The 135,426-nt window shown below is 41.2% G+C and overlaps 1 protein-coding gene across 1 annotated transcript; it reads right to left on the bottom strand.

Annotated features, from left to right (window-relative positions):
- Positions 1 to 24,826: 24,826 nt before the first annotated feature.
- Positions 24,827 to 135,131, bottom strand: Lamc1 (laminin subunit gamma 1). The gene is made up of 28 exons (XM_005319715.5): positions 134,217 to 135,131; positions 68,047 to 68,351; positions 63,973 to 64,103; positions 60,875 to 61,041; positions 57,933 to 58,121; positions 57,070 to 57,187; positions 56,458 to 56,556; positions 56,224 to 56,360; positions 55,306 to 55,428; positions 55,025 to 55,214; positions 54,603 to 54,715; positions 52,355 to 52,576; positions 52,048 to 52,236; positions 47,438 to 47,683; positions 46,653 to 46,806; positions 45,962 to 46,104; positions 44,773 to 44,951; positions 43,571 to 43,727; positions 37,679 to 37,884; positions 37,203 to 37,282; positions 36,431 to 36,568; positions 35,416 to 35,560; positions 34,434 to 34,583; positions 34,066 to 34,180; positions 32,915 to 33,114; positions 31,732 to 31,890; positions 29,432 to 29,531; positions 24,827 to 27,734 (listed from the first exon to the last, which is right to left on the bottom strand). Exons 1-28 carry the CDS (start codon positions 134,629 to 134,631, stop codon positions 27,478 to 27,480), a joined length of 4,827 nt encoding a protein of 1,608 aa, XP_005319772.2. The 5' UTR covers positions 134,632 to 135,131; the 3' UTR covers positions 24,827 to 27,477.
- Positions 135,132 to 135,426: the final 295 nt, after the last annotated feature.

Below are 135,426 nucleotides of genomic sequence, written 5' to 3'. Positions count from 1 at the left end.
TACAGAATATGGAGCGAGAACTAGACTTTCAGGCATAAGCAGGATCTGAATAGAGCACCAAAGAACAGCAGGGGCAGGGCAAGTTCCAGCAAACTGGCTGGCACCACTCTAAAATCTCCATCAAAAAAAAAAAAAAAAGAGAAATAGAAAAGAAATTTCAGTTTTTCTCATCCCAGGCTTGATTCTCTTCTACTCTGCCCAGGATCTTGAAACTCACTGTCCAGTTACTGCTAACATTTCAATTCCCAGAAACCAGGTATCTAGAATTTCCCCTTCCAGTAGCTGGTGCATGATGGAGACTGAATCTCTGTGTCGGAGTACCATGCTCCTTGCAGGTCTACACATCCATGGTGCTCAGCCATTCTACAGAAGCAAGAACAGGGCCCTGCAAAACAAAGCCTTGAAGATAAATTTCATTTTAGCATAGATTGTTATAATTTCTCATATCTGGAAAGTTGGAACAGATATTTTCATCTATCATCATTTGTGGACAGTGATAATAATAATGGTGGACACATAGGTAATGCCTACTATTTGTCAGTTACCGCTGTAAACCTTTACACATATTAACCCTTTACTCTTTAGAATAATCCTAACAATAAGTGGACTGTTATTAATTTCCTCATTTCACAGATGAGCAAACACAGGCATGGGAAGGTCTACCAAGCTTAAAGTGGCAAAGCCAAGATCCCAAACCAGGCAATCTGGCTCCACAGTTTATAAATTTTTGTTAGATTAAAAGGCATCATAAAAAAGACAAATTCACAGTACTAAATAAATTGAACATGAAATCAAAGATTATTTATTGACAGTCATTATAAGATAGACAGATTGTGGATGACTGGCATACATCCATAAACCAAGAGACTTTGAGCAAATATTTCTGATTTTCTCAAGCTATTAGCTCTGAAAAGACCCCATAGGTCAACTGAACCAGGCAGAAAATGAGCGGTAGGTCCTTAGGGTCCAGGTCAACCCACAGCTTCTCTTAGATGAACAGTACAGGATTTTAAACCATTTTGTAAAATGCAAAATGCCTTAGGCAGGCACTCTCCAGTTTTTCTCAGCTCCTACCTCTTTGCCTTATTCTGGGCCTCTTCACACATCTAAGCAACCTGTCTGGCTCAGGCTGGAGACTCCTGCTGTGGCTTCATCCACCACCTCTCATGGACAAAACCAGCTCCCTTTACCACTCTGGGGGCTGGGGTTGTAGCTCAGCAGTAGAGCGATTGCCTTGCACATGTGAGGCCCTGGGTTTGATCCTCAGCACCACATAAAAATAAATAAATAAAAACAAAGACTGAAAAAAAAAAAAAGAATTCTTTTCTGATACATTGCTCAGGCAGAGTGCTGCAGAGTTCCAGGATCAAATCCTGACTTCACACTATTAAGGCAGGGTGCTTAGTTTTCCCTGAGCCTCAGTTCTTCATCTGTAAAATGGGGATAGCAATAAAACACTTACCATAGTATTGTTGGGAAAATTAAATAAGTTAATGACCTGTATATTTCTCAGAAAAGCACCAAGCACATATCATACACTACATAAATATAACTATAATTTTTACTTTTGTAATATTAGTGATGTTGTTGTTATAATTATTACCACCAAGCACCAATCAGTTTTTCTTTGCTATAATTACTAACAAATATCATATAAGAAAGATGGGATTTTTAGTTCAAGGCTTCTCTTAATTGATTAATCATAATTTTAAATATCTGTGGAACTGTGGACATAACTCAGATTAATTTCCAGATTATTAACAATTACTTTGGAGTTTTAATAAATTTATATTGTTTGCTATATATATGTAAATTCCCTTTACACACAGATTTTCTTGTCTAATGTATTGAAATTTTGCATTTAAAACTTCACTTAGAACAAAGTCAGTTGGGATCTTAGATTTCAAGTAAATTGTAAATGTCAAATGGATTTAAATATATTCTTTAAAAAAATTTTTTTTAGTTGTAGATGGACATTATTTTATTTCTTATGTGGTGCTGAGGATCAAAACCAGGGCTTCACACATGTGAGGCCAGCACTCTGCCACTCAGCTACAACCCCAGCCCTTAAATATATTCTTTGATCAACTTTAATTAGCATGCTCTTCAAAAAAACAACAAAGATATATTTGTTTTCCTGTATGACCCTAATATATCTTTTTCCTCAAATTCAGACAAAAGTCAACGTGATACTACTCAGCAATAAAAAGGAGTAAACTACTGATGTATTTTTCAAACGATGTCTCAAGGCACTGTGCTAATGTCAAAGTGCTAAGTGAAAGAAGCCAGACAAAGCGACCAGATTCCATGTGTGACAATTTATATGAAATTCTAGAAAAAGAAAAAGAAAAAAAAAAAAAACTACAAGGCCAGGGAGCAGACTGTGGTTGCCAGTGGTGAGAACTGATTGCCCTGGGGCATGAGGAGACTTTTTAGGGATGAAAGAAATAGTCTGATATATATATACAATCCAATTGTACATTAAAAAGAATAAATTTGCTTGTACATAAATCATAGCTTTTCAGTATATTGGTTCAAAAAAAAAAAAGGAAGGAAAAAATCTAATAAAAAGGAAAAACTCATCCTTTTAAGACCAAGCTTCAATCAAATATGCCAAGGACAGGTATCCACTGAAAACACATCAGTATCTGTGAGAGCTGTAACAAAACCCCCACTCAGCAGAGTCCAGCCCTGACAGCTCTGCTAGCTCTGAGACACCATCTCAGGCCTCGAGGCCAAAATCCCACCCAAGCATCGCACAGGACCCTGCTTCTAGAAACCTCTTACAAAGGGTAAGAATGTTTGCTTAGGGGCACAAATTTCAAACCCATCTTGAACTTGTTCTAGGAAGTCAGCCCTTGGATCATCTTCCCCAAAGTTGCCACAGTCACCGGGAGCATGACCCCTGGCGTGGGTGGGGATAATGCTCCCCACAGAAGCTGTCCGGCCACAGAGCTGGGAAGGAACGGGGCATTCCCACAGGGCGTGGCCACCCGGACCGAGGCCTTGGAAGTCCCCTGGGTCCACTGTTGTGTTTGCAGCTCAGTCATCACCAAGGGACTTTTCTCTTTACAGTGCTGTGTAAATCATTTCACAGAACTGTCATCGCTCCTCCCCAAAGCCCCAAATAGAATTACAAGTGACATGTTGATTTTTGCCTTGAGTTCCATCATTACCTCAGTTAACTCTCAGGAGGAATGCCTGGCATGCCACCCACTTCCAAACTCACTTGTGATAAAAACTGAAGCACTGGCTGTTAACAGGCCAGCAAAAAAATTAAAAAAAAAAATGGGCCTTTGGTCCCTGCCCTTTAAAAAACAAATCTCCCCCAGACAGTTTTAATTGTGTCAGCATTGACATGAAAATTTTCAATATAAAATATAGCAGTCAGGAAGAAATTTTTTTAAACTCCCTTTTGTTCTTAATTGTTAAAGGAAAATGTCCATAAATGGAAATGGTTCAGAGTTTCCTGGATCCTTTGCATAAATTCTCTGAAGCTGGCTGGACTCCAAAAAACCATGCTCGCTGAAGCAAAGCCCCGGCTGCAGTGGCCAGTTTCCATTTTATGCAGAAACATATAAGGTGTGCCCACAGCTGAGAGAGCTATAGGAGCCAGGCCAGAACTAAAGTGATGAGCTGACACTTCTTCTGTGGTGGCTAGGGGATACATCCAGCCAGCAATGTGCTGGGAAATCAGTGCACAAAGAACCATCTCATTTGCACCCTTTTGGGTGTAGCTCTTATAGACAGAAATATTCAAATTTATTGTTTGCTTAACAATACACCAGATGAGGAGGAATAGGGAGGAGAGGGACACCTGCTTAGAAAAAGACAAAATAGACAGAAAACACAATAGTGTGAAAAGATTCTTTGGGAAGTTTAGTAGATTCTCAGGGGCATGTGAGTTTCAGCTGTTGTGTCCCCTTAGGCTAAAATTTGGTAGTCAGCTGAATTGTAAAATGTTGATCAGTAAGTGAAATACTCCTTACTGTCCTTGGTTCTCCAACCACCCTTATATGCATACCGTGGATATTCAGATTTTTGACTAAGACAAGCAAAGGAGCCCGTGTAGTGAGAAACCTCTGGATTGCCATGGTAAATTGCAAGAGAGGCAGACACCCGTAGGTCAGAGGTCTGGAAATGAGTCTAGGAAACAACGTTTCTACATGTGCTTCTAAACTCAAATCTGAAACGTTTCCACCTTTCAAATTTAAATTATTAAGTCTGAAAAACTCAAGCTACAGAGAGTCCGATCCTCTGTCTTAAATAGGAAACTTTGGATGCACTTTAAATGTCTAATAATAATTTTGACAATTGCAGAACTGACCGCCAAGCTGTACTGAATATTCTGCCGTGCCAGCGCAGAGCCGGGAGCCACTCACCACGCTGCCAAGCAGGTGCGACTAGCATTCCCATTTGAGGTTATCCAGGCTCCCTCACTAACCCATGCCAACACCTCTCTCTAGAGTTATTCCGATGCAATATAGAAACAAATTCAACCTCACACCAGATAAATACACCTTCTCTAATTTAAAAAAAAAATGGAATTGGATCTCAAATAAAATATGAACTGCCTAGTCCTTATACCTCCTCTGCTCTACAGTGAGCCCTCTCCTGTAGACCAGCCATAAACAAGGTTTGGCTCTTAGGGATACATATTCCTCTCCATGTTACCTTTGAATATTCCTCATCGTATGACTCTGGATTCTTCTCCAATGTCCCTTTACGTCATCCAAACAGATCTCACATGGTTTCCTCTTGGTCTGATACCTTAATCCAGGTATAAGAGCACTTTATTAAGTCACTCAATTTAACTTCTTGGAATAATTGGAGGTTATTTTGGGCATAGTGGAAAGAATCTGAGCAGTCTGGAAGAGCTCAAGAATTCAGTAGCTATATCCCTGGGTTCAGCTTTTCCAGGGCTTGGTTACACAGAAATCCCCGAACATTCCTGGGTGGTTCTTTTGCAGGAAGCCTTCAGATTGGGTCAGTTTGTTTAAAATATATAACCGCTCAACTGTACTGCAATTATGGAGAGAGCTTCCATCATAGAAAAATCTAGAGACCCTCCTTACTGTCTTAAAAGTTTCTCAGGGTCTCAACATGTCTACTTAGATTTATCTTTAGGAGAATTAATGAAGTGATCCAGATAGCCTCAACCAAAATGACACATTTGCTTCAACTATTTGTCTATTTTAGATTAATATATTTTAGGCTTGAATTATCTGAACAATTGTTTCAATGGTCTGCTTTATATTGTAGGAATACACAGAAAAACAAGGTTTGCCATTGCTTTTCTCAAAGCTACTGATGTCTTTTCTCAGAGTTCTCTAGTACTACAACTTTCAGAAGTAACTTAGAAAAAGCAAAATATAGCTACTTGCAATAGTTGTTTATATGGAATTGAAAAACATCTTCTGTACCTTAGGTAAGCTTAAAATAGATTATGCCCAGGCTAAAAATTTTACACACATATGGATATATATATTGCTTGAGCTCTAGGTAGAACACTCTCCTTTTCAATAAGGTTTTTGGATTTGTTTTTAGATCTTAATCTTGAATTCCATATTTTCTAAGGAAAGGGCAATTCTGAATCTTCTAACCTTCAAACCCTGAAGTAAGACCCATCTTAGGAGGAATTGGACTAATATTGGACTAATATTATCTGCATTCTAATCTTTCCTGTCAGAATTTTCTGTAGAATTCATATTAACTTTATAAATAAATTACTGTAATAAAAATTATTATCTGAATGAATTTACTCTCAGAACCAGATCTTGTCTAGCCAGTCAGCCACCAGGTTGCTTTTTCTTCTGGGTTATAAATAGAGCTGAAAGTGACAACACATCAATGCCATGGCTGGTGCAGACCAGTGTCCCCCTACCAGAACTCGGCTGTATCTGACAGAGGCATCAGTGGGTGTTCATGGAGTGGGTTGCTTCATGACACTGTCCTTCAATGTTTCGGAATGCAGCCTAGAATACCATGGCATTGCCTAATTGACATATTATGTAATTATCACCTGTAATCTGGCTCTTACATATTTATATTTGCTAGAAGTTTTTGGTCCACTATGTGAAATCAACTTTTCTCTTATTACATTAAAAGTATCTGTTAATACACACTAATGTTAGTACTTGTTTGTGACTCCCTTTCTTCAATCCCTTATGTCTTTAGAAACTTTATTATAAAGGTCCTTTGTCTCTCTGGCTGAAAGGCATTGTTAGACCTTCTAGGAACCTGTCCTGGTGATGATTTTGGTTGCTCTTCTTAGGTCTCCAAGCTTTCCCAGGTGTCTTGATAAAGAAAGACCAGATTTTAAGCATTTCTTACATTCGGGTGCTTTGTGGCTTGCATGAACACTTTCTGATGGAGGGTGCATGCCAGTCTCCTAGACACCCAGCTGAGAAGAGGCTGGGATGGAGCAGTGGAGCTCAAAGCTTCCCTTGCCAAGCCGTCCACTGTAGTACAGGCCTGTATGTGTCCAGAGGAAGGAAATCTTTTCCGGAGATGGTCTGCCTGGAGAGGCTCCTTTTTGCTCTCCTTCTGCCCACACCAGAAGAGGTATGTTCTCTGATTTGCACAAGAGTTCCTGCTGAGCTGCCCTTGGCCCTGCCTCCAAGCCATCAGCACCAAGGGGAAACCAAAAGATCAGTCTACATGCCTGCTCGATTTTATCCTTGATATGAGCTGATCATTTGGATACTATCATTTAGTAATTCTAATTTGGATCATTTTCCCTCCAATATAAAAATTAACACATTTTCAATAAATTTCACTTTCACCTTTCTGCTTACTTTAGTTCTCAAGAGCTGTCCCCAAAACTTCCTTTTCTCTGCATTGACGTTAATATTTAGCACCAAGTTCACTGAAATACCATCTGGAAGATTAAACTGTGTGTTACCCCATTCAAGGTAACTCACAATCATTTTAGGAAATACTGCTTACTATACCAATCTTTGGAAGCTATCTCTTTCACTACATTTTCCTCCATCCGTAAAAAAAATGCCGATTCTTCTAAGCTGATATGGACAGATTAAACTAAAATTGCCTCTGGTTCTAGGATAACTAAAATTTAAAATAATTTCTGGTATGAAGGTTTAGCAAATTTTTTTTGATCACCCAAACAAACTAGTACTATCTTATCTTTAAACTACTTGATGGTCCCAAAGAGCCATTCTAATGTGACCTGATGTCCTTTTCCAAGAAACTAGGCTTCCTTATCCACAGCGAGTTCCCTGTCTGCTTGATTAGAGATTCTATTAACCTGATTTTTAATTTGTAATTTCTAAGGCAGCCCTATCCAGAAGAAATTTCTGCAAAATAAAAAAAAATTCCATATTTATGCTTAATAGGGTAGCCACTAAGAGCATATGTCATATGACTAAGTAGTTAAATTTTTAATCAATTAAACTGAATTTTAATTTTAATAGTCCCATGGGGCTAGCAGCTACCAGACTGGACATCACAGGGCCAAGGCTGTGTCTGGAATCCTCTTCATGAATGCATATCACTAAGTACCTCCTTCACAGTGATCATTTAAATGTGGTATCTGGTGGTCAGCAGTCTTAATAATTTCAGCCTTGAGTTCTTGTAAAATTAATGAGTTGGTAAAACCACTTTAGATGAAAAAACATCATTTTTGAAAGCAAATACCAAATAATTAATTGTTTGGCCATTATAATTTTACCCAGCATAAACTTTGCCTGATGTGTTATGTAAATTCTTTGGATCATGAATTTCTATTGGCAAATATCATTTTTATAATGACTAACCAGAAACTCAGGGGCTAGTTCCTTGCTCTAAAATTCTTAGTTTCACCTTTTTAAGGTCTAATGTTTGGAAAGCTGAACATAATTTTGTTTCCACAATTGTGAAGTAAAGCACCTACACTGCTGTGTTTGAAGGGTATTCTGTGAGAAATGCATTTGCAAGTGTTTGCAAAATCCTGGAAAAATAAGTTTTAATTTACTTTCTAGAACAATAACAGGTTCTGAATATATAATTTAATCTTAAAATAAATGTATCATGTGTTATATATATATATTTTAAATATTTTTTTAGTTGTAGTTGGACACAATACCTTTATTTCACTTATTTATTTTTATGTGGTGTTGAGGATCAAACCCAGGGTCTCACACGTGCAAGGTGAGCACTCTACCGCTGAGCCCCAATCCCAGCCCACTCACATAACTTCCTGTAAAGAATTATGTATCTCAATAAAATTTTCAGTTGTGCTCACTTACTTGTTTCTTTCATTTACTTGTTCAGTGAGTATTTTTTATTTTTTCTACCGAGCCAGGCTTTGGGGCAGACATTTGGTAAACAGTACTGTGTGTCTCTAGGTAACCTATGGAAAAGGATGAGACCCACCGAGTGCTACAGAAACACACTTCCTTAGCATGAAGGGAACCAAAGGAAAATCTACGTGGTACAGATTCAAGGTTTGTCCTGGAAGAATAAATTGCACTGAATTATTCCCTTAGTCCCAAGCAATCAACTGTAAATCAGCTCAATGACCAATAAGACATCTGTAAAGTTACTGTCTCTGGAATCGCTGGGGACATATGGGTTTGTCAGAGAATTTGTAGGCTAGTGACCCCCTTGGTGGCTCCCATCTTTCTCAGAATAAAACCCAAAGTCGTTGTGTGGTCTCCAAGGTTGTGGGTGACATGTTCTACCTGTCTTTCCTCTGCAGCTCTCTTTCTTTCACTCGTTCCACTCCAGCCACTCTGGTCCTTCTATGTGCCACCTCAAAACTTGTCCCCAACTAAGGTGACTATGACAAATGCCACCTCCAGTTCCTGCCCAATTGTTCTTCAGTCCTTTCCTTTTCTTTACTTTTCCTCTTATTACTTATCACCACCCAACGTAAGATTTCTGTGTTTAGGGCCTGTCTCTCACTGTAGAATAGAAGTTTTGCGGCAGAGAGACTTTGTATGTATCCAGGCTTGGAATCCTGCCCACCTCTTGGCAAATCCTCAGTGATATCCTTTGGAATGAGTGAATGATACATTTAGCCTTTAGTTTGCAAAGTTGAAACCATTCATCTTTCTCTATCCCAGTTTAAATGCTGATGTGACCAGGGAAATTGTATTTCACATAAATTACACCCTTAAAAGAATAGGGAGATTATTAAGTTAATACCATGCAGATTTGACCTGACTGGGGGACTATTCTAAAGCTTAAGTTCTCTTACTCGGTCAAAATAAAATGAACTCGGGGCTGGGGTTGTAGCTCAGCGGTAGAGCACACCTAGCATGTGCGAGGGCTGGGTTCAATCCTCAGCACCACATAAAAATAAATAAATAAAATAAAGGCATTGTGTCCAACTCAACTAAAGAAATTATTTTAAAAATAAATAAATAAATAAAATGAACTCATGTCATTGTAGAATGAGGAGAGACTAAAATCAATATAAAGAAATGGCATATAGCTATAAGAATGGTATAAAAAATAATATAGCTCAAAATGAGAAGATGCTTATGAGAAGTTCTTTCTGGTCGTTAGAGCTTAAAGATTACGAAGGGAAGACCTCGACAGAAGACTAGGAGTATTTATGGAAGGCAGAGGAGGAGGTCCAAATCGTCAGTGCCTCTTTGCCTCTCTCTTCTTGGTCTTATCACAGAGAACCTGTTCCCTAGTCTAGATATTCTACAGTTCCACAAACTGAAGGTCATCTAATAAAGCCTTCTCTGTCCCCTGGAAAACCACACTTACCGATGTAGGCAATTAAAAAGAGCCTTTTTTGTTTTGTTTTGTGTTGTGTTTTGCAGTACTGGGGATTGAACCCAGGGCCTTGGGCATGCTAGGCAAGCACTCTATTGCTGATCTACATCCCCTGTCCCTTTTTATTATTTTATTTTGAGTCAGGGTCTGCTTAGTTGCTGAGGCTGACCTCAAACTGACCTCCTGCCTCAGCCTCCCAAGTAACTGGGATTACAGGCATGTGCCACCACTCCCAGCAAGTAGTTTTTATTTCCTAGGAAATTTTATGGCAGCAGGGTTAACTCATTTCAGTGTTTGCAAACTTTGAGAGTCATAAACTTATTTTTAAATATTCCATCAAATAGTATATACTTGGCTGCAAGTAAGAGAAAATTCATTGAAAGTGATTTTTATAATAAACACATTTATAGGCATATATAACTGAAATTTCAGTCCAGGGTATGATTAGATTATCGTATAATACAATGATGCAATCAAAAATCCAAGTTCAGGTCTGGGGTTAGAGCTCAGTTGGTAGAGTGCTTGCCTTGCATGAACAAGGTCCTGGGTTCATTCCCCAGCACCACAAAAAAAAAAAAAAAAAAAATCCAAGTTTTCTCCTTCTCTTCTAGCACCTAGAGTCCACTTCATATGAAGCCTGGTTTCCCCTGTTTTTGTGGACTTCTTGTCAATCATAATTGGGATTATGTGCTTGCTTTCTTTTATATGTAAGTGGGAAAGATCCAGCCTCTCTTCAAACATTAAACAAAATCTTTCCCCTTCTTCAATGAACTCATTATCCATCAAATGACTATCTCCAAACCAGTACCTATCACCAGGAAGATGTCCTGTGCTGACTGGTTTAAGCCCAGGTGTTAATCACTAGCAGCAGGGATGGATTGCTGCAATCAGCCCAGGCCAGGGATTGGAAAACTCTGACTGTGGGTCACATCCTGCCTGCCAGATGTATTTGGAAAGTTTCTTTAGAACCCATTCATATTCTTCCTCTACATGCTGTTTATGGCCACTTTTGCACGATAGTGATAGTGACAGTTCACTAGTTGCAGGAAAGACCATAAAGCCCATAAAGCCCCAAGTATTTACCATCCTCCTCTTTACAGAAAAGTTGACCCAACCTTACTTTAGGCTACCCGGGCCCACTCTGGAGCTGTTTAATCTTCTGAACTTTGAAGCTGTTGCACAAGGCAGAAAAGTTGGACTTCATGGTATCAACATCAGTCCCTAAGGTTGTTTTTCTCTTGTTCTTTCCTAAGAAGAAATGAAACAGAAACAAACACACCAGCTTCAGAACAAAGGCCCTCATTTCTGAAGTTCATAGGCACATCCCCATTTCCCTGTGGCAGACTGACGGGCATCAATTCTTTGCATTGATCTCTGTCCCGGCCTTGGCTGGAGTCTTTTGCAGAGGGTGTCTTCAAGTTATTTTGTGGTTCCATGGACCCAGACTATCCAAACCGTCTGCCAGATCTTCAACCCGCCAAGTGTTAGATGGAATGTCCCAGAATCCTGCTGTAGTCATTGAAGAAACAACCCTAAAACCAGGCATTGCTCTGCCATGGCTGGTGGGTCTCAGGCAGGATGACTCCTGTGCACGTTGGCAGTTCTGTTTCCAGGTGAGCAATAGCCTGTCCAAACAGCAATCAGCCCTTTCTTTTCATAATATCATTTCTTGTTTATTTTCATTATGACAGGAGTAAAGCTTGTCGTTTGTGGAAACTTTAGAAACACAGATAACCAAAGGGGGGGAAAAAGAGAGAGAGAAACTTATCACCATCCCACACCCCAGGGAACTGTGAAAGCAAACAGGGTGTTCCCTCGGAGGCAGTCTTCCCTCTGAGGGGTCTGAACTGGCCTTGACTTTCCCAGCAGGATGTTGAGATGGAATATTTTATCTTTTAGCTCTGGGTTTGTGAAGTTACTGAATGAGTCTCTTCTTTGACTAGCCTTTCTAAGGATCTTTACTAAACTGTGAACTTTCTGATTGTTTAAGGAAATTGTTGGAAAGGGTCAAGTTTGAAAAGTTGCTTTTGCAAATAATTTGTCTCATGCACATCATTTAAATTATTTTTTTAAAAAATTCTAATGTGTTATATATGACAACAGAATGCATTATACATATAGAGCACAATTTTTCACGTCTCTGGTTGTATACAAAATATATTCACACCATTCGGGTTTTCACACATGTCCATTTCATTCCACCATCTTTCCCATCCCCATGCCCCCTCCCTTCCCCTTCACCCCTCTGCCCTATCTAGAGTTTGTTTATTCCTTCCATGCTCCCCTCCCAACCCTACTAGGAATCAGCCTCCTTATATCAGAGAAAAAATTCAGCATTTGGTTTTTTGGGATTGGCTAACTTCACATAGCATTATCTTTTCTAACTCCATCCATTTACCTGCAAATGCCATGATATTACTCTCTTTTATTTCTGAGTAGTATTCCATTGTGTATATATGCCACATTTTCTTTATCCATTCATCAACTGAAGGGCATCTAGGTTGGTTCCACAGTTTAGCTATTATGATTTGTGCTACAATAAACATTGATGTGGCTATATCCCTGTAGCATGCTATTTTTAAGTCCTTTGAGTATAGAATGAGGAGAGGGATAGCTGGGTCAAAAGGTGGTTCCATTCCCAGTTTTCCAAGGAATCTATCTCCATACTGCTTTCCATATTGGCTGCACCATTTTGCAGTGTATGAGTGTAACTTTCCCCCACATCCTCACCAACTTATTGTTGTTTGTCTTCATAATAGCTGCCATTCTGACTGGAGTGAGATGAAATCTTAGAGTAGTTTTGATTTGCATTTCTCTAATTCCTAGAGATATTGAACATTTTTTCATATATTTTTTGATTGATTGTATATCACCTTCTGAAAAGTATCTGTCCAGTTCCTTGGCCCATTTATTGATTGGGTTATTTGTTTTTTTGGTGCTTAGCTTTTTGAGTTCTTTATATACCCTAGTTGGTGCTCTACTGATGTGTGTGTGGTAACATCATTTAAATTCTTATGTACATCTCTTGCCAACATGAAAGAGACCCTACCTCTCTCGATTTGGACTGGTGTATGCAATTTTACCTCACTTCATAAATAAAGGGGAACCAACTTTTCTGAAATACAGGGTTGCGGGAGTGCATCTGGTTTCAGGAATCTCATTTAAGCACACCTGTGGGTTTACTAATGCTCGTTATGGAAAAAACTTGAAAATGCCCCAAGGTAGGTAGTTGCTAAGACATCGGAAGGGTACGACTTGGGTTTAGGCTAGAATTGACTATAGGGTGGGATATGGCATCACTCCAAGTCCCTGTGGGGATGTGAGTATAGGTTGCAGGTGAGGTCATGCTGAGAAGCCAGGCACGACTGCAGTGATGCCCTCACCCCCCCGCCGTGCCCACTCCACCTCCACTGTTGCTCCATGGAGTCTACATGGTACAGCTGACACCATGGGTCACAGTAAACCTGGCCGTTCATTGTTAAAGAAAATTCTTGTTGGGGAGAGTGTGAGCCCATGAATGGCTGAAATGGGAAGAACCAGGGAGAGACATACACAACTGCTGGAGGTTCAAAGCTCTCTAGCTCTGTGGCCCAGACTGAGTGAGTGGAACCCCAGCTCCACCCTTACAGGCCAGGTGACCCAGGTCTCATTTTCTGAATAGATAAATCCCCACCTACTCCATTGTGTTGGCTGCCATGAAGGTGAAGAGCAATGAATGGGTCAAAAACAGTACAATGTGGGATGGGAAGTGTTGGCTCTTATATTTATGAGGGGAAGGGATCCAGAATGAGGCACTGGGAGGTTTAAAACATGCCTCTCCTCACAGCGCTGCGTGTCTGCATAGCCCATACACAGTCTATATTTATGGCTTTCCAACTGCCCGGAACTTCCCAATTCATGACCAGACTTGGTGCATCAGACTTAACGAGAGCAGTGGAAGTCACATTTCATTTTTTTTTTCTTAAATAGATTCTGTATTTTAGAATGGCTATAGATTCACAGAAAATTGGGAATATAATACAGCAAATTCCCATATACCCATACTTAGTTTCCCTATTATTAACATCTTACATTAGGATGGTATACCTATTAGAATTAATGAATCAATATCATTAATTATTAACTAAATTTCATACTCTATTCAGATATTCAGATTTTCTTTAAATTTTAACCCAATATCTGGTTTTTGTTTTTGTTTTGGTTTGGGTGCTGGCAATTGAACCCAGATATTCAAACATGGTAAGTACATGTTCTGTCACTGAGCTATAAGCCCCATCAATGCCCTTTTCCTGTTCCAAGATCCCAGCCAGGCGGCCACAATACACAGAGTCGTCCTTAGACTCCTCTTCACTTAGTCTGAGGATATGGAATGTTCTCATACTTTCCTGTTTTGACAAACTTGACAGTTTGAGGAGCACGGGTCAGGGGCTTGTGAAACACCCTGCACTGGGATTTGTCTGCTTTTCTTCTCATCAGTAGCCTGAGGTTATGGGTTTGGGGTGGAAGCCACAAGTACCCTTTTTATTTCATTGTGGAAGAGTGCAGGCTATCACAAGACTTTAGTTTCAGTTTCTCCACTGTCTGGTTCCTCTCCTACCCCTCCCTCTGTCCTCTGGGGAAGGAAGCTACCATGTGCTGCCTACACCTGAGGAGTTGGGTAATAACCTCCCTATTATTATTATTATTATACTGTTATTAATATAGAGGAGTTGGGCAATAACTATTTGTAATTCTGTACAGCGGATTTGTCTTTTCTCCCCAAGTAAATTCTCTAGACTAATCTTTGCTTTGAATGAATTATTTTGACTCAACACTATTGAAAAATAGTCTAAACTCAACTTCCTTCAAGTTGTGGGATTTTGTGTAATTAAGTTTTAATATGTCAGGAGTTCTTCAGCTGGACATGGGAGGAAACACAACAAAACCAAGATTTCTAAAACCTGACTTAATCTTCTAGTTCAGTGTCACAAATGGCAGTTCCAGAATGAGCAGCTCCTTGCTAACCCTATAAGGAAAGGCCTGAAAATGAACAAGGAATTAAAAAAATAAAAGGAGTGGGATGGTCAAAACCAATGTGAATGAAGAGCTATGAGCCAACTGCAAAAGCATCCTCTGGCAAGTTTTAACTGGTTACCTCAGTACATCTTGAAAATGTGCTTCCCGTGTTCCAAGCCATTGGACGCCATTTTTGGCATGAATCCTGTTCCTCTTCAAAAAAGGAGGCTGTCTCCAACCCTCTCCTAAAACACACATCTTCAGATTGACCTAGAATCATTAGCACGCTCTTAAAAACTCTCTCTCACACACACACATACACACACACACACACACACACACACACACACACACACACCAATAACTTGAGAATAAAATTAGTATCTTAAAATAATTTGCTGAGCAGCTGAAAATCCACTTGCACTTTTCCTTAAAGAGACCCCTCATAAAACCAAGAAGTATACATCTGGGGAGTGGTGTTCCTTCATAAGAAAAGTGGGACGATCATTGTTCATCGGTCGCTACCACTGTCACCATTCCAGCAAAGCTTACCTCAAAATGAAAAGCTCCCTGTAGTGCCCAGAGGGCTGCTCCCACTCCACCTTGGCGGTGGGCACAGCCCCAGTCACAGCATGCCATGCCTCTGACACACCTCTTTGGAAACCCACCCATTGCTTGGGCTATACTACCTGCATTTCCCGGAGGTGGAGGCCTGGCTCCTGCCTTATCCTGGTCCACTCTGCTTTTACACTCACCTGACAACTGGCTCTCATTCCATCTGTTATCTCAGACCACTAAAATGGGAAGCAGGGAAAAAGGCCCTTGAACAGCTCCAGTGTAAATGTGGGGGAGATTCTTAAAAAGCATTACCATGGTGCCTCCAGAGCCTCATTTCCCCCTTCCTGTGAATGCAGCAAATGGAGAACAGCCTCGATTAAATACAAAATTTAGGGAAGACGACGTGGGGGTTAAATGTGGTTTCCTGCCGACTAAACCCCTGCTAACAGTTTTTTTCTAAAGAATGGTACTTCACTTTTCAGTTCACAAAATAAGGCATCTTCTCCGTGTCCCCAGGTTGCCTAGTCTGATTACTGTCATCTTTCGGGAAGATTTCAGATCTGGTTCATTCTTAATCAACACTTTTATTCTTCGGCACTGTTATTAATATAGATAGTGTAGGCCAAATTTTTGCTCACCCTTTGATTCTGCTTGAAAATTTTGGATAGTTTTTTGTCTTTTTTTTTAAATGAGATTATTGATAGGAATTTATTGAGATAGTTGCCTTTTCGATTAGTTCAATTGTTTAAAAAACAATCCAGCCCCAAATGAAGGTTTGGGGGGTACATGGTTTGCCTGGAGGGGTACATTAAGCACATGCCAATTTGCAGAACACACACAGCAACCACAGAAGGGAAGTATAGTGATCTGCTATTTGGTTAGAGTAAAGCAAATATCCTTATTTAAACCACTGACTTTTCAGAAATTCCTCCGGTATGACTTCATCGGCCCCAGGTATGTATGCCAGTGTTCATTTGAGACTCACATCCATCCATTCGTATCTGAGTGCCATCAAAGTGTCTCGTCATGTGTCTGTGTGCAGGATGGAAAGAGCAGGGCATCCATGAGTCACAATGTGTCATTCATGACCTAGGGGCTGCCAGCAATCACAGAATTCATTAGGCTTCATTTGAGAAATAAAATTTCCGGACAGTTTGCTGAAGTGGCTTCAACAGGGGCAAGATTGAAAGAGAAAAAGTGTGACGGCTTAAACAAATAAAGTCTCTAGGAAAACACACCCTACCCCAGCCACTCACTTCTGGATGGCATGTAGATGGCGCCATGCCAAGCAACCACACCACTTTAGGACCTCAATCACAAGCACCCGCTCTAATCATCACCTCCAATTTTTGAAACTAAATCTCTCTGCTGCCCAAACTTAATTGATTCCTCAACCCACTGGGGCCCGCCATCCATGGACCCTGCCATCTTGCACCTCTCTCACCCTCACCACCCACTCATCCAGTTTAGATCCCAAGGTCAGTCAACAGACTCCCTCCCTTGGCATGCCTGTGACTTTCTCCTTCGCCTTGAACTCAGGTTTATCAGCCTCAGTGGGGTTCTCAGTGCCACTGGAAATTCAGGCTCCTCTTCCCTCCCCCAAGGGCTCTCCTGTTCTGGGAGACCATTCCACACTTTCCCTTTTCCTCAAACCTCCCAGGCCTCCTCCATAGGGTACTCTATTTCCTAAGACACTGAGAAAAAAGAAGCAGTTGGAAGAGAGCCTCCACCACACACTTCTACCCTGTACCCCGCAACCTCCCCCCACTGTTTACACCTAGTTAAGGCCAACCGAAGGACAGTCCTCGGCAATTCTCCATTTTCTCTCCTGCATCATTGATTTTCTTCTCTCATCTGGATGTTTCCTCTCTTCTATAAACATGCTATTGTTTGTCCCATCTGAAAAACAAAACCAATTCCCTTGAGTCCAGGTATTTTAACTTCTGCCCTACTGGGCTTTCTTTTGGAGAAATATAAGGTCCTCTAACTTGCTGCCTCTTTGTCTCTCTTGAAACTGCCGCAAAGAGCCTTCAAGAAACCTCTTCAGTCACTGCAATTAGGACTCTGCCTCCCCCACTGAAACTGCCTTGGCCAAGGTCCCCAAGGACCTCCGTGCAAACCCAATGGTCAGTTCCCAACTTCTTGAATCCATCAGCATCATGGATAGCTGATCTTTTCTTTCTCCTTAAAACCCTTTCTCTTCTTGGTTTCCAGGACATCATCTCATGTGGCTTTGCTCCCTCACAGATCATGCTTTCTCTGGCTACTTGGCTGCTTCCCTCTGGCCTCTTCACAAAGGAGCAGCCACCCAGGGCTCAGGCCTTGGCCTCATCTCTTTCCTGTCTACACTCACTCCCTGGGCTCCCCCAACTAGTTCCATGCTTTACAGGTATCTTCTGAAGACTTTCACTCTCTACCTCTGGCCTGCTTGCACACTTCTTCACCAGATTGAACTCTCCACCTGGGAGGCTGATTAGCGTCTCTGTGTAACACACAAAAACTCAGCCCCTGCTCTTCCAGCCCCCTAGACTTCCATCTCAGTCCTCCTTATCCTTTCCATTGCTCAGCCTCAGCATCTTAAACTCATTCTTGATCCTTCTCTTTCCCTCACAGCAAATCTTGCTACCTCACAATTCTGACATCAGAATTGGGCCTTTTCCTGTCAATGGCCTTGATCCAGGCATCCGGTGTCTTGGACAAATTGTTATAATAGCCCTTATCTCCCTGCCTCAGACCTTGCCCCTCTTTGGCTTGCCTTAGCATAACCACTAGACTGTCTCTTACCTATAACTCCGATCCCATCACAACTTGTCACGCACCTCACTTTCAATAAAAGCCCAAGTCCTTGTCTCACAAGGCCCCCAGGTCCCACAGCATGTGTCCCCCTCCACCTCCTAGCCAGCTGCCTGACTGCCTTCCTTCTCACTGGGCTCCACCCCTGTGATTTCATGACCTTTGCACTTGACCTTTGCATCAGTGCCTCTGTCTGGAGTGCCCTTTCTCCAGATATCCTCAAGGTCCAGCATTCATCCAAATGCCATTTCCTCGCTGAGGCTTTTGTTCCTTTCTTGTGCAAAGCTGCTAGGTCCACCTCGCCTCCGGACATTTCCTTTCCCCCTTTCCTGACTTTTCTTCCCCAGTGGACTTTGGTGTGTAGTTAGAGGTAGGCTAATGTGGTCACAGAGGGACATGCAGGCCCTCCAGTCGGTGTGCCCAAGTTCAAGGCTTCATTCACTGTGTCACTTACCAGGTATTCAAGAAGGGTTCTATCTGTTCTTTTTTTTTTTAATATTTATTTTTTAGTTGTAGTCGGACACACTATTTTTATTTTTATGTGGTGCTGAGGATCGAACCCAGGCCTCGCACATGCCAGGTGAGCGCGCTACCGCTGAGCTACAACCCCAGCCCTCCATCTGTTCTTCACTTTGCTCACCTATAGGATGAGAATAACGACAGGATCCAGGTTGTCAGGTTGTTTACTTAGTATTTAGAACCAAGTCTGGGTCACATTCAGCCCATCTACTTTTTGTTCATCAGGCTTCCCCTGGAATCTCAGCTCCACAAGGGCAGGGTTCCCTCTGTTCTGTGCACTGGGATAACCCGTCATGTGGAATAGTGCTTCATGCAGAGCTGGTTCTCATTAAGTAGTTGTAGAATGTCAGGTCATTACACTTTCTTAGATAGGAAAGAATCAGTAAAAAACAAAAACCTTACTAAAATTTTTCTTAATATAATGGTGTGCCTATGAGTAAAAACTATAGAGTTCTCCGATTGCAGGGGTCTAGGCACATTTGTGTCAATCATTCACAGGTGGCAAGCCTCTCCCAGGTCACTTCGGAAAGTCATGGAACAGTCTCTCAGCATGCTAGGTGGACATGCATTGGTTCCATTTTAGTATTAAATCAATGGCTACCAAAGTCAGTATTTTTCTCGGATTGCAGTGACGTACCTGTAATCCCAGTTACTCAAGAGGCTGAGGCAGGAAGACCGCAAGTCTGAGGCCAGCCTGGGCAACTTTGTGAAAGACTATCTCAGAATAAAAAATAAAAAAGGGCTGGGGATATAGCTCAGCCATAGAGTGTCCCAGTGCCACACAAAATAATATAAATTAAAGGGATCCAAGGTATTTTAGTCTTAAATCAATGTTTTTGCTCAGAGTTTTCTGACCAGAATATTCTTCATAGAGCCATGAAGGAGAATAAATATCCACAAGGTACTCTGGGACCCTTAGTGATATGAGCCAAAATATGAAAACTATGACTATTCTGTACCATCTTATGGGCTCTGGAATAAAGATACACAGGAGGGTAAGCTTAAGAGTTCAGATCTCTACCTAGCATGCCCAAGACCCTGGGCTTGATCCCCAGCTGTGCAAAAAATAAAAAGAAAGAAGGAAAGAAAAAGAAAAAAGAGTGAAAGAAAGAGAAGAGAAAAAAGAAGTTCAGATCTCACAATTCATAAAAGTAACATAGTTCTGTTGGTGGTTGCTGTTCTGTTTATTTTAATAAAATATAGCCCTAGCACCAAGAGCCTGCATCCTGGCTGTTCAGTTCCGTTCAGCTCCGTTCATTCTGTATGGTGTATAGGGTGCATTCAGAGCAGGCTCAGGCCTGAGTGGGTTCCAACTACTGTTTCTGGTATGCAGTCAGATGAGGGCCAGGGGATGGGGTTCTATTTTAAGAAGTGTTCTTTGAGAATTGAGTTTGCAGCTTCCATCCAGGAGATGAAACAGTTTAATGCAAAAAACAGTGAAAGCTCTGCTTGCAGAATCCCCGGAGCCAGTAAGCCAGGGCCTGGGGCACCCTTTCTTCCAGTGGGTCTGATTCTGCAGCCTCTGGCCACACGGGGAGGCCGGGCACTCCCTCTTGAGCCGCACCCACTGTCGTCATGCCGTGAGTGCACCAAACAGGTTCTCCTGGCTAGACGGTGGCTGAGGTGTCTGCAGGGGAAGGGAAGTACAGTCATGCACACGCCCAATGACCAAGACTCCGTCTCTCCGACAGAAAAGCCCCTGCACTGCTTTACCCTGGTTTAAAACAAACCAAGCAAGCACCCGGGTGTGGATTTCTTGGTGAGGGGACAGGACACCGGCCCCTTTCCTGCTCCGCACTCACTTTTTCATTTGCACTGCACTTTTTAAGATGACCCCCAGACTGTACAAATTTTAAACTCTGCCAAAACTTCAGTTTGCCCTGATAGTTCTGAAGTGTGTGTACTGCTTCATATACTTACCACTTATGGGGACTCCCTAAAGTTGCGCCATCCCTACTTACCGGAAATGTAGGCAAGGTTGAGAGACTGACCCCAGGCCATACAGCTAAATTGTCCATGCACTGTGTCCACTCTGTGGGGCCCATGCTTTCACTGAACTTTTGAAGTTTTGGAGTACTTAAAGGTGTTTCTAATTTTCAAATGCATGCCCCTCCACATTAATTCATATAAAATTCTGCTTGCAGAACCGTTCACTTCATAAAATGATGCTTTTCTAAATAAGTACACAATAGATCTCTCTGATGGTAAGTTTTGGGCGCCAGCTTGGCCAGGCTATAGTGCATACTGGGTTACTGAATCAAACACTAACCAAGGTGCTGCTTTGGGGGTAATTTCCAGATGTGGTTAACCTCTACAATCAGTTGACTTTTAACTAAAGGCAATTATCCCCAATAATGTGGGTAGCACTTATCTAATCAGCTGAAGATCAGGCTTAAAGCAAAAATAAATAAATAAAATGACCAACACGTATCATAATTTTAATAAACCATCCATCTTAAAAAATAAAATAAAAATGGGGCTTTAAAAGCTTTTTTTTTTTGTAGATGAATCAAGACTGTAGATTATATAGTTAACAGAATGTAGTTAACATTCGTTTCCAAATTTAGGCAAATGTACCTTGTTTATGCACATGCAAACACCAGGGAACCTGGGGTGGGTACAGGAGAACTCTATTTTTCTTTATGTCTCTTCTGAAAGTCTCAAGCTTTTTCAAAATAAAGTGTTAGAGGTTAGAAAAGAGAAAAACAATCTCGAGTGCAAAACAATCTGGTCATTTACAAAGTGTTGCAGCACATGGAACTTATTCAAAAGGACAAAATTCTTGGGGCTGGAGACATAGCTCCATGGTAGAACACGTGTGAGGCCCTGGGTGCCATCCTTAGCACTGAGGGAAGGAAAAATTTCAAAACTGATTAAAGTTATGAAAAAAGCAAAAGGAATAGGGCTACTCCAATGAGAGTTAATTTCATATGAATTCATCATTAGGCAAAATTACCCAGTTGAACTGGCCTTGGGCACTTGTCCCTGAGTCGAGTCAGGGAAGAGAAGGGAAGGGAGATGCAGCAGGACGGGCAGGAACTGCGTGGTGTGGCTCAGGTTTCTGGAGGACAATCAGATTCTACTTAGTAATTCTGCTTTGCTATCTTCAAAAAGGGGATACAACGTAACTTATGATAAATTATGATTATATAACAGGGGTTCTTAAAAAAATGAATCAAAATCATGAGAAGGAAGAAGACAACTACTGACACAGGGGTAGGATGCAGCAGCTTACCATGCTTTGAATTCCCTCATAGGTCAAACTGAGACCCTACTCAAATGAGATGCAAATGAAAAAAAATTATTAGGAGGGTGCTTTTTTTAAAAAAAAAAAAAAATCAAGCTAACTTGGTAGTACCACTCCTCCTTGAGTCCCTCAGCACTTAAAAAGGGCAGCTCATCTTAAATCTACGTGGCAAAACCGGCCAGGTGTGATCCTTTGAGCCAGCCCAACCGAGACAGGAGAGAGCAGACTGTCTGAGCTGAGAAGGGCAGCAAGTCGCAACACAAACTCTGACCACGCGGAACGTGTAATCATAGAAATCATAGCTGTGCCTCTTGAACCTTTATCCTGGATGCTGGCTCAGCAGCCGGGGACTTGTAATCTACTCTCGGACGGCACATCTCCCAGACAGATCTGTTCAGGGCTGGACTTGTGCTTGTTCGGCACTAACCCCCACTTAGAGGCCATGGTCAGGAGGAAAGAACCATGCCAGGAAAAAGTGGCTGGGGTCAACTACCCAGGAAAGTAAGGACAGTGAAGACTACATCCCAGAAGGTGGGCACTGAATAGTCCAAAAAGATTTGCACTAGAAAAATTTTTAACTCTAAAAAAACTAACATGTAACAGATTTGATGGTTGCAGAGGACCTTGGTATGGGGGCAGCTGGATGGTGAATATGCCAAGGGTTCATAGGATGGGCCCCAAAAACATTGGTCTGAGGTTCAAGTAGAGTATTTTTTGTTACTAGCCATGGTGAAAAAGACTTATGGAACAATGATGTAATAGATTACATTCCCGATCAAGGGCCTGATGCTTAATTTTCATGGAAATAAATATAAACTATATTGATACAGGCCATAAAATTAAGTAGTAATTTTATGGCCTGTATTAATTACTTATGGCCTATATTAATGACCAATGGGATAAAATAACTCATTGGCCGAAATTTACTGGCATCATTCCCAAAAGTTAGAAAAAAAGAAAGGGAATTAGTGCTATGACTTGGGATGGGCTACTGAAGGGTTGTGAGTACATCCCGCAGAGCTAGATAGCACAGGCCTCCCAGACCAGACTGCGCTAGCAGGATGCAGACTACATGGAAGTGTGGGCGTGTTCTGTGCCTTTGGATGCAGGTGGTTTTGCTTATCTTCCTGCAAACAAGTAGCCAGTCTGTGCTGAGGTGGGAGTACCGAGGGTGCAGAACGCTGTTGGGTGGAACTCTCTTCTCTCTGCTCACAGTAGGAAAAAAGAAACAGGCTTGGGATGAGGAAAGCCAATCCTCTTCACACTAGCTGAAGGACTGCTGTGTGCCTCTGGGCCCTGAGGATGCAAACAGGAGAAGCACAGACCCTGATCTTGGTGATGCAGCAAAGAGATGGGGGAAATACGGGTGAGGCCACCTGAACAATAATCCTAGGCCCAAGGGCCTTTTAGAAGAAGTGCAAGGCTAGGAGGGTGGTGACCCAGGAAGCTGACCCATTGCAACAGAGAAGGTGACACCCTGACTTGAGGCCATACTTGTCCTGAGAATGCTCTAGGAAGAAGAGTAAAAGCAAAGATACACATGTGACAGACAGCTTTCAAAATGTTAACAGGTTTCTCACATTTGAATTTTAAATCAGGGACTTTTTGGCTTTTCACTGGACCTTGGCAAACACTTCTTCTTTCTTCTTTTTTTGACTTCATCATTTAGAATTTCACTCATTAGTGTAGAAGGGGAATGGCCATTCTAGGAGGCCAATGCAAACACAGGCCACAGGCCTGGAGAGAGCTAATCTTTCCTTTGGGCTGGGCCCCTCTTCCTCTCAGGGAGGTGTCCGCAGCTTTCTCACCTCCTGACCCTACTGGGTACTGGGGCCTCCTTCCATCATCTCATTTTGAGTCTAATGGAAGTGGAGCTGGTTGAGTTCAGATTTATCAAGGGCTGGAATGTTTACTTGAGGAGTAAATTTGCAGGGAAATTTTGAATCAGATTATTAAAATTTAGTAGCAACTTTTGAGAAGCTGCTGTCCCTAAAATGACAAATGGGGAAGGAAAAACTTTTAGAAATTCCACTCCTAACTCTGACACAGTAAAGGATTTACATTTGCATCTCAGACCCTGCAATTGGGGGGGGGGGGAACCACCCAGGTAAAGAAGGGTAAAAAAAAACTAGTAACTAGTGCCCTCTAAAGCTTCCTCCCAGGAAGTCCGATTAGAGTGTTCAGGTTCTTCTTTACAGGTACCATAGCTGTAACAATTTATAAGATTGGGAAAGTGGCAAGGACGCACAGAGACCCAGGGCAATATGCAGAATATTGAAGAGCAAGGGGAAGGGCTCTGCAGGCCCGGAGCATTCCTGCTGTCTCTGGCTCCAAAATGCCTCCTTGAGTCTCGGGTCACTTCAGGCAGGTCCACCCTCCAGGAGGGTCGAGGTACGATGAGCTGCTCTGGGCCTGTTGGGGCAGCCCGCTACTTTTTCCTTTTATTCTGTCATAGGTTTGAGAGTGTTTCCAGTCTTCTAAAGAAACTGTCTTTAGCTGAACACATGTGTGCATGGAAAGGTGGAAAGACACATTTTACATGCATTTACTATTTCAGGACGCCTGTCATTAAACATAGATCTCAGTCATCATGTATTGAGTATTGAGACTAAACCAGGCGTCCAGTGAACTCCAGCCCGCAGGCCCCTGACCTGTTTTTGTGAGCAGTTTTACTGGAGTACAGCCAGGCTCATGTGCTGACATATGGCCTAGGGCTGCTTCTGTGCTACAAGACCGAAACTGAGGGGCTGCAACACAGACTGAATCTACAAGCCTAAAATACTTACAGTCTAGCTCTTTTACAGAGAAGTCTGCCAACTTAAGGACTATATTGAAGTATCCCAATTTAAAGAAGGTATATACAAAAAAAAAGTCTTAGATTGTTCTCAAGAAAAGAGTTCACCCAAAGACACAACGAATAGTTTTTCATTCATCAGATCTTTAAGAACATCTATATCCCCAGTACCACACTCAGGCCACACCAAATTGAGGGTTACAAATATTCAGATTTTATTATAAATAAAATACTGTTCTTTTTTTTTTTAAACATAAAAAATGCCAAGTGTTGCGTTTTTATTAACCACCCTGGAGAGCATGACTGTAGAGATTAAGGCAAACAGCTAAAGTGAAGGCACATACAAAAGGCCACAGTTGGAATCAAAAGGGAAAATTCCAGGGAAAAATAACAGTTTCTATCCCCTGTGACACCCAGCAATCTGCAGCAGCCATCTGTCCGTTTCATAAGACAAAGACAACTGCAGCGATACAATAAAATAATGGCTATATTGCAGGAGTGGAATTAAGGTATTGTCTTGTAAAGAACTTTCATTTTAAAAATAAAATTCTGTTTAAAAATATACCACACAGATGGAGGAGAAAACCTCTCAAACAAACCAAAACAACAACAACAAAACCCCACCATGGCCTAAGACTTGCTGGAGTGAACCTGTCCCAATTGTCCTTTCAGTCCTTTCCCTGCAACTGTGACCAAGATGCACAGGTGAAGTTGTGGCCACTTAATAAGAGGAACCAGCCGGGAACCACTGATGGGAAAACCTGGCAAGAAGGGGCCATCCCTCCGTGGTAACAGAATGGGCAGAGGAGAGCAAGAGTGAAAGCGTGGGCAGGCCCAGTCAGGACCTTATGGGGGAGTGTGGTACACCCCAAGGAGACAGAAACAGGAAATGGGACCAAGAAGTGTGCACACCACCCCTTCCGCCTCCCCATCAGCAGCACGGCCCCAGATGCCCTCCAAAGCCCGTCATAACGCACTCCCTTATCAATGCCTTGCTAGAAAGGGCATTTCTAGCTCATCCCTGGCTAACTAGATCCCCCTTGGCAAACTTTCCTGATCCCATGCATACTGGAACGGGCATTAAGAACAGTGCGGGGTCCTGGGGATGCCGTGGAGGAGGCCTGACTCCCTCTATGGAGGAAAGCGTGCTGATGTCCATGTTAGACAACGGACAAGCTGCAAACACGAGGCGGAGAGCAGCGTCTGGGACACAAATACAACCCAAGGAAGTCTAGATGGAAGGAGAGGCGGCAAGGCAGGAATGACAGGCCGGTGAAGAGGAAAAAACTGAGCCAAGATGTGAACAGACAGTGCTGTTCTAGAAACAGGACCAAGCATATTTACATAAATTCCTTACTCTATAATCATGATAAACGAAAAAAATTCACACAAAAATATAAATTTGAAATAATTAATAGCACCAGTGTGTCAGATAATAGTTTCTTTCCCCCCGCTACACAAAGTACAAAGTTGCATAGTGTTAAAGGCTATATGTGAATCTCAAAGGCAGGTTGGTAGGAGGGAGGGGGGCGTGGTAGGGAACTGTCACACTGTGGTCTTAGAAAACCACAAAGCTGAGGACCGAAGGCTGAGAAGCCCACTAGGAAACTCCACACAAGGTTCTCCCCTCTACATCCAGAGGGGAGGTCTACAGTGGGTGAATCACAAAGTGCAGGAACTAGGGTATTGGCTGCTGCATGAAACAGTGCAAGCATTTGCCACCAGGATTTGGCAGACAACAATGTGTTCTGAGGAATTCCAGAAGGCGGAAAAAGAAGAAGACTGGAGCTAAGGGTCAAATGTTCCATCTCTCTCCAAAAGAAGGAAAAAACATGCACACGTGAGGTCCCGACACTATAGTTTCCACCTACGTTTCATCCCTCTGCTAGAAAAGACTAGGATGAGGAGGTTGTTCTTGTGTTTGTCAAGATCTTAGGGACCAAGTGCTGTCTGACAGGTATTTTAACACTAGTTCCAAGAGTAACATACTAAAATAGCTCTGGGATGTTTGATTTTGAAAGAAACTTTAGTGGTTATCATCTCCCTGTTTCTTCAGAGTAAGGTCCATTTATAAGAATATCAGAAGAGGTCTACTGGTCTAGTGGTGAGTGCAAGCTGCCCATCCAGATTTAAATTATCAGCTGCCCAAAGATCTGAAAAAAAGCTTATCTTCCTAGTCAATTATTAACATAAGAGAAAATCTTCAGCCTTGTCAGCCACGTTCTCCTGGAGACTCTCATAAATAACTATACCCTGACCCATGGATGGCTCAGTTCCTAAACTTAAACAGCGAGCAGGACTGATGGATGGCTACCCACATTCTAAATGACCAGTCCCTTTGGCACAGGATATTTATTGCCTTTTGCTTACAAGGAGGAGGTCAGAAGATGCAGACGCACTTTCTTCATCCGTGGACTGGGTATACTGGCCATCACAATGCTACAACTAGTAGCCAGACTTCTCCTTCATAGAAACAAGAGTACCGAGACTGAGGAGCTCTGCTGGTGTCGATGCAAGAGGGGAGGGATGCTGCCCTGGCATTCGAGCACTCACAGGACATCAGTGCAGGATATCTCGTCCTCCTGCAAACTGGAAGGGAAAATGTGGGTAAGGTAGCAACAGGAGTGGAAGAGAGACTTTATTAGATAGAACCCTTTGTTCCCAGTTCAGGATGTTTTAATTGCTTCTCTTTAAACTCTGTGACTTTTCCTGGTTCAAAAGGACAGTGATGAAGAGCAGCAGAGAAGTGGGGGTCTGAAAAATGTAATCTTTGTGTCAAGGCACTCTGTGGCCTCACAAATGGTCCCCCAGCAGGGGATGCTGTCTTCTAGCCCTCTCGATGCTAGGGCTTCTCGATGGACGGGGTGTTGAAGCAGCCGGACGGTAAGGTCTTCTTGATATCCTCCAGGTTGTGGATGTCCTTCAAGATTTCCTCGATATCACGGGTGTAGTCCATGATGGCAGCCTCCTGCTTCCTGGCTTCATTCTCCAGGTCGGACACTTTCCTGTCAAGGTCACTGGCCTTCATTTCGTCTTTGGCTTTGTTCAGGGTACCTTCAATCTCATTGAGCTTGTTCAGGTCCACTGTGTCCAGCTGACCTAAAGGGCCAGAAAGCATAGAGAAGAGTACAGACACCTTCAGCAAGACCTAGAACCTCACTCGGGTACCTCCGGGAGCCTTTCTCAGCATTAACCCAGCAGCTGCCACCACACCATGGTGGCCCTGACCTGCGGGTCATCATTGTGTACAAGGGCACAGACACTGCAAGCCAAGCACAAACACTGACCTGGCCCAGCAGAGGTGGGTCAGAACTCATATAAGATATTGGGCCAGAAGCTTTTTTCTGAGAAGACAGTTCTTTGCAGAACATTTTCTCAATGCACAGCTACAGTGTTCTGTACCCTACACTCCAAGTGTGGTTCGGAAGGTCACCTGGTAACATTTAATGCCCTTTCCAGGTTTCTACAGGTAGTCTGTGTGTCATTTTAGTGCCATCTGAAGAATGCAAAAATTCCAAGGCAGGGAGAGCCTGAGCCCTCAAACTCCTAGATTCCAGGGAGGATGGGCTGGCTGGCTGGGGCACTGTCTGCTTTTGGGAACTGGACACTGTTGGGAACCTTCCTATGGAAAATGGCCAAGGCTGAAATGCTGACATAATTTCACCAAAGCCTCACTTTGAATGAAGCAAGAAAAAGAAGGCTCTGTAACAAATGAAAGCAGATACAAGTGACAGCACTTCAGGCATATTCCAGCTGATCAAGTTCGCATAAGACCATTTACCTCAGTGATTCTCAGATATTAAATAATTTGCCCAAGTATGTATAACCTATTGGCCACAAAGCAAAGATTCTGACCCAAGTCTGACTAATTTTAAAGTCCAGCTCTTTCTTCCACGAACATCTCTCTCTTCTAGCTAACTTTCATTTTAAACCCACCAGCTGGCACATTATTTATTATTCTTGACATTTGAGACATTAAAAAAAAATTCTCCCTCAAAGGGAAAAAAACAAAAACAAAAAACAAAACAAACAGCACCAAACAAAACACACCAATCTGTAAAGGCTAGCAAATTAAAATACAATGCCTCACTCTGAAGAGTCCAGACTAGAGTACTGCCACCTTGTAATAGAATTTGGTGACAAAAGTACATCTGCTCCCTACCAAGATGGGAACAAGGTTTCCATATGCTTATCTTTCCTTAACAAATCAAGTTTTTCTCTCTCTTTTGGCATAAAATAATTGTGCTTTAGTCGGCAAATGAACAGAATTCCCGGCAATGAAGTCATGCCCAGTTTAAAGTATTCTTTTATTTTATCACTGAAATTCTTTTAAAATTCCTCAAAGACATTCTGCTAATGGAATGAGCTAAGAAAAAAAAAATACTGATTAATTGCCCCATGAACCTGGACCAAAAATGAACCCTACAAGCTGGCAGTGTCTCTTCAAAATTTAAAGACAATCCCCAGACTGTACTGTTTTCTTTGGATTAAGGTCCACAGAATGCACCTAGTAAGCACTAGTGGATTAATACATCTGAGTCATAATTCATTTTGCTCATTAAAGTTGATGAACATGTGAATATTATAATTAATAATTCAGGTTGCTCTTAAAGGTTCCCTTGTGTAAGACACATACTTATTTTATATGGCACTTTTAAATAAGTAAGAACTAGAAGAAATATTCATAATTCAATGGGTGACTTTAAAGGGATTCTGCCTTTGAGTGAACGATATCCAATCCCAGGTACAGTGTGACTTATTCACACAGAAGAAAAGGACCGCGCGTGGTCACTTACCCAGTTGCTCCAAGAGGTCGTTGATCATGTTGAGGAGGCTGTTCACTGAGTTTTTGGCCTTTCTGGCATTGATCTCAGCTTCCTGAGCAGCCTGGGAAGCCTGCAGAGGAAAAGGATAAGCCATACAAACAGCTCTGACGCTGTTTTCATCTTTTTTGGGTATATTCTGTTGGCCCAGTGAGCCAATAAATCAAATTTTCAGATGCTTTCCCCTTCTCTGATCATGAAATCAAATGACCTCTCACTGCAGGTTTTTGCTTTCCTGGGGCCACATCTTCAGGTTGAGGGTACTGCTAGTTCTACCCCATGGAATCATCACCAAGAGGCAGTCAGCATGCCTACACTCGTATTTGTATTAAACAACAACAACAACAAAAACATCACTTATATTATCTTCTCTTCTCAGGTTCTCGCTTGAGAACACAGGAAGGTGTATTCATTATAAAACCCATCACACAGAACAAGTTATTTTTTAAGGGTGAGAATAAAAACTTCATTTTAGAACCAAAACATGTCCTTCAGGGCACTTTTAGGGACTTGATTATTAGAAACTAACATTTTCATTAGCAACTGAAGCTTTTCTGTAAATTCCCCCTCAATCTGCAGCCACCCAGCCACAGCCACACACTCCCACGCTCATTTACTGGGACAATACAATTTACATCTTCAAAACCAACCAAACGTTGATATTTGGGAAAATTCCATGAAACCTGAACAAATACACTGAGCATGAGTCACAGGAAATAACAGTGGAAGAGGAAGTGTCTCAATATCAGAAAACAGATGCTCTCACAAATAAATCTAGTCAAGATAGAAATGAGTAGCTCAGAGCTCCCTGGTTCACTTTTCATAGTCTTCAGGGTTGAAGTATTAAAACACTTTGGGATCCATACAATGTGAAAATTTTAAACAGAAAAAGAAAGCAGGGCAAAAACCCTCCACAAACACATGATTAATCTCTGCTCCGAGGGCAGCTGTTCTCACTGAGCCGCACAGGCTTTTCTGAATGTGCTTGAAAGAGACAGGACCCTGCTGTGGCCACCAAGAGCAATCGCACTGCATCTGTCCCATGGGCTGCAGCCTCCTCTCTCAGGAGCCACCTCAACCTTCAAGCTTCTGCTTTACAAAATATGGTTACAGACCCAAACAATACTGGCTAAGTGCTGGCCTTTCAGACTTGATAGGAACACAGCGGGATAGTGTACGTGAGGGTTGTTTATGTTACTCAGAAGTTATTTACCAAAAGTAACAAAAGATGGATCTTCTTTCTATTCTTTAAACTAAATCCATACCCTTTTCTGAAAATGTAGTGTCTCTACGACCAGATTAAAAATGAAATCACTGACTCTCAGCACATTATGAGAAACCCCTAATTTTACCACATGGGAATTTCCACTTGAGCCACTCTGTCTCACAGAAAATTAAAACAATCCAAACAAAAAAGGAAAAAGTATAATAAAATCAGGTGTTTCCACAGAGATGCTTCCTGTTACCAATTCTTCAGGACTTATGTTCCTCCTTCCTACCCCAAGGTGAAAATGACCCACAGTGAGAGGCCCTGTTTTTCTTTAGCATCAGTGAAAGAAAGAGTTCCTTCCTTATACAGAAAGTATATAAGTCAACAAGTTCCTGAATATCATTACTGTGACTGCTACAGTCAACTGGGCTGGAATATTCCCACTCTGTGTCTTAAAGTCTTCCTGAAGCAAAATACAGCACAGAACAGAAAAATGGACCCTAATTCTTCCTTGTTCCTTGGGCCATGTGTTCATAAATCAGTTTTGTTTCCAATGGTCTTATGTACACACGTCCTTACAAAAAATAAAAAAGTTAAACTGAACATGAAGCTGGTGTGTTTTGCTGGGGTGATGGTAAATGCTACCTTCAAATTTTCTTATACGAAAGAAATTGATCTTTGCCTCCAGGGAGCCAGCCATGGCAAGGACTAGGAAGGGAACTGACTTTTCATTGCATTCCCTTTTATCCCTTTTGATTTTATACCACTTATGCATTACTCAATCAAAAATATAGACATTTTAAATGTCCTAAAACCCCAAGTTGTTAAACAAAGTTTTGTTTTTAATTAAGAGCAGTTTTGGGACAGGACCATTGTGCAACAGAAGTCCTGGCAGAAGATCCAAATTCTTTGTCTTCTATGTAAGCTACTAACCCAATTCTTGACCAGCAGATGCAATGAAAAACAGACTCTGTATCAAAGACTCTTCCCCTCGAGATGGGGATCTTTACTATTGAACACCCTTCAACTCTCTACCCACTCACAAGCATGCCAAGCCTCTTACCATCCCTGCCATCATCATGTCCTGGTCGGCATCATCTTGTTTTCTCTTCAGCTCTCTCTCTGCTTCCTGTAGCTGCCTCAACATACCGTTCACCTCGTTATCCAGATCTGTAACTTCTGCAAAAGTCCTTTCAGCTTCTGCCTTGGTGCTGGTAGCATTCTAGGCACAAGATAAGCAAATTGCTAATTTTTAAAAGCCTTCCCTTATCCGAAGTATGGCCCCACTCCTTTTATAATTTGTAAAATATTTCAAAAATATAATTCAGAAAGAATAGCACAGTGATTTCTACCAAGGCTTCTACTGTATCACCTAATAACAGTTATTAAGAAAAACATGAATACTTAACAAAACAGCATTTTAAATTTTATAAAGTGCCTTTCTTTGCATTCTTTTTTTCAGTTTCTGAAGTTCCCTGTTACTGCTATTTTTAGTGGAGGTCACAGAGCTAGCAAATGATAAACATTTTATAGAGTACATTTCTAACCACACCAGGTCAATTAGACTCTTTCCCTTGGATACATTTTAAATTCAAAGCTAGCCTGATTCTTCTTGGCAGTTGATCATTGTACAAAAAGGCCTCCATCCTGAAATATGAGTACATTATAAACATTCTTAATTAAAAATCTTCTAACTGTTCTAGAGAAACTAAGACATTTATGTGACCTGAGTTTTAGAACCAGCTCCAATCTTGCCTTTAGAGAGGATAAAGCCAGCAGAGAGAAATCACTGTTATGAATATAAAGGATCCCAGTGCAGCAGCTACGGAAAGTCTATACAGGGGGACTTGGGAATGGCGATGTGCTCGAAAGGGGCAGGAAAGCTGTGTTCATACAGCACTCTACGGAACAGTGAGAAAGATGTCACCTGTCCGGGTTCAGGAAGTATGTATGTCTGGGAAGTGCGGAATTTTTTGTAGATGGGCTCCAAAGCCCTCAGCAGCTGTCCCACTTGAGCAATTTGGATTCCACACTGATTTACTATAGAAACTTTAAAGGGACCTTTTTACTGATTCTTCCTTTTCAAACAACATAGTTACCTACTCTAAAGCCTAGTTAAAAAATAAAATAGGGATGGGTCAGGACAGATTTGCTGGAGCTGAGAAAAGACTCTGCACAGGCCTGAGGGCCTGGACAGTGGCTGGAGAAGGTGTGAGGGGCTATTCTGGCAAGGAGGAAGTGCACACCTGCTGGACGGCGCTGGCGATTCTCTCAGCCTCGTGGGCCTTGTTCTTGGCCTCGGTGGCATCTGCTGCTGCATTGCCCAACGCCAGCTGTGCTTCCCTCGTCTTCTCATTGGCTTCCGCGATGGTCTGGTTGATGGCGGGAATCCTCCTCAGTGCCTCCTCTGCAGCTGTCTTGTTATCATTCACGCGTCTATCAAAATCTAAAAGGAGTTCAGAGAAAGCATCAGAACGCAACTCCCAACAAGCAAAAAGGAATTTTTCAGGGACCTGCAATTATTTCACAAGCAATAAAAATCAGGAAAAAAATGAAAGAACGGCTTGAGTTGAAATCTTACAAAGCCAAGTACATGCACATCTCTACATAGGTTTCCCAAGAAAAGTTGTAAGGATGTGCACCTGTTTCTGGAAAGAGAATTCTCACTTGAAAATCTGTTTTGATGCAGAGTGTTTAGCATACCATTGCTACCACCCTGGTGATTTTACTGTCAGGACAACTGAGCTAAGAGTTCTGAGTACCTGTGACGCAGGTGTACTACTTTTAAAAATAAGAAAAAAGGATGACTAAAGAGGTTAACGTGTAGAGCAGGACTCGAACCCAGACCTACAGACGCCACACCAAACCCCATACTTACAACTATTATCCTATAAATCTTCCTTATTGAACCTATAATTTTTATCAGTAGAGAATCCATTGCTATGCAGTAAATTGGGCATATTTCTTTTCTATCCAGAATGAAGAATGAGATGTCAGAGAAAATGAAAGATGACAGCCTTCATTTACCAACATGGGTCAGCTAAAAAGGCAGAACTTGGTTATCAAGTGAGTCATTCTCATGAAAATGAGAATTTTCATTCTCAAGAAAATGCTTTTTGTTTGTTTCTAAACTGAAGTGTGCAGGGGTAAAATGACATGAGCATTGGGATTTTTCTTGGAAACACTTCAGCATAAAAAAGTAGTGTGTCAGAGATGAACTAAGTGTGGTGACAACTATGGCGACTGCTGAATCTAGGTGATGAGTAGATGGGACTCACTATGCTACTGTCTTTCATTCTGCATGTTTCCAGAGATTATCATTCTAAGAACTGAAGGAATGAAATGGCCCAAGTGGAAGAAATGTCCCAAGAGCCCCATCATGCATGACCTCTCATACCTTTCAGGTTGTTGAGAATGTCATTGGCTTCTTGTAAGGTATTTCGTCCTTTTTTAGCAGCTTCTTCAGCAAGAGCCTTGGCAGCATCCGCTCGGGCCAGGAGTTGATCGGCAGTCTGAAAATGCAAGGCATATCAGAGGACAACCTGCCAAAGCCACCCCTTCCCTCTACTAGCAGACAAGGCGCCTCAAAGCTTCTGTCCTGAGACGTTGCAGCATAGGGCATGCTAGCCGCCAGCTGGGACCAAGAAGAAGGTCCTGCACTGAACACTTTATGGTTTGCTACCTCTGCTGCTGTTGGACTCAGATGACACCTGGAATGTTACAATGTTGCCTCCAGAAATGAAGCAACCTACAAATCAAACTGACCTGCTGTTCAATTTTTCCATTCTCCAGAAGGTTTTTTACTTCAAGCTCCTTCCCTCTCATGTCTTCTCTGAGGTCTTCATAATCCTTTAACTTCTGGTCAATCAGACGTTCCAGGTCTGCAGCTTCTTTCTTTATTTTATTTGCTTCATTCTGTGAAAAGCAAGGAAGATGACTTAAGTGATATTTTTAGAAGAACAGCCCAAGTCAAGATTTTGTCAACCTTTTTAAAATTTAAAATGAGACACACTTTTCACCTAGTGAAATTCACAGTGCTTACATAGTTTCATGAGTTTTGACAGATGTAGTTACCTGTGTAGAAACACCTCAATAAAGATACAAAATGTTTCCATCACCCAAAGAAGTTCCTTTGCACCCCTTCCCAGCCCCTCCACCTGTCCCTCCCTACTATGGCCACTGTTCCAATATCCTCACACATTCATCAAATTTTGTGTGCACAGACAAGAGAGTACATGTATGGCTGCAGAGATCTAAACCTTCAGCTGTCAAGTCAACACCTCATATACAGAAAGAGAAACAGTGAATTTCAAGTTCAATGTAAAACACATGAGAAAGCATGATTAGAACACAGATATGAAATAAATACTGTCAATTCCCAAATACCTTTCATGCCCAGAGCATCCTGACAAAGTGCTTTCATTAAACCATTACCTTTTGTTGCTCCTCATATCTCCATTAGACAGTGCCTGGGAGGAAGGGTCTAGGCATATGGTGCTTTAAGTAACTGAAATGTGCTATAATTTATATTTATATGAAAGATATAGGATGCTTATTCATATCACTAAAGTAGTCTGCTATTAAACATTTATAATCAGAAGACTCTTCACCTTGATAAGATCTATTAGTGCACTTAAAATAGAACTTAGCTGTACTGGTGAGTCAGGGCTGAGGAGGGAGGAGTAGGGCAGTCACAGGCTCTTCTACAGACTAGAGGGGACAGCACTGGCAACCACGTCATGCGTACCTCCAGAGCCTCTGAGTCCACGGGAGCTAGCTGAGCCACACTGGCGTAGATCTCCACAGCTTTGTCTCCAGCACGCTTGGCCTCCTCATGGACTCGGGCTGCTTGCTTTTCTAGATCCTGTGAGATGTTCTTTGCTTGTTCATACCTAAGGAACAAATTATGAAATTTAATAAAAACAGCTCTTTTTTGCATTTTAATGTTAACCAGATTCAACCCAGTTTACACCACCAGGATATCATTCCCAAAACCTCAAAGGAAATGCTACATTAAAAATGCTCTCATTTTAATGCCAACGTTTAGCTAAAATTTAATTTTGTCATTACTTTCTATTTATAACAGAGTTCCTATAAACAGTTTGAGTATTCCTAATCCCCAAATCCATAATTCTCCAAAATCAAACCTTCTGAGCACCAACATAACCTAATAACATAACAAATGAAAAGCTTCACACCTGACTTAATGTGATGGGTGACAGTCAAAATGCAGGCACACTGAAAATATGTATGACATTTCAGGCTATGTGTATGAAGTGTATATGAACATAAATGAATTCTGTGTTTAGGTTTGGGTCCCAGTCACAAGTATGTCATTATGTAACTGCAAATATTCCACAATATAAAATAATCCAAAATTCAAAACACTCTGGTCCCAAGCATTTCAGATGTGATTCTCAAACTTGTACTTTCTTATTTAAGACCCCTTTAAAGATCTACAAGTATATTCTATTTGCTTTATTACATTTTATCCCTTCTTTTTCCAGTTAGTATGTAGAATTTTAAGTATCATGACTAGTCTTATTATCATTCTCTACAGTTACATTAATTGGATCAAACAAAATCTTTGTGGCTGCACATCCCCTGCTTTAATTACTCTGCCATTTCAAAAGCTCAATTAACAAAAGAAATCTTACTGCATGAATGCACATCCTGAATCCAAAGCATTTAATTCCTCATTGAATTGGTGTTATTTACAAGAATATTTGAGGGTCTGAAAGCCACTGTTAAATTATACTCACTTCCTATTAAGCTCTTCAATCTCGACTGCTGTCTGATTTTCTCCTGCCAGTGTTCTCAAAAGCAGATTATATGCCTCAGTTGATGTATCATTGGCTGTTTTTGCTACTCGTACAATGTCATCAGCTTCTTGTTTATGGCTAGACACATAAGAGAGAGAGAAAAAAATCAACCACAGAAGAGACCATCTGACAGGAAAAGAAGTAAAATTTGGGTAATGCTTATTTGATTATATATACATACCCTAATGTGGGTTGAGATCTCCAAATATTGGAAAATCCCATTCATTTGGAATTTTACAATCATTTCAGTGGGGCTAAGTTTACAAAAAGTGTTCTATAAATTGAAAAATGCAGGGGGGGGGAGAGTATTTCCCAAGATGAATTAATGATATAAAATTTATAGGGACAGTAAAGGGAGGTACGGGGAGCAAACATTTTCTACTGAGATATGAAAATAAAGCATTTTTGTTGTAAAGTTAACATGAAAAGAATTTAAAAATTGAATTCTACTGAGCTGCTTAGACTCTGAAGTTAAAAATCTAAAAAAGTATGTTTTTTTGAGATATGCAAATATAATCTTGCTACAAACCGTTGTATTCTAACTCTTCCAAGTGACCACTCTAATTTCAAAGTAGAAAGAAGAAGATGGTACACAGAGCTGCTGACATCTCAGAAGGGAAAGTAAGTCTTTCAGAGGGACCCATCTGAGGGGTGGTTCAGAACACCCAGCTACACCCTGGGAAGCTACACCTTAACCACTAAACAGAATTACCGTTCAGCCAGCTTTCGGGCCTCTTCTGCCAGAAGAGTCATGTTGTTTGGATCCCCTGTAGACTCCGGCTGAATGATTGACTGAAGAGGAAAAAAAGCATTTATTCTCAAAGGACTGAAGTGCTTAAATTTCAGAAAGCAAGTGTCAAAACTAAATTTTTGTTAGTGTTAGAGAGAAAAAAGACTAGTTCTTATTTTCAGAGATCTTTATTAAATGATTTTACAAATGATTTCTATTTTCAGCAAAGGAAGATTAAACTGCCAGTGGCAGAGAAAGAATAAAGTGAGAGGAAACACAGGTGTCCCTTGTTTTTACCCAGTGGGTACTGTCTCACGACAAGGAGGGACATGGCTTTCTGGCTCGGGGGAGCAGCAGGGGAGGAGCTGAAGAACGCATCACTGCCCCTAACACACTTGCCACAGTTTTCCAAAGGGCTCCCCAATCTGCCCTCCACCCCTACCTTCCTACACACTCACCACATTGGCAGCTGCAATTTTTGCTTTCTCAAGTTCTCTGGAGGCAATTTCAATCAGCCGCTCCGTGCTCTCCACTCGGGCCCGTGCTTGTTCAGCCAAATTTCCAGTCTCCTGGATGGTGTTCCGGATGTTCTGCAAACGGCCGATTTGGCTATGCAGAGTGTTATTCACCCTCTGAAGGCGATCCATCAAGTTCTGGTCCACATCTGTAATGGTATTGCAGAAGAGACGCCATCAATGATCTGAAGTGGGCATGATGTCTCACGAGAAAACTGAGGCACTGTGTATCTTGACCCTTCCAAATCCAGCCTCTTCCCCACAGTCTGTACCACTGCCATCAATGGGTCTCCAACTGCCTGCCCGTGAGTCCCACCTGACTTCGAGGCCCTCTTTCCCACTCACCACTATATCCCCAGCCTTACAGAGAGGTTGGAAAAGAGAAAGCAACCAAGGATTTTTTTTTAATATTTATTTTTTAGTTATAGGTGGATACAATATCTTTATTTTATTTTTACGTGGTGCTGAGGATCGAACCCAGTGCCTCACGCATGGTAGGCAAGTGCTCTACTTCTGAGCCACAACCCCAGCCCACCAAGGATTGTTTGATGAAGGAAAGAAAAATTGATTTTGATATTCCAGCACAGGCTAAATTTAATCATAAATACACAATGTTGTTAAAAATGCTGCTAGTCTTGGAAGCTAAATGTACTTCAAAACTTGGGGAAATAAACTGTGTTTAAAACCATATTGACATACGGCATATTCAACTCACTTTGTATTTTGAATTAAATAGACTGTTGCTGCAACCCTTTCCCCCTTGTACATATGTAATTCTTTTAATTGCTCTCTGCTTTTAAATAGCTCTTTAAGTTGCTCTTTATTAATAATACTCAACTTAATACCTGGATCCTAATAAACCAAAAGATATATATAAGCCCATGCAAACATAAGCCTGCCAGTATTTGAGGTTATATTAATACACAAAAACCATTGAGTAGCTGGGTGCAGTGGTGTATGCCTGTAATCTCAGCTGCAAGGGAGGCTGAGGCAAGAAGATTGTGAGTTCAAAATCAGCCTCAGCAATGGTGAGGCACTAAGCAACTCAGTAATACCTGACTCTAAATAAAATACAAAATAGGCTCAGTGATTGAGTGCCCCTGAATTTAATCCCTGGTACCCCCACTAAAAAAAATCATTAAGTCATACTCAAAACTGACCAGTGAGGGGAACAGAATAGAAAGCAAGAAATAAACTCCACAACTACAGCCAACTGCTTTTTGGTGAAGTTGCTAAGAACACATGTTGGAGAAGGAACAGTCTTTAATAATGGTACTGGGGAAACTGAATATCCACATGCAGAAGAATGAAACTAGAACCCCACCTCTCATTAGTTACAAAAGCAACTCAAATGGATTAAAGACTTAGAGGTAAGATCTGAACAATGAGACTCCTAGAAGAAAACACAGGGGAAATGCTTCAGGACACTGGAATGGGGAAGAATTTTTTGGACAAGACCCCAAAAGCAGAGGAAACAAAAACAAAAATAAACCAATGGGATTAGAACAAACTCAAAAAGCATGGCAAAGGAAACCATTAACAGATTGCACAGAAAACCTCCAGAATGGGAGGAAATATGTGCAAACTATCCATCTGACAATGGCTTGGTATCTACAGTATATAAAAACTCCAAAAATTCAATAGCAAAAAAACCCAAATAACCTGATTTAACAATGGGCACTTGACCTGAATAGACATTTTCAAAAGAGACATACAAATGACTAACAAGTATATGAGAAAAAATTCAACTTCACTAATCATGAAGGAAATGCAAATTAAAACCACAGTGAGGGGCTAGGGCTGTGGCTCAGTGCTAGAGCGCTTGTCTAGCATGTGCAAGGCCCTGGGTTCGATCCTCAGCACCACATAAAAATAAATAAATAAAGGTACTGTGTCCAACTACAAATAAAAAATAAGATATTAAAAAAAAAAACATAGTGAGACAGCATTTCATCCCAGTTAGAATGGTTATAACCAAAAGACCAAAGATAATAAATGCTGATGAGGATGTGGAGAAAAGGGATCCATTACACACTGTTGGTAAGAATGTAAATGAGTACAGTCACTATGGAAAACAGTATAGAGGTTCTCCCCCAAAATTAATAACAGGCCTGGCATGGTGGTGCATGCTGTAATCCCAGCTATTCAGGAAGGCTGAGGCAGGAGGATCTCAAGTTCAAGGCCAGCCTAGGAAACTTAGTGAGGCCCTAAGCAACTTAGCAAGACTCTATCTCAAAAGAAAAAAAACAAAAAGGGCTGGGGAGGTGACTCAGTAGTAAAGAGCCCCTGGGTTCAAAATATAAATAAATATAAATAAAACCAGATACATAGTGCAGCAATGTTTATCTAACAAAATAGAAATCAGTATGTGTAAGAGCTGTCTGTGTTCACCATGAGTAAGAGATGGAAACAAGCAAAATGTCTGTCAACCAATGAATGGACAAGAAAATATGGTATGCATAATGGAATATTATTTGGCCATAAAAAGAATGAAATCTTGTCATTTGCAACAACATGGATGGAGCTAGAGATAATTATGTGAAGTGAATGAAGTAAGCCATGCACAGAAAAACAATTACCACGCAATCTCACTCATATGTGGAATGCAAAACAGTTGATCTTGCCAGGCTTGCTGGTGCACACCTGTAATCCCAGCAACTCAGGAGGATGACAAGTTTGAGCATCTCAGTGAGACTCTGTCTCAAAATAAAATAAAAAGAGCTGGGGGTATAGCTCAGTCATGGAACACTTGCCTAGTATATGCAAGGCCCAGGGTTCAGTTCCCCCAGCACTACAAAAAACAAGAATAACGTTAATCTCATAGAATGGTAGTTATCAGAGGATGGAGAGAGTAGTGGGTGGGGGGAATAATGAAAAGTTGATAATGGGTACTAAGACATAGTTGCCTGGGAGCAGGAAGTTCTGGTGGGTATAACAAAACAGGGTGGTTATAGACAACAATAATGTGAAGTACAGTTCAAGAAGCCAGAAGAAAGGATTTTGAAAGACTTTACCCTAAAAAATAATAACATGTTTGAGGAGACAGAGAAGTTTAACTTGATTTAAATACCACATCATCTACACATATATCAAATAATTATATTAACCCATAGTATGTACAATTTATATGGTTTTAATAAATAAATTTAACTTTAAAAAATGAACCAGTTCTTACTTCAGCATATGCTCAATGTAAAAAAGAGGTCAAAGTTAAAAACAAATGAGATTAATAGTTTCAGAAAACAGCATTTGAAGCAAGGCCACCAAATATATGTGCAAAGGTGATCCATTGCACAACCTTGGCCTAACTACACACAGGGGTCCTGCCTGGAATGTCACTTAGGCAATTCCTGAATAACCTTAAGAAAGTACTAAGAACACAAGCTTAGATCAGGGAAAATCATTTAGATTTAGGAGGGAGATGCAGCCAGTAACATCTGAGAAGCCCCCTCCCTTTAGACCTTCAAGAATGCAACAGTTCTTGATCTTTTTGTCCAGTTCTTTACAGAAACAATAATATCTGAAAAAGAAACAGATAACCTAACTGGTAGGTTTGCTTCAAATGCCTTCCAATTTCAAGTGTCTACTTGCCAGACTTAATGCATCGTATAATCTCCTTTTAAATTTGTACAATAAATACTAGTTTCAACTACAAATGAATACTAGGGGATAAAAAAGATAAATAATTACGAAGACACTTTCATTCTTGGCTAGTTTGAACCTCGGCAGGCAAGGGCAGCCAGGAACTCTGTTCATAACTGAGATCTTAGGGAAGGTGACACTAGCCCCACCTGACTAGGATGCTTCTAGAGCTTTCAGACGCAGCAGCCCACTGTACTCTGGCTCAAAGAGGTGTGATGGCTCCCATCAAAGTTTCCATCCAACTTAATCCCCTTCCAGGGCAGAGGAAAAAAGGTAGCAATTGGAGCCAAAGAGAGTTATGGATAGCTGGGCTGCATCAAGATGCTTGGAATGTAGGTGCCGAAGCTGGGTCCCTTCCTTTCTTGCTCTTTGACCTACTCCCGTGGTTGCCAGTGCTGCACCAGGGCTGAGTACTAGACCCCTGCTCTTTGCTGCACTGATCAGCACTTTGGATATAACCCCATATTCAATTTCTCATATATATGACAAGATAGATGTGAATCAGCTGTCCTATCTAAAACCAATACAAACATATAAACACTTTATGTTAAAATAAGCTACTGACCTCTCATTATATTTTCAATCTCTAAAAACTGACCTATGGAACAAAGTCTGGACTCTCATATTAAAATCAAACTGGCCCAAACGAGATATACTCAATTACTTCCTCCTCTTATCCAATAATCACATAAAGTAAAATTTCTATACATTTGAAATATTTAAAAGAAGAAAGGAGAAACGTATTGTTTGTGTTGACCTATGACAGGAAGGCCTCTTCATGCAACTCCAAATGGACAGATTTATAAACTCAATGGTGAAGTCAATCATTGCCGTCTCAAGTATACTTTTAATGTACATTTATTTTGTTCATCTGTGAATTCTTGCATATCAGCGATGGGAAGCCCCATAACATAGCTGGCCTGATGGAGCTGGGTCTTTCTATCTTTTCATTACTGGTGTGTTGAGCAAGTGCCTGGATTACTATGGTACTCAAAGAGTGCAAAAAGGACTTGCCTGAGTTTGAAAATGCTTAATTCAGGGCTGGAGTGGTGGCTCAGCGCTAGAGTGCTCATCTAGCATGCATGAGGCACTGGGTTCCATGCTCACCACCACATAAAAATAAAAAAGATACTGTGTTTACCTAAAACTAAAAAATAAATATTTAAAAAATGCTTAATTCACAGAGTCAGAAATAAGAACAAGACTTTGAAGTGATTTTTTTAAAGCCAACAATCAATTATTCAAAATACTTTAATGTTTAAAAAACTAAGTTGTCTCTTAAAGTATATAAAATATTTTAAATTGTTTCCTACATCTTAAGACCATCTCTTCTTTGTTATCAATCTCAGATAATGTGCAAATGACTAATTTAATTGCAAAGGACCTTAATGATAACATAAGATGAAAGCCTATATTTTTCTATAATGTTACTAGTACATCTGTTTGCTAATCAAATGAAAAATTTCCTAAGTAGGCACTAGTTTGTAATGTTTACTAACTGTTGCATAGTCAGTAGCTAGATATTCAGTCAATGCTTAAAGATCATGATTTTTTTTTATGAGCCTCCTTACTAAGGAAGCAGTACATAAAAAAATAATTAATCAATTAACTTACAGGAGTACTTTGAGCTTCATCTCCAGTCCTTTTTTATTTTGTTTTGAGACAGGGTCTTGCTAAGTTGTTGAGGGTCTGGCTAAGATTCTGAGACTGGTGTCAAACTTGTGATCCTCCTGCTTCAGCCTCCCAAGCAGCTGGGATTACAAGTATGCACCACTGTATCCAATTCAAACTACATTTAAGCCATGGTGTAATGGAACAAATCTATGAAACATTTAAATCTGAATAGCAAATATTTTTGATACATTGGAAAATTACCTTCTATTATATCTTTTTTTTTAATATTTATTTTTTAATTGTAGATGGACACAATACCTTTATTTTATTTCTTATGTGGTGCTGAGTATGGAACCCAGTGCCTCGAATGTGCTAGGCGAGCGCTTTACAGCTGAGCCACAACCCCAGCCCCCTTCTATCATATCTTAAAGCATTAAATTGATGATTATTTTTTGAAATACTATTCTGTAAAAATACATATTGTACAAGTAGTTTAAAAATTGAGAAAGAATTTTATAGAACCTTACTAATTAAATGAATTAGGAACTACATCACAAATTTACATTTAATTATGTGTACCTTTGACATCCTGGGCCTCACGAAGGAGGTCCATAACCTCTCTCTCTGCTTCCTTTAGCCTATCCTCAAAGGCTTGATCTGTCACCATCTCATCCCCAGTTCCAAGGTTTGCTATGAGACTCTCTAATTCCTGGAGTTTCACTCGATGATCAGCAACCTGAACATGATGGAAGAGAAAAGGGAATGAGCTCCACTGTACTTACTGCGGGAATTTCAGAGGCACTCTGTGAGTATGTGTTAAATAGATGTGATGGGTACTTTTCCTTTTGTTTCTCTGGCTTCAAAAAGAAGCCTTCCAGAGTGTCACTTCCTGACTTTAAACATCACCTGCAGACAGTTCTTCAGTTCTGTCCTTTCCCGAGTGGTAGATGATCTTCTTGCTTTTTCCACTTACCTCTGACAGTATCCCGAATTTAACATCCAAAACCACACCTCTAAATTCTGTTCTCCCTGAGCATCTCAGTGTATGGCATATCTAGCTACCCTAAGCAGAAGACTCAGGATCCATCCTTGATTCTCCCCTCCCCCAGTTATGCCCTTAACGCAGGCATTTATGCAACAGGATGGTGGTTCCTCTTCTGCCCCCCACCTGTCACCATCCTAATCATAGTAGTAGAGTGCTCCTTTTCAAATGCAAACTGGATTCCTAAGCTTGGAAGAGTTTTCCAGTGCCTTCCCACTGGATTTGGAATAAGGTATGAACTCTATTCTAGGGTCACCCTGGTCTTACATAACCTGTCCCTACCAAACACTCCAGGCTTGTCCCAAACTACTCTCCCTTCAATCAGGAGGCGCCAGCCGCCCTGGCTTCCAGGCCCTCCCACGCCAGGTTCCTTTTGTTGGGAACAACCTGTGGTTACTTGGCTTATTCCTTTTCACTTATTCCTTCTTACTTGGCTCATTCCTTCTCATTCTGAAGCTCTCACTTCACAGGAATTTCCTGAAAGAGGTCTTATACAAAGTAGTTTCCAACAGTTATTCTGTTTATATTCTTTCTGGCACTTATCTCAATATGTCTTGCTTATTTTTTAATTTTTTATTATTTCCCTCCTGACTAGAACATAAGCATCTGAGCAGAGGGATTATGTCTATGTTGTTTACCACTTTTTCTCTGGAGCTGTGTGCTAAGTTTTTATCCAACATCTGCTGAATGAATGAACGATCGAATGAATGAACGAATGAACACACTATTGACAGCTTACCTTATCCTTCACCAGCCGGTAACAAGCTGGACATTCCTGGCAGCCAGGCCAGGAACGATTGTAGAAATAGTTCTCTTCGCACTGGTCACAGCGGTTTCCCACAAAGCCTTCTCTGCATTCACAGCGACCATCATCTTTGCACTGGAGTGAACGAGACCCCTCAGGATGACAGTCACAAGCTGCAGTAGGGGAAACAGTACATAATAAGCAAAAGGAGGACAGGAACATTTCCTTAACTCAGACTGGTAACAATAAGCTAATTCTATTATGATTATAAGTCGACTTTGTTTTACAGACCTATTTATGAGAAACTAAATGGTTAAGTCCACTTATCAGAGAAGACAGATAATTTTATTTTAAAGTAAAAATAAGCCTTAAAGTAAAAAAGAGGTCAAAGTTAAGAACAAATGAGATCAATTTGTAAACTTGCATCCTTTAGGACACGCTTCAGGTTATTTAATAGTTACGGAAATTATTAAACTAATAAGTGCACCTTTCATGCACTTCAAGAATTCATCTATCTTCACCTCTCCACTGCCTAACATTTCTCTGAAGAATGAGAAAACCCAAATGCTAATGCTTCTCTTGCATTATTTTATAGTTTGTTTACTCACTTTGTTCTCTGAACTTAGTCAGTGACTTATGCTACATTCCACAGGAGAAATGAAGGAATTCAGAAAGCAAAAACACCAAATTGTTCCAAGGCCTAATTCTAGGCAAGTGTTTATGCCAAAGAGAAGCAGATGTTTATATGCAACCGTCCCAGAAGGGGCCCCAGGGTGGGAAGCAACCACGGCCAGTAAGTCAATGAGCACACTGTGAACAGGATCCTTCACTATTGGCACTAAGAATGGGACCAATAAAAAAAGCTCCACTAAACATAGTGAGCAAGCTCAGGAATCCAAGGGGGAGCTTTCTTTGGAAAAAAAAAAAATAGAAGATTGAAAAGAATAAAAAACATTTAAAAAGAAATATGAATAAGGTAGTTGCAAAGAAATCAGGGACGTCCTTAATTTCTAGAGTTTTAGACAAGGAATATTCATGGAATAAAGCATCTATGATGCTTTAGGAATGGCCCTGACCATAAACCAGGGGGCTGAACAGAGGCTTGTCAAAGTCCTTTCTTCTCTCAGGTGCTACTGGAATCAGGGGAGACTTATTAGCATTACATGCCACCAACATGTCTTACGTTTGCAGCCTTCAGGTCCAAACCCAAAGTGGTTGACCTCACAGCGCTCACAGTGCTGACCAGTGATGCCCGGCTGGCATTCACACTGGCCGGTGCGGATGTCACACTGTCCGTTGGTGGAACCCAAAGCATGGCAATTGCACCTGAAAATGAACACAGGACACTCCTAAGGTAGGAAAAGCAGACTTTAAACAAAACTTTGTGGCTTTGTTTCAGGATAATATTGATTCAATCTGTATGTTTAAAGTTGTTAAGACAGAATGTTAAGGGTTACTAAGCCCCCAAGGTTCAAGTTATTTTTATGAGAGCTACTTAGAACCTCTTTTTCTAGCTTAACCAATACCAGTGGCTCTCCTAACTGGTACTACATCAGCCCTGCCCAGGAGCTTTGAAAATAGGAATTCCCAGGTTGCAACCCTGGAGGGTCAGATTCTAAGTTCCACAGAAAGAACCTGGTAATTTATAACTTTATTAAGACATTGCTCAGTTGATTCTGACACAGTTGGGGCCACTTCTTTGTCCCATTAGCCTATTGACAACTATTCAGTATTACCCTTAAGGGTGATTTTCTGTATCAGGCACTCAAATCATTCCTGAACAAAATCAAGCCATTATTAATTATAACATAAAAATTCACTTCTTAAAATACAAAAATAGCAAAGATGACTTCCACCTATCAACGATGCCTCACCTCTCACAGCCTTGTCCACTCTGTAGGTTGTAGAAGCCAGGGTCACAAGTACCACAGTCCCGGCCGGACACATGAGGCAGACACTCACACTGACCGGTCACAGGATTACAGCTGCTCTGCTGCCTCACAGTGCCATATGGATTGCAACTGCAAGCTAGGGAAGGAAGAGAGAGAGCAAAGGATGGAAATCACCTGAGAGAAATACCAAATACAGAGCCACTCAAATGGCTTCCAATATGGAAGCTGCTGGGCACATGTGGCTGTTGAGCACCTGTAACGTGGGTGGCCAGTCTGAATGGAGAGGTGCTGTAAATGTGAAAACATGCTGGATTTTGAAGACTTAGTGTGAAAAAAAACATGCATTTCATTGATGATTTTTTATTAATTATTTGTTGAAATTATAATTATTGGCTACATTAGTTTAAATAAAATATTTCTCCTGTTTTATTTTTAAAAATAAAAAAAAATGTGATGGCTAGGGGCTGGGGCTGTAGTCAGCAGCAGAGCACTTGCCTACCACATGTGAGGCACTGGGTTCGATTCTCAGCACCACATTTTAAAAAACAAAAACAAATAAAATAAAGGCATGTTGTCCATCTACAATTATAAATTTAAAAAAAAAATATGATGGCAGAAATTTTTAAATTATGTAAGCGGTTTACACTATATTTTTATTGGACAGGGCTGTGTTAAACCAAACGACTATGTGTATTTAAAGAGACACACAACGAGTCTGCAGAACAAAGGTGTATACCTGTGACAGGATTTGACCAATGGCTGATTACCTTTGCATTTGTCTGCTGGATTGGGAGCCAGGGGATTTCCAAAGAATCCATCTTTGCACCGGTCACAATAGAAGCCCGCAGTGTTATAGATGCATTTCAGGCACTCTCCTGTCGAGCGGTTGCAATTTCCCACAGCATTGGGATCAATGTTGTCATTACACTGGCAGAGGCGGCAAAGCCTTACAGGGCCATTTCTACCCAAGGGGTCTCCAAAGTAGCCATCATCACAGAGCTCACATCTCTTACCTGGGGATAAGACAATCTGATGTTATGATAGAAAGATCTGGTGCTCAGTTACCTGGTCACAAACAGTGTAGTCTAGCTATCAGATGCAAGATGATATAGTACAGTGGGGGGTAGGAGCCCTGGGTTGCAGCCCCAGCACTGGGCCAGATCAGTGGAGTGACCCTGTGCACATCTCCACTTCCCCATGAGAAAGACAGGCTCTGGTTTGCCTGCCTCACTACAAATGTTCTGATAATTAACGAAAATCATGTATTAAAAAGTGTTCTATAAATGAATCAGGCCCAAGGATTATGAACCTCTCCAGTCCCAAGGGATGACAATGCATATATGTCAGTCTTGGCTGATACTACTAAAAAAGATGGAGTGCCACTCTCAATATCCTGGGTGTCCCAGATGACAGGTTGAGGAGGATCATCCTCTCAACATATAATAGGCCCTTGCTGTCTCTAGTTGAGCAGTGTCAACTAATAAAGAATCAGAGATTTCTTGAAGAGAACTTAGAAATCATACACTGCCACCTGCTCCTATCAGAGCTAAGGGCACAGACAGGTTAAATAACTTGCCCACAACCAAATAAATGACAGAAAGAGAAGCAAAGCCAGAAACGGGCTCTTTCCCCTGATAAACTCCCAGCTCCTCATCCTTCCTTTTCTAGTTTCTGACCATCATTACTCAGGTATTAAGAGTGCAAAGGCTCTTTCTATCTTTGTATTCAAAAGGGTCTAAATGAGCCTAGAGGTTTTGGAGAACTGCATGTTCATTTATTCAACAAATATTTACAGAGCATCTGCTGTAGGCCAGCATTGTTCTAGGTTGTAAGGACGATTCGAATGAGGCGGTCCTTGCTCTCCTGAAACCTGCTGCAGCTGGGGGAACCAACACCCAGACATCCAAATAAACAAGACTATTTCAGATCGGGATAAGCATAAAAAAAGTTAAAAGAGCGCAAACAAGATAAGGTGATACAGTAAGAGTGACAGTGACTTTATATTGGATAAGAGAAAGTCTCTTTGTGAGGAAACACAGGGATGAAGATGGAAAGTCAGAGGGAATAGTGTTTCAGAAAAACCAGTCAAAGCAGAAGCAGTTAAGAACCAACCCATGCAGGAGATTCTGCAATCTGGATTTCAATTTAAGTGCAGGGAGAAGCTCCTGGGGTTTTAAAAGTGCTGTAATCTGATTTACACTTAAAAAGGATCATTTGGGCCTCCACATGGAGAATGGTTCTTAGGGGAGCAGGTGAAGCAGGGGAGGCAATTCCAGGTGAGAGATGACAGCAGCTGGAACCAGGATGGTGGCAGGGGAGGTGGTGAAAGTGATCAGATCTGAGACAGTTAAGATCTGCAGGCTGTTTCTGGGAAATGAAAGACAAAGGATCAAGGACAAGCCCTAGGATTTTAACTTGAACAACTAGGTAGATGGTAGTATATTTAATGAAATGAAGAAGATTAGGAAAAGAACAGTGTTGGGATTGGGAGGAAAAAAGAGACAAAGATTTACCTTTAATTTGTTTACTTTGGGGATTCCTTTAGCTATATGAATCAAGATCACAGCAGAAAATAGTTGGCACATTCAAATTAGCAAGACTTGGGCAGAGTTTAATAAAGTTGCCATTATAGAGTCTGGGGAGTGTTGGAAGCCACAAGGATAGTGCAGCACCTCGAACAGACTCCAGAACCTGCCTCTCAGGTGCAGATAGACCAACCAGGTACCAGAGCCTAAAGATAGAGCTGTTTGGAGAAGGCCAGCTGCCAAGAGCTAAAAAATTAAGTTTTGAGTCACCAACACAGAGGACCCCACAGAAAGGGGGCTCAGAATGAATACCCTTCCCTCACTCTCCTCCTTCTCTTTGATCACCTGTATGTGCTTTCTGCCGTTTCTGAACGCTAGTGGAAACTGGCTCTGATGTAGCACATACAGGTCTCATCCATAGGGGACAGAGAGTGGATATGAAGGGACAAACAGATGTGTCCACCCCATCAATCGCCCAGGCAGGGATGGGCAACAGGTAGCTGGTGTTCAGGGCTAAAGATACAGAATTTGCAGTCATAGGCTTTTGAATCCCAAAGAGGAGCTCCGACCACCTCCAAAGGATACACAGAGGAAAGGAAGGAAAGAAAACAAGCAGTGATGTGGCATGGAAGGCAGGAGGGGACAATGTCTGAAGCAGAGGGTGGTCAATGGTGTCCAGCACTGCTGGGAGACCAGGTAGGATGAGGACTGAAAACTGACCCCTGGATTTGACAAACACCAACTGATAAGCTGAACAAAAAAATGTGGGTGGAGGTGGGGCAAGAGGGGAAGCCATGTGGCCCTGAAGTAAACAGCTACCACACTCCTACCCAGATCCATCTCCAGATCAGCACCAGGCAGCAGGCATTCCAGTTATGCTTCTCATCAGATAATTTCGCATATGACCCGTATTTTAAAAGTTTTGAAACTAGATTTGAATAAAACTTAAACTAAGATTATGTAGAAAAGCTAAAATAGAAATGTCTAGTAGTCTGTGAAAACTCCAAAATACTCTCTGGCAGCTACAACTAGTCAACCATTTTTTTAAAGTTAGCATCCAGGTTCAAATTCTAACTGTATGACTTAAATCTGGGCAAGTGATTCACTTTTCTGAACCTTGATTTTCCTTATCTTCCCTCCCCTAGAGAGGAGAGGTGTCCTTTCTTCCCCCACCACTCTGGTGTACTATGCTCTTTTATCTGAACTAACCGTGCTGTATTCAATTATCTGTTTTCCTCCATAAATTTAGCCTCTGAGGAATAGGAACCATCCTTTCCTCATCTTTGTATTTCTAAAGACATGCACTCAAGTTTGCAGGAAAAGGGATCATTGCTATTTCTTTACCTCTGAAAACCATGTTAAATACTAAGTCACACGTAGAAGGATGCCACGTGTGATTTTAGCAGCCAGCACACTTGAGGCACTAAAAGAAGCCCAAGAGGTCTGGGGCCTAGAGTGCAGGTTCAAGAGTGGGTACTGGGGATTGAAGCTAGAGAAATCTGTTGGGTCATTCGCTTAAAAAAACAAAAGTAAGACACTGATGCATGTGTGTGCACTCACACACACAAACACACTGAAACTCACATGGTACCCTATTAACATACAATTTTAAGTGTGCATTATCAGTTTGAAATAAAATTATAAAGAAACACAAGAAAGTCAGAAATATGGAATTTAACACTCATTTCCCTCATTTGCTCAATTGCCTTAAGCAAATGAGTAATCATGCCGTTCCCATGGTGCAGAGTGAGTGTAGCATGGAAAGGTGCCGTGTTGTGATGTTTCCTGGTGATACAGTGGCAGTATTTTCTAGAGGAAAAGCCTTTAACAGGGTCAAAGGCTGCGCCAGAAGGCTGGCCAGAACCTCTCCATTACAGTGCTGGTGGAGTGGCAGGGCAAGGGGAAGGCCTGAAGTGAGCCTCAGTCTGCCCAGCTGGTCAGCATGGGCAGTTGTCTGAGTAGCTCTGTAAGATAAAGTTTTATAATACTTTGAAAACAACAACAAAAACTAAACACATAGACTAGCAGAAGGACCTATTCAAAGCTATAAAATGCAAATGTATTTTCTACCAAACGTGGTGGCACACGCCTGTACTCCCAGCCACTTGGGAGGCTTGAGGAAAGGAAGATGAAAAGTTGGAGGTGAGCCTTGATAACTCAATGAGACCCTGTCTCAAAATAAAAAATAAAAAGAGCTGAGGATGTGGCTCAGTGGTAGAGTACCACAGGTTCCATCCCTAGTAAAAAAAAACAACAAGCAAACAAACAAAAAACTCAACCAAATGTAAAGGACTCTGATGTATTAATACAAACTATTTTAAGGAAGAATTTTAAAATCATCTCTTTATATTAAGAATTCCAGGACAATCAAGTAAACTAAAAGTCAAGTTTGACTTCTCATCTTATAAGAGCGAGTATGATATAGTGATCGTTATCTCTGGAGCAGGACTGCCTGGGATAGAATCCCAGCTCAACCACAACTGGCCACGCAGCCATGGACATGGGACTCCATGCCTCCGTGCCTCAGTGCTCTTGTCATATCATGGGAGGAATGGTAAAGCAACCTTACAGTTATGGGGTTTAATGAGGAGGTGTGTGTACGGTGCTTAGAGCAGCTCTTGGCCACAAATTCTTAGCAGATGTTAGCCGTAATTAGTAATCTGATGTGCATTTTATGAATCCATAATCAACCTGATTCCTACAAAACCTTTTCCTATGAGAAAAACCATAATCACCAAACTAAACAAAATACTCCAAAAACGGGGGTGGGGGGGCATTCCCCACCCCTCAGAAGCCCTTTCCCCAAGTCTTCTAAGATGGAACACTGAACAAGACAAAAAGCACAGACTTACCCGTGGTACCAGTCGGACAGTTGGTGCACACTACCTCCTTTGTCTTGGGAACAACAGCACAACTTGAGCCCCCAGGACATGGACAAGGTTGGCAGTCAGAAGACGTGCCCACAGTCGAATCTCCGTAGTACCCATCACTACACTTCTCACAGTGGGGGCCAGCAGTATTGTCTCTGCAGTTACAGACACCTATTCAAACAGCAAGTGTGAGAGGACAGGCAAGAGTCCAAGAACATAAGACAATGAGCATTTCCTACCCAACCACCAAAGAAAAGTCAGGCCCAGCAACTGTCAATCATTCTCTCACCTGTCTCAGGGTCACAGGTCTCACTGTGTCCATTGCAGGTACAAAGCACACAGGGACTGTATGGTCCGAGACTCGGAGTTTCTCTTCTGTAACCCGGGAGACACATCTCACAGAACTGCCCTCCATAACCCACTGGACAGGTGCAGGTCTCCACCCAAGTTGCAGGGACCCCAGGCCCAGGACGAGCACTTGCCAGGGTGACATCATCCAGATATCCAGCACCTGTGTATACGGTGTAGAAGAGAGAATCACTGAAGTGCTTTCCATTCCCCAAAAGATTGTGAAAAGTCAGTCACTCAAGAGTAGCCAAATTCCAAAGAAAATTGGTCACTGGCTTAATTTATCTGCTGAAGAAGATAATTAGAAAATAGCATTCAGGACAACCATGTGGTACTGGGTGCTAAATTTAGTTCAACATTTTTTAAACACACACACACACACACACACACACACACACACACACACACATACACACCACAGATTTGTCAGATTTTTGAGTTCTCCCAATCACCAATGTGAAAAATAAAAGCACTGAACAATCATTTGTGGCAAAAAGAGATTCAAGCAAGAGTGTAGAAGGAAAGAACAGTACAAGCCTATAGCAATTAAGTAGTGTTTTGCTCTTTTGCCATAAAAACAGGCAGAAACTACAAATTCAAGGATAAGAAAGAAGGGAAGCAACTGTACAGGTACACTTAGGTTGCATTTTTTGCCCTCCACAGAATAGTAAAGATCAAGTAAATTAGGTCTAATGTGCACAATCATTCCAAAGCCAACATGCCATATGCTGCAATGCCTTCCCATTTTCAGAATGAAAACAGAAGAAGCCTTAAATCAACTGAGACCAATGTTCACACCATCTGGCAGTGTCTCTGGCAGCAATGCTCTTTGGGCAAAGTGGGCCTTGGTGATCGCCACTCAGGTTCCACTCCACCTTAGCCTTCAGCAGTCTCTGCTCTAAGTAGGTTTTTTTATTTCCCCCATCCAAGTTACAAAAGATGGCTTGCTATTTACATAATTCACTTGGAAACTGACCACCTAAGGTTGAAGCACACCTCTTATATTACTGGCTTAATTTAACCTTTCATACATTTATGGCTTTTTTGCCCAGTCAGATCATGAGATAAGCCTCCTCAGGCTAACATGCCTCCAACTCTAAACATTCTTAAGTCTCCCTGTTCTAAAAATACTCTCTTCAGTCTTGTTCCTACTCCCAAGTTACAGTGCGGCTCTTTCCCTTCCCTTACAGCCAAACTTCTCTAAAGAATAATCTTTATTTTTCTTCTTCCCTTCAGTTACTTTTCAAAGCACCGCAAGCTAAATTTAGTTTCAACACTTCTGAAAAAAAAATCAAAACCACAATCGACAAAAAGTCCCTTGCCAATGATTCCTTAATCAGCCAATCTAAAACCCAGTGGTGCTATCATCTAACCTGTTTATCCTCTGTAAAATTCCTTTCTCCTCTGGGTCTCAGAGCATGGACCTTAATTAACAGTGTTTCCAGGACTCCATCCTCTTTCTCTTTCTATATTTTGTATCACATTTCCAAATTTAAAAATTATTGTCCATATGTTGACAGACTTCTAAATCTAGATCTATTGTTCTAACCTCTTCCTGGGGCCTAGGTTCATATTTCTAATTACTCCCAAGTGATTTTCATCTGGATATTCACACAAGCATCTCAAAAATCAATACGTCTAAGCCACTGATGGCACTGTCAACGTCATCTCACCACACTGACTCAATCTCCTTCAAATAGCTTCACCTTCCTAGAGAAGTACCTCATTAAAAAAAAAAAAAAATTTAAAGAAAAATAATTTAAAACATTATTAAATTCTTATTTAAAATTACAGCAAATGATTACTGAATAATCTATAATTTTTCATAATTTAGCCAATGATTCAAAAGACTTGATAATTACAGAGAGCAGCAAAAAAAAAAGAAAATGAAGAGTAAGCATCTTGAACCAGTAGAATTATTAGGTTTTTAAAGAAAATCTATATTTACAATAACTTCAATTGACTTACTAGTGACAAAAGAATTCTACTTATTAATTTTAGTGAATTTTCTCTGGGTCCATGAAAGTAGGTTAAAACTATATTATTTTCTATATAATTCATGTGTAATAGGGTAGTTTATACTGTTTCTTTATAATCAGTGTTACAGTAGAAGAGAGAAACTCTACATTATCAGGAATCCTTCTACCCAATTGTCTTAAACAATTCTTCTAAATGACATTACAACTCACTTCTCTCACTGTATGTCCCACGGATCTTGATAGAAGTCAAGTTGTTTAGTAGCTTCTGAAATTCAAAAGGGGAAAGAGCAGGCCTCCAGGGGTAATCTGTTGCTTCATGGAGCCTGGGGAGATAGAAAGAGCTGCCTTAACCTTTGAAGGATAACCCTGGGTGCCGGGAAAGCATTTCTCATTCATCTTATCCATTTATACCACCAACAATGCAATGCTCTGACAATCTGACCGAATCAGAAAGGAGATTGTTGGTTTGACAATACAACTGGAGGAGGGAAAGATAAACAAAGGAAAGCTCCCTTCTTCAAGGTCTCCTTGATCATCCAAAAGTTCTTTAACACACACTGGGGCGAGTATAGATAGAGAGACCCCTTTCACAATGCAGGTCACGCCCGACTTTACAAAGAAGGCAGCCTCACCTGAAGATGTACTTCACAGTGGTCTCACTTGGGTAGGAATTGCCCTGAGCGATCAATGGCACGGACACTCTCAAGCCGGCTCCCTCCAGCACCAGGTCTTCTGCAGAGAGGCGAGTGTCTCGTCTGTCCACCCGGAAGGAGAAGGAGAGGTTCTGACCATAACTCAAGACCTGGTTGCCCAAGAACTTTGCTGGAAAGCAGACACAATGGTAGACAAGAACATGAGAATGAGGCGAAAGAGATGCACCCAGCAAGTCACACTGCTTCCCAGACTCACTTACCAGGGGCAATGAAGTATCTAGGAAAGTAGCTATCTGAGATCACGGCGATATCTTGCCTCTCAGAGGACCACTCGAGAGATGCTTCAGAGCCATCCCTCTGCTCCACGCGCCACCCGTCCTCATCTGCAGACAAGATGAAAACACAAGCACTGTTACAAGGCAAACATCCTGAACCAGGCCCTCTATAATCCCACACACAGGTATGGCTGCACCCTGTACACAGTCATCAATAAAAATTTTCAATGAATGTTTCCTACAATAGTACCTATGTATGCTATGCCCCTTAAGCTATATACCACTATATTATTTATGTAACGTTTGAACTCACTGCTCACCACAGTAAACTCTACAACCATATATATATATATATATATATATATATATTTTTTTTTCTATTAAAGGACCAAACAAGAAAAATCATGCATGTTAAGTAGCATGGAATGTTTCCTCCATCAAAAACTCTCAAAGAGGAGGGTGAAGTGGCACATGCCTATAATCCCAAGCACCTGGGAGGCAAAGGCAAGAGTCTCTCAAGTTCAAGGTCAGCCTGGGTAACTTAGTGAGACCCTCTCTCAGAATCAAATATAAAAAGGGCTGGGGAGGGTCTGGAGCTATAGCTCAGTGGTAGAGTGCTTGCCTAGCATATACGAGGCCCTGGGTTCAAGCCTCAGCATCACATAAAAATAAATAAGTGGAATAAAGGTATTGTGTCCAACTACAACTAAAAAATAAATATTAAAAAAGGTGGGGGGGTGCTTGGGATATAGCTCAGGAGTGGAATATTCCTGGGTTTAATCCCCAGTACTGCAAAACAAACAAACAAAAACCCTTAAAGACTTACTAATTCAAAAAACAAAAATATACTTTAAATTACAGTCTCAGAGTCTTGGGGGTACTGGGGGATAAAATCTAAATTACCAATGTGAAAGGTAGAGGATATAGAATAAACACTGTAGCCGATTGCATTTGAACAGACAGAAGAGTGCCCAAAGCAGAAGCAGGGGGTGCAACCCTTAGGATTAGATGGTTCCAGATTAAAAAATCCAGGTTTGCATCTGAAAAAGATTAAAATGCAATCAGTTATTTTTTTTTTTTTACTTGAGATATGATAACACAATAAGAAAATGATACAGCTGGAGAAAGATGGGCTACCTCTCACAGTTGAAGCCTTCCACGTTGTCTTTGCAAACACACCTTCCTGTTTCCACGTTACATTCATCTATGCTGCCAGAAGGATTACAGGAGCACGGCCTATTCGATGGAAAATAGAATAAAATCACGAGAGAAGAGAAGGAAGGAGAGACTTCACCCTTAAAGTTAACCTTTGCTTTACATGTTAATCAATTCTACACATGGAACAACATGAACCTCTAAAGTCATCTTTCTGTTGGGTTTGGTTTCAGTCCAGGATTTTATCAACTTAGAATTGAAACTGCTCATTCTGTATGAACCAAACTCCGAGCAGCTAGCTCATCACCACTTCTAGTCTTGAATCTTGTTGATGATTACCACGGGGAAAACGTTCACACTGCTGCCAATAAGTCACAGGTCTACTGTTATGGACTGGCCATATGTAGATTCTGCCTCGTCTCTATTTTGTTTTGACATTTATTTTTTAGTCGTAGTTGGACACAATACCTTTGTTATTTATTTTTTTTATGTGGTGCTGAGGATGGAACCCAGGGCCTCGCACACTCTAAGCAAACACTCTACCGTTGAGCCACTCACTCCGACTCCCCATCTCTACCTTTGAGAACATTTTACCTGCATCCTGCCTCCGTGAGAGAATGGAATCCAGGCTGGCATCGGTCACACTTGTCACCCATCACTCCTGGCTTACAGCTGCATCTGCCGTAACTATCACATTGTGTGCTGAGAGAACCTGAAGTTTAATGAGTTCACTGTCAACCACCAATCCAGATACGGAAGTAAAATCAATGTGTCAAAAGAAAGACAACTGGTAACTAAAAGAAATGCCTGACAACTGAAGTGTGATCTCTAGATGATCTCTCAAAATCCCACCCTTTTACTCCCTGACATTTAATCTTCCAGACATACCCGAAGTTGATTCTACTCACTTAGGAACCACTCTGCCTGCCACGGCACACCTGCGCAAGACCTGTCACTTCTCTGGAGGTGAGCACAGGCCCCTTAAGGCTCGTGCCTAGAACTTAGATATGTACAGGAACATACAACAAAATGATTGTTAAACTCCTGAAAAGGTGCAGTGGACTGGATGCTGTGCACCTCTAGATATACACCAAATGCTGAAAACAGTCTGGCCCTTGAAGGAGATTAGACTAAACAAAATCATTAACAAGAAAGATCCTTTTACAGTCAAAGTTCAAATGGTCTGCATGACCCTGTTGCTAATTATTTACAGAACCATTGCTTGGGCCACCATACACTTTCCTACACATCACGAGAGCATGCGAAAGCTCAGCAAGGTTAACGACAGTGAAGGTAGGGGGTAGAGGCAGATTCTGAGTTGTTAAATGCTACAGTAATGTGTGCACCTCCACTGATGGTTGTTCAAATGTGCAGGAAGCCAAGTTTTACTTCCTGGGCATTAGGGAACTCTTGTCTCTCAATCCATCAGGGTGAAATGGGTCCCTGCTGTCACCTACCAACAGGACTGCAGTGACATGGAGAGCAGGCTTCATTGTTCCCCAGGCGGAAGAAGTTCTCTCGGCACCTCTCACAGTGGGCACCATCAGTGTTATCCCGGCAATTGGTACAATGGCCGCCATGGCCCGTGGAACGGTAGAGCTCAGGGTCAAAGTAGCATTCCTGCGATCGGCCACTGCAGTCACAGGCTGTCAAGCAAGACACATGAGTAGTGTCAGATCCATGTACTTTAAAGAATGGCATTTTAAAAGATGTCAATAAAATCAAACGATAACTTCCCACATGTCTGTGAGAGATACGTGGTGACAGAATAAGAATGACCACCAGATGATTGTTCCTTAGAAATAAAACAAAAAAACAGTATGTCAACAAAAAGTTTATATAGCCAGATTATCAGCTTACCAAGAAATATTCATCTTTATTTTTAAAAAATAGGGTTATCATAAAATATAAGGAATTCCCATGCTCAGAAAATAATTTGCCTCCAGGTAGCTATTCATATACAGGTAAAAGCCAACTCAAACTACAATTTTCCTGGTTCTTTATGCTTCATTTCCAATTCTAACTCCAAGAACAAGGTGCCAATTTACATACAAACACCAATTCTACCTTTTTAGACCTCAGGCAATTTAAAGACATTGAGACATTAACTTTCCAAGTGCCAGATTACTTGCATATCCATTCTGGGAAACCTGAGGTACATGGACCAAGATCACTTCCTCTGTGGATGGAGCAGAATTAAAGGGAATAGATGCTCCTGACACATCAACCTCCCAGGAGCCACAGTTCCAACAGGGTTGTCTGTTAAGCACAACCATATTTTAAGAACAAGTGTCTTTAGTCACAAAGTCTTTGCGACATTTATGTTAAGGTGATTTTTCTCCCAATTATTGTATCTGCCCAGAGTATATAGTAGTATCTTGAGTGCTAAATAAAGTTTTGTTTGATTTCTAGATAGAGCAGGCCCTGTTAACCTTTTAAAAATATTTGAATACTCTTTTTTCCTTCCCCTCCATATAATCAGTTCTTTTGTGGTGTTGCAACTGAAAACATTTTTTTTTCTTAAGAAACTTGAATCACGGCCCAAAACCTATAATTTGAGTTTTGTTGTTAGTCGTATAGTTCCCTTTCCATCTTCTATTGCTCCTTCTCTTCCCTCAAGCTGCCCAATTACCCCTCAATCAGTCCACCCCACCCACGAGGTCTGCTGCTCTGAGACTATGAAGCAGAGCAATCTGCATCCACACTGATCCAACCCAGAGCAAAAGCAGATCTGTGCCTCCCTCAACAACAGCTCATATGAGAGAAGGAAGCTACCATTTTCTCTTCCCTAGCCTCAGCATCCTGACAGGACTGCAGTCCTATCCCAACTCCCCAAAACTTCACTCTTTGAAGCACCACGGTGTTGAAGAGAGACCAAGGAGGAAAGCAAATTGACTTATTTCTTCATTGAAAGTTCTTAACTAGAGCAGCCAGTTTGCTGGCTGTGGTAAGCTGGCAATGTTTCATTTGCTTTTCTTATAACTTCCTGCGTGGACTAAAAATATAATACCATTAAGAAGAATACTTTCCAAAGCTATGAGGACTTCATTTTTGTCTTTTGCCAGCCTTTATTATATAGCTTCCAACACTGGGTACTTCAATACAGTGATGGAATTAAAGAAGCTCCACCAAGTGCACAGAAATGCTAGAGGAGGCTGTGAATTTTATCTGTAAGTCTGGAATTTGTTTGAGGGAAAGAAAAGATGAATAAGAAAATCTGCTCCAAGCACATCAATGAAAATACTCATGAGTCAAAATAAACCCTTCCCAAGGTTTCTGCCAATAATTTCTGCAAGTTCACAGTGTCTTCTTTCGCATTACATTTATTCCCAAGACAGTATGATGAAAAATATTTGTAAGGGCAAAAGAACATCATGGCTGTCTTAAAAGTTTGTTTGTGTTAATCCCTTGGCAAATGATGATTCCATGGTTTCTTTCCTGGGAGGTTTCTTTCTCTATCTGTTCAGAATAAATCATAACACTATAAAGAAATAAATAACATGTTATCTTTTTCATTTTGCCTTTTTCAAGACTACAGAACCTACTCTTCTTCTCAAAGCTACCAGTTCTCCACAGTGGCAATGGGAAAATTTTCCCCACTGTACTTGTTAGTGAGATAAAGGAAAAACAAGTTTTGAGAAATAATCTTTTGATTAGTCTAGAATTCACTGTACCTGACACATGCTAATCAAGTTGTCTTTTTTGAGTAAATTAAATTAGCATTGATAGGAAGAACAATGTAATAAGCCTTCTGTATCTGTGGGTTTGAAACCCAGAGATTCAAACAACTGCCAATCAAAAGTGTTTGGGGAAAAAAAAAAGTGTCTGTATTGAACAAATACAGATCGTTTTCCTGACATTATTACCTAAACGATCCATTATAAGAATTACCTATACAGCATTTACAATGTATGGGGTAACGGAAGTAATCTAGAGTTCATTTTAAAAGCATATGGGGGGATGTGCGTAGCTTACATGCAAATACTATGCCATTTTACACAAGGAAGTTAAGCATCTGCAGATTTCAGTATTTGAGAAGGGTTGTGGAACTGAATATTGAAGGAAGGTTGTATTTTAAAGGGCATTAAGGAAAAGAGTAGCATATTTTAGTGGGACCTATATGTCCAGTATTTGAATCTAAGCAAATTTTCAAACCCCGATGCTGCTGCTTCTGTGCTGGTACTCATGAAGGAGACACAAATGAGCCCCGTTTATCTTCACAGCCAATTGCTTTTGTCCATGATTTTCCTCTGACACACATGCAATTTGTAACTCTCAGACTGCAGAAAGGATACGCCTTTCACAGTTTTCCTTTCTGGGAGGAATAAAGAAAGGCTGGTTCCTCCTTCTACCTCTGGAAGTCCTTAAGACAACAGGCAGACAGCCCAGGGGCACTCACGCAGGCACTCGCTGGCACTTTCAGCAGTTGCCCTCCTCCACGGCCGGTCATTGAAGAAAGGCAGGCACTTTTCACAGTCCACTCCATACGTGTTATGTTTGCAATTACACACCAGCTTGTCAAATTCATTCTTCACACACTCGCTGGCATGTCCGTTACATTTACACCTGGAAAGAGAGGAGACGTCCCCAAGAATGAACTCCTGCAAGTTCCCAGAAATGATGCAGAAAAACTATGTATACAGAGAACCAGAAACAACCAAAGAATGCTTTTGAGTTTTACTGTTCAAAATGTAAACTAAGGAAATGAGCAAGACTAAGTTAAAAGAAAGAGTAGCTTTATTTAAAAGGGAAAAGGCCTTAACCATGTGTGAGAGGAAAGCCCCTCACAGTTGCTGAGGACACCTGTAGGATCAATTCCTGAACTCAGGTGTGTGTTGAGAGGCAGCAGGGTACTGTGGTTAAGAAGGCTACAGTGGTTTAAGAAGGGCAGGGAGCAATCCCAGCAACACAGGAGGATTACAAGTTTCAGGCCAGCCTCAGCAACTTAGTCCCTAAATAAAAAATTTAAAAAGAACTGAGGATGTAGCTCATTGGTGAAGTGCCACTGGGTTTAATCCTAAGGACCACAGCAATGTTTAAAAAAAAAAAAAAAAAAAAGCTTGTGGAGTAGGAAGTCAGGCTGCCTAGGTCTGAAACCCCTGTCACTCACCAGAGTAACTGAACCTCACCTGTAAAGAAGGGATGACGACAATGTCTACCTTGCAGGATTATTGTGAGGATCAAGGAGTTGCCTCATTTATGTGCTCAGGATTGCACAGGCACATATATCATATATTGCCAATAATCTGGCATACTGATTTCACAGGTGGTGAGACACTAAATTAGATATGTCGTCCTCCATGTGAGTACCCAGGAGTGAGAATATTCCCTCAGGCTGCATGGGACAAGACTCCTTGAAGGATTCCCGAGATGCAGATATGGTCACAAACTAGCACCCAAGGACCCTCGTGAATACTAACTGCATGGTGGAGCAAGGACACTCCCTCACAAGTTTCCTTAAAGACTGTGGCCAGTTTCATAGCTCAACTATCATTTGAAAATACATGCAAACACTCTGGAATCATCTAAAGTGTGCCAGGATGAGTCCCAAATTCAGATTTCCTGCTCTCGTCCTTCCCCTGAGCTGTTCTCCTTGGCTGCTGCACAAGCTTAGATGTCTACTGTGACTTAAAGTTTTACTTGTCTACAGCTAAACTCATCATCTCCACCAAATTAGCCCATCTTCTTCACTCATTGTGTTAATGGTAGTACTTTTCTCCTAGATCACTGAACCTTAAAATCATTTTAGACTAAGTCTTGACAATCAGTCCTACATAAGAAAATGGATCTGTATATTCTTTTCTATTCCATTGTCTCCAACACCTGATATCAGGTATGTGTTACCTAACACCTGACTATACAGTATCATAACAGAAATATGAATTCTCTAATTATATCCTACATTCACTCTGCTTGATACTAATCTCCATAATCCACTGTTTTGATATCACTGCCTATTCCAGAAAGTATGCCTGATATCTCATTGGTTACAGTTTTCATTACTTTCACTAAGCATCATTACCAGAAACACAATGTGCAAAAATGATGTTTTTGCTCTTGATATGTCATAGGCTCATACAAGGTAAAAAAGTACAAGATTCTTGATGTCCTATCTAAGGTCTTGGGCCACTAAACTATCATTCAGGTTAATAGTTCTAACAAACTTATATAAGACATTGTTATGGTTTGGATGTGAGGTGTGTCCCAAAAGCTCATGATGAGCCTTAACATAGTTGATGAATTAATCCCCTGACCAGATTACTGAGTAGTAACTGAAGGCAGGTGGAGTGTGGCTGGAGGAAGTGGGTCCCTAGAGGCATGCTTTTGGAGTATATAATTTGTATTTGGCAAATGGATTCTCTCTCTGCTTCCTAATCCTCATATGAGCCGGTTCTCTCCATCATACTCTTCCACCATGATGTTCTGCCTCACCTCAAGCCCTGAGGAATGTCTATGGACTGAGACCTCTAAAACTGTGAGCATCAAATAAATTTTTCCTCCTTAAAATTGTTCTTGACAGTTTTAGTCACAGCGGCAAAAGAGAGCTAAATGAACTAAAATGAACATTTTTCTTACTTCAAGTAGGTTTATACTCTCCCATCTCTGACTTTTGCTCCTGGCCATAGCCATCCTCCTGCACCCAGTCCAGATGTCTTTCCTCCTTATCCAAGTCCTACCCATTCTTCAAGGCCCATATAAGATCCTCCTGCTCTTCTAGCCTGACAGTTCTGGGTCATTCTTGATATATGGCATTTTTCTATTGCTACTTGATATTTTTATACTTAAAACATGTGACCATACTAGCACAGGTAGAACATTCTTATCCCTTGGGATGAGAAGAGTTTGAGATTTCAGATTTCCACAGATTTCAGAATATCTGTATACACATAATGAGAAATCTTGAGGCTGGAACCCAAGTCTAAACATAAAATCCATTTAAGTTTCATATGCACCAGGGCTGAAGGTAGTTTTATGTCACATTTGAAATGTGCCTGCATTTTGACAATGACTCATCACCTGGGATCAGGTGTAGAATTTTGTATCATGACAGTACTCAAACAGTTTTAGCTTTTGAAACATTTCTAATTTCTGGGTTAGGGACTTTCAACCAGTATTTAAATTTCTATGCATTCATTCATGACCTGCCGCTTTTATTTGGAAACTTCTAGAAGGTGAGGCCTTCTCAGAAGGCCAGTCTTACTCTTCCTTAGCAGTCTTGCTTGCCTGTGCTGGGGCTCTGCATTTAAATGGTCAGTGTGTGCGAAGGTATTGGTTTGACAAGGTTTTGTTTTCTCTGGAAACTAATCACTTAGTTTCCAGAGAAATATTCTAGGTTGCTGCCTGTCCTTCCAGATATGTATTAGCCCTAAGTCCTGCCACTCTTGCTGTTAGTAAGGAAAAAAAAATCTAGCAACAGCATGGATGCAGCTGTAAACAAGGCGCTACAGTCACTTCTACAGCAGAGCATGTCCAAGGCAGATTTAATAGTTTGCTTACCTGCCACCCACAGCAAAATCAGAGATTGCATAATAATAGGACTTGAGAACTTTGGGGTCATTAAACACTTCATCTCCAAAAGTGTTCAGGCGATTGAGAGTCACTCTGATGTCAGTAGCTGTTACCCACTCCTGTCAGGGAGCAAACACAGAAATATAAGAGAGTACAGGAACTCTGATGAGAGACATAAAAGTGATGACGTTTCCTTAGTAGTTCGTGTTTAATCTAAGGTTTGTCCTTTTCTAGCACTAAATCTATTAAAATACTCAATGACTCCTTAATTTCCTGATGTTTTTCTCCTCCTAGATTCTTCCCTTCTTTGACTGATACTGTTACTTTAACATTCAGGCTAGAAGAAGCAAGACTAGTTTCTTCCACAAGACTGTTCAAAGGTTTAAGTGAAACACATATTTAAAAGACTGGTATACGGGCTGGGGGTTGGCTCAGTGGGGAAGTACTTGCCTAGTGTGTGCAAGACTTTGAGTCCCACCCCTTGTACCACAAAAATAAATAAAAGGCTAGCATATATTAGGCGCTCAATACATGTGTCACTTCTCCCCATTCCACATCTACAACCCAAATGCAGAGACCAGCTCAGAGGTCACAGACCACCACACTGTCCCTCCCTATTCTTGTTCTGTACCATCTATCCCTCCCCTCCTGGACCCAATCCCTACTAACAGATCTGGGGGAAATACCCACGTGTGAACTTGGCATTGGTTTGGAACAATGAAATGTGGTCTTTTGTCTTGACCTTTCCCACAGCATCACCTTTTCCATGAAGTCTTCCCTGGCCACCATATCTAAATGGCTATCCCTCCCCAGCTCCCTACTTTCCTTTCCTGTGCTATTTGTATCACTGCTCCCACCATCTGACTATAAGCACCAGGTGGCAGGCAGTCAGTGTCTGTTTTGATTACTGTGTTCAGTGAACAGTAGGTATGCCAAACGAATAAATGAACCTGAAGAGCCCACGTCTGACCACGTTGGAACAAAGGTTCCACAGCTTTCCCCCAGGCTTCACCAGATCTGAGCCCTGACACCAAGTGCCCCTTCACTGAACTGACTTAATCAGACATTGATGTGGTGGTAGACTGGTACAACAACGATCCCATGAATCCCGCCTGCCAGAACCTCGCCCTGTGCTGACATTTTCCACACTGTGCTTGTGTGTCTGGCTGGTTTGGGGGAGGAGACATCAGCAAAGGTGACCAACAGGCTTGTCTAGCATTTACACACAAGGACCTGCCCTCCCGGGACACTTCCTCCCCTGCATGGGAAGCCAGGTCCTGCCTTCTGAGGACGGAAGATGACCTGCTGTGTGAGTGAACCCAGGCCAACTAGAATCATGGAGAAAAATAAACCACAGATGTTCAGAAACACTAAGTTTTGGGATGGCAGATCATGTGTGACCACCCAAAGGTACCATTTCTGCTCTAAGTCCTGGGGAGCTTCCTAGGCATTACAGGTCAGAGTCACCTTCAGAGGTGTAATGAGCAAGTGCAAAGGTGCAGGCATCTATGCTTCCAGAAGGCTCCACGTGAGTAGGGTGACACACCTCTGCTTAAGAACCACTGCCTTGGGCTGGGGATGTGGCTCAAGCGGTAGCACGCTCGCCTGGCATGCGTGCGGCCCGGGTTCGATCCTCAGCACCACATACCAACAAAGATGTTGTGTCCGCCGAGAATTAAAAGATAAATATTTAAAAAAATTTCTCTCTCTCTCTCTCTCTCCTCTCTCTTTTAAAAAAAAAAAGAAAAAAAGAAAAAAAGAACCACTGCCTTAAATTATGCCAAATTGGCACACAGAGCAACATGGAGAGCTCATAAAAGCTAATCTCTTTGACACTTTGAGTATAATTAGAAAGAAGAAGAGATGATGACTTCACTGCATCCAGTCTTGGAATTCCACAACAACTCCCACTCGCGGCCACAACCGTTGGAATTTGTTAGTTGTCTGTAATGTAAATAGCTAAACATACCCCTGCTTAATGCTTTTATAACTTCTACCACCTGCACCTTGATCACAGCTCTCCATGAAGGAGGGCTGACGCTTAGCCAGTGTTGTTTCATCATGAGCATCTTAAAAAGAGCAGACGCTAGAGCTGGACTTCACAGGGCCTGAATCTCAATTCTGCCACTTAAAATTGTGATCTAGGGCAAGTTATAAGCTTTCTCAGCCTCTGATTCCTCATCTGTAAAATGGAGATAATGAAAGTAACTTACGGAGCTATTATGAGTTAAAAGAATCACTATCTCTTAAGAGCTTGGATTAGCACTTACGACATTATAGCACAAGTGAGTAATAAATGCTGTTATTACAACAATGTATGTTTAGAAATGCTCCTATACAGTGAAAGCAGGAAGGGCTGCCTCCTCCATCTGGGAGCCTGCAGTTTCTGGAAGGAGAGGACATCTGTCTCTCTCCTCATTCGGACCAGCTGACAACCCAGCCTTCTCTCCTTGGCCATGGGACATGCAGACCACAGCTCTTACATCCAGAAACACATAATTAAATGAAATGACCAAATTATGCAGATGCCTATAGCATTTTTACCACATGCATTCTCATTAGTTTCTATGGGCATAAATAGCAGCAGATGAATTTCCACAGCAGGGGAAGCTGCTCAAGACACGTGACACTAAGACACATAGTTAGCACAGGCACCAAGAACCACAGCCACAACTTCATTACACAGCTCTTGCCTGCTGACCACACTGTTGCCTGTCCAGGACAGGAAAACACAGCAATCTGCTGCAGGAGAAAATGAGGCTGGCAAATGCTTCCTGGTATGACCTCCCCGCAGCGTTTGATCTTCTGCTTTTCCATCTATCCGAATCAACTGTTCTTTCTGCCATTCATTTTGAACATGGCCTACTCCCATTCCAAGAAACATTTTTCTGAAAGGCCTCTGCAAACATATTCACTGTTCACCATAACTTCAGAATTTACCAAGTACTTTCACATTCGCCATCTCCCAGCAACCCTCAAAGGACGGAGGGAACTAACTGGACCCACCGAGACACATATTCTTTGATTTGGCACTGTTCAAAACCATACAACCAAATTAGTGAGAGTCCTTGAACATAATAAATTTCAGAGAGGAAATAATGAGAGAACACTAAAGTTTTCAGAAGACTCAGAAAAACAGCAGGATTTCCTATTTAGAAATCATAACAGGTTTTCATAAAATGTACACAGCATTTGCAAACCCACATCCAGTCTTCCTTGTCTCAGTCGATGAACACAGGCCACCCCAGCTAGATGATAACCTCAGCCACATGACAGTAGTGTCTCCAACTCTGTGTTCGTGTGCTGAGACAGGCACAGGGCTCAGAACTCTTTCCCATTATCCAGCTAGATCATACAACAAGTTTACAGAAATCTAAGTAATAAAAGATTCCAAATCAGGGTACACAAGGAAAGCACATATAGAATTGGTTAAAAAAAAAATCTTTAATTTCTTCTGCCATTAGACAGGGAAAGGTTTCTATCACAACACTTAAGTGCAATACCATGGGTACCTAACTGGTACCTCCACTAACACCCATCCTTTCAGATGATGAAAAATTCTTATAGTGATTGGCAGAAGAGTTAGACAAGCCCAACCAAAATCTCCCTATGTAATAATGGAGGAAGGTGGCATTCTTAAGCATCTTGCTTCAACTGTTGCCCTTTGCTAACTTAAAAAAAAAAAATGCTTTTTATTTTTGTCAAATCAGAGGTAAGAAAAGATGCAAGAGTACTTGGGTAGATTAGGTCCCATAATCTTCTTCCAAAGGTCAGAGGCAGAATATTTCTGCCTCAAGTGCACAGACTAAAATCAGACTAGTTCAACTTGTTAAAAACTTGTAGTGTCCATGCCAGGGTATCTTTGCAAGTACATAAGGACCAGGTGGTAGTAAGAAAATAATTTCCCTGGCACAAACAGCAGAAAACTCAGCTGTCCACCAGAAGTAGGTTCCACTCTGATCCCCACCTCAGCAGTGGGGCTCCAGGCCCGCTGCCTGACCTTCTAGCACCTGGTACGTGGAAGAGCTACCTGGTCCCCCCCGCCACGCTGAGGCTACCTACCTGCAGCACAGGACTATTGTCAAAGTTGTAGGCACTGGGCCTGCCCTCCAGGGTCGAGAAGGCCACGTTGCCTCCGGTGAGGGGAGAAATGTCACTGAACTCATCGGTACACAAGGCCTGCTGCTCATCCCCTCCTGTCCTGATAAAGCCACGGCTGGCCTTCAGGTAGGTGTTCTCGCAGGAGCCACTGTAGTACTGGTAGGGGATCCAGGGCCCATCCTCCCGCGTGCGCTTGTAGATGGCGAAACTCTCAGGGCGGCTGGTATGGAACTTGAGGCGCACGTAGGTGATATCAAAAGCTTTCCCTGTGGGACAAACACACGAGAGTTCATGAGCCCTAGGAGTGAAGGCCAGGAAACCCCTCCATTCCTAGTTTGGTCTGGAGGATACAAATCTCCTGTGCACACTAGACCAAGACAACCCCAGAGCACACCATATGCTGGCTATGTCAAGTAGGACATCCTAAAACTGCAAGCAGTGTACATTTTCCCACAGAATGACAAAGTACAGATAGGTTCAAACATCAGCTCGTAAAGACTTGTTCATGACATACATTGCTGAAACTGTTTGCGATGAAAACTGGTTGCATCAGTACTTTAAAAAAAAAACAAACTAAAACTAAATTAAAAACATTTATTCTTAAATCTGGTGCTTCAACAAAAGCTTAATTAACAGATACAAAAATATTTACTGACTTTCTAAATGGTCTACTTGTAAGACTTTTAAAATCTCATTCTTTATTAAACATTAATGTCATTCTTGATGCAATACTATTTACTTATCCAAATTAAGAAACAGAGATTTTAGGAAGGGAAGTAGTGTCTGGGAGATGGAGCAGGAAGTAGAACAGGAAAGAAGAAAAAAAAAGTTCTCCTTCAGAAGTTCAACAAAGAGATGGGAAGAAAAGAGGCTTAAAGATTATACTTGGATGTGTTCAAAAGAGAATACATGAGTCGGAAACTCTGAGAAGGGCAGGAAAAGGGAGGAGTCGATGGGCTGCCACCCCTCTGGAAGAAGAGTCACTAGGTCAGACAGTTCCCTGCAATAACTAGTGCACAGTCTTATGGTCAGGATGGCTTGGCTGCCAGCCAACGTGTTCAGATGGGTAAAAGAAAGAATGTGCAACTGTGTTTAGTCACCATTCACTCACACACTGGGTCTTTTTGTTTCTATCAATATCGCTATTTTGTTACTTTTATATTATAGTACAGATCCCAATTTGGTCAATAAGTATAGTTGGGCAAAACTAACACATTCGGACCTGAGCCATATACTGGGGGACAGGAGAAGCTTATTAAACTTGGGACAGTCTTCTCACAAGTGAATTAGCTCCTCAGGAATAACCATCCCAACCTCTCTGGCAATGCCCTCTTATTGGTGATAAGGAGATTCATGGTGTCTGTTCAGGCCACGCTCTTTAAAACTCAGCTTTATCCACAGCAAAACTGATATGATGAGCTAAATCTATTTTTCAACTGGATCATATTTCTGCTCTTGCCATTTTCTCTTCTGTAAAAATGAGGATGATGGTACTGGCCAAATTCTATTGTTATATTGTGTGCATGTACGATAAGTAACAACAAATTCCTCCATCATGTACAACTATAATACACCAGTTTAAAAAAAAAAAAGGTAGGAAAAAAAATTAGGATGATATTCCCTGCTCCACCCACCTCAAAGGGTTGTAGGAAAGTCAAACTAAGACCTTGCATGTGCCTGATGAACTGAAAAACTTGATACAGATATAAAGCATTATTATGATAAGATATATGGAAAAAATTATTAGACTAGGCCCCTGGATATGTTCACACATAAAGACTTTGCTATAGCATGGACTACCAGGGTACAGGTGCCAAAGGATATATATGAATAAGGATCTGGCACCTAGGATGTAAGACAAGGCTTTGCCTGGACACAGACCACCTACACACAGTTAATGCACCTCATGTTAAAAGAATGCAAGTTTAACCTTTATTGTATCTATTGTGTCAAAAATGTCAAGCCCTCACCTCTGAATGAGACTCATTATCTCAGACATTCAAGAATGGTAAAACAGTCTAATTATATGCAGGAGCAGTTAGCTCAGGATGTTCAAAGGCATCCTCACTAATCTGTGGATTACAGATTACCTTGCTTTTCTATTCTCTCTCTTCCTTTTGGACATCCTATTGTTCTTTAGCAAGCTGACTGCAGCTGACTGGGCCAAAGGAGAGAAGGTAGAAAGGACCAGGGGATCTGTGTTCCAGATCAATTTCTGCCTCTTCAGGGAGGGGCCAGCAGCCCAGCTGAAGTCCCCCTCCACTGCACCATTAAAAAGCCATATTCTGAAGTAAATGGGCACATGTGGCCACTCGTACTGTGACCACATCACACACCCAGGGATGGCAAAACATCCAGAAAGTAATTCTGCCTGCATCAAACTCTGGGGCGGCCTAGCTCATGGGCACTGGCCTGGCCTGGCCATCTCTGAGCATGTTTCGGAGCTGCGGTTTCCATTTTACCCTCTTGCACACGCTCTGTGGTGACCTCAGTGGAGGCTGCTTCCTCACTTTTCCCCAAGACAGCCACAGGCACTGCCCTCAGAGTCTCAGTCAATCCAGAGCGGACACAGACAAGTCCAATTCTGTGGTGATTCTAGAATAGGGGAAGGGAAGCACGCAGGGGGACCATGGAGGAAGGTCACCCAACCCAGGTCAAGAAATGTTTCCTAGAGGAAGTGGCACCTAAATCCAAGACCTGAGGAATGCTTAGAGTTAGCTAAGCAAACAGGGGTCAGCTGCCCAGACAGATAAAATGCCCCGTATGAAAGTCTAAAGAACACGAGGCGTGATCCGGGAAGAATAAGGGCTGCTCAACACATCAGAACAAGAGAGAGGCTGGAGGGAGTCAACAAGAAGCAGAGCACAAACTCGACGTAAGGGTAATGGCCAGCTTCTGAAGGGCAGACACCAGGACACAAGGCCACATTTCATGCTGTGGGCCCAGCGTGGAGATTAGAAGGGATGGAGCTGAAGACAGAGGTTAAGACAATGTGGTGGGGGGGCAGGGGTAGAGCGCTTGCCCACTATGTGTGAGGCACTGGGTTCCATCCTGAGCAGCACAAAAATACATAAATAAATAAAAATAAAGGTACTGTGTCAATCTAGAATTTATTTATATATATATTTTTTAAAAAAAGATGATGATGTGCTGGTGCTCCAGGGGAGATGGCAGAGGCTGAATTTAAGGCAGGGACAGTGGAATGAAGAGAAGCAAAAGGATCTCAGGAGGGGTAGGAGGAAAGCCCAGCTGAAGGCCCCCTCCACTGCACCGTTATCACTCTGCTTCCCTCAGCCGCTCTATCCCAGTCCATGAGGTGGAAAGATTAAGAACAACATTCAGTTCTCTAGTTTAAAAACAACCAAATGGAGAGTAGCAGCATTCACTAAAACAGAGAACAGGGCCAAGGTAAGCAGGCAGGGATGATGATTTGGGGTGACTTCAAGTCACCTAGACAAGAGGAGATGAGTAGAAGGGAGCTGGATGTGGGTGGTCTGAAGGCCCAAGAGACTTCTGAAACACACAGCTTTGGGGGCCATTAGCATGTCAATGGATACTAAAGATCTGGGCAAAGGGATGAACAGTGAGCCACCTCAGAGCTGATTTTCCCCATCACCCAGGCGTAAGAGCCAACAAAGCAAGCTAAGAGTAAGAGAAGCCGAGGAAACTGACCAAGGAGCATCCATTGGCTGAGCCACAGAGAGGCCAGTGCTGCACCTGAAGTGGTTCCAAGCACAGGAATCACAGACCCTGGAACGGAGGATGGACAACAGGAAGGTGCAAGATGCGTGGTCAGCCTGCTCTGGCACTGGGCCAAAGGACAGCATCAAGAAGGGATGAAAATGGGGGGAGTCCAGAGCCAAGGCAAGTTTCCTTTTCCCTTTTTCAGTGCACTTACTGCTGCTGTGCTGGGGTCCGCAGAGAAGGAAGTGCTGAAATACAGGCTGAGAAACAAGAACGGGATTCTTTGCTAGTTGAAGGATGGTACTCACAGAGTAAATGTGCCTCTTCACTTTCTGGGTGCAAATGTAAGCAACTTTGTAAGTTTTAATGGACAGAAGTTGAAAGAGTTCTGATAACTTTTTTTGGGGGGGAGGGGGGGGTAACTGGGGATTCCCAGAGGCACTTAACCACTGAGCTAGATCCCCAGCCCTTTTTTATATTTTATTTAGAAACAGTCTCACTACATTGTGTAGGGCCTTGCTAAGTTACAGAGACTGGCTTCGAACCTGTAATCCTCCTGCCTCAGCCTCTGGAGCCACTGAGATTACAGGTGTGCACCACCACACCAAGCTAACTTTTTCTTTTCTTGAAGTAAAAACAAAGGGCACCTGCACTAAGGGTTGAGGAAAATCTGGGGGGAGGGGGGAATATTTAGAGAGTGTAAACTTTCTAATAGTCAGTAGAGATCAGCAAAGAAAACTCACTAGAGAAGAGGAGCCTTATTGTGCAGGTAGACAACCAAGAAGAGGCCATCCCTGGGGCGGTGTGGTCCTCACAAGAGCATTTAGCACCCCTTGCCAGTGACATGGAAAGACGATAAGACAAGGGGGCTGAAGTCATGTCGAGGGACTTAGAATCTAGTCTGAATTAATAAGAAGAAAATACAGAAAAACAGAATGAGTTATCTGTGTTATCTGAGATGACCTGTAACCATGGATCATCAAGAACTGGAAAACTAACAGGTGCCACTGAGAGCTGCATGTCCTCTTTCTCTCCCACCCTACGTCCCTACTCTTCAAATGTCCATCCTACTCTTTCCACAGGTGACAAAATAAGAAGATCTGGTGTGAATCAGGTGAACAGAAAACAGGTCCCATCTTCCGAGAGTGACTCTAATTCTATCACTACACTTTGGGAGCAAGTAGTCGACAGTGTGACTTTGAGGTAAAGCAACCAAGCCCAACAATGAAGGAAATCAGTAAGTACAATCCTGGGAGGAATTCCAGCAACTCTACGAGTAGAACATCTTCCACTCCTCACCTCATGTTCACGCACTTGAAGACTAACATGGATGTGTACACCTTGAGAAAATACTTAGCTTCTAAATGTTCTACTGTTCTCCCCTGTCCTGCCTCATTGCTTCCATAAATTAAGAAAAAAAAAAAAATCTCAAGTGCAGCTGTTTAGAATGAAGCACACAAAATTAACTAATATCTTTTGCTCAGCGTCCCACTGTTCATGCTGGCTGAGGGAATGAGAAGGGCCTGACTGAACAATGAGAATCTAGCCATTGTTCAAGCAGGGCCAAGCCAAGAATTCCATGTAAACCTCCTACGTGGGGAAGTATTTCTAATCTCTGAGTAGGAGCAAGACTTCTGCAGGATTGGATTCAAGTCCTGACTGCTGGGGAACATAAATGCTTCTCTGTTATGTGCAACTCAGAAAAATTCCATGAGAATCTTGTGACACAGCCTCTTTTACATTTTAGTAATGAATGACAAGAGCCATGCAGAATTTTACAAAATTTCAAAATGCCCTTCCATGGCTTGAATTAGAAGAAAATTAGCTCAATCTAAAATATCAAATTAGGAGTCACTGGTTCACCCTTGTTCTTCTATGCTAATTCTATAGAAATCTTTCATGCTGACTCTTTTAGAAAATGGAAGTTCTTCTCGAAGCCAGACTTAGGAATATAAAACTTAAATAAAGTTGTAGTACAAAGTCAACTGGAGATGGTGTATGTTTAGGCTACTAAATAGGATTCTCCAAACAGTTAACACAAACAGTAGACACAGAAAGCAACTATTTGAAAACGTTTTCAATTTTGTTAGCATAACTGCTGGCCGAAACAAGAGTTCCCAGGACAACATGTCCAGCTGCATACCAGCTGTTATTGTTCCACCTCAGCAGACGGACTGCACAAATAGAGCCTCACCAGTCAAGATGACCCAGAGCCAAGTTAATGCTGCAACTGGGATCCTCAAGCAGACCCGGGCAATCAGAACACCAAGAGAACAACTGAGCAAACATGGGAAGGCTCGAGGTGATCTGAGTACAGTGCAGCCCTTCCAACCGCGGGAAAACTCACCCTAACTGCCGGTTGGAGAGCTGGTTTCTACTGCCCCAACCCATCCTCAAAACCGAATGCTCCAAAATCTCACCCTGTTCCTTTCCCCTAAATTTCAGTGCTTCTTGTTCAAGGTCTCTCCCTTGTCAATCAGCCAAATGACCACAGTGCAAGGGGCTAAAAGTACACAACCACACAAATGACCAATGAAGACAAGTTACCTTTATAGCTTATTTGAGTTAATTGTTATAATTATGATTACAGCAAATGTAATGGAACTTATAATTTAATAGTCTCTCTAGAATCAACAAAAGGCTGACAGCCATATTTTTAGTACAAGCAATAAATACTTCCATCAACGACACAAAGACATGCTGAGATGAGCAGAGCTGGAATATGGAGAGACTCAATCCTATGTGGCCTCAGTGATAAAAGAAAAGATAAGCACTTTACAATTTTTTAAAGCTAATAAAATCCTATACACCAAAGGCTCTTTATAAAAATAATGGTATGGTTAAAACTAAGGCGTCACAAGGAAAACAAGTTTTAAAACAGATTATGATTTTGGAGAAGATAAATCCGTAATCTCTTATGGAAACTAGATTTTTCCATAAAGATCAAATTTAAAGTTTAAGTCTTTTAAAGAATACACTTCTAATCCCTCTCTATTGTTCCCAAAATACCACTTGATGCTATCCTTCTAAAGTACAATCTTTCCCCTTGCATTACCCAAATGCAATCTCCAAAAATGCCATATGCTCTTCAGCAAACTGAAGGGCCAGAATTAACTAAAGATGAGTTCACAGGACATGAGAACAGAGAGAATATGAACACAGAACATTCTTAACTGAATCCAGAATATCAAACATGCTTGGAGGGTAATGTAAAAATGGATGCAAATTAGTTACAGGCTACAGACATTTTCTATTATCTAGTCGTAAGGTTAATCTACCCTAACATACATGTTTTTGACATTTTTCGTGATATTTTCAATGAAAGAGACAAGACTGCCAAGCACTGAGGAATAAGCCTTTTTAGCCCAAACCTCCCGCTCACAGGATTTAATACCAGCCCTAATTCAGGCCAGTAGGTCACAGACGCCTGCCATCCTCCAGCCAGGCAGGACTGAAGCTGCCTCCTCTCTCACTCACACTAGCTGAGCCGAAATCCCACACACCACCAAACACAGCCCTAGCTATGGTAACTGACAGACATGCAGGACTTGAGGTCACGCAGGACAAATACAGTAACACCAAGGAAACAAAACACAAAGGCAATGACACAGGAGTTACGTAAGTAAAACCTACATTTAAAAAAATGTATAGCTGTTAAAATATAAAAGAAAACGACGCCGAGTTTTATAGAAGCTCTTTCATATTCTGCAACATTTACACACACAATTGATAATGGATTATAGTTTGGCTGGAGTCCATACAGGAAGGTGAAGAATGGTAAAAGAATGCTGAGAAAAGAATAACCTGATGAGAGAAAAAAAAGGTTTAACATCTGATCATAATAGTAAAGTAACAGACCAACTCTAATCACACACAAAAAGCTGGTTAATAGTGTGGTTTTTTTTTTTTTTTTTTTTTTTTGGTGCTGCTGGGGATTGAACCCAGGGTGTTGTGCATGCTAGGCAAGCACTCTACCAATTGCGCTATATCCCCAACCTTAATAGCATGCTTTTAATCATACAACAATTATTTGCTAAGAGAATCTGCTTGAAAGTCCACTGTGGCAGTACGATGCTCCTCCAATCCCTCGTTTTGTTCGAATGCCTTCTCCTCTCTAGATTCTTGAGCTCCTAATAAACTTGACCCTTCATCCCACTAGATCCATAAACTATCTGCATCTTTCTTCAAAAGAAAAAATAGCTACAAACACCATTAGCTGTCTTAAATATACAAACGGCTCTCTCAGTTTTCACAGTGGCGTGTTGACTTCTTGAACGCCTCCCTCAAGCTGCAAGGCCAACAGCCATGATTACTCTTGGTGACTGCTCAGTCCAAATTCTTCCATTCTTTCAACAAATATTTACTGAGCACTTCTATGCCAGTCTGTCACCGTTCTAGGCACTGGGGCCACAGCGGAGAATAAGACAGATAAGGTCCCCAACTTAGTAGGCTTATAGCCCAATATGGAGAAGGGTTGCATTAAGGGATGAACAAATTAGTAAAAATAAAAATTTTAGGTGTTAGATGATGGTGAATCACAAGTTGGGATAGACAGTATGGAGGAACAGTGCTATTCAACACTGTGTTATCAGGGATGGCCTCCTTGACATGGATAAGGTGACAGCTGAGCAGAGACCTGGAGAAGGGGAGCACTGCATCATCTCAGAGGGCATGTTCTAGGAAAGACAAGTACAAATGCCCTGGGGCATGAGCACGTGGGGAGGTCCCTGGAAGTAGTGAGGAGGTCAGCCTGGCTGCCTCAGAGTGAGAAAGGTGGAACGCGTCATGGGAAAAAGTAAGAGGAGCAGGGCAGGTGAGGGACTGCCAATCATCTGGGGCTTTGCAGCCCACTGTAAGACCTAATTTTTACTCTGAATGAGGTGAAAATCTACTGAAGAACTTTGAACAAGGGAATAACATGCTCTGGCTGCTGTACTGGCTAAAGACAACAGAGGGAACTGTAGAGAAACAAGAGGACTGGTTTGGTTGCAAGAGAAAATGGTAGCTTGGCTAGAATAGAAGTGGTGAGAAGTGGTCACACTCTAGTCCTACTTTAAGAAAAGAACAGATCTGTTTTACTGATAGAGGGGACACAGGGTGTACACTGTGGCTTCTACAACTGGAAAGACAAAGCTGCCACTTGCTGGTACAGGGGTGGAGGGCGAGGAAAGCGGGAGTTCAGGTGTGGGTATAATAAGTTTGAAACATCTGAGTTGAAATGTCATGTCAGCAATTAACACACGTAAGTCCACAGTTTAGGGACAGGTTCAGGCAGGAGAGAGAAATCTGGAAGTCATCAGGACAGAGTTAGTATTCAAAATCAGGGGTTAGATGACAACCATCCTTCCTCAGTTTAACAGACAAGAGGCAGGCCAGGCAGGTCTTAGGACATATCAATTTTTCAAGTGGGGAGATAAGGAGGATCCAGCAAAGGAGACTCAGGAGAAATGGCTACTGAAGCAAAAAGAGTATGAATGAATTAGGCTCTCCCGAGTGGTTACTTTGACTTTCCCGTGTCATGCATTTCAATGTAAAATGCATTGCAGTGTCAAGTTTAGGCACCAACAGTAAACTAGAACAATAGTCCTCCATCTATCTTCTTCTTCTTTTCTCCTTTTTGGCAATAATGGGTATTGAACCGAAGGCCTCATTCATGCTAAGCAAACATACTATCACTGAGCTATACCCCCTGCCCTTTTTTATTTTATTTTTAGACTTGGTTTCAATAAGTTGCCAAGGAGAACTTCAAACTTGGACCTTCCTACCTCAACTTTAGAGTAGGTGGGATTACTGACGTGCACCATCATGCCTGACTGCAGTCTGTCATGTACAGATGTTAAACTCAACAGGGGTCTGGCATGACTGAACCCAAACTCCCCAATGTTTTTCTCTATGCCAGATTCCTCTTATTTAACTTAAATTCTCAAAGTCCTACTTCCAGGCACTTAAAACTATACATTTGACTTTTAGAATACAATGCAGGTTTTCACAGTGGTATTCTTAAACCTGCAGATAGTGGTCAAGATTTCCCGCAAACCAAATCCCCCATGCCCTCTGGCCCCTGTCCTCCCCACCCACAATTCCAAATGTGTTACAAAATAATCAAGGACCACTAGCAATTCTCAATGGTAAGGGACAAATCTGAAAGCAAAGAGTTAACTTCTGCTTCAGCACACTCAAAAAGATAAGAAAACACTTTTTCTTCTTTGTCTAGAAGCCTAGACTTGTTTAATCCCAGTCTGTGTCGGGTAGTGTTGGCATTTTCAGGGAGGGAGTTACACTCTCTGGGTTAAATACCAGTTTAGAAATATTTATGTCTAGAGAAGAAATTGCAGATATTTTAAAATATTATTTGTATATGTGTAAACAGGGAAATTAAAGAACAAAGTACCTAATGCTCATATAGATGATAGAGAAGGAGGGGGAGGAGAAGCAGAGAGGGAAAGGAAGAAGGGTAGAGAATGAAGAATTAAGAACATTCTGGAAGCCCAGACTTCACATTCTGGTTCTAAGTTATCTCACAACATTCACACCTCATCTACAGGACATCCTCTCTTCCCCTTTTAGAACACTTTGTGTCACTGATCCCACCTCCTTCTAGACTCAGGCCTCAGGATGCACCTTCAATAGCTGGGATCTAGGATGAAGGCATCCAACTTGTAGTCCGCCTATTTCTGTAAGTGGAATTGTACCGTACAGAGTAGGGTTGCTTTCTGGCTGTAGGGGCATGACTGAGCAACTGTGGGAGGAATGCATGGCCAAGAAGCCTAAAATACTTACAACGCAGCCTTTCCCAGAAAAAGCTGGCTGATCCCTGACCTAGGAAATCAAAGAACATAAGAACAAAGATCTCTACTCAAACGTCTTCTACCTCTCATCTGTGGGGCCCACTATTTTAAAAGTTGGCCCAAGAAAATCTGAATTTTTCTTCTATTATCACATACACCACTGAAGAAAGAAGTCTATTCAGAAATTTTACAAGATCAATGACAATTCAAATACATATGATACCCAGAATTACCTATTATTTCATAGAAGGGGGAGGGGCCTTTTTTTTGCTGGCATATAAACAGGCAAAAAGATTAGCAGTTAAATGGAGAGGGGATAGAGATTTGCATCATTGTAAAAATCAAATCTGTAATAATATCCTTTAGCTCTTATACAGCTTATGAAAATAAACCATTCAAGCAGAAACCCAAGGAAAATAATACTGTTGGAAAAAAATGGCACCATCGTTCCAGTGATGCCCCCCTCCCAGGCCACCCAGAGAAGCAGGAGAGAAAGGAGAGAAACATTCGACCCAGCAATCATAGCTGGGAGAGCGGGAAAAATGACATGCTGAAAACTGCAAATAAAATGGAAAATGCAAGCAGATCTCATTTAGATCTCTAGAACCTCCCTCCCTTGTCCTCTGGGTAGGAATTCAGTCCTCCACACAAGGCCTTCTTGTCCTCTGCTCTTCTGAGCGGATGGACGATTTACATCACGAAAATACCCTGCCAGCTGGCACTCTCTCTACAAGCGACTGATTGTGAGCAGATGCCTTCATGAGATAAGTATAAACGAATACAACCCCTTCTTCATTTCTCATTCATCCACCCTCTCTGCAGAAGAATGGGAACGCACACTACACACACTCCTTCAGAAACCAAAGTCTGTGCTCTCACATCCAGTTGTTGTGAGCTGTGCTTGGACTTGCTGTTACATTCCTGATTAACTTATGCCCCCGTCAAATACCTATGATGTAGGCAAACTCCACAGACTAGAGAAAGAGATCTGACATTCCTAGATGCAAGCGTCTGTTTACCATTTTTCTAATGGCTTGGTTTAAAAATTGAATAATTCCCATTATAACCTCAATTTAGAACATTTGATAATCTGCTACAACAAAGAATCGAGGCTTCCAACTGAAGGTTGATCAAAATTATTGATGCAGTTAGTGTTATGGGTTCTACAGTCTTTTAAAAATATTTTTTTCTAGTTAAATCAATCACCTTCCTGTTGATGTGTACTAGCATATCAGAAACTATTAAATTTCTCTTTAACTGGATAGTAGTAAAGAGTTTATCAGATATGTATTAAATAGCCCTTTTCAAAGCAAGGAGAAACTTTCTGTGATCACTCCCCAAACTGCTTTATAAATTATGTATACCAGATTCAGTGAGGGTGTGTTGAGGGCAAAGAGAAGGTCACCTGACAAATTACTTACACAGCCTATTTCAGGTAGATTCCCAGTACTTCAAAAACATGAGCCCTTTTTATCTGCTTTTCCCTTGGCATGAAGAGCAAGCCCTCAGCAGTGCTATCAGAAGAAATGTTCTTCCAATCTTCCTTTGTGATATTTCAAACAGACAGCACTGCAGCTCCCCTCCCTGGGAGTATCGCACATGCACCAACAATGGGACCTGTTCTACCTTTCTATTTACATTCTGGAGAACAGCCAAAGTCCTCTCTAGCTCACTTTGATCAGATGCCAGAGACTTGGTATCCAAAAACCACCTAGAAGGAATTCCCTTAGCCCATGAGCACAGGGGAGTTAGGATGGAGATGGAAAATATTCTATAAATTCACCTTCTATGGTATCATGCCTCGGCATCAGAATCCTTGCAAGTTACCTGATCTAATACAAACTCTCAGGCATGTGAGTGCAAGGCATCCATAAGCCTTGGATTTTCTATCTCCAAACCATAATCTAAAACTCTCCAACATAAATCAAAACCTCTGCTGCAGTCTTGCTACCTTCATCATCACACACCAGTTCTCGCTTACAAGCCATTCTCCAGCTCACTCCTTCCAAACCCCCACCCCCCATGACTTCAAGTATCATTGATCTCCAAGGGCTTCTAATTTTATTATCTCACTTTGTTAAATACACAGCACTTATCCTTCAAGCCACACATTTCAGTACTTTAGTATTCAAGAGTTGAACTTACTCAAGAGCAAGAAGCCTCTCTATAACTTTTGGTATCTTCTACAACAGTATTTGTCAATACTGTTCATCACACATAGTAAAAACCACACGTCATATTGCAGGCCTGAGAATGAAAATACACAACCAACAGAAACTCAAATTTGACCAAAAAAAAATATTATTTATGATGCCATCTGATAGTTAGTCATTGTATTCTCTATTTCATGTGTTAGAAACTGTTGGTCAAAGACCACTTAATTATTTGGTGGCATTAGGGAGTTGTAACCCACAATTTGAAAAACACCACTCTACGATTCCTGGGGCACTGCCTTCAGTACAACCAGGTGCTCAGCAAGTGTTGGGCAAGGCTGACTTGTGCACCACATGCAAGAGGTAGGAGTTTTACCATGAAATGCTTTCTGGATATCAAAATAAAGCTGGATGAGCATGCCTTTCGAGACCTTCTTCACTGATTTTTAAAAAATTTTTTTTAGTTGTCAGTGAGCCTTTATTTTATTTATTTATATGTGGTGCTGAGGATCAAATCCAGTGCCTCACACATGCTAGGCAAGCATTCTACCACTGAGCCACAACCCCAGCACCTGTTTCACTGATTTTTAAAACAGAACAACTAAAAAGAGAACTTTGATATATGACAACCTTTAACAAATCCAAAGATGATGTCCTTTCTAAAGCTAAATTGCAAAAATTCCATTTACTAACACAGCATCCCAGAGGGGCCCTGAAGCCTCCAACCCTGCATTAATTAATCTTTTCAAATAAGTTGTTTTTAGCAACTCTGGTTCCCACATCTGCTTCAGCCATGAGCATGTGGTAAGCCTCCACGGCAGTAGCAGGATTTCCTCTCTGTGGGATAGATGGACTGATGCCCGGTGCTTGGGGTTAGATTTCTACTGAAGTAGAGATATCTGGGTATTTATTAGGGAGTTCAATTCCCCATGTCTTGTGTTCATGACACTTTTTTCAAGGGATTATCAATACCTGTATTTTTGGATGTATTTATCCTTTGCATTTAGTGTATGTCATACATATACAACTATAAGATTTAGAGTTCCAATACTCTTGTCCTGTCTTCCTGCTATCCCTTTGAGATATATTTTTGTTGCCTTTTATAAGAAGAAAAAGTCTGACTTATAAAATAACCAGCAACCCAGTGGGAAAGTGATCCAAATTGAATCAGGTTTGTTGCTAGATACATTCATTTTATAAACATACCCTGGAGCTTACCGTGTGCCAGACAGTAAATTGAGCCCTGGAAACACATGAATAAAATACGAGTGGGTCCCTGCCTGAAAGAAATTCCAATCGATAGGTGAAGGGAAACACAAATAATGAAAATACAAATGAAAGAAGTACTATACCAGGAAGTAAGGAGCAACTATACCTCTGCTTTCTCATATGTAAAATTGTTTACACAAGTTGAATTTTAATGAATACATTAAAATGTTGATCCTACAATCTTACTGTCAGGATCAATTCTGAGAATACCTCCTTCACCAGATTTTTTCAGTGTTTTCCTTTTTCATAGTAATGTTCTAAAGAAATGCCATAGGAACTGATTTGACAAAGATGAATGGCATCTAAGACAATGAATATCAGCAGGTTTGCAATGAAGATCAGTTCCGTAATGACTTAAATAATCTTAAGAACCTCCACAATGCTTTGCCAGTATTCTCTGCTCAATCAAGTGCTACAAAAGATAACAGAAGGTTCTATTTTAAAAGGTAAGATTTTCTAAGTGACTGAGCACAGAGTTCTTCAACAGTTGCTTCAGTATTTGAATGAGAAAAAGATAACTCTTTTCTTCTACATCCATAAAAAATCACTCTCCAGCCTCCCAACAAATAAATGTCTCTATTTACATTCAACCATGAGGGACAAGTGACATGCAATGCTTTGGAATAAGTTCTTCAAAAGCAAGAGAGAATGGATTTTCTGCTCTTGCTTCTATTGCTTAAAAAGTAAAATAAATAAATAAATAAAAATAAATTCACCCAATCTACAAAACAGGGGACCTAAACTGAACTTCCTCTACTACTTGGCTCACACATCCTTCCACAAATTTGGAGCAAAGACCCCAGTGACTTTCGCATGTAGGTGGATTAGAACTGCAACGCGGCCTGTAGCACATCACTGCAGTGATTCCCCTGACAGGTCAAGGGAGCTTTCTCCAGCTATGCCTCCCACTCTCCTTCTTTCCCAGAAGTTTAGTTTAAGGCAACCACTTAATATACTTGTGCAATTTAGCACAGAACAGGCCTACCTATGTATGTTTTAAAATAGACCCAGCATTCTGGTTTTCATCTGCCCGCTCAAACTCACTGCTCTTCCCAATCCATCTTAGAGCGCTCCTAAAAGGCCAGACTAAGTGGACACAAATGCATGTTAAGAGCCACATACTCCAAAAAAAAAAAAAAAAAAAAAAAAGAGCCACATACTCCACGTTCTTAAATGCCCAGTGAGAACCTAAAAAGAAAAATATGACTGAAATGAAAGACATAGGAGAAGAGGAAACAGGGCCAAGTGGCAGCAGAGCACTACTTACAATTTGATAAGGTATGGAGGTAGATTAATTACCAACAATTTTCTGTATCTTTAGAATTTCTAAAGCACATATTTTTTTTTTTAGTAGCACTTACTTCTGAGTTTAATTCCCAAGCATGCACTGAATGCCTACGGTAATGGAAATTGTAAGAAGGACAAATGCACTCTCTGCTATCAAAAAGCTCACAACTCACCAAAAAAAAATAATAATAATTTTATATATATATATATATATATATATATATATAAAACAAACAAACAGTATCTTAGCTTGTATTACTATGGGGCCACCATATATAAACAAACAGTGTCTTAGCTTGTATTACTTTGGGGCCACCAGCCCATTACTACAAATGACTTCATGTCACTTTCTCTATTATTATGATGATACCCTTTGAGATCTATATGCACAAAAGAAATCATGTACAGTAAAAAATAAAGAAGTAAGGATTAAAAAAAAAATTCATAACCCACCAGGCACAGTGGCCCACGCCTGTAATCCCAGTGGCTTGGGAGACTGAGACAGGAGGATAAAAAGTTCAAAGTCAGTCTCAGCAACTTAGCAAGACACACTCTCTAAATAAATAAATTGGGATAGGGATTTGGCTCAGTGGTTAATTACCCCTAGGTTCAATCCTCAGCACACACAAAAAAGTTTACAACCCAGGGAAAACACCAACTAAGGTGCAACTGAGAGCAGGGTTGCTGAGGGTTAGGAAGGGTACAACCGGGTGAGCTGCACACAAATGGATTTCACAAACTTTTAAAAAGTAGTTGCCATCAAATTTAGATTTCTTCTTCCGAGTAGGTAATGAAGTATGAGTGGATGGCTTTGACACAATGGAACAATACAACACACACCCTCAATGGCATTTTCTTACAGTGCTTCTCCTGATGTTTTAGTATATGAATTTCTTCAGAATATTTGCATTGAGCAAAATGCCTGGTATTGTCACTCTTAATGACAGAATAAAAAAAAAGGCAGCATTGTAAGAAACCCACAAAGAAATTATAGGAACATATGTACAGATAAGAACAGAGACCAACACTAAACACCATATGTTACATGAATATAATAAAGGATAATTTAAGAGAGAAAGTATTTTAAGAGAAGAGAGAGCTGCTCTGCTCTGTCTTCCAGTTCTTATAAAACTCCCCAATTACTTCATTTTAAACCACATGTTACCGTGGAAATCAAGTTAGTTTGAAATGACCTCAAATAAATAGAAGTTTTGGAAGTTTATATAGCTTGCGTCATAGAAGGGTTTTGGTTTTGTTATCTTTTAAGCGGCAAAGAAATGAATTCATTTATGGAATTACTCCTGGGTAATATGGCTTTTAAATTTAAAAGCGCTGAAAATTATAAATAATAAGTCTTTTTAGAATATAAAGCAGGGCAGTAAGTGGTTACATTGTGAAGGCCCCACATATAAGTTTACAGGGATTCCATGTGAAAACTAACCAACATTTAACTAGCAGCACCTACTCCAAAGTTCTAATCTCAGAAGACACAGGCATTGTGGGTAGCAGGCCAGCCACTCGCCCAGGAATGCTCTTACTGTTCTCAGATAGAAGTTGCAAGCCACCCAGGGGAAGGATGCCTTGCTCAAGATGCTTCTATCCCTTCCCACTTTATTCTTTCTTTACAAAAGGAAAGTCATCTTTAAAGACAGATCAATCATTATTGACACTAACACAATCAAAGAGCATCTCTACAGAGCAGCAGTGCAGAATCCATCCTGAAAGTCTCTCGGTCTCTCCCTCCTCTCTCTCTCTCTCTCTCTCTCTCTCTCTCTCTCTCTCTCTCTCTCTCTCTCTCTCTCTCACACACACACACACACACACACACACACACACACACGCATGCACATCAATTTTTTTTTTCTTATCTGCCCTGCACCAATTCAAAGAATGACTTGAATGACTTAACAACTTTCTTCAAGTCCTCCCACCTGTACAAGTCATGGTGAAGGCCAAAAATGTTGTAAAAGTTATCACAGATAGCAGGAACAAGACCATTTGCCTAACATAAAGCTGTGTAACCAAGGCCAGAGAGCCCTTTCCACTGCATCATTAACAGTACAAATAAACTTCACAGGCATCTGTGTCCAGTCACAGTTTTCACTCCAACTCCCAGCACTGGGATGTGGCTGCCACATATTAACAATGATCCTAAAAACCCTAAGTTAAGCCATCTTTTTACCAGGGATTGAACTCAAGGGCACTTGACCACTGATCAACATTCCCAGCCCTATTTTGTATCTTTATTTAAAGATAGAGTCTCACTGAATTGCTTAGTGTCTCTCTGTTGCCGAGGCTGGCTTTGAACTTGTGATCCTCCTGTGTCAACCTCCTGAGCTGCTAGGATTCAAGCATGTATGCACCATGGCACAGACAAGTTAAGCCATCTTTAAAGGCCCAGACATATACCAAAAATAATAGAGGTTTCACATCATCAACACTAGTAAACAAATAACTTCAATGATATAATAACATTGACGTGATTCCATTTCTAACAATGACTAAAACATAAAACAGTTTCTGGATGAGCTGCAGTAATTTTCAGAATAGAAAATCTTTGGTAAATCCTTACCCTTCAATCCCCCTTTACTAGGTCCCCTCTATCATCCCTCATATGCACACATACATACACATACTACAGTCATATATCACAGGCATGCACTTTACCCTGATCCTTTGAACTTCATGTTTCCTTGCCATGTTGATATCTCTATAAGGAAGTAATCAAAACACATTTAACATACCAACTTCTTTTTTTTTTTTTTGAGAGAGAGGTAAGAGAGAGGTGAGAGAGAGAGAGAGAGAGAGAGAGAGAGAGAGAGAGAGAGAGAGAGAGAGAGGGGGAGAGAGAGAATTTTTAATATTTATTTTTTAGTTTTCGGCGGACACAACATCTTTGTTTGTATGTGGTGCTGAGGATCGAACGCGGGCCGCACGCATGCCAGGCGAGCGCGCTACCACTTGAGCCACATCCCCCGCCCATACCAACTTCTTTAGGATTCAAAAGCATTACTACTCTTTCATTACTAGTGGGATACAAAATGGTATAGCCACTTTGGAAACCAATTTTACAGTTCCTTACTGTGTGAATATGAGGTGCCCCAAAGCTCCTATTAATGCAGGAATATCCAAGGCAGATTAGTCCATTCTCATTTGAATGAGCCAGTGGTAACTGTAGGCACGAGGGGTACAGACAGAGGAGGTGGGTCATTGGGGGGCATACCCTGGAAGGGTGCATCTTCCCTGTGGCCTCTTCCCTACACACACACACACACACACACACACACACACACACACACACATTCTCTCCCTCTCAGCTTCCTGACCCTTCCCCCATGCTGTGCTGCCTCACCTTGGGCCCAGAGCAATGGAGTCTGTCATTTATGGACTAAGACCTATGAAACTGTGAACCCCCAATAAACTTTCCCTCCTCTAAGCTATTCTTGTCAGGTATTCTGCTCACAGTGACACAAAAGCTGACTAAAACAGAAATTGGTACCAGGAGTGGGGTTGCTGCTGTGACTAACTTGATCATGGGGTTCAGAAATCTTTCAAAATGGTTTGCAGAGGAATTTGGAAGAGTGTGAAAACAGACTGGAAAAGCTTTAGAATGTAGTAAGTAGAGATTAATGGGCAATTCTGGTAGGAACTCAAAAGACCAGGATGCCCATAGGAGTGTAGACTGTTTATAAGGTTTCAGAGGGAATTGAGACCTCTACTGGGAATTGGACTAGAGACCACTGATGTATGCTTTGCCCCTGTCCCACAACTTTGTCTGAGGTTGAATTTAAAAGTGATGGACAAATTAATTTGGCAGAGGCCATTTCAAGGCACCACAGCATTTAGTCAGTGGCACAGATATTACTGGCAGCTTCTATCCAGGCTTACTGTGAGAAATAGGAGCAGAGAAAAGAGCTAAAAAAATTTTTAAAACATGGAGTTTGGCCAGAAAAGTTCATATAAAGCTGGATCCAAGGAAGGGATGCTTGTTACAGAGATTACAGTTGCTAAAGAGATGCTAAGTACATTGCACAGAAACAAAAGGAAAGATGCTTCAATAGCATCTAGGAATTTGCAAGACCACACCCATTACAAGCTCCAGGGTACAGGAAGAGAAAATTCCTTTGAGAAGGAATCATGGAGGTGCCTTGTTTGAAAAGGGTTGGGGGGTGCTAGAAGTTGTTTCACCATGCTGAGCCATGCAACCACTCAGAGGCCACTGCAGTCATGATGCCAATAAGCCCAGGTATTGTGTAAGCTGGCAACAGACCCTGGTATCATCCACATGGTACTATTTCTGCAGAAACACAGGATATTAGAATTAGGTAGTCATAGACTCTTCCACCAAGATTTCAGAGGAAGGCCTGGGAAGTCAGGCAAAGCACAGCAGGGTTGGAGTCCCTGAAGGCAGCCTCTGAGCATGCAATATATGAAGTTGTGAAGATGATACCAAAGCTGGAATAGAGACCCCAGGAATTAAGAGATGCCAATAATGTGGATGGTGGACATCCCCCCGCCCCCCCAAAAAAAGAAAAGTTGCTGGCTGCAAAGAGAGCCAGGCTAAAAGAGAGCTCCTGGGCACAGCAACCAGCAAGACTAAATGGGCAGGGCTGCCCAACCCTCTTGGAGAGCACATCACCCAGCCGTGTGACATAGATGTTGTACATGGAGTTTTAGGACCCATTTGCCCAGCTAGGTTTCAGTCTTACTTTGGACCCATCCCTCCTTTCTATACCACTTTTCCTTCCTTTTTGAATGGGAATGTTTATTCTATGCCACTGTATGTTGGATATATGCAACTTGCTTTTGATTTTTACAGGGGCTCACAGCCAAGAGTTTGCCTTGAGTTTCACAGGAGACGTTGGACTTGGGCAATGCATAAGGGATTCTTGGGGATGGATTAAATGCGATTTTGCAGTTTGTGATATGGACATGAATTCTGGGAGGCCAAGGGCAGAGATGGATATGAGGTGTCTCCAAAAAGCTACTTTTAATGCAGGAATATTCAGAGCTGAAATTATTGACTTATGAGAACTATAACCAAATCAGTCCATCCTAGTTTGAATAGGTGGTAACTATAGGCAGATGGGGCATGGGGCAAGAGATCACCGGGGGCACACCCTGGAAGGGTGGGACTTCCTGATGGCCCCTTCCCTACTCTCTGTTTCTTAACTGCATCATAAGCTGAGCAGCTTTCCTCTGCTGGGCCCTTCCCACATGATGTGCTGCCTCACCTTGGGCCCAGAGCAACGGAGTCAGCAGTCTATGCACTGAGCCACTGAAACCAAGCCTAAATAAACTTATCCTCCTGTAAGTCATTCTTGTCGTATATTTTGGTCACAGCAACACAAATGCTGACCCTTCTGACTCAGCAATCACGCTCTTTGGATTTGCCAAAACTTATATCACCACATGAACTTATACATGGAAGTTTTTAGAGAAGCTTCATTCACAACTGCCAAAACTTGGAAGCAACTTGTCCTTCAGTAATTGAATGGATCAATAAACTATGGTGCACCTCCATACAATAGAACATTAGTCAGTAACAAAAACAAAGAGGTCATGGCAAAGGAAACAATCAGTAGTGAAGAGACAGCCTAAGGAACGGGATAACATCTTTGACAGCTATTCATCTGACAGACAATTGTATCCAGAATATATCAAGAACTCAAAACATTAAACAACCAAAAAACAAGTAAGTCAATGAATAAATGGGTAAAAAAAACTGACCAGATACTTCTCAAAAGAAATTCAAATGACCAATAAAACTATGAATACTCAATACCTTTAGACATCAAGGAAATGCAAACCAAAAAAAAAAAGGAGTGAGATTCCATCTCACCCTAGTCAGAAGGACCACTGTCAAGAAAACAAAAATAACAAATGCTAGTGAGGATGCAGGAGGAAGGAACCCTCATACACTGTTGGTGGCAATGCAGATTAGTACAACCACTATGGAAAACTGTATGAAGGCTCCTCAAAAAACTAAAATAGAACTACCACATGATCCAACTGAACACTCCTGCAATCACCGAAAGGAATCAAAGTCAACATAAAGATAACTGCATACCCATGATTACTATAGCACTATTCACAAAGATCTACTTTAAGAACCAGCCTAGATGCCCATCAACAAATAAATTGTTAAAGAAAATGTGGCATATATACATAATGGAGTATTACTCAGTTATAAAGAACAAAAAAATGATGTCATTTACAAGAAAATGGGTGAAAGTGAAAATCATCATGCTAAGCAAAATAAGCCAGACTAAAAAAGATAAGTATTTCATGTTTCCTCTCATATGTGGACTCTAGGACATTAAAGACACTATTTAAATGACAATAATGATAATAGAATGGGAAATTAGTAGAGAAGAGCAAGCAGATCAGAGGAAAGAAAGTAGGGAAGGAAAGGGAAGTCACTAGAGAATAAGGTTGATCAAATTGTGTGCATGTACAAATATGGCATAATAAATCCAGTATTATTATTAACTATAATCAAGTACAATTATTAAGCATAATTATACTGTACTAATGAAAATGTATAAAATGTTATATGCATGTGTGAAATTGTCAAAATGAGCCCCATTATTATGCACAATTAATATGTGCTAATAATTATAATTCTAAAAGATTCACCAAGTCAAAAATTATATGGTATGTTCAGTAAGAAATTTTAAAAAATAAATAAGCCATTAAGCACAAAAATATGTGGAAGAACCTTCAATGCATATTACTAAGTGAAAGAAACCCATCTGAAAAAATGACATACTGTATAATTCCAACTACATGATGATCTAAAAAAGCAAAACCATGCAGAGAATAAAAAGATCACTGATTGATAGAAGTTTGGGAGGACAGAAGAATAAACAGGTGGAGCTCAGTGGATTTTTAGGAAAGTAAAAACTCACTACTGTGAATGACATCAGACTGGTAGATATTCATCATTATACACTTGCCCAAATTCACAGAATGTACATCACCAAGAACAAATCCAAACCAAGGGCTTTGGGGATAACAATGTGTCCATGGTTTATCAATGTTAACTGCAACAAACAGCCCTCTCTGGTGGGGGATGGTGATCACAGGGGAGGCTGTGGGTGGGAGCCGAGGAGAGCTGTCAGCACTTTCAGCTCCATTTGGCTGCACATCTAAAAAGGCTCTCAAGTCTACTAGTTTATAAAAAGAGCATGACTAGGTTTTATTTAAGACTTGTTTTAGGGGGCTGGGGTTGTGGCTCAGTGGTGGAGCGCTTGCCTAGCTTGTGTGAGACACTAGGTTCGATTCTCAATATCACATTAAAAAAATAAAGACATCATGTCCATCTACAGTTAAAAAATATTTTTTTTTTAAAAAAGAGTCTTGCTTTAGAAGTCAAATGAATTTTGTTATAGCCTTATAAAGGCAGTTTGCCTTCAAAAATATTAAAATCAGAGAACATTAGTGCTGTCAAAATGTTGCCCTAAGGCCAGCTTTTAAGTCCAAATATCAAAAGCTAAAAACTGTGCAGAAAAAGACAACTAAAAAATAAAATCTTACCACACATTCTAACAACCTAAATTTCTCCATTTAACACAGTATGAAAATCTCTAGCATTGGGCTAAGGGTGCACCTCCAAGGCAGAGAAGGCGCTAAGCATATGCAAAGCCTGGGTTCAATCCCCAGCACCAAAAATATCAAAGGAAGAACCACTAGCATCACACTATAATGGTTAAGATTCAGCTAGCTACCGTATATTAAAAAAATAAATAAATAAACAGGAAGAAACAAAACACCTGACCTCCAAAAGGCAGGACTCAACCCACAGACCATGAAGTCCAGGGGTGTTACCAAAAGTCCTAAGGCTCAAGACTGCAGTCCCAGGAGGTGAGAGGGATCCAGGAGGCCTTAGCTTCCTTTGGGAGGACCAGGGCAAAGTCGTGAAGGTGAAGGCAGTGGTGCTGATCTGTGGACTCCAGGTATCCCAATCTGCAGCCCAACCCATCCCACCTTTTTAGCAGCAAATCAAAAACAGGTATCTACATCTCCACTGTCCCCTTCTCTGGAAGTGGAACATGGATGAAGCCTAGAAACTGTATCTTGATATCTTAAATATCATTGGTGGGAGGAAAAAGCAAGTAAAATTAAAAAAAAACACACACACACATTTTCATGGCATTATCATCAGTGAGATATCCTGTCATTACAAACTGACTACAGAAATAAAAATCTTTTTCTTTCTGTTTGGCAGATTCTGTGGCATCTATTGTAAAGACTGGTAACACTCGTTATTTATTTTAAGTAAAACTACCTGATCAACAGCTTTGAAAATTCAGAAATTCACTTTTATCAATGTCTCAAATGCTGATTACTCTACAGAACTGACTTGTGCTAACTAAACTCAACCAAGCTGATTGTTATGACATAAACAACTCCATGTAAGTTTCCAGCGAAAGCTATTTTTGTCAAAATAATGGGAGCAGATATCTGCCCAGGGCAAGTCCTCACTGAAGACCAAACTGCAGATCAGAAAGCTGCTTGTCTTTAGAGAACTGAAGCAAGTGAGATTCCAGCATTCTTAGGCAACAGTTCTACCAAATAATGGCAAAATGCCCTCCTCTGCTCTAGCAATAGTTCTCTAAAAATAATCGACTAAAATTAGAGCAGCCTCTCTCCCAGAGAGTGGGACAGAAATGAAAATTTTTATTCTTCATTCTCCATCTTTAATACTCCTTACATATCTCTAAAGCTCATTTTTTCAGTTCCTTACATTAATTACATGCCATGATCCCCTTCATCTCACAATGCTGCCTTGAAACATTTAACAGTATAAGAATGAGTTAAGGGCTGGGGATGTGGCTCAAGCGGTAGCGCGCTTGCCTGGCATGCGTGCGGCCCGGGTTCGATCCTCAGCACCACATACAAACAAAGATGTTGTGTCCGCCGAGAACTAAAAAATAAATATTAAAAATTCTCTCTCTCTCTCTCTCTCTCTCTCTCTCTCTCTCTCTCTCTCTCTCTCTCCTCTGTTACTCTCTCTTTAAAAAAAAAAAAAAAGAAAGAAAGAATGAGTTAAAATTACTCCATCTATTAAAGGTTTAATTTTCCCATCTTGGCACCAGACTTTGGGATTTGAGGGTCCTATCTCATTAATTTAGCTTTGTAGCTTAAGTGTATTTTAAAAAACACAACTAACATTCTAATGTGATATACACCTTTCTAGTTAACGCCTTATCTCCAGATGTAGAAAATCATAGAATCTATAAGGAATAGCAAATTCCTATTATAAATAACCTTTCTGAACCAATATCTTTTATAATTTCAATGCGTATAAGACACCAAGGAAAAAAGTACACTAAGGCGCACACACACACACAAGCAAACAAAATGCAAAAAACAACTCTTAAAAATTAACAAAATGACCCTAAGTATATGTATAAAAATTAAAAAAAAAAAAAAGTTACACAAAACACATTAACTCCAGAGAGAAGACTGGTAAGTGCCAGTCAACAAAAGAACAGTGCTGAGAAGCAACTTGACTTTCAGGGAAGAGGCTACAGGAAAAAGGCATTCTTACAAAGTTGCTACCACAGCCTCCCAGCTCCAAAACAACACTCGATTTTCCTCTGGGGTCACAGTGTAAAAAGAAAATGATATTGAAGTATTCTGCCAGGTACTTTAAAGAAATCCCTACTTCTGTAAGACTTAAGGCAAATGCACATACTTTTCAAAAATCTAAGAGACACACAGGAGCAGTCTGGGTTTGAGACTATTTTCATTACCTTGTTCTTTCTTCTGCTTTCTCTAATTAGGTAACCATAACCCCCACCATGCTCCAAAATGCTTTTTTTTTCTTTTTTTCTTTTTGATACTCAGGGGCACTCAATACTGAGTCACATTCCCAGCCCTATTTTGTATTTTATTTAGAGTCAGGGTCTCACTGAGTTGCTTAGCACCTTGCTTTTGCTGAGGCTGGCTTTGAACTCACCATCTTCCTGCCTTAGAATCCCGAGTTACTGGGATTACAGGTGTGCACCACTGCGCCTGGCTCAGAGTAGCTCTTAATTATGACAGTTCCCAAACGAACTCACGAAGCACCCTCTAGGTTACTTCTAAAGACCTTAATGAAAAGGACAAGTCACCAGGTAACAACTAAAGTCAACAGGACCTTCCTCATCTAGTTGAGTATGAAGTTAAACTATTTTTCTGTGTTTAAATATTTAGGGCAAGGTATTAGAGGATGAGGGGCACACTGGGGAGTCTAAGAGAAAAGGTGAACTTTTTTTGCACATGTACAAGTGATTTTTGCAAATGCCAAATGATTTTCCATAAATTTTTTTTTAATCAAAGCTTCAGCAGTTAGTGGTAAAACCCACAATATTACCGAGTTATCCACATGATAAACTGACAACTGAGACATTGTCTAATCTACCGATTCCAGATGTCCCCGTGTGCCAAAAGGCTCAGAAACTGTTATTGAGCTGTCAGAAGTAATACAGCACAAGGAGGAGCATTCCCTCACATTCTCATTCTTCATAAAAAAATTTTAAAAATCCCATGACAGCACTCTTCTATTCCTTGTTGCTAAAAAATAAAAACAACAAAGTTCAATAAGGTAAAATATCCCTCTTCCCTAGTCAGGGGAAAAGGCTAATCAATGAAAGGGAGCTGAAAGCCTTAATTAATATGAAGGGTGCCTACAAGCAATGCAGCAAGGGCCTTCCAAAGGGTGGATGGATTCCTCACTTCCATCCATTCTTCCACTAGGAAGGCATATTTATAGGTGCACCCACGGAAAGGAGCTGCTCAAGAGAGAAATTAGAGTTTCCTCTTTACTCGCTTCTGTAAGATCTGGTAAAATGACAGAATGAGGCTTTATGATACATTGCTTATGACAGCTGAACAAACTTTTATAGAAATTGGCCAGACAACATGATATCAAATCTACCAATTCCAGATGTCCCCATGTGCCAAGAGGCTCAGAAACTGTTACTGTGTTATCTGTAACTCTTCCTCTCCATACGGGAGGCGCTGGAATTCACAACCCAAATGTCTCAAGCACCCAGAATTTGAGGATTTGTTTGAAAGGGAATGAAATTTTTGAAAACTCTCCCAGGATATGAGAGCACTTTCCTCCATCAAGTGCTTGTAGCTATTCCTTCCAATCCACTGTACCACACAATTAACCACATACCTGAAAAGGCTAACTCTGGAAGACACAAACTCCCTGTCCCTCAGGGGAAAGAGAAGGGAGGAGTCCAGGTCACTGGTATCCACAATGAAAAAAATTCCACTAAGCAAATCATGGTTGAACATTTGGACCATGTCCAACTCAGGCAAAAGTTGAGGACTTGTAGATATCTGATTTTAAATAGAGCATGTGTATCTCCTCCATGCTCCTCTACCACACAAGAATCTAGATTAAACTCCACAATCAGTATTTTTAGTTTGACAACATCTAATCCTTTTTTAAAGTTTTCACATATATTTGATTCATAAGTCTAGTATAGAAAAAATGTGTTTCGGATAATAGTAAATGAGACAGAGAAAGCACAGATGAAAAGTGAATTTAAAAGAGCAAAACTCCAGTTGTAATGCTATTAAAGAAAATTCTGCACAATGATGTCACAAAGATGTCAAGCTCACTCTGTCCTCTCATCTGCATCACTCCAAAGATATTCATTCCCCCACACATACTGTCCCACACCTCCTAGTTCTAACAGTAACATGGACAGATTCTCTCCCACCATTTCTCAGCTTCAAGCGAGACATTCCCTCTGGAAATGACCATCCCCAAAAGGAATACAATGTCAAAAGCAAGTGGAAGAAGGGACTCCTTACTGTCCACTCAGGATCTCTGAGGGAAGCAGAGATGTACACAACAGTCAGCCGGGACTTCTGAAGTCCAGGGTATTCAAAGAGCTCCCTGGAGATCTTGCAAGGCCTACTTGAATCAAATGTCCCCAGACCCCACAGTCTTTGGAATGTGCTGTAACAAGATTTCATCAAGTGTCAGTTTGCTATGGTCAGTCACATTATCACAAATGGTGCCCCTAGGAAACAGACTTAAGAAGAGTTCAGAAAGTCTAAACTTTACATAAAAAAAAAAAAAAAAAAAAATCAACCTACCTATGTGCTATTATTTGTTTTAACCTACAAGCTAAATAGTTCCTTTAATTTTCAAGAGCAAATTTTTAAAAATATACTTTAAAAAGCATAAAATCCTCCATGTTCACCACACCTCTTAACTATGACTAAGAATCTTTCTCTCCCCCGCCCACCTCCCCACCCACTCCTGAACTTCCAATAGAGAGCCTTGAGTCAGGTTTCCTGGATCAGCCTTTTGTGAAACAAAATAACCAAAACTAGCTTCCTGACATATAAAACACATTTCCTAAACAGCCATCTTTACATGTACTGTTACTTTGTATAGTGACACAGCAGGTGGCAGGCTGGGATGCAACAGGAAATGAGAATGAGTGTCTCCCACGCACTTGCAGACCACCAAGGGGACATAGGAGCGCAGGATTCCACATCTCCCCCATCCCACGGCCATCATCTGTAGGACTTCTCTTCCTTTAACTCACCCCTGCCCACTCTCAGTTACCCTTCCACCTGTCCGGCAATTCTTTATATATTAATCAAAGAAATCTGACAAGAGTGACATTACAGTGGGGGAATGGAGAACTATTTTGAGAAAGACCCCACTGAATGCAAGTACAAAAAAAAAAAAAAAACTAAAAACTTAATCTCCTTCAGCCTTAAATAAAAAATATCAATAGTTCAAGGGATGGTTAAACTCTCCTTTCCTAACCACTTCCAAGTAAGATATAGATATAATATTTATTCTAGTTTTTAAAATGCAAATCTGGTCATTTCATTCCCTTGTTCAATAATTTCACAAAGCACTTTGGGGAAAAAAAAAAAAAAGATGGCCAAGTCTAAGAGCCTCTTACCTAATTCTCTACACACCCCACCATCCAGAACCTCCGTTTATCTGTCCGCTCACCACTACTTGAATAATTGTTAATGGAGGGTCCTTGTGCCCTGGGGACTGTGCCACCCCACCAGGCCATTCTCTTTTGGGGCTCGGTACCTTTTCCATGCTGTCTACCTGGAATGGCCCCATGACTTTTCTCCTTTTCCAGTTTGATTTTCCACTGGTGGTAGCTACCTGGAGAAGTGCTCTACAAAGCAAGCTATCCCAGGAAGCAATACTGAGATTGGCAAAGACCTGACATGGGCTGGGGTGGTGCCAGGAGCACTCGGCTCTCCCCTCAAACTCAGAGTGGCTGCTGCACCTGGATTTACCCAAACTCTCTGGGATCTATTTCTATAAGCTGGGACATTCAAACTCTCAAGGCAGCTGGATTATACACTCACCTTCAGAAGGAAGCCATCCCCAACACATGGGACCCCAGTCTCTCCCCAGGCTTCCTAGGTAACCTGTCTTCCTCTCCTCCTCCAAACCCCATTGGAACAACACAATAAACAGAAGAGTATGCACCTCCAAAGGAACTGCAATCTGCTTGAGGACAACGACTGGACTTATTGTTCCAGAACCTCCTGCTGCACAAGTACAGTGGGACATTAAACTACATTTTTAAGTGATGAGATTTCTAAACCTTGATGAATAGCCACCATCTGTCTTGCTTTGAACATGCATTAGCAAAGAGATAACAAAACACCATGTTTTTGGTTTCCACACATATACAAAAAGATTTTGTAAATATGGCAAAAAAACACTAGTTAAAATGCCCATATGTCAGTATACAGAAGTACCTGGAGTCCTGACAATGAGCCTAAAACCACTCACTGAGCTGTTTAGAAGTTGCTGTAATATGCATTACACTAGGCATAGGCCAGTTTGTGATAGGAAGATACATACAAGTTTTAAAAATACATAAACTAGGGTCCATGATGTTCAAAATTAAAAAAAAAAAAAAACTTATCATCAGTTCAGTCCCTAAATTAAATTTTCCTAAAATGGGAATAATTTTAACCTTATTGGTTCAAGTAAACTTTATTTTTCCTAAAATTCAACCAGTAAGTGGTAAGGTTTTTAGCAATTTGATCACCAAAGAGTAGCCTACCACCTGGGTATCATCTCAAATACTCCAAGCACCACAAGGCTGACTACCACATTTACAGCAAGTTACTCCTGGAGAGGGCTTTGCTTTTTGGGTTGAAAGATAGTAATGTCTAAAATGAATAATAGCTCAAGATTAAGGTTACGCCATTCTTGAGCGACCAGAAGACATCCGAGTCCCTAACACCCTAGAGTCCTCTTTTCCCTCTCAATAAGCTAAACCTGAAGCTTCCCAGGTTTTTCCGATTACAGAAACCCACACTTTGGGCTGGAGGGCTGGGTAACCAGGGATTGAACTCAGGAGCACTCAATCACTGAGACACATCCCCAGCCTTTTTTTGTATTTTATTTAGAGACAGGATCTCACTGAGTTGCTTAGCACCTCATTGTTGCTGAGACTGGCTTTGAACCCGAGATCCTCCTGCCTCAGCCTCCCAAGCTACTGGGATTACAGGCATATGCCACCATGCCGGGGTTCATGCTTTACATTTTGACAAACCCTTGAAATATAATTTTGAAAGCCTTTTAGACCCAGCATAGGCATTATCAAAGTAGAACTAGCATAGTGTTGGATTCATTATTTCTCTCAAACATTTTTAGTCAGCACAATGGCTCTGAGACAGTATTTTCCAATTGTTGTCTTCAAGGGAATCTTTCATTCCCTTCAATATTTTATAAGGGTCCTCCAGAGGTACAGAACTAATAGGATACATACACAAAAATAATAAGGAATTGGTTCATGAGATTATGGAGACAGGCAAGTTCAAAATCCACACGATGGGGCTGGAGTTGTGGTGGCACACTTGTGGGTTCGATTTTCAGCACCAAATAAAAATAAGTAAATAAAGATACTGTGTCCACCTACAACTAAAAATATCCACAGGGTAGTCCCTTAATTGGAGACTCAGGAAAAAGACAATACTACAGTTCAAGTCTGAATGTCATCTGCCAGCAGAATTCTTTCTTGCTGGGCATGGGTGGGGAGTCTTGGTAAGACAGACCTTCAATGATTGGATGAGCCTCATCTATACTATAGAGGGCCTCTGATTTTAAAAAAAAAATACCCTCACAAAAAAATCCAGCATAGGGCTGGGGATGTGACTCAAGCAGTAGCGCGCTCGTCTGGCATGCACGCAGCCCGGTTCAATCCTCAGCACCACTTACAAAGATGTTGTGTCCGCCAAAAACTTAAAAAATATATATATTTAAAAAAATTCTCTCTCTCTCTCAAAAAAAAAAATCCAGCATAATGTTTGATCAAATATCTGGGTACCAGGACCCAGGCAAGGTGACACATAAAACCAACATACCTAAGAGTAGGACTGCTGGGTCATACAGTAACTGTTTAACTTGTCTGCCATCCTATCTAAGAAAATACTGTTTTCCAAAGCAGGTGCAGTATTTTACGTTGCTGCCAACAGTGAAGAGGGCTGCACTTTCCCCACACCCTCATCAGTGTCATCTTTTTGATCACAGCAACCTTATTGGGGGTAGTGTGAGCCTCAGTGTGGTTTGGACTTGTGTTTTCCTAACAACTGAAGCTGAGCATCATTTCATGACCTTGCTGGCCATGTGCATTTCCTCCCTGAAGTAATGTCTACAAAAATCCTTTACCCATTTTTAAACTGGGTAAAGGATTTTTAAATTTTTTAATTACCCATTTTTCTTAAGTCTGTATATTCAAGGTTCAAACATACCTGTTAGTGTTGTCATATATTCTGGATACTAGGGATCCTTCTTGTATATATGATTTACAATTCTTTTCCAATCTGTGAGCTATCTTTTCACTTTTTTTTAAATTTTCTGTTAGTTGTAGAAGGACACAATATCTTCATTTTATTTATTTATGTAGTGCTAAGAATCAAACCCAGTGCCTCACGCAGGCAAGGCAAGCACTCAACCACTGAACTACAACCCCAGCCCCTCTTTTCACTTTCTTAATGGTGTCCTTTGAAGCAGGATAGTTTTTAATGTTGATGAAGTCCAATTTATCTGTTTTTTCACTGGCTGCTTGAGCTTCAGGCATCTTACCTAAGAAAACACTGCCTGATCCAAGGTTAGGAAGATTTACTCTTTTGCTGTCTTCTAGGAGTTTTATAATGTTGCCTCTAACTCTTAGGCCTTTGTGGTGTAAGGAGTCCATCTTCAGTCCTTATCACACACACGAGGATATCCACTTGTCTAGCACTCTTGTTGAAAACACTATTCTTTGCCCATTGGAGAGAACATTATTCTTACTACAGTGACCATGGTGACCTGGGGGTTTTGAAACCACTGGTCCGGGAAATCGGGATGGATATAGGACACAATGGTGATGTTACCGATGAGAATTCTTATCATTTTTAAATCAATGGGTCATTTAAACATTAATCTTCTTAGCAAACTCCTACACATCCCTCAAGAAGTTAAACCTTTTCTAATACCCCTTGGTATCTAGAGGTGTACTCTGAACATTCTTCTCATTGAACTTATCCAACTGCGTAAGAGTTCCCCATACAGGAGCTTTCTAGGCTTAATCCCTGGAAGGCATATATATTCAGAGCTTCATACCTAGCTTTGAATAGCACATACCTAGCTGGCACATACCTAGCTTTCAGCAAGTATATACTCTATCAATGAATATTCAAAAATCATGTTGAGAATAAAGTTTAAGATCTAGGAATACAGGGCTGGGGATGTGGCTCAAGCAGTAGCGCACTCGCCTGGCATGCGTGCAGCCCGGGTTCGATCCTCAGCACCACATACAAACAAAGATGTTGTGTCCGCAGAAAACTAAAAAATAAATGTTAAAATTCTCTCTGTCTTGTCTCTCTCTCCTCTCTTTAAAAAAAAAAAAAAAAAAAAAGATCTAGGAATACAAATACTTTTTTTCACCTTTGCTAATTCCTACTCTCCCTCTAGGAATTGTTTTTTAAAAAAACTTGGAAGTTACCTTTTGCCAGTTATTCTTTCCATTATCTGAAACACAAATATTCAAATGTATCATGATTGGTAACAGTAACAAGAGCTAACACTGGGTCTGCATTATGTGTCAGGGACAGTTCTAAACCCACTGCAAGTATCTCTTCTTTTAATCCCTCCTAAGAACCTTCCAAAACAGGAAGTATTACATTTTAAACATAAATACTGAGAGGAAACCTGGACATGAACCCAAGAAACTGGGCTGTAAAGCCCTCAAAGATTTTTCCCCTAAGAATCTACTCTGAGTTCTGTCAATTTTTCCCATTTAAATCCAATCAAGAAAGCAAATTCTAATTACATTTAAATATGGTCCAGTCTATTCCCAAGGAAAACACTATCAGACATGTTTTAAACCTTGAAAAACAAAGTAACATGTTAAAAACTATATTGTTTCCATATACAATCTAATAAACATGTACCAGTTTACTGTCAACGAAACTATGTGGGCATTTTGTGAAAAAGAGACAGAGATCATTAATAGAAACTAACAGTGGAAATTTTCTAATTAAATACTCTCATGGGCTGAGACCCTAAGTTATAAAGAACTTTTGAAAGTATGTGGAGTAGGAACAATATATGTAGAAAACAACAAATGTAAATTTTATCCACAGTACTGAAATTTCTCAATATTGCACTAAGACTAGGTCAAGATGCACATTAATATAGATGGAAAATGATGACATGGGAAAGCCAGTACTGTTCTGTCCCAGAAATTCAATGACATATGGGGAAATCAGACACTGAGGTAATGATAAAAGGTAGAAAGAGAATGAAATAACTTGTATGTATCTCCTTATTCCAGAAATACCATGTCTTGTGCACATGCGTGGCAAATATGTTCAGAAAATTATTTTTCAATGTTGTTACTTTCATAAGTGTAAAAATAGAAACACTGACCCATAATCCCTTATCCTCAAATCTGAAATCTGAAAAGTTCTATAAATCAGGCGATGCCAGGTTCTATTTTATTTTTTTTCTTTTAAATTAGCAGCAAACTCCTTTGGCAGGAAACTCATTTGTAGCCAAACCTGACCTGAAACAACATGGAGCTATTTATAGTCATTATCTCACCTAAGTGTGGATTTTTCTATACCTCACTGTGGAATGAGTCATGTGTTCAATTATGGGTGCTTGGCTAAACACTGCTAGGGGGTGGAGAACACAATACAAAAGTAAACACCTTCCATCACTGTTCTAAAAATCTAAGAACCTGTGAATTCTGAAATGCATTTTGCTCCAAGAGTGTTGGCTACATGACTACAGACCTGCAATAATTAAATACCCACTTTATTTAGTGGTTGTGAGGATAACGAACATTCAGTACTAGGATAGTGTTTGCACACAGTAGGTCTGCACGAGGCATGAGTGGCTGCTGCTAACCCTCCCAGACAGATCTGAGGAACACTAATATCCCTAAACCTTTCTAGGTTTGATTTCTTTATTCCCACCTCAACGGAGATAGTTAACGTACTCCTTTGCTTATATACTATAAGTAAGTGCTGGCTTATTATTTTTTAAAAAAAGAATGAATTTATGGTATGTGAATTATATTTCTTTTTACCTTATTTTTATTTATTCATTTTTTTATGTGGTGCTGGGGACCGAACCCAGGGCCTCATGCATGCAAGGCAAGCGCTCCACCACTGAACTACAACCCCAGCCCGGCTTATTATCTCTTACCATTGTAATATCCTAGGTGCTACTTCAATTTACCTTTACACTTCAAAGTCATTTAAGTGGATGAAACTAGGACAACAGTACTCAGTGTCATTACACACACACACACATACACACAAAACCTTGGGATGGGTTACCCAGGAAACTGTAACATCATCTTAGGCAAAAAGGTGTAGCAAAGCCTTTCTTAAAAAAAATATATCCCATTTTCAATTTGGTACTAAGAAACTCAGTACCACCAGATACTCTTGATCCAGCTCCTAAGCCTCTTGAAGGTTCCTAGGAAATAATTCCCATATGCCTTGGGAGCTCAGGTTAGCAACCTCCAATCCACTCACTTTTTGGGAGATTCATCCGAAGCAACAGTGACAGTGAAATCTCTGCTGCCATTCATCTTATCATATCACCCAAAAATGGATTTTCCAAAGTCCTATCATGATACTACCAACACTGTAAATATTAAGGTCAATTTTCAAAAAAGACAATTTCAGACAAAATTGAAATATGTTATAGATCAAAGATTTTTTTCTTTTTGATTTCTGAGCAAAATCCCATAGCAAACCAGAAACTCATCAATAATTAGGCAAGGTCCTAGTTGTGAAATCCCTAAGAGTATGATCTGCGTTAAAGCTTTTCTAGGAAATACTGTTCCATTTCTAGAAAATACTGTTCCATTTCAACAAACAATGGTATCAAAACAAGAAAGGAAACTCACCATGCCCTCTTAGAATGTACTTAACCATAACCCATGACTTCAGAAAAATTACCTGCCAGTGACTAAAGCACAATAAACCAAACACTGTTCCAAGCTATGCTTTTTCAGGACACTTCAGTTAACCTTCACGCAGCCCCCTGAGGTCACAATATCACTCATATTGTTGAGTTGTTCAATTACAATATTCCTTTAAAAAAGGAAGGACAAATTAAAAGATGCTAGACTTTTATACCATTTTCCCCAATAAACAATGCCAAGTATATTCAATAGTACACAAAGCCATAAAATGAAAATGACAGAAAAGAAATAAGAAACTAAAACATAGTATAAATATAAATCTATAATAATCAATATGGTAATGATAGGTTACCATGTAAATGCCACTATATTCCAGCCACTACAAAGGAGTTCTGCACGCATTCTGTCATTTAATTATTAAAGTAGCCTAATGAAATAAAACTTCCCTTTATTAACATGGAAACTGAGACTCAGGTTTAAGAAATATGACCAAAGTCACACAAATTATAAATGGCAGAGCTGGAATTTGAGCCCAAATCGCCCAGCTCCAAATCCTTGGCTCTTTAAATAGCATCTGTCATAGTAAGTAAAAACTTTGTATTCTTCAAAGAGCTCTGACCTTCCACAGATATCCACTGAACGAAATTTAATTTTTAAAATATTTGCTTAAAATTTTATAATTAAAAATACACTCCGTAATAGCTAATCCTATGGATCATCTTGGCTAGGATATGGTGGTGTCCAGCTGTTTGGTCAAACAATAGTTTAGATGTTGCTGTGGATGTCTTTTTAGATGTGATGAGCACTGAAATCAGTAGACTCTGCATAAAGCAGATTAACCTCCATAATGCAGATGGAACTCGTGTAATCAACCAGGGGCCACATGAGCAAAGATGGAGGTTCTGGAAGAAGGAATTCTGCGTAGCCATAGTTGGGGTCCTCTGTGTTCCCTAAAGGTCCATGCATTAAGCACCTGGTCCCCAGCTTTGCACTATTGGTGGGGGGTGGAATTTTAAGAAGTGCGACCTAGTGGGAAGTCTTCAGGTCACTGGAGAAGCGTCCTTGAAGGGGACTGAGGGACTCTGGTACTCACCTTTCTCTTGCTTCCCAGCCATGAGGCAAATGGTTTTGGCCCGCCATGCATTCCTGCCACCATGCACTACCACAGGCTCAAAGCAACAGGGCCAAATGATGATGGGCTGAAACCTCTGACACTGTGAGCCAAAATAAACCTTTTCTAAGCTGATTATCTCAGCTATTTGTTGCAGTGAATGCAAGCTGACTGGCACATGTCTCCAAGTGCAAAACAAATACTGGCCAAGTTTTCAGACTCAAAATGGCAACATCCCTAAAGATTTGCTAGCCCCCGGTCTTAAGATTTATCTCAATTCCTTAAGATAAATATGTATTACATACACACACACACACACATACACAGAGTTTCTCTAGGGAACACTGACTAATACACACACTTAATACATTACATATAAAAAATTAACCACCAAATACATTCACTTGCACAGACAAGTCTGCTTTTATGTAGACCTTGGAAAACCTCTTCATCTCTGCAGTATATCTGAACTTATTTAATTAGGTAGGTCTTAGTTCTGCTTTGTCTTCATGCGAATTCAGTTTGGAGCATGTTCTCTTGTTTAAATTTTATTTTTATTTTTTTATAGTTGAGATGGACAGCATGTTTTATTTGTTTATTTTTATGTGGTGCTGAGGATCGAACCCAGTGCCTCTCATGTACAAAGCAAGTGCTATGCCACAGAGCTACAGCCCCAGCCCACTTGTGTAAAATTTTATAAGCACATCATGATTACTACACTTATATGCCACACTCAAATGCCAAGGAAGGCTCAAACACACCTGCTCACCTGAAACATGCACCTACCACAGTTAAAGAGTCGATTCTACAATAATAAAGTTTACCCATTTTGCTTTACGATAAATGAATACAGATTTCAAGTTTCGGGCTTCACTGTCTTTTTGTGCTTAAAACTTGACAATAAAAATTTAAGTACTTTTAAGTATTTTTTCATTCAAAGTAAACTGCCATATCACAGAATGAGCTACAGGAGAGGCAAACATTATTCAAAGAAAGAAAAAACTGCATTGAATATGATGAATGAGCAAACTATTATGGAAATAAAATTAATAGCATTATCTCATTATACCACCCAGGGAAGATTCCAAGAGAACCCTGTGCATTTGATAAGTTCGTTTGATGTCTGAAATTGACTAAACTCTTTATAATGATTCGATTGCCCTGATGAAACAGATGTGCCTCTATCTTGCTTGTTTTTTTACCATGTTTCTGTGGAAACAATATAAGGGAGATTTATAGGTTATTACAGCAGACTATCTAAAGCAATGCTAGGAAAGATCACGGGGGTAGCACAGGCCCCATCAGAGCATCTGCTGTCAGCATCTTCCAAATAGTAACAGAAGATGCCAGAGAGCTGGCGGTTTCACTGAGGCATCTCTGAAGGGCTTGCCTTCCCTAGTATCTATACCCATAAACACTCCTACATTTTTTTTAATATCTAAGTTTACTTGTTCTGTGGCAATGTGCTCATTTGAATATTTCTAAGGAGGTTTTGATTTAATTACTATTAACTATCTCTGAAATAAAATACATAGGCATTAAGTTACCTATCTTGCTGAATAAACTCCAATCTCACAAGGCTAAGGACTGCAGAAAAGCGTCCATTGGACTCAACAGTCAAAACAAATTTGACTATTCCAAAACTTTGAAGAGCTGACAAACTTTTGATATTAAATAACCAAGAACATCTTAAAATATTGTAAAGTATATTCAAGAACTGTTTTCTGCCAAACAATACTGAAACTGGATACGGAAGCATTCACCAATCCCTTGCCTACTTCTCAAAAAGAACTTCACTAAATAACATACACATCAGTAGATACAAGTAACTTTAGAACAGAATTTCCTCCTAATTATCTTTCAAGTTTTCTGGATCAGGGTAATCAAACATTGCCCTGAAATTTCAAAACAAGCTACTCAAAAACTTATTATTGAAAATTTTAGCATGTTCTGACAAGAATAATAATACTGAAGCAGCAAAGAAATCCTATTAGAATTCTGGTAACTGTGTCACTTTGAACTGTGTGACTTTGAAATTTTGCAAATCGAATATACAGAAATAGGTCATAAGATGACACTTGACTACAGGCTGAAACGTGACTCTTGGCCTCGACTTCATGTGCCAAAAGCACACAACTGAACACCATCCTCGTCTGTTGTATGTGATGGAAGCCTGATTTCACGGGATGAAGGATTCTGTTCCCAAGAAAGTGTGGGAAATGTTGTGTGCAAATGTGCAGCCAACTGGCACCACCATCAGAAAAAGACAAAGAATTCCTTCTCTGCCATTTCCTGAATTAACTGCCCAAAGCCTTCATTTCCCCAGTAAAGTAGATTACTAATTTACTTTACCTGTTGGTGTGAGCATTCAAAATAAATAATTTGTGCAAAGCCCAAAGCTGGGAGAAAAGCCACTTATTAGCTTTCCTTCATGGCTTATATGTTTTTTACCTCAATACTAAATACTAAAGAACTCATTAAATCATTTATTTTTCAATGTGGAAACTTACAGAGCAAAACAGATTTCTGATGAGAATCTGACATTTTTCGTAATCCATGGAAAAAGACCCTTCAGGAAAATCTCAAAGGAAACATAAAACTTTAAAAATGTAGGCACTAAAAAAAAAAAAAAAAAAAAAAAAAAAAACCTAGGAAAAAAGACAGAGGTGCTATTTTCTAATAAGCACCGTCCACAAGAGCCATGTCAGGAAGCCATGTTGTAACAAGACTATAGGAACATCTTGTAAATGCCAAAGAGAACTGACAGACTATTACCTGAGTTTCCTTCTGGGCCCACAGCCCAAGAGAGGAGCCTGGGGCAGGGTGCTGGGGAAAGGAACCACCACCAAAACAAATTTCAAAAGACAAAAGTTATTCTGGAAAGAACTTTTATTCTTTAAAAATTAGAGTAGACAGTTTAGGGTTTAATGGGCAGGACATGACCTTTGAAGGGGAAAGAGAGGTAAAATTGTTGGCAAACCAAAACGTGAGAAACCTGAACAAGAACTAGTTTGCCAGAGCTTGGCAGCAGCTGTCCAAAATACATTTCTTCTTGCCTTTCTAATTGACATTACCCAAGTCCCAATCCCCGTTAACTCATATCTGGTATTACAATACTGTACCCAGTATTCTGGGATCCAAACGTTTCCTCATTCCAGGCCCCCCAGCCCCTAGACTGAACTCCTGTAATTCTGCTATCAAACCATGTCACTTCTCTGACAAAGACTCTAAAATGGCTTCCCATTGAGGTACATCTCAATCTTCTACTTCATTCAAAGCCTGCCAGGAAGTGATCACCTCTCCCTAGTCGATCTTACGCAAATCTCCCTCTCAACATGAACCTTCTTTCCAAACTGTCTCATTCCTCCCATCAAAGTAACTAAGTGGGCACCCTCATCTTTGCTCCTGCTGTACACCCACTTAGGATAACCTCTATTCTGCTGCTTTTCACGCAATCAGACAATCATCCAGTGAGCACCTACTATATGCTTGGCACCAACCTCTAGTAGCAATACAAAGGTGACTAAGGCCTAGCCCTTGTCCCCAGGGAATGCAATGGTAATTAAATGAGTCAGACATGTAAACAATTTGTTAGGACACAGCTTGGTAACTGCCCTACAATGTGTACAGGGTGCTATGGAAACACAACAGGAGTGGTGATTTACAGGAGGTAAGAGACGCCTGCTCCAAGAGACTTCATAGAAAAAAATGAGATCTGAGTTAGTCTTGAAGGGAGACAAATGGCAGGTGAGCATAAAAGGGGCAATTGCCATGTAAGACAAAAATGCACATTCCAGAAACTGCAGGAGATTCAGCATAACTGGAGTACAGTATGCAAAGTGGGAAAGGTATATCCCAAAGACTTAAACTTTTAGAGAAGCCAAGGGTGACTTTCAAGCAGTGACATGAGGGCATGTGAGGTTCCTAAGGGCTTATTCTAAAAGGACGCATCTCTCCAAGTCAATGGTGCCCTCCCTGCTGTTTCAGGCTTGTCTTCCCTCCTCACATCCCTCCCTGCGCTGGGGCTCAGAACAATAATGGCTGTATTATCCATACTTGCTGCAACCTGAGCACAGTGACACACACTTCAGACATGTCATCTCATTTAGTCTTTACAACATCTCTAAGATAAAGGAATTCATTCAGAGAAATCGATCATCTTGCTACAATGTCACACATTTTCAAAGTGATGGATGGCATCAAAACCAACTCCCGATTCCAAGAGTTCTTTCCATGATGCCACACACAATCCTACTCTGCACTACAACCCTCCCTGTCCTCTCTCTGGTCCACCTTTGTGTCCCCTCCATTCTACCTATCTTGTAAACTGATGACGCGTCTCTAAGCCCAGGGCTGCCCTTAATAAGCTGCTCACTTACACTGGCCAAGACTTAACCTGGCTATTACCTAAGATGAGATGAAGAATGAGATCAAGTGGCCTCTCAGATCACTTCTGTTATCTCCTGCTAAACATTCAGGGTCACTAATACAAACCACAAATGCTGGTGCAGAACTGGGCAAGAGGGCTGCTCCAGCCCGGGATGTCTGGTCCACCATGACATAACTTATTAACAGCCCATCCACTGGCATGTATTTAGAACCTCTCTCAAACCAGGAAGCCAAGCCTGAACTAACGAAATAATGCACCACGGAAGCCTCCCCTCTCACGTCTGTATGGCTTCTTGCTCTGCTAGCACAGCCTCCTTGAAGCAAGCATATTTGGCTTGTGAAGACTTGAACTAGAGGCCGATTCACTACCAGGTGAGTCTAAGAAAAGACACAGGTGAGGCTGCAAGGAACGCAGTGAAAGCAGTTACCCAGGTTACATTCATAATAAACTGAGACACAAAACCTCAATAAACCCTGCCATAGTATAGCTATTTTTCAAGAAAAATTTTGGGAGTATTTTTTTCCAATGAAATTATATGTTGCAGAACAGTTTGAAGCTGATGGATTTTACCCTTTGAAAACAAAAGCATGTAAACATGAAGGTAGCTTTTTGCAAGATTTTTTTTCTCCTCTATTAATCATCTTCTCTCACCTGCCAGGGAAACCAAGTAGGTGGGCAAAAATTCCTGGATGCTTTCTGGAAGGTACTTAGAACACCCACACCCTCAGACATAAGGATCACTTCCAGTCTACATAAACAGTCTCAGGAGGGAATCTGGTCAACAAAGAACATCAGCATGAGTGAAGATAAAATAGTTACCCAAGTCGGCGTTACAGGAGAACTGGAAGAACATATCTGAACTAGAAAACCCTAACCTGAATCCTTTACAATGTATTTGCTAATAATTCTTCACATGCCAGATTCTGAAACCACCAAATCTATCATTCAACACTAGTATTTTCTGGGGACAAAAAAATCACTATGGGTTTCTATTATGAAGTAACTGCAGAGAAGAAACAAGACGAGACTCAAACATAGACCTGATAAGCAAATTAACATAGCCACAGAGAAATCTTCATCACAAAAAAAATGATGTGTTTGTTTCAAGAAGCAGACAGACATAAAGATGTAAAAAACTGCAAAGCATCATAAAACTAAATTGCCCCAATATGCCATGACATGGGCATGGAATAAGATGGACCAAAAACTCCTATCCCTTCACACACATCACATGATCAGCAGGCCAGAGATAAAATCCCTATGCTGCCTCTTTAAGTACATTTCCAAGAAATCACATTTAGAACAGAAATGAAGCAGCCAATAGAGGTAGACTTTTGGAAAACTACATCATAGACAAAAAATAAATGTACTCCCGTGTTAAAAGAATGGGAGACAGGCTCTTTTTAGACGGCTCAGATATATTCAATGACATAAACTGATGGTTTATTTTCAGAAAGCAATGAAGCCTGCTATTATTTGCCAAACAAAAGCAAATCCTTCTAAGGATGACTTTTGATTATGATTCAGTTTCTTATGTGTTGAACTGCATATAAAAAAACATGAAATGTTTAATTAAGACACATAATATTTACATAAGAAACAAAATAGAAAAACTTCAATACAGATTAAGAGAAGGTAACACATATAATGGACATTTTTAATTCCCAACCCTGCCAGCTTGGGCTACAGTTTAGCAGCTGGTAAAATTTTTAAAGAAACTTCTATATGGTTTGGAAGTGGTTCAGGAAGCTTCCAGAGAGACAGGCTGCCCAAACTGGAGCCTTGCCTGCATCACAAACAAAACCTGTTCACCTATAAAGACGGCTCAGTAAGGGGTAAGGAATGAGGACTGACCAAGTAAAGTCCCTTGCCATATCCAGAAACTAGAAGGTGGGCATCATTGTGGCTCTGATGTATCAGTAAACACATCTGCTATTAGCAAACACCTTTTCTCGGCATGACGGAGAGAACAAGGTAAGAAAAACCAGCCTGTGTTTCTCTGAATGTCTCCTTTCCATTCCTATGAGAAACAAGTGTGACAAACTCAAGAACTCAACCCTGCTCCAGTCTCTGTATCCGCGGGTTTTTTTTGTTGTTGTTGTATGGTTGGTTTTTTGGCACTAGAGATTAAACCCAGGGGCACTTAACCACTGAGCCACATCCCTAGCCCTTTTATTATTTTGAGACAAAGCCTCGCTGAGTTGCTGAAGCTGGCTTTGAACCTGCAATCCTCCTGCCTCAGCCTCCCGAGCTGGTGGGATTACAGGTGTGCCCACGGTGCCCGGCTCCCCAGGGCTGTCAAGTGTTCCAGCCGGCTGTGGGCTCCCTGGAGGTACAGACTCTCTTATGAAGTTCACAGCAGATGCTCAGTAAATTATGATTATTAATCTTGTGTTGTGGATTATAAACAAAATATTGTACTTACCAACTGAAGTATATAGCTTGTGAGCAGGATGTAGGATGCAAACCCAGAAGAGGATCTCTGTGCCATAAGGCATAGGTCTCTGTATATAATCTCCTGTTTCTGGGATTTGAGGAGTGTATCCATGTGTATGTGTGTGTGCATATGTGTGTGCATGTGTGTGTGCATGTGCACATGCAAATGCACACTCACATGTGTTCTTACTGGCTCAAAAGGAGCCTGGTACACAGGGTGGTAGATAGAACACTAATTCAGAAGCAAGAAATCTGACCTTAGGCAATCACACCTCCCTGGAGATCAGTTTCCCAAAAGAGATAAAATTAAAGTGGTGGGTTAGATGACTCCAGAGGTTTCTGGGGACCCTTTATGCTGCCTCACAGGGCTGCTATGTGCCAAAACAGCAGTGGTGCTGCAGAAATTCAGGCAGAAGGTCAAGGTCAATGAGGAAGATGGAGGAACAGGAACTGAAGGATGGAGATGGCCCGAATCAGGCCTTTGAAGTTGTCCAGCATACAAAAAATACACCATATTTTGTATGATTTTCCAAGGGAAAAGGATCTGTATATGAACCATAGGTACCAGAGAAATGTGAAAGGAAACCGAGAGTAGGTCAATAGTGGGGCAAGTCCTATCAGACTGTTCTGTGTTCATATCTCATTTAATCCTTACAATTCTATAAGGGAAATACTGTACTATGGCTCACTTTTAATACCAAGGAAATTAAGGAACTCGATACCCAAAGAGACCTGTCAAAGATCACATGGCAGCAAGCAGCTAAAGCAAGACTGGCATGAGGTCCATTTGCAGATATAGCCCGTGCTCTTGCTACCACATGACATTGCTCTTTTACAACACTGGGCAGCCATACGAATGACTAGAATATAAAAATATGATAGTACCTAATGTAGTATATTTTTAAATTGTTCCCAACTAGACAACCAATTGTATTAAGATCATTAAAAATAATCAGAGATGTTTGTTTTGTACCAAACACCACACAAACACTATTAATGTATTTATTACATTTGGTCCTCCCATCAAACCTATGTACTAGGTGCTATTATTGCCTCATTTTTGCAATGGGAAAACCAAGTGTTAAAGAGACTAAGTCACCCTCAGCAAGTGTCCAGAGCTTAGCTCAGTAATTACTAGTAAATGGCTGGACAGATCTGCCACCTCACTTCACAAACTAGTGAAAGGAAGGTTTGAGACAGAACCCACGAGGCCCTCAATAAGCAAAGGAATGAGATGGCAGAGGAAGCAGCCAAAGCGGAGCACAAGGAAGCAGGGTCTGGAACCTGGGGAAGCCACTCATGGCCCGCTCATGTCCCAATCAGTAAAAGGGAGGCTACACATGAATTTCTGTAGTTTCAGAGCCAGTTATGGTATCTAGCACAAATAAATAAAATGTTCAATGTCTTTCAATCAAGAAAACTTCAAGCTCTGAGAAACTTCAGCAAGACATTATATATGATAATACAAAGTAGAATAACCTTGAACCCCTAAGCAACACCATCTACTAAAATATCAAGAGACGTATTTATCTTCGATTTATTCCCAATATAATCCTAGAATATCAACATCAAGTTGTGGTTTAGCATCTCTGTCATTAGAATGCTGGAAATGACCCCAAATTTTAGGAATGAATAATAAGTAGCATCAGTCCCCAAAGCCAAGAAGAGCATAAATGCATTTCACAGGAAGCCTTTTATTCTAAGAGAATCACAGCCTGCTACAGAGAATGGCTCTGTGTCCAAACCCTAAGGTGCACATCCTATCTCCCTCCAGATAGATGTGTGACCTCTTTGTGCCTCAGCTTCCTCCTCTGTAAACTGGGAACATTCACCATCCTGGATGGGTCATTCTAAGTATTAATGTAAGAAAAGCAACTTGGCACCACATACGACACATAACTACTACTCAATAAATGTTAGCTCTTAAGTTCTGGTGCTAACAATGCTAGTGCTTTGAATGCACCTAAAAATCAGCGACTTGGAAATGAAAATTGGAGGTAATAAAATTATTTAGGAGAAAACAAACCTAAAAAATAAATAAATAAGTCTGCCTTGGGGGCAGTGCTTTGACTTTGTTAGTGGTCATGATGAGAAACAAAAAGCTCTCCCTGAACAAAGACGAAAGAGTCCACCCACTTTATATTCCTTCTTAACAAGAAAATCTATGGTTTTTGTATGACAATTTTAACTTACATGATGTCTTCATAAAATGTGACTGTTCTGACCAGAATCACATACCAATGCAATCTTTAAAAGCACTCATTCTCCCCAAGCTGATTAGTCTCAGAATCAAATCTTTAGCATATCAAACATCTACCTCGGTATTTTCAATTACTTTAAACCTAAAAAAGAAAAGAAGGTCAAAACTGCATTTTAAAAAAAAAACTAAAAATTAGAACAGAATAAATAACAGGTAAAATAACAACAAGTCTTGACTTGAGAAACTTGTTTGTTTACACGTATTGACCAGATGGCAACGTGAAACATATGTCATGGTGGGCCACAGTAAAAAATATCTGGAGCAAACTCATCTATTTCGGAAACCAACTTTTCCAAGTTTTTACATCTAATGTGCTATAAAAGCTTAACAAAAGATTTGATTTACAGCATTTTTGTCCCATAAATTTAAACAAATAAATTCAGAAGTGACCGATCTTCCCCTTCCCGGACAGGAAGCAGGATTACAGAGAACCCCAGCCAACACTAGGAAGAACAGAGCAGCCATTGTGTGAGTCCCCTGCTCTTCTACCTGTGTTTGCATAAGGAAACCCACAAGCTCTCAAGGCAATTGTTCCTTAAGTTCCCTGCCTCTGTGCACATCCTCCCAGAGAATATTTATGTAGTTTTTTTTTTTTTTTGAAAGAAGAAAACGCACATATAGAAAAGGTTTCTACTTAATCCAAATAAGTTAATGAACACTCTTACCCATTATTAATGAATAAGACCTTTTGTGTCAAGCTGTTTATAATCTACTAAGGGATATAATATATGATACTCACCCCAAAAGCCAAGCAGACTGTGCTCAATATGAGGAAGAACAAGGGACAAAGAAATGAAAGATTTTTTTAAAAAAGAAAGAAACTGAACGAATCTTTCAGTATGAGAATAACATTAGTACAGTTTGGCAGAGACTGGAGGAGCGGAAGGTGCAATGCTTTGGAAGGAGGAAAGAAGAGTAAGGAAAAGACATGGACGTGACACACCCATGGACAGGGGACCAGTTCACAGGTGGAGCACAAGAGAGCTCAAGCCCTGGTGGCCACAGTGCAGAGTCTTAGGCAGCCTCCTGGACACCAGCATTCTTGTTGACAGGTAATGAAAAAAAGGTTTTTGATTAGGGAGAATGGCAGGAACCCATGGACACCAAGAATCTGAACACAGCTTGTTTCCTTGGTTACTCTACTCCCGGCTCTGTTTGAGATCATCTTGCAGATGGGTCTCTGTACCTGTCTCCCATTCAGAAGAAACAAGGTATTAGCCAGAAGAATCAGATTCTTATGATAGTAAGAATAGATTCCTATGATAGTAACTCAGTTTGAAATTTCTGCCAAGCTCCAGTCTCACACAAAAATGCATAGCCTCAGGATACCTCTCCTCTCCCACAGCTCTCCAGCTGAAGCCAAAGGGAAGTGCACCTTCCGCTGGAAGACCACAGGTTCTTTTCTAGCAAGCACTCCTGGAAGGAATAAAGGCCACTGCCCTGGTGGGGGCGAGGGGCGGCCTAAAACCCAAGCCTCCAACTCAGTAACCCAGACACTCCAGCGCTGTTTTAATTTTCAATCACTGCATACCAAGCTACTCCAAAGTTAAATGACTTAAAGCAAACACCATTTTAATATCTCATGATTTTGAGTCAGGAATTTGGGGAAGGCTCAACTGGGTGACTGCTGCACTCGCACAGCACAGACTGATATCATCTGGTGGTACCCGGCTGGCAGCTAGGCTGGTCACACCTAGTGCCTACGTGGGGATGGATGGAAGACTGGACACAGCTGGGAACACTCTTGAGTATGCCCACCCATGTCCTCTCAAGCATGGTGGCCATAGAAAGTCAAACTCCAGGAGACAAACAGAAGTTTCCAATCCACTAAAGGCTCAGCATGGAACTGTCCCACCCTCACAGCTGCTATACCAGGTCCACGAAAGAGCTGCAGGCCAGAGAGTCCACAGGCACAGGGAGGAGTGCCCAGAAGCATTCCTAGCCATCTTTAATGCATCACAAACACCAAAACCAGAGCCACATCCCGGGTAACCATGACTTGCCAACTACTGAGTAACTTGAAAACTCAGATGAAGAAAAATTAATTTGACTAACCCACATTATAAGGAGAAGAAAGAAACTTTCAGAGCAAAAGATATTCTCATATCCTGCTACTCAAAGTTTAAGACTGTAACACCCAAAGGCCTTAAAAATATTCATCCTTTTAATTCAGTAACTCCATCTTTCAGAATTCAATTCAAGAAAGCAACCAGAAAGATACATAAAAGTTAGGTAAACATATTAAAGAATTATTTACAATAGTCATAATGTAAAAGGAATTTACATTTCTAATAAGGGATGGATTAAATGTATAAATACAGACTATTAAGACTAAGCAACATAGTAAAGTTTACATGGAGATGAGGAGGTAGTAAAACCCTATACAATGCAACTCTGAAGCCTGACTGTTGATAAAAATCAGATGGTAGGTAACACCACCTGGAGTGGGGAGTTGTATATATAGCACTTAAGATGCTACAAGCAGTAGGCAAGGAGATGGGATTTAAAAGAATGATGTGCAGAAACACATAAAATGCCTCTCACTATAGATCCAATTTGCTGTTGACACTTCCCAAACTGTCCCTGTTACACCCAGGCAACTGACACAGTTTAATAGATGGTCCAGAATAATGTCTTTTTAATTTAGTGAGGATGGGAAAGTCTGGTACTTAAGGAAATAAAAAACAAATTCCCTCACCAGGAAACAAAAGAAAAAACAGACACAATTAACTCTATTTTAAGTTAGAGAAAACAGAACATGCGCACGCACACATAAAAAAAAACCTCAAGAATATAGTGCTAACATAACCTTTCATAACCTTTTTACATAAACTTAAAATTCAAGACTTCTTTTGCCTCCATTAAACAGATTTTTGAAGAAAAAGACTTCTTCCACAATTTATTCTAATACAACAACTTCAATCTGACCGGTATAAGGCCTTTCCATTTCTAGGTATCTTCTCTAACTGGAGGGGATATAAATGTTATTCCAACAAGACTAATATTAAGATGATATTCACTGAGGAGATCCATTTAAAAAGCAGTTGTAGGGGCTGGGGCTCAGTGGTAGCACACTTGCCTGGTACATGTGAGGCACTGGGTTTGATTCTCAGCACCACATATAATCAAATTAATAAAATAAAGGTCCATCAACAACTAGAGGAAAAAAAAAAAAAAGAGCAGTTGTAGGCTGCCTTTTCCTCTGGAGACAGCCTCCATTCTCCCCTGAATGCTATTTCTCACTTTTCCCTAAAGGCATCTCTCGAGATGACCCCCATTCTCCCTTAAATGTGTATCTAATTCAAAAATAAACCTGTCTGTGCCTTTGTCTGGCTCCTGCTGAAATTATTTTCCATACCAAGAACCCTCCCTGGTCCTGATAGAGCTCCCCCTCCCTTCTGGGAACTCCTTGGCCCCTTCTCCAGAAACATCTTTTCTGTGGCAATTCTTGGTGGCCAAAAGGGGATTTTCAGAGGCATCAACTTTGGTTAACAATACAGAACATGAAGATTTTTTTGCCACTTTTCCCACACAAAAAAATTGCAACCATTCCAGGTTAAGAGGATGGCAACTCAAGAATTCCAATCCATCGCCACTAATGAGACCAGTGTCTGTCTCCTTTAGATCAACCAGGATGAGACATGTGATCCCAGACTAGGGAGGGTAATCACCACTTGCCAGCCTGAAGCAGCCACAGAAGATGGATCTTTATTCCTCACCAACCCTTAAGATTAAGGGATCGAATTCTCAGAGGGGGCAGCAGGGATATGAGACAAGGATTTAGGATAGAGAGAAAGAGATACTGACTTAAAGGAAATGCCCACAAGCCATTGAGTTGCAGAAAGCACAGCTGTAAATCTTGAGTGACATGGCCTTGACCCATGCCCCTATAAAATGAGGGAAATGCGCAAGCAAAGGGAAGAGGACTCCAAATTGTATAACCCCACCCTCCACCTCCAGGCCAGGCCTTTAACACTGGCCCTCTATAAATATTAACACCCCACACCAACGGGTTGCCATCTCTCCCTTCAGAGACGGCCAATCTGCTCCCTTGAATGCGTGCGTATTCCTTACTTTACCAAAGGTGTCTCTCTTTCAAGACCTTCTGCAATCTCCCTTGAATGTGTATCCACTTCCTAAATACACCTCTGTCTATGCTTTTGGAGGGGGACAGTTATATACAACAAACACAGTATTTAGTAAAAAAACAGATTTTTCTCCAAATTTAGTTTCTACTCTAAGGGCAGGCAGGTAGATTCTTAAGAATAGACTGGATACAAAAAACTATGTTATAATGGAAATACAAAGAAATCCTGGATACAGTCCCCACCTACCATGTCTCCTGCTGGCCCAACAACACATACATCAAAAAGTTAATCTGAGATAACACATTGTTGTTTAGGGACAATAAAAGCAATCTAAAGCAAGACTAACCTAAGATCCAGGATTGTGGATTCCTGGATGAGAAGGGTGTGAAGAAACACTCCTGAAGTCACTTGTCTACTTTGTAGAGAAGCTTTTATTCCATAATTCTGTTCCATCAACTTGTGCGCTATAACAGAATGCATGCAGAACACTTTACCTTTACCTTGTATTTACCTGCAAGTACAAGTCAACAATTAATACTAATCAAGTTTATCACCTATATTAAAAAACAGAAACTCCTGAGACAATTCTACTTGTTACTAGTAAGTGCCGGAGAACCATCAGCATAGGTAACTAAGATTTCCCCCTGAGGAACCTCCTTGGGTTCACTAGCAACCAGCATTAAGAATTTACCGGGAAGTGGGCTGGGGATGTGTCTCAAGCGGTAGCGTGCTCGCCTGGCATGCGTGCGGCCCGGGTTCGATCCTCAGCACCACATACAAACAAAAAAATTGTGTCTGCCGAAAACTAAAAAATATATATATATATATTAATATTCTCTCTCTCTATATATATATATATCTCTCTCTCAAAAAAAATATTTAAAAAAAAAAGAATTTACAGGGAAGTATTACATTGTCATTACCTTCCGATGACATGAAGAAAAAAGTTTTAGTGTTCCTTATTTAAAAAAAAAAATATTTAAACACCAACTTCATAGGGCCCTTGTGTGCATGCACTGGGGACTGATCCCAGGGCCCCACACTTGCCAAGCACACACTCCACCACCAAGCCACACTCCCAGCTCCTGAGAATTTCTAGTTGGTGAAACAGAAGCTATTCAAGTCTCAGACTGAGAAACTACTAAGCTAAAAAAAGAAAGATATTTAACTTGGCATTGTGGGTCTTGGAAAGAGACTTCTTTTAAAAAAAGAAAAAATAATTATGGTTGGTTTCAGCTATTTTCTTGTTCTCAAAAGAAAGTCCAACAGGACAAACAGGCAGGTCTTCTATTATAACTGTCCACAACAAGGAGGATGGCTTCAAACAGCTCTGTGGACTTTCTCCAAAGCTCAGAGAATGTAGCTCTTTCACACACTTCCAAAGCCATGCTTGGGTCATATTTAATTGTTGAATTATTAGCCCTGTGCTTCTCTGTCGAGTTTGCAATCAATTCTGATTCATAAAGACAACCAAAGAATATTCAAACGCCTGTCACTTCACAGGTCAAGTACCTAGCTCTAAATTACTGAACTCTTGGTTTAAAATATGGCTCCTACCTCCAATGAGCTCAAATTTAAAAAGATAAATACACATTTAAAAGACTCCAAAAGAAAACAGAATGCTCAAGTGACTAACAAGTGGTACAGTAAGTACTGCTCTATCACTGTCTGGAATGTGTGGAAGAATTTATGGAGAAGGAAATTTTCTTACGAGAGAAACCAGAATGCTAAAGCCCAGAGGACACCGCAAAATATTCTGAGCAAAGGATGATAGTAAAGGATTCTGAGAAAATAGAAAATGAGACTGACCAAGAAAGAAAATAGAAGTCAATTCAAGATCACAGTCATTTAGAAAGAATCCTCAATTTGGTGGTGGTGGGGGGGGGGCTGGGGTTGTGACTCAGTGGTAGAGCACTAGCTCTTCTGAACACCCAGGGGCCCTGAGAGTTCACAGAGGGCACATTTGCTATTGCCTCAGGTCCATTTCCTAAAACTGTTAGCCACAGAATGAGATCCTCTGAAGAAGACTCTCCACACAAGACCAAAACAGGAGAAACAGGACTTGATGGCACAGGAGTGAGCACTCAACGCCAGGGCGGAAGTGTTAGTGGGGCAGAGCCATGTGCCCAAATCTGTTCTTCCGTCACTGTAACAGACAGACAATACAAATGAGGTCTGACATTTCAGGTCTGCCACAACGTTTGGGCACACATTGCTCAACAGTATGCTCCTATATGGAACATGAAGAGCTATGCCCTGGTGGCTGTCAGAGCCGTCACAAGCTCCGGAGCCCCAGCCTTTCTGTACAGAGAAGAGTTACCTGCTGCCCTGAACGGCTTCCCTCAGGACTAACTCATGAAAGAAAAGCAAATGCCAATGCTTTCTGAACTAGTTTACTGTTGGGGCTTTTTGGTGCAGTGGCTCAGTCTTTACCCAACAAAACTAGTTCCCATTCCACCCATCCAATTCCAACAACCCTATGTAAAATGTTTTCCATCTTGGGAAAACCTAAGCAAAACTGCTGTTTCTTATACTTACTTATACTTACTTCACAGCAGTAGAAATTCATTCACTCAGCAAATTCTGTGGGCTTCTACCACCACATAAACAGTACTATGCTATACACCAGAAGCATAAAAGACAGTGGGAGGGGAAAGCCAACGCAACCCCACCTGCTCAGGTCCTCTGCACTGTATGCCTTTTACCCAGAATGTTAACTATGGTCTTCTCTACCTGTCCCCAGCACTTTGCAATGCCTTTTGCATAACAGGCACTCAATAAATACCTTTTAGATGGATTAAGAAATCAGTGAACCTGTCTTGTCCTCAGTGAATCCTGTACAATGGGAGAAATGGAGAAAACAATCCAATGAAGCACCTCCTCACACACAGGCACACAGTGTGTCCACTGAAATTCAAAAGTGGATGGGTGAGGGCTGGGGTTGTAGCTCAGTGGTAGAGCACGTGCCTAGTAGGTGTGAGGTACTGGGTTCAATTCTCAGCACCACATATAAATTAATTAATTAATTAAAGATCCACTGACAACTACTGTTTCTTATACTTATCTAAACAGAAATTTAGAGCAGAGGAAGGCACCCGCAGAACTCCTTGGAACTGAACACTGCTGTTTCCATGAATTAGGCCCAGCTCCCTTATCCCCAGCATTTCTATCACCCCTCATGCTTCATGTGAACTGCTGTGAGCTTGGACGTCTCCCTTCTTTACCTTCCAGATTTAATCTTCATTTTTAGATCTACTAGTTTCAGGAAGCCCTCTGCCATACAAAGAATCTCAAGATGGGTGGGAATCCTAAAGGTCACCAGATGAAAGTGGCGGGAGGTGCTTATCTCGGATCAGCTACAGTCCTTTCTCTTCTGCAGGCATGGGCTTTCGCCCTTCCCTCCCAGCTCTCTACACAGTGCCTCCGAGCTCTGAGGACCCACAGTCCTGCTCTCCCACTAGACCCTGGGCTCTTTCGAATGCAACCTACACATTCTTAGTCTTACATTTCTCCAGTGCTCAATAATGGAAGACTCTGCATCTTTTGATCCACCCCTCCGCTCTGGCAGTCTCTGTAGACTCCACAGTCAGGGCGAGGTGCTAGGGCCCCCTCCCAGACTGCAGCACAGCCTCTGCCCCATTTTTAACCCCAGTGCCACATTCTTTTTTTTTTTTTCACCTCCATTTTTGTCTATTCTATGGATTAGGGGTTAATAGTTCAAACATTTCTTCACTGTTTAAACTTTCAATAAAGTTTTTTAAAAAATCTTTGGGACAAGTTTCAAATAAACTGTGTCCCCTTTGTGAGCCACAGAACGTCTGCATCTCTGAAGCCATCAGACATTTCCCTGCAGATGTTGTCGGTCTCGAATCATCAATGGCCTTTCCTGTCCCATCTGTTGTTCTTCTGACAAGGTTACTGTGCTTCCTCAAGACTTCCTGTTTGAATAACCACCCACTTGGGTGTTCAAACTCCCATGTGTCCATTATTCACCATAAAAGGGACCCGAGGAAGGAACAGCCAGTTGAACACAAAACGACATATGAACAGAACAGCTGTGTGCGAGCAGGACAAAAAGACAGCGGGAGCTAAGCAAGGCTGCAGGTTTCAAAACAAGCTCTATTTAGTCAGGCTCGGTTAAAAGGCTGCTGATCCAGAGCATTAGAGGCCCGTTTTGTAACTGGAAATCACTGGAGATGTGAATAAGTCCCTTTTTAGTTACTTCAGAGGTCAGCCCAATGCCACCCCTACCAACAGCCTCTCTCAAGGAAACAAAGCGGCCTCTCCTTCCTCTCACAGAAATGTCAATACCAACTCCAAAGGCTTCTCCCCAAACTTAATTATCTATTTTATTTCCCAGAACAAAAAGCAGGTTCCTCCCCACCTCCCCAAGGGAGCCATGAGAGTAAAAACAGAGGAAAGCACAAATCGACACACAAGAACACACAGAAAGCAGAGCAGAAAGCAAAGGAACATTCTCCAGACATCTGGAAGGTGTGCTCATTTCCAGAATCAGTTCCTCTGGGGATGGCCAGGATTCGCCACTGACTCTGTGCCAGGACATAACAGCTTTAAAGTGAACATAAGTTTAAAACCAAAACCTTATTAGAATAACCACAACACTAAATGACTCCCAAATCCACCAGGAGTTGATACTTACTCCTTGCCATGTGACAAAAATGCTGAAAACAGCAATAAACAAGAAGGCGAGAGCCTTTAAAGCAATCCTGATAAAGTAAACAAATTTATTACAGCTGCATTACAGATGTTCCCACCAACTTTCATAATCTGTAGAATTCTAGGAATTTGTAGTCTCTAGCAGACTTTCTATCCCATGAATTTATCTAAAATATTCACTATAAATTCAAAATTATGTACAGAGTTCTTCTGAAGGTTAATCCCAGACATACAAGCCCACCAAACACAGTCCTTTTCCCAAGCAGAGGCAAGCACGCCCTCAAAGCAATTAAAGATATTGCTGTTCTTCTGGTTTTCAAGTCCCCTCCTTCCCTGAGCTCCTTGCTTCTCATCTCCAAAAAGAACATTTTCAATGAAAATTCCAGAGCGCTCACCTGTAGCAAATTGTGACCTGGCACGAAATAATAGTCCAAGGACTTATCAAAGGTGGTATCACCAGTCCTATCAGAATAGTGTCCCCAACTCGCAGGAACCACAGGGAGAAGCAGCACAACTGCTAACCTAAGCAACTACGCCTACCTGAACTTCTTGGTAAGAGATTAAATCGTTTAAACCAGGACCCATGCCGGAAACATTTTTTTCTTTTACATTTTAAAATTTACCCTAAGTTTCTTTCAAACTCCAAAATTTCATGATTTTATTATGCTAGTTAGCTGCTGTGCTAGTCCATTTTACACTGCTGTCACCAAATACTACAGACCAGGTAATTTACAAAGAACAAAAACTGATGTGCTCACAGTTTGGAAGGCTGCAAAGCCCCCGAGCCCAGTGCTGGCCTCGGGGAGGGCCTTCTTGGTGTGTCCTACCACAGGGAGGGCATCACATGGGAAAGAGTACCCAAGCAAACAAGAGGGGGCCAAACTCACCTTCACAACAAACCCACTCCCCCTAACAGCAAGAGCAGACCTAACCCCCTCTTCAAGGTCCCACCCTCAACACTACCTCTGGGGATCAAGTTCCAGCACCTGAATTTGGGGGGGACACAATCAAACCATAGCAGCCTCATGCTTTAAAATGTCCACTGAATGCCAATATTCCCAAACACTAAGGGTCTCGATGTTGTAAGGGATAGGGGCAGATAGCTTGAACCCAATCTTTGTATGTTACCAAATTAATCCAATTTAGTCCTTAAGAGCTTCTAAAGACAAGGAGGACATGGGCTTGAAGAACATGTGGGTCAACCACTCCTGTCTCTAATTAGGACTTGTGCTGCCAGAGCAGGAAAACACCGCTTCCCAATTCCTGCCAGTGAACAGAAAACTCAGAGAAAAAGAAGCTCAATTCACTTCATCAAGCTGTCCCTACCCGCTTTCTGAAAGCGGTAAAGTTCTTCTCTTAGAAATAGTGAGGATCTTGTCATCTTGTCTTAAGAAAATTGATGGAATCACTTGAGAAAATAGTACATTTATGTTTCTATATTTTATCAATGTGGGGGGCAGAACCAGGGGTAGGTTAAACCTGACCTCCTCCCTCCAATAGAGCAGCAGGGTGCATCCCACCCAACCTCCTCATAAGCTGGGAAACCCAGCACAAGCATTTAAAAATCCTCAGGTCTCCCTAGGCAATGTGTAACCACATTCATCACAGAAATGCATAAAACGCATATTAAGCAGGTCTTAAAGTGTGAAAGGCAGAAGGACAGTGACAGTGATACCATAATCAAGCAGCAAACTCACACCTGTATAGGTCTAGGGAGTTTTGCTTTATTTTATTATTTTTTTTAATTTAGGTCCTAGAAGTAGAGGTAGAATTGGTGGGGAGAAGCACAAAATAGTAAATACACTTCCTAAATGGGGACTCCTTTGACAGATAAATAAAAAGGGAGGGAAAATGCATGGGAAAGACTCAAGGAGTGGGTGTTGACTAATTGATGGATCTGTATACACAGGAATCAAAGTGAATGGCGCCACTTCTGGGTCTGAAAGTTGGAAATGGTGACAAAGAAAGTTCTTGGGGCCACAGCAGTTATCTAGCCATCAATCGATAAAAGGTAGGTTAGACCTATTCAGTTAACAAATTGACTAAGAGCATAAAAAATAAAAAATAAAAAACACTATGTAAGGGTTTACTCAGAGCAGAGAGGAGGAAACAAAATAGAATCTGGAGATCCACTCTTATCTTTGACGATGTCAGATTAAGTAAGCAACTGCATTGAACCCAGCAATCCTCAACAACCAGAAAGCAGTCATGGATAAGGCAGAAAGGAGATAAGGAGGGAGAGTCCCCAGTGTGGCGTAAGCACTGACCACCCTTCAAGACATGGGGTATGGTAGTTTTCCTATCAGTACACACTGACAAAACCCAGGGCTTCAATCTGAAATTCAATAAATTCCTTAGAGATTTCCAGAGGCATTAATGCTGAATAATACACAACTAGAAGAAGTACCTAGAACCTAAAGTTCTTCCCTTGAAAATAGCCCTCTGTCTTTCACAAATATGTGCGAAGCCCTTTTTAACAGAAGTGATCCAAATCCAGAGCTCCTCAAGCAGAGGTTTGGCAGAGAAATCAGGCTGAGCTCTTTGGTTTGAGATTCTCAAATCATTTTCAGTCCCCAATTTAAGGTCTCCACGGGTGGCTAATACCAGGTTGGACCTCACAGGCAGAGTGGCGGCCCTGCACCACAGCAGGTCTGGACTCCTACCCAAACACACCTGTGTGACCTGAGAGGCCACCATCCTCTTACCTTATTATTCCACAGGGGATATTTTTCAAGACTGAAGAGTCAGAGGTAAGTAATCAGGAGGTCCCCAAAGGGAGGTACACTCTCTTTTGTCACCCAGTTTTTGAGTTCCTATTCTCTCCGGAACCTATCCAGCATATGCCCACTACTCGATGAAAGGCCACCAATGCCTTCCCCAACATCTGGCCACTTTCAAACCTTCTGCAGGCAACTCACCCTATGGCAAAGTCCTCCACCCATGTCCTTTACATCTCATCAAGACCCAGGGACCTTCGGCAGGCTATGCTCAGTCCACACTCTACAAGGTGCTCTGTGAGAATTCCCTGCGCACTTTAAAAAGTTCCAACAGTATTATTTTTCCTATATGTGAATGTTTTTATCTTGTCTCCTCAAATACATTACAAATCACCACAGGATAAAGAAAATGTCTTCAATAACCACTGATTCTCACACATCCCATGTTACAATGCCCCAAAATGAAGAATTTTCTCCCCAGCTACCCTATTTATATGACATCTTTGTCCGCTAATTAGAAGTCCAATGCAATATGCTCGTCTCCTCTCCAGAGGGCAGGTCTTTTCACACAGGTACAGAAAGCACCATAAGCTTCCCCAAGAAAGACACACAATTCAAGCTTCAGACTTATTTTTTTTTCCAAAAGGCTCAGTGAGAAGTAGCCCTACCTGGTACCTGTTAAAGGAATGAAGACAGTGACCTCAGAACTTAGACTGAATCTGTGGAACACTTAGGTTTTATTTCACCAAATAGCAAGTTATAAGACAGTTAGACACTGTGACCATAGCACAAGCCACATTCTTAAAGAATTCTCTATGCCTGCAGCAACAACCACAGCCTTGCCATTCTGCCACATCAAACCATGAAGCACTGATCCAAACCACTACCTGCTCTGAGTAGGTGAGAAGAGCCAAGATGACTGCGCCTCCCGCAGGCTCCCGTGGCTGCCTCTGCAAACTCCGCTGCTACTTCCACTCAAACAGCGGACAGCTCAATTAGACTCAGCAGGCTTACTTGTTGGCTCACTCAACAAATATTTGCTAATGCCTATTAACACCAGAGACTTCTGGTAACTAGGAAAAAGATGGTTTAAAAAAAAAAAAAACCTTATCTGAGATGTGTACGCCTCAGGTTCTGTGCTCTCCTACATTTGGCCAAAAATCATACAATAAATAATCAGATCCCTTACATATTATTTCTTACTAAAGTGTCTTAATTCCCTTTTGAGGAATAATTTACATGCAACGAGATGCATGCAAATACATATAGCTCTGAATTTCTCCAGATCAAGATGCAGAGCACAAAATCAGAACCAAGAACAACAACAACAAAAAGACTAGCCCCTAACCATGTCTCTGGCAGCACTGACAGACTGTTCATCACTGCCATGGATAATCATCTGATCAGCAGAGAGCTTCATGTACACTGTGATTTATCATCATGAAACAAAAGGTACCAAGTCCCTAACTCTACACAGGAAGGACCATGTGCCAAACTCAAAAAATTCAAATTAAGAAAAAGAAACATGAAGGCTGATTTTATATAAAATAAAAATCCAAAGAATAAAACAGTTCAGTCTTTCCTTTAATATAACAGGAAAGAGCCACCAAGATGGAAACAGAAGGTAAAGGAAGAAAGCTGAGGAGCTATCATGCCTAAAGTTTTAAAAGGAAGTAAGGCAAGGCCCTAATTCATCCCTCAGACTCTCCACAAGGTCCTCCTCCCACAAGAGATCTGAGCGCCATTGTCCAAGACAGAGATAAGTTGCTTTATTTCATGAATATGTAGCTGCAGAAGGCACCAGACTGACGGGGGCCCAGTTATTTTCAGCTGGCCCTCTGGAAGGGTACATGGAAAGAAAGTCAGACACTCTTATTTAGTGTTACCAAAGTCTGGAACCATACTCTAAAACCTCAGGGACATTTCCATAAATGAGTTCTCTAATAGCCTCCATTAGCAAGCCATCAATTGAAGGCCCAAATGAACAAACACCTAATTTTATTATAAGAAAGATGCTTACAAATGCCAGCAGGGCCCTCTTACAAATCTTAGGGCAAGAAACCCCAGTGCACAATCATCTTGAAGTTTTACCCTCTGAAACTGTTTAACAGACAAATTAATCCCAATTTTTAACTCTTCCCAGGAATCTGAGTAGTAAAAAATAAACAAACAGCTCTGCTCTAAACTTTGACACATTTCCATAAAACCCAAACAGGACAGCAATGGAGCTGTCAATCAGGAACAGCTGGCGAGGAAAAGCAACTAAAGAAGCATGTTGGGCATGAGTCTGTTAAAGCTGGACAAACAAGATGACACCCGGCTCCCTGCTCACCTGAGTGTGGGCCACAGTGGCAACCTGTAACCCATGCTTACCCTCACGTCCTGAAGACAGGGCATGCCCCAGTATGCACGTCTTCTAATTCTACTCCTAATAGACTAAAGAAACTAAGAAAAGATGCAAATAAGACATTACACAAAAATCTTCCTCCCCAACTGCTTAACAATCCCCTTAAAGAGTCTTTTCCAACAATGAACATATACATTTCCAAAAAACTTTCTTACGACCATTTCTAAAGAAAAAGGCAAATTAACATTAATATTTCAGTCATACATATTTACAAGTGTGAACTTGTGAGTTTTCTCATAAAATTGATCTAAAATGACTTTAATCACATTAACAGTCTAATTTTTACTCAAAATAGTCATGGATCTTTCAATTTCATATCACTTTCACAACTTACTCAGTACTTTTCTAAAAGCCATAGAAAGAAAACCACCACATACCACACTTAATATTAGCTCCTACAGTGGTGCATACCTCATGAAATGGAGAGATAGCACCGATAAAAATAAACACAAGTCAAAGGTATGGCTTCAAAGAATTTCAGTTAATGGGCAATGTGCTGGGACATTTATAATTCAGCTATTGGCTTATTCACTCACACTACACCGATTTAAGAACACTCCACCAGACGTACTGCTAAGCACTAGAAATACAGCACCTCCCACCTCCACCCAAATGGTAAATTTAGTGAATCTTCTCTGTCTGCATTTCTCACTTAGAAATTATATGAGCATTCTAGTCAAGAGCAGAGGTCACCAAACTTGTGCACTGAGGGATACATAGTAAGTAGTTTAGCCTTTGTGAGCTGGGACATAAGGAGTCTGTCACAATTACTCAATTCTACATTTGTAGTACAAAAACAATCATAAACAACATGTTATTCCATGGGCTTAACTGTGTTTCAGTAAAGCTTAAGATTTTTGTTTTTTTGTTTTGGTACTAGGGATTGAAATCAGGGTCATTTTATCACTGAGCTGCATCCCAGCCCTTTTTATCTTTTATTTTGAAAAAAGGTCTCACTAAGTTACTGAAGCTGGCCTTGAAGTTTGATTCTCCTGTCTCAGCCTCCCAAGTCACTGGGATTACAGGCCATTCATTCAATTTTCAAGTGTCACACAATATTACTCACCTTTTGATTTTTTTTCAATTAAAAAAAAAATACTACCATACCTAGCTCCCAGCCCACACAAACAGGTGGCAGGGCTAGGCTGAATTTGGCCAGGGGCCATGATTTGCTACCGCCAAATCTAGAGACATAAATTTCATTTGACCTTATCTGTTATGGTTTGAATATGAGGTATGCCCCCAAAGGCTCATATGTTCAGCAATGAGTGTTCAAAGATGAGATTATACTAGATTATAAGAGCTGTAATATCATGATTAGGTGAATCCATTTGATGGATTAATAATTTGAATAGATACCTGGGTGGTAACGTAGGCAGGTAGGGCATAGTTGGAGGAAGTAGGTCATCAGGGAATGGCCTTGGAGATGAGAACTTGTCCCTAGCTCCCCCACCTGCTCTTTTCCTGCCTCACAGCTACTATGAGCTGAGCAGCTTTCTACCAACCATGCCCTTCTGCCATGATATTCTGCCTCATTTTAGGCCCAGAGGAATAGAGTTCGCTGTCCACAGACTAAACCTCTGAAACTGTGAGCCCAAAATAAACTTTTCCTCCTCTAAGTTGATCTTGTCAGGTATTTTGGTCACAGCAAAGAAATGCTGACTAAAACATCATCTAAGCCCAAGGTCAGGGCACCATTCTATAAATCACTATCCATCCAAGAATCCACTTGGTGCCAAGGCACAGAAAGCAACAAATTAAGTGTTAATCATGTTATACTGAACTCAAAGTTGACTAAGTCCCCATCCTGTCTTTAACCCAGGTTAGCTGAGTACAGTGGTGTGCCACTCAGCATACTGAGGCAGAAAGACCCCTTGACTTAGGATTTACTAGCTTTACAATGATGTGAAAGTGATACACATTCAGTAGAAACTGGACTTTGAATTTTGAATCTTGATCTTTTCCTAAGCTACCCAGACACAGTACTACAGATTCAAGTGATGCTGGAGTACTATAAAGAACCACAGCTCCCTCTCATTCACAAGAGTTAACAGATACACTAGCTGTGTTGCTAAGCTATGATGTTGGAGAGACTGGGGATATAACATTACAATGTTTTCAACTTAAAACAGATTTATTGAGACATAACCCACAAGTTGAGAAGCATCTGTTTAAGGAGCAAAACAGGAGGAAGAAGACTACCAGACAGGAGGCCACTGCAGTAAGCTAAGGCTGGGACAAAGAAGATGGAAAGATAAGCATTTAAGAACCACAGTGATAGGAATAGGAAGCAAAGTATATTAAAGATGGGTAGGAAATAAAGGAATGGAGATACAGCCGACCAGCCTCACAGCAGTCACCCTATAAGCTCACCAGAGTAATCTTTCCTGGTGAAAGCCTGTCAAGCATGGTTCTATTTCAGAGGTGACTTGGGAAGAACTGGTTGAGAGCCTCAATGTTAGACAGTAATGCATTTCCTGATACAGAAAATCCAAAACAGCTTCAAGTTAGGTGAGACAATAAGGAGTGAATTTAGTTTCGATATGGCCTGTGGACAAACCCCAATTAATCATATACAACAAGTCTTTAGGTCTGGAGAAAAAAACTAGAAATACAAAGTACAAATTGAAAATCTATAAACAGTACATAAACCTTGAGATTAAAACTAATTCATTCAGGGACAGAGGCAACATGAAAACAGGACCATAGGTACAAAGGAACAGGCCCAGGAATGTCAAGGAAGATAACCAAAGGAGCCTGGTGTCACTGAATCAGGGTGTACATAAACTTTTATTTTAAAAGTTGCCACGGAATAAACTAAACATTCTTTTGAGAGATGAAGCTACAAGCTGCAGGAGCTACTGTACTCAACTACAGAGCAAGACCTACCTCCACTATGACTTTTGGCAAACCCCAACCACAGGATCCTCATCTTTGCCTTCACTGAGTTATAAAAAATCTAGTCAGTGATAAACTGGAGGCTTTATAAACTTCAAAATATTATAAAGATACCCTTGGTTTATTATTGCAATAACATTACAACTGAGTGTGTAAATTCCATGTAGCAGAGAATAAGCTCCTGAAAACAGGGCCTTCAATCTTCTACATCTTTCTATCAGGCATAGTGCTATGTATTTCATAGATATTTTTAAAACATTTGCGGGGTATCAGGCAGAGTAACATGAGAATGTATGCAGGGAACAAGGAGTGCATAGTAAAAGGCATAACCAACTTCCTAAAAGGGTTTAGAATTGAAGTGATCAAATTTTATTCCTTCCACAAATGCAATTAATGACAAACTGATGGGGTAAAGGGGATGCCTGATAGTTCTGACTCCTCCTCTAATGTGTGATTTTTTTTTTTTGAGTGCCTTAGAATGGGAAAGGAATTTGCAGAAAAAGCAGTGAACTATAGGATAGGAAAAACAGCCAGCAGCAACTTTTATAAAACTGTTCAACAACTACTGGTCATTAAAGAACATCTCTTTAACTTCTCAAGTTGAAACCTGCAAAATGTAAATCAGGCCTTTGTGAGACAAACTAAAATAGTGTCCCCTCAGGGTGCACAAATACCACAGTGAAGTCACCAGAGCGAGCTACTCCCTGACACAGTCAGAGCGTACCTTGTAAAGATTTTCCTGAAGAAAACAATTGCTATTCATTTCAGGTTAAATACACTCATCAGAGGATCAAACAGAATAAAATGCTATAACCTTATGTGTCAATCTTCCTAATTTATACACACAAAAGGAAATTCACATATGAAGAATTTTGTTTAATCGCAATTCATTCCTAAAGTTTATAAGGAACTTGGAAACTAATCTGGTCTCTGTTAATTTTGAGAGTTCCATAAACTTTGATTTGAGTTGATTTTACAAGCACTCTTTCCTTAACCTAATTGTTTAAAGAAAGAGGGAAAGCTACCTTCCTCCAAGTTCAAGAACCTGTCTGCCAACTTTGTATCCATAATGTTTATCAAATTAATAAAAGGGACTGTTTAATAAAAGACAAATCCTCAGCTACACTCTTACAATCTTACCCTTGCATACTGATAAAACTTATAACTTATTAATATAAGACATAAATGTCAAACTTCCGAAGAGCAATTGAATGATCCATACAGAATTTAGAAGATTTAGAAGGAAAACAAAATAAGAAAAAATTATTTTTAGAAAAGGATACCTGGCTGAGCAACTTAACTATATCTGAAGATAGTCTGCACCCTGGATTACTGTATATGGAGCTTAAGACCTGATAGCATTCAGAATCAAGGCTGATTTTCCTGGCTTTTGTAACAGCAAGTGATGATACTAGTACAATGATCTAATTTGTTCCTGCCAGACATTAAAATATGTCTGCCTCTTCCCAAAGAGGTACCAGTTAAAATGATCATATAATCTGATATGTGTATGCATAAAAAAATTTTCTGAAGGGTTACATAGGAAATCATAAACGGTGGTCTCTGGTTGCTAAGCAACTGGAGACAGACCACATACTGTATTCACTGTTTGAGTATATCATGTCATGTTTCATTTTTATAACAAAAGGTGACTTACGACCAATGCCAAAACATGTGTTTCTTAAAACTACTTAAGTGTGATATAACTAGGCTTATTTTACAGCTTACTGTGTTTAAAGTTCAACATTAAAAGGAGGCTAGCACAGTGGTGGCAAGACCTAGTTCTTTTACACTGCTCACTTGGAGTTTCACATGCTCTGTAAGGGCAGAGCACAATATGCATCACTTGTTGAAGGGTATGTGAAATTTGAACTGGGTGGGAGATTTAATAGATGCACAAAACAGTCATGGTACTTGAATTCATGGGAAATAATTAGTTAGCTAGAGCCCAAGGAGTAACTGAAGTTAGGTAGTGAATATGCTGAATACCAAAACACACACTGATAAATAAAGCCTTGCCCACTTACCACAAATTGTTGATCATAACATTCATGCATACATATGTCCTTGTCATCAAAAAAAGTGGGGAGAGAAATGAACATCAACCCCACTACGTACAAATCTCCCTCCCCCTTCCACCTCCTCCATCACACACAATTTCCTCTAGGACATCGCTTCTGATCCAAGAACAAGCACAGTAAGTTCCAGTCAACTTTTATATAAACCAACTAAAAAGCTTAAAGTACAAATGATAAAAAATTATATCAAATATTTCAAATAACTTAAGATTTTAAATCTATAGTTTTATGAATGCCACTTAGCAAAGATATTACCAACAACTTAAGAATATTACAGCAAAAACAAGTCAAAGCACAAAACATTTTTAGAGTTAAAAAAAAAAAGAGTCCTAACTAAATGTACTCTGAAGATCTCTTTTGAACTCATTATCATCATGATCCAAAGTTAGTATCTATCTGCCCCCCAGCATTAGCAAATTAACTTGAAGGATACTCTCTTACTCTACCACACTGTCTCTGCAACAAAGAAGTGAGCATTGAGTACTCCATCTACCTCTGCAATCACCTGAAATAAATGTTAGCTGAAGCCTACAACAGATTGACAACCTATTGTTCAGGACTGAACAACTGAATCTCAGGCATTCAGAAACATCAAGATAATGCCTTTTCTTTGAAATTTTTTAAATTTGAAAATGGATAATGTAAGAATTCAAGAGTATTCAAAGGTGAACACAGGAACTTTAACAAGCCAAAATTCAAACAAAAGTAATTGGATATAGGGCTTGGGTTGTGGCTCAGCGGTAGAGCATTCACCCAGCATATGCGAGGTCCTGGGTTTGATCCTCAACACCACATAAAAATAAATAAAATAAAGGTATTGTGTTCAACTACAAGTAAAAAAAATAGATATTTTTTTAAAAGTAATTGGATATAAATTACAAAACTAATGTTGGCCAACTTTAAAAACATAACTCTTGGGAGAGACAGTTAAGACAGCATCCCTTCAAGATCTTGGGAAACCCCGAGTCTCTTGCAATGCCTTTAGATAGGTACTTTTCCAAGACACCACTGCTTCTATAAATTTCCAATACCTTTAAAAAATTGAACTCAAAGCAGTTTATTTCTTCAACAAGTTGAAAAACAGGTGCCACATGGATTCATTCATGAACTTATTTCCAAAAAGTTTCATCTTCCCAATGACTCATCTACAAACAAAACCTTAATTACTATAAAGGTGTTAAATACTGCTTTTCTAAAACATTCCACTCACAGTAATTTAATTACACTTCTCAAGCACTTTCCCTATAAGTATTCCTTCTCTGGAATCTTGGTAACTTATGCAAAGTTTAGTGTGCTAGAGATCAGTACAAAGGAAAATACAAAACCATGATCAAAAGAACTATTTGCCTACAAAATGTCCCTTTCAAACATCTCCCAATGATGTTATGAGTCCTATAGAATTACCCTGCTTTGACAGAAGAATGGCTTGGGGCAGTCTGTTCTCAGGAACTTCATTAGTACCAGCTACTGGTAAAATCAAGTCTCCAAATGCAATGAAAAATTGAAGCACTATAAATCAAATGTCAGTTTTACATACATGTTACTCTGTTAAACACAATGACATTTTTTTCTGCTTGTTTCTGTATCTCGATAATGAAGGAAAAAATTACCAAAATCAAACAGAATTTCTGATACTTTCAAATGAATGTCCTTTCTCATCCACAGCCCTGCCATGCAATTTTCTAAACATCCCTTTCCCAATGTCTAAAAAGGTCACTTAGGTGTGTTTAGGCACTTGCTCTGACTCAAAGCAAGAGGAAGACAATGTGGAGAACCTTTATACAAGGGGACAAAACTGTTCCCAGCAATTAGTGAGTAGGTCACTTACTTTTGTTTTCTCTCTACCAGGATTAGCAGTGAAATAGCTTCGTGGCTCTTAATTAAGGCTGAACAATAACTTTTAAAAGTGAATTTCTATTTTAATTACACCTAGGCAATATAGGCAGTAAAGGTATTTGCTCCACTCTAATTCCCTTAACAAACAGCAGTCATCTTCAATTCTGGAGAAAAAGCCACATTTAAACTTTTTAAAGGCAAAAGGTGGATCTTCCTTTCTCTGATCCAAGCATTCAACCATGCCTTCAGATGGCCCCGCTAGTACAGCTAAAAGGAGAATGGGTGTTTTTGATTAAAGCTTCAGAAAAAAAAAAAAGGGATCACAATCCTAACTGCTGAAATGGCAAAGAATTCCTTGAAGAAGCAAGAATCCCTTTAAGTTAGAAATAATAGGAAAGCAAAGAGACGCAGCTGAGAGCATCTCGGCCCTCACCGGATGTTAAGGGATAGATCAATTATAGAAGTTGGAGAAAGGAATTTGTGTGGTCCCCGCTGGGGAGCAGAGAGCCAGCACGCGGCGTTTGGGCCCCTCAAGCTGGACCAGGGAGTGGAGACGGCCCGGGTGCAGAGTTGTTAGCGAGCAGTAGTAAGGGACAGGGCTGTCACCGCTTACCCAGGTGCAGCGTGAGGTTGATGGAGTTGGGGTACTGGACCCCGGCCAGCATGGTCTGGCTTTGCCACCAGGTGGTGTCGGCCTGGTTGTTGTAGTCGGTCAGGAAGGCTGCCCCGTGCTGCAGGTGGGGCTGCCCGGCGTCGCACAGGTGACAGGACTTGGTGACCCCGGTCACCCCGGTCTGCACACAGTACTCCTCGGGCGGAGTCCCACACGTGTTGGTGGCCACCACGGTCACGTTGAAGGCGGCGTTGACGAACTCAGGCATGCAGCGCTGCGGCCGCCCGCCCTCGTCCGTGCACTCGTCCATGGCTGCCCCGGCACAGCCCGCCGCGGCTGCCGCCAGCACAGCCAACACCGTCCAGAGCCGCCCCCGGCGCCGCGAGGCCAGCGCGGCCCGCTCGCTGCCCCTCATCCCACCGCCCGCGCGCTGGGCCACTGCAAAGGCCAGGGCCGGCGCGTTCCCCTCGCCCAACTGCGTCCCCGGGAGGCCGCTCCGCGGGCTGAGCCTGGGGGCCCCGGAGCCGGACTCTCGCGCGGGCGGAGGCTCGCACGGGAGAGACTGGCGGGTGGGCGCCCCTAGCGAGGACTGTGCGGCTCCCTGGCCACTGCCCCCGCGCACCGCCTCTGCGCCTCCCTCACCCACCCTGGGAGCAGCTCGCACTCTGAGCCGACCCCCGACTTCCGAGCGCGCACCCGAGCGCGCGCTCCGGGAAGGAAGGAGCAGGGGGTGGGATCGGCCGGGTGGGGTGGGGTCTGGCTGAGGAGAAAGCCCAACCCCGGCCTCCCCTCAGCACCGCGGCCCCCGTAGCTGCTTCCCCGCCCTCAGCGCGCCAGGGACTGCGCGTCCGCCCAGGCGACTAGCGGCGGCGGCGGCGGCGGCGGGGGCGGCGGCGTCTCGCGCTCAGGCCCGCAGCGCGCGGTCGGCGGGAGGGGCGCGAGGGTGGGCGGGGAGCGGGGAGAGGGGAGGAGGAGGGAGGCAGAGGAGGGAGGGGCGGCGGGGCGGTGCATGCCGGGAGGCAGGGGAGGCCGCGAAGACCCGGCAGCCTGCTGCGGTAGGGCGCGGGGTCCGCGGCTCGGCGTCCTGCGGGGACGCTCGGTTGGGTAGGGAGCGCCTAGGAGGAGCCCTTAAAGGGGTGACGCGGGTCCGTGAGGTCGCTCGGGGAGGGCCTACCGGCCTTAAGGCAACTTGGGCCGCGAGCGGCTGGCC

The sequence above is a fragment of the Ictidomys tridecemlineatus genome, chromosome 10, assembly GCF_052094955.1.
Source record: "Ictidomys tridecemlineatus isolate mIctTri1 chromosome 10, mIctTri1.hap1, whole genome shotgun sequence".
NCBI classification, from domain to species: domain Eukaryota; kingdom Metazoa; phylum Chordata; class Mammalia; order Rodentia; family Sciuridae; genus Ictidomys; species Ictidomys tridecemlineatus.
This window is presented reverse-complemented; position numbering and strand designations above follow the sequence as displayed.

Coding starts and splice junctions, on each gene's coding strand:
- Lamc1 (XM_005319715.5), bottom strand. CDS start 134,631: ATGAGGGGCAGCGAGCGGGCCGCGCTGGCCTCGCGGCGCCGGGGGCGG. Junction 61,042..63,972: donor GATTTTGCTGTGGGTGGCAG/GTAAGCAAACTA, acceptor CTCTCTTTCCAG/GTGTAAATGTAACGGACATG. Junction 43,728..44,772: donor ACCGGCTGGTGAAGGATAAG/GTAAGCTGTCAA, acceptor CATCATGTTCAG/GTTGCTGATCATCGAGTGAA.